General features: G+C 42.7%; 2 protein-coding genes across 7 annotated transcripts; one reads left to right on the top strand and one right to left on the bottom strand.

Moving 5' to 3' along the window:
• The first annotated feature begins 14,885 nt into the window (after positions 1–14,885).
• On the top strand, positions 14,886–113,872 carry TFDP1 (transcription factor Dp-1). Of its 6 annotated transcripts, none has more exons than XM_077813887.1 (12): positions 14,886–14,941; positions 16,152–16,240; positions 41,834–41,900; positions 66,155–66,261; positions 72,307–72,428; positions 74,008–74,173; positions 74,348–74,494; positions 82,975–83,043; positions 91,172–91,323; positions 94,392–94,558; positions 107,458–107,539; positions 112,544–113,872. In XM_077813887.1, exons 2-12 carry the CDS (start codon positions 16,229–16,231, stop codon positions 112,689–112,691), a joined length of 1,239 nt encoding a protein of 412 aa, XP_077670013.1. In that variant the 5' UTR covers positions 14,886–14,941; positions 16,152–16,228; the 3' UTR covers positions 112,692–113,872. The 6 variants fall into 6 exon arrangements, with proteins under 6 accessions (XP_077670013.1, XP_077670043.1, XP_077670021.1 ...); XM_077813917.1 differs by lacking the exon at positions 14,886–14,941 and adding an exon at positions 14,954–15,077 and having other exon boundaries at positions 74,351–74,494; XM_077813895.1 differs by lacking the exon at positions 14,886–14,941 and adding an exon at positions 14,954–15,077 and having other exon boundaries at positions 16,153–16,240.
• Positions 113,873–126,649: 12,777 nt separating this feature from the next.
• ATP4B (ATPase H+/K+ transporting subunit beta) lies at positions 126,650–135,910 on the bottom strand. The gene is given in 7 exon segments (XM_077807079.1): positions 126,650–126,811; positions 126,991–127,109; positions 129,668–129,728; positions 130,717–130,916; positions 131,757–131,870; positions 133,062–133,190; positions 135,799–135,910. Coding segments are annotated over 7 exon segments (897 nt in total).
• Positions 135,911–144,179: the final 8,269 nt, after the last annotated feature.

Raw genomic sequence — 144,179 nt, forward strand, 5'->3', positions numbered from 1 at the left:
TTAGCTGAGTGAATGGCAGGTTTGAGCCACTAGCAAAAGTGGCCAAACTGAGGGCTACCGTGAATCTCTGAGGTGAGCAAATCCACCAATAAGTACAGGACCCCCCAAGGAAGAGGAGGAACTTTGTCACAACTGGTGTTAGGGGTGGGATTTGGAGTACACAGCGCGGCGGAAGAAGGAGGGTGCTATTATATATTAAAAAAAGGGTAGGGGGAAGAGGGTTTATTTTTTTCCACCACAATGGATGACGTAGTTTGGGCACTGATACAAGCCACGGCTGCCCAGCAGGAGGCTTCCCCTGTCCAGGCAGCTGCCCAACAGGAGGCCGTGCGTCTGCAGCAAGAGACCAATCACCTGTTGATGAACCAGACTGCTCAAAACCATGCTATGCTGTGGGAACTGGTAAACCAGATAAAGGCCCTTACAGAACTGAACCGCTGACATGATGGGACGCATATAATACAGGCCAGCAATTGGCTGCAGAAAATGATGCGGGAGGATGATGTAGAGACATACCTCCTGGCCTTTGAGAGGACAGCCCTGCGGGAGGCTTGGCCCCAAGAACAGTGGTCTGGCATCCTCGCCCCATTCCTGTGTGGGGAGGCCCAGAAGGCCTACAATGACCCGTCTGAAGAGGCTGCGGCAGACTACCCCAAGCTGATATCAGAGATCCTGGCCAGATCTGGGGTAACGACTGCAGTGCGGGCCCAACAATATCATGAGTGGAGGTACCTTGAAAACAAAACCCCGCGGTCCCAATTATATGACCTCATCCATCTCACATGAAAATGGTTACGAACTGAGTCCCAGAGTCCAGAAGAGATACTAGAGGTTCTGGTCATCGACTGATACATGAGGGGACTACTGCCAGACCTTCGTGCCTGGGTAAGCCAGAACGAACCCTCCACCTACGACGAGGTTGTCGCACTGGTAGAGAAGCGAAGGACTGCAAGGGAACTGACGCAACCAGTGAAGGAAGAGGCACCCGAGATTAAACTAGCAGCACCAAGCCCCAGAGCTCAGGCGAATGGGCCCCTTGGAGGGCCTAGGTGGAAAAAGAGAGAGGCTGAAGGCCCACTGGAGGCCACAAAGAGTCGGAGCACTGAGGGGGAAGAGTATAGTGTCATCAGACTGCCCAAACTGAGAGACTGGGGAATGCCTAGGGCCCCATACAGATGTTACACCTACCGGGAGTGGGGACACATAGCTGCACAGTGTCCCAAAGCTGAGGAGCCTATGCAGAGTAACCTGGGGAACTGGGCAGACCCATGCTCCCTAATTCACCTGGTGGGGGTCACACTAATTCCGCATATGTACACCAGACCAGTAAAACTAAATGGAGCAGAAACCACGGCACTGGTTGATTGGGGGAGTGCTATCACACTTATTTCAGGGAAGTTTGTGAAGCGTAGTCAGCTGCTGCAGGCAAAGTACACAGGGGTGACATGTGTCCATGGGACAGTTAGTTATTACTCCACCATCCCAATAAAATTTGAAATCCAGGGGAACATTACTGAAGTAGCAGCAGGTGTAGTCCCTAAACTCCCATACCCAGTGCTTATAGGGAGGGACTTTCCAGGCTTTGGAGACTTACTCCCGGTAGGGAGATTGGAGAAAGGAGGAAACCCTGGAGTTAGTGAGACATCCACAATACTGTCAACCCCCAATCTTCTCTGAAATATCCCCAGATTTGTTCTCCGCTCCCAGGCAGGGTAGAAAGACGAAAAGGGAAAGAAGGGCAGCTAAGGCCTTGGGAACCCAAATTCTGACCCAAAGCCAGATGGTTGCTCTCATAGGTAGGCAGACCTGAGCAGCTGAAAAGGAGGCCGCCCAGGAGGGAGCAGCTCCTGAGTCTGACCCGCACCCTAATGTCTCTGAAACAGTAGCGGTGACCGAGACTTGTCCCCTAGATCTCGGGCAGATTAGCCCCGGGAGAGAAAATTTTGGATGGGACCAGGCTGAAGACCCAAGGTATGACAACATTAGGAAGGAGGTGACCAAAATAGTTGGGGTCGCCCTGGAAGGGAAAACCCAGGGACCAGGACCCTACTTCATAATCAAGAAGGATCTCTTCTACCGGGTTGCACCAGTACAGGGGCAGAAGGTACAGCAGATCCTAGTACCTCAAAAACACCAGAATGCTGTATTAAGTCTGGCCCATAGTCATCTTTTTGGGGGGCATTTTGGGGTAGGGAAGACCCTGGCATGGGTCCTACGACGGTTCTTCTGGCCTGAAGTACATGAAGAAGTGCGGAAGTACTGTGCGTCCTGCCCAGAGTGTCAGCTGCACAGTCCCTGTCCCCACCTGAGGGCACCTTTAGTACCTCTTCCCATCATAGAGGTCCCCTTCGAGCGAATAGCCATGGAGCTAGTGGGATCTCTGGAGAAGATGGCTCAGGGCGACTAATATATACTTGTTGTTTTGGACTTTTAGGACACCCTACAACCTTACCTTATGTTTGCCATCCGGGAGGTACCTCAGGCCTCAACTGGGTTTTCCCCCTTTGAGTTATTATATGGGCGCCACCCTTGTGGCGTACTAGATATTGCCAAAGAGATCTGGGAAGAGGAACCCAATGAGGGGAGAAATATAACTGAACATATGTTGTAGATGTGAGACCGGATAGCCCGGGTCACCCCTATTGTATGGGAACATTTGGAAAAGGCGCAGGAGGCCCAGCAAACCCATTACAATCACCAGGAAAAAGTCCGACAATTCCAACCAGGGGATCGGGTAATGATGTTGGTACCTATGGCAGAAAGCAAGCTTTTGGCTCACTGGCAGGGGCCCTATGAGGTGGTTGAAACTGTGCCAGAAGTAACCTACAAGGTGCAGCAGCCCGGACGCCGGAAACAAGAACAGCTTTATCACATTAACCTCTTAAAACCTTGGCATCCATGACTGGCGTGTGTAGTGGCCCAAGAGGCCCCAAACCAGGGAAATAACCTGCACGAGCAGATCAGGATATCCCCTGATCTGACACCGAACCAGAAAAAGGCGGTTTCGGAGATGATCAGCCAGTACCAAGACGTGTTTTCAACTAAACCAGACCAGACCACAAAAACATATCACCACATTATCACAGACCTTGGGGTGAAGGTAACTTTAAGGCCCTTCTGGGTCCCAGTGGCAAAAAGGGAGGAGATCAAGGCAGAGGTAAAAAAGATGTTGGCTCTGGGAGTCATTGAAGAGTCCCATAGTCAATGGTCAAGCCCGATTGTGTTGGTGCCCAAACCCAATGGCACCACTAAGTTTTGTAATGACTTTCGCTGGCTGAACGAGCTATCCAAATTTGATGCAAACCCCATACCCTGTATTGATAAGTCAGTTGATTGCCTGGGCAATGCCTGATTTTTGACCACCCTTGATTTAACAAAAGGATATTGGCAGATTCCCCTTGTCAAAGAGGCGAAAGAAAAGATGGCATACTCTACACTCGAGGGTCTGTTTCAATATACTGTTCTTCCTTTTGGACTGCATGGGGCACCTGCCATCTTCCAGCATCTTATGGACAAGCTCCTGCAGCCCCATAGTAGTTATGCAGCTGCAAACCTGGATGATGTGATTATTCACACCCCTGACTGGGAGACCCACTTGGAAAAGGTGGAAGCGGTACTGGACACGCTAAGACGGGCCGACCTCACAGCCAACCCAGCCAAGTGTGCTATAGGGCTAGCCGAGGCTACATACCTTGGCTACATTGTAGGAAGGGGCGTGGTCAAGCCCCAACTAAACAAACTGGAGGCTATCCAAAATTGGCCCCAGACTAACTGGAAAAAGCAAGTCCGGGCATTCCTGGGTGTGGTGGGGTACTACTGGCGATTTATTCCCCATTTCGCCACCAGAGCAAGTCCCCTGACAGACCCGATAAAAGCCCAGAGTGCAGAGTCGACAGATGCCGGAGAGAAAGCATTCATAGATCTACAGACAGCCTTCTGCAGTAACCCTGTGCTTGTAGCCCCAGACCTCAACAAAGAGTTCATTTTACAGACAGATGCTTCTGAAGTAGGATTGGGAGCTGTCCTATCACAGATGGTTGGAGACGAAGAACACCCGATCCTCTACCTCAGCAGAAAACTCCTCCCGAGAGAGCAGAAGTATGCAGTGGTTGAGAGAGAGTGACTTGCTGTGAAATGGGCCATGGAAACACTACGTTATTACCTGCTGGGACAATGGTTTACCCTTGTGACCGACCATGCACCCCTCCAGTGGATGCAGCGAAATAAAGAGAAGAACCCAAGGGTGACCAGATGGTTCCTGTCCCTACAACCTTTTCAATTCACCATGCAACACTGGGCTGGAAGCCACCATGGCAATGCAGATGGCTCATCACAGGTACACTGCCTGACATCCCAAGTTGCCGAACCCCATAGTGTTGAGGGGGGAGGAATATGTGACAGGGTTAGCCCAGATGGCTACAGGAGAGTGATAGAAGGCAGATATATTAGCCCCAAGTTAATCAGGTCCCTTTTCCCTGGGTAAGGGAATAGGGGCAGTTCCAGAACAATGAGGAACTTGCTGGAACCAATTAAGGCAGACAGGCTAATTAGGACACCTGGAGCCAATTAAGAAGCTGTTAGAATCAATTAAGACAGGCAGGCTAATCAGGGCACCTTCTTTTTAAAAGGGCCTCACTTCAGTCAGTGAGGGGTGAGCAAGGAGCTGAGAGTGAGAGGGCATGCTGCCGGAGGACTGAGGAGTACAAATGCTATCTGGCATCAGGAGGAAGGTCCTGTGGTGAGGATACAGAAGGTGTTGGGAGGAGGCCATGGGGAAGTAGCCCAGGGAGTTGTAGCTATCACACAGGCATTACATGAAACACTGTGGACAGCTGTGATCCACAGGGGACCCTGGGCTGGAACCTGGAGTAGAGGGCGGGCCTGGGTTCCCCCCATCCTCCCAACTCCCTATTAGATACAGGAGGAGTTGACCTGGACTGTGGATCCCACCAGAGGGGAAGGTCCCTGGCCTGATCCCTGACCCACTAGGTGGACCAGCAGAGACTCCTTCCTTTTCCCCAGGCTGGCCAGTGATTAGGTTAGCTGAGTGAACGGCAGGTAAGCAAATCAACCAATAAGCGCAGGACACACCAAGGCAGAGGAGGAACTTTGTCACAATATTTTATAATGACCATCAAGTTCAGAACATTACAATCTTTCATTAAAGCCTTTACTCAACATATTTTATACACAGTAACATTGCATACAACTAGTTGATTCAATTGCTTACTCTTTGGGGATCAGGCCTTCTGTTCTCTGCTTGGGGTGCTGGATTCTGATTGTCACCATAGCATTACCCATTAATGAGCCTTATTATACTGGAATCTATAAAGTTTCTCCAGCAAACTCCCTCGTTATGCCTCGTATGGCTAAGAGAACAGAGTGCAGATACCAGGTCTCATCAGAGGGTCATGAACATTTTTACTCTCCCAACTCCCAAGATCCTTGATGCTCACTGCAGTGAATGAAAAGACTTAAGAGGGCCATTCAAAGTCTACCCCAAGGATAAAGACTTGAAAAAGCTGGACATATTTGGTAGAAAGATTTATTTTAACTTCAGGGCTACAGATTTGTAGAGCCAACCATCAAGCACTGTTGGCTAGGTATGATTTCTTCAACTGGCATGCACTATCCAACTTCCTGGATAGAATACCAGAGGAATCCAAGGAGGAGTTCCAGGAAATGTCCATATAGGTCATCTGGTGGAGAGAACATCCTTCCAAGTAGCCTTTGATGTGGCAGATTCAGCAGCCAGAGTGATGGCAATTGCAGTCACTAAGTGCCACTCCTCTTGGTTGCAATTTTCCTGTATGTCTATGGAAGTCCAACAAACAATAAAAATAAAATAAATAAAAAATAAATAAAAAACTCTACTTTTTGAGAAAACTAACCCCTTTTCTGGGAAGACAGACAAAGTCCTGCGTTCCCTCAAGGATTCTAGGGCTATCTTTGGGCATCTACATTCCATCTTCAAAGAGAAAACAATGCCATTCTCAATTCCAACAGAAGCAGACATTCTATCCCACAAGACAGCCTGAATAAGCTAAAAGGTGGGATGAGTCTCAAAGGAGTCCACCACCACCTCCTCCTCCTGCATTGGCTGTGTCTAAACAACTGTCCACCCTGAAGCAGTCCATTTGATTCTTTGGTCAAGATCAGCATATCAATCTATCCAGATCTACCTTGTCCTCCTCCTCCCTTTTGGAACGGTTGTTCCTCAGTGCTTGGAGCCTTGTTACAATACACCAATGGATTCTAAACACTACTGGAGTATACTCTGCACTTTCTCTGAATTCCTTCCTTCCACCCACCCCTTCTTTGTCCCTTTTTCAAGGGCCAATCTCACAAGGCTGTTCTCAAGCAACAAATACAGCGTCTTCTCAAGTTGAGAGCCATAGATGAGGTGCCTCTGCAACATTGGGGAAAAGGGTTTTACTCTCATCATTTCTTCATGCCAAAGTCCAAAGGAGATCTGAGGCCTATCCTACCTAGATCTACAAAACAAACAAATACATTAAAAAATAAAAAGTTTTGCATAGTTTTCCTAGCTCCTGTTATTACTTCCCTGGATCACAATGATGGGTGTGTTTCCCTTAAGTTGAAAGATGCTTATTTTCATGTGACTATCTACCTAGGCCACAAAAGATTCCCTAGTTTCACGGATGCAAATGCTCATTATCAATGTATAGTCCTCCCCTTTGGCCCATCATCAGCCGCCAGGGTCTTCACAAAATGCATGACAATAGTGGTTGCTGACCTCAGAAGGATTGATTTGAGGCTGCTCCAAGCAACAGACAGAGGACATCATCAGACAAATCCAGTGCCTTAGGCCTGATAATCAACAAGGGCAAGTCAATCCTGTAACCTGTTCAGCTGATCGAGTTTACTGGAATTGTCCTCAGTTCAAATACAGTAGCAACTTATTTGCCCCAGTCTAGGTTGGAAGAGATTCTGGACTTATGCAATGCCCTGCAGGCCCATCTCTCTGATGAAAGTAAGAAACTGCCTAAGACTCCTAGAACATATGGCGGTTTGCAGGCATGTACTCAGCATGCCATCCTCGACCTCTTGTGCATGTATGGGTGGTTGAAGTCTGTGTACCATTCATCAAGACACTTGCTGGACATGCTAATTCATGTACCTGCAAGATTTCTTTCTTCCTTGAAGTGGTGGAGTTGCTTGCTTGCCTCCCTCAGGAAGCAGATTGCTCTATGGTAGTTCAAAATATTTTACTGAACATGTTAGGGGAAATCAACCTAGTTAGCATATGTGACTCCATTTTGGGTTTCCTCTCGGCCATTAACTAGAAGCAAGCACATCACGTACCAAGGAAGGATCCTTCAAGGTGGACAGCAGGACAGTTTCAAGATAAGGGAAACAAAGGAGACAGGAACCAGCTGACAAGCCTGAAATAGTTGCCACTTCAGCTTTTTTGCATGGGGAAGGTGGCTGCAGGGGATTGGTAAGGAGAAGGCCTGTTTATTGGTTTAGGACCCCTGAGGCACACAGGCAGGATATTTTGCCAACAGTATATAATCTTTGTGTAACCTGTAATCGGGGTCCCGTTCTGCTTAACAGAGCGGTACTACACTCAAGCGTAATAAACCCACAAACTTTGAGATACTCTGCAGTTTGTCTTTATGTGGTTGCCTCAGCCTAGAAACGAACTATACGTGTCCTAACTGGAATAATTCGTAACAAACAGCAGAAAACCTTCTACAGGATACATTACTTTATTAAATGAACGTGTTTCTCCATCTAGTCTTAGCAATGAGGCATCCTTTCCTTGAAGACTTAACTCCATGATATCCTGGAATATTTGTTGTCCCTGAACAAACAAGGTCTCTCAGTTAGTTCCCTGAGGGTTCACCTGGCTGCAGTTTCAGTTTTCCACCCTCTGATAGGGGGTAGATTGGTGTTTTCTAATCCCATGACTATTAGATTTTTAAAGGGTATAGATAGACTCTATCCACCTTTCACCTCAGCCAAAAAATGTACTTACAATCTCTCTTCCTCAAGACACGTAATCATGAGGATGAAGAGAGACTCCATATTTTAGATGAGTAGAGCCCTGGCCTTCATCTTAGGTAGCAGTAAGCCATTCTGTGCATTTCTTCAGCTGTTTGTCTCCTTTGAGAACAGAATGAATGAGCATGTGTTGCACATGTCCATTCCACAATCCACTTTCCTTATCTGCTTCTATGTTTAATTCATTCTGTATTCCAGTGCAAAAGAACTGAAGGGGGGTCAGAGTGGCTCCACCTTCTGCAGACACCAGGTGCATGCATTGCCCTGACAGCTACTGCTATGGGGAAAATCTCCAGCTTTGAAACACTGGATGTGAACACACCTAACATGGAATAGACGTGTGCAACACATCTTGAAGAACCACAGAAAAGGTAAATAACCATTTTTCCACACATCCTCCCCGAATAGTGATACCACTGTCCCTGGACATGATTTCACAGGACAATGGGAAGTCTGTGCATCCAGATCCAGCATCCCCGCAACTCAATACCTAGATGCGGTCTTGTTGACTGATTTGGAAGAGATATGTTCCAGAGGGCTGCAGTACATCTGAATACAAAGTAGAAATGATTTGGCAAGATCTACTTATGCTACCAAATGGAAAAGCTTTTCAGTCTGGTTGTCTTAACATAACCTGTTTCCAACTCATACTGCAATTTTTTTATATCCTCAACTACATATTATCACTTAAGAATTTGGGTCTCTCTATTAGTGTACTCCAGGTTCACCTAGCAGCCATATCAGCACATCACACACCTATTCAAAACTACAATATTTTTTCTCATCCAACAATAGTCAAACTTCTCACCAGTATAAGAGCCTTATCCCCCCTAGGATACAAATGCTGTCCTCCAGGGATTAATGGGTCCTCTGTTTGAACCCTTAACTACTAATTCTTTACTGCAACTCTCTTTGAAGACAGTATTCTTAGTAGTAATCACCTCAATCCACAGAATAAAGGAGTTGCAAGCCCTCATGATTAGACCACTGTATAAAACTTTTCATACAGACGAGGTCACTCTTAGATCACATCCTAAATTTCTCCCAAAAGTAGTTTAGGATTTTCACCTAAATCAAATGATATACTTACCATTCTTTCCCCCCAAGCCACATTCTTCCTGAAGGGGAACCAAGATGTCCTTACAGTGCTATACTTTTATTTAGATAGAACAAAGACATTTGCTAAAAGATCAAAGCATCAGGCTTTCCAAAGATTGTCCAAATGTGTTTCAGAGCTGCACCACCTTTCACCAACTGGTCCAAAAGGTGTTACTTTACTCAGCGTTGCAATGCCTAACTCATTTAGGAGCCTAAATCTTATTTTCAAAAGGGATTTAGGCATATAGGAGCCAAAATCCTATTAACTGTCACTGAGTTTTAGGCTCCAAAATGTCAAAAGCACTTTTGAAAATTATATTTAGGCTCCTAAATCAGTTAGACATTGTAACTCTAAGGTCAGCAATGTCTAATTTCCTTTAAAAATCTTAGCCTTATTTCCTAACTTGGATCAGTTAATGGAAGGTTTGCCAACTCCTTCACATAGCTGCTCTAATTTCCAAAGCAGTTGTGAAAAGTATATCCTTTCCTGAGACATCTCCCCAAAGAATAAGCTACATTTTCCATTTTCCTCGCAAACATTTCTTGGGGCTAGAGGGTAATTGAGAGATATTTGGATCGGGAACACACACCCTATAATAGCCCAGATCTCTCTCTCAACTATTTACCTTGTAGATTCCTGGACTGTTCTTGACTCAATCAGCTATCTTAGCTAACTTCTCTAAGAACTAGGGAAAATAGCATGGGCGGCGGGTATAATAGATATTCATGGTAAATAGGCCCAATGGCCTGTGATGGGTTTTAGATGGGGTAAGATCCAAGTTACCTGGGAAAGAATTTTCTGTAGTATCTGGCTGATGAATCTTGCCCATATGCTCAGGGTTTAGCTGATCGCCATATTTGGGGTCGGGAAGGAATTTTCCTCCAGGGCAGATTGGAAGAGGCCCTGGAGGTTTTTCGCCTTCCTCTGTAGCATGGGGCACGGGTCACTTGCTGGAGGATTCTCTGCTCCTTGAGGTCTTTAAACTACAATTTGAGGACTTCAATAGCACAGATATAGGTGTGAGGTTTTTTTTTGTAGGAGTGGTGGGTGAAATTCTGTGGCCTGCGTTGTGCAGGAGGTCAGACTAGATGATCATAATGGTCCCTTCTGACCTAAATATCTATGAATCTATGAATCTATGAATAGACCAGGGAAGGCCTTGCTTTCTCTGGAGCTGCTGCTGGATACCTGGGCCGTGGTGGCCCCAGCCCTTCCCTGAGACCCTCACTGCCGCCTCCTATTCCACACCACCTCCCATCCCCGCTGATCGCTGCGTCCCTCCTCCTCCGGATGGGGGAGTGAGGAGGAATGCGGAGGGCCAGTGGACTGAGCAGGCTTGGCCAGGTGCTGGGGCCAGTGGCTCAGCGGGCGGGGTCGTCAGGGGCGGGAGGAGCTGGTGGTAGGTGGCACTGCCTGGCTCTGGCAAGCGGGCCGGTGGCTCAGCCCAGCAGGCACTCGGGGGCTGGCAGCTTGGCTAAGCTCAGCCCAGTGCTGAGGCCGGTGGTTCGGCCCAGTGCTGAGGCTGGCAGCTTGGCCCAGAGCTGGTGGAGGTCGGCAGCTTGGGCCAGCCTGGTGCTGGGGGAGGCCAGTGGCTCGGTGCGGCTCGGGGGAGGGAAGAGACGTCAGGGCGGAGGGACCAGTAGCTTGCCCTGGCGCTCGGGGGGGCGTTGGGTTCCTGGGTGCCAGCGGCTCTGCCCAGTGTGGCTGGGGTGGGCGGGCGGGCCAGGGCTCCTCCTGTTGCAAGGGCCCCTCAGAGTCAGGGCTTTTCCTTTTACAGAGTGAGAGGAGAGTTTTGGGGCTCCAGCATGTGGGGCGGAGCGCAGGGCCGGCAGGCTTGCTTCCACAAAGCGGGGTTGTCAAGGTTCCTTCCCCACTCTGAACTCTAGGGTACAGATGTGGGGACCTGCATGAAAACCTCCTAAGCTTACTTTTACCAGCTTAGGTTAATACTTCCCCAAGGTACAAACTATTTTACCCTTGGACTTCCACTGCCACCACCAAACTTTATCTGGGTTCCTGAAAAAACGTAGTTTGGAAACGTCTTTCCCCCCAAAATCCTCCCAACCCTTGCACCCCACTTCCTGGGGAAGGTTTGGTAAAAATCCTCACCAATTTGCATAGGTGACCACAGACCCAAACCCTTGGATCTTAGAACAATGAAAAAGCATTCAGTTTTCTTACAAGAAGACTTTTAATAGAAGTAAAAAAGAATCATCTCTGTAAAATCAGGATGGTAAATACCTTACAGGGTAATTAGATTCAAAACATAGAGAATCCCTCTAGGCAAAACCTTAAGTTACAAAAAAGACACACAGACAGGAATATTCATTCTATTCAGCACAGCTATTTTCTCAGCCATTTAAAGAAATTATAATCTAACACATACCTAGCTAGATTACTTACTAAAAGTTCTAAGACTCTATTCCTGTCCTCTCTCCAGCAAAAGCATCACACAGACAGACACAGACCCTTTGTTTTTCTGCCTCCTCCCAGCTTTTGAAAGTATCTTGTCTCCTCATTGGTCATTTTGGTCAGGTGCCAGCGAGGTTACCTTTAGCTTCTTAACCCTTTACAGGTGAGAGGATTTTTCCTCTGGCCAGGAGGGATTTTAAAGGGGTTTACCCTTCCCTTTATATTTATGACAGGGGGTCACCCTGCCGCCCATGGAAAATAGGATTATCCTCTGTGGGGCCACTGTTTTGGTGCTTCTCCTCTGTGGAGATCTATTTGGCATCAGATGAATCCACCAGTAAAAAAAAATAAAAATAAAAATAAATGCTCCCAGCTGCACTGAGGTCCTTTTTACTTCAGCCTCTTGTTTGGAAGGTTTACTTCATCAAATTAGCTGTAGATCCACATGTCATGGAATGTGGGGGAGTCAGGGCCCTGCACTCTCCCTTTCCTGCGATTCACTGTGACTCTCAGTCAGCCAGTAAAACAGAAAGTTTATTAGACAACAAGAACACAGTTGAAAGCAGAGCTTCTAGGTACAGACAACAGGACCCCCTCAGTCAGGTCCATCTTGGGGGACAGGGAGCCTAGACCCCGGTCCTGGGTCTCCCTCCATTTCTCCAGCCAGCTCCAAAACTGAAATCCCCTCCAGCAGTCTTAGCCAGACACACAACCCAGCTCCTCCTCCAGTCACGGTCCACTTTCCTGGGCAGAAGGTGTCACCTGGCCCCATGCCCCTCCTGGGCTCAGAGTCATCAACTTCGCTGATGTTGGCACAGGGTACTTCAGTGATGAAGCTACCCCACTGGGTTTATTGGGGGTCTTGATCTGCTCTTATATGGGTGATAACTGAATTCAAGAACTCAATATCCTTTGCTGACACAGAATTTAGTTTCAAGTCTTTACCCTTTGAAGCAATCTGTGCCTGCATCACTTGGACTTTCAGAGTCTAATCGGAATGCCACAAGTTGGGATATTTCTTCAGTGCATGAGGCGACATCATTCTGCAGGCAAATCAGGCATTTCTGCATATTGTGGTCAACTCTTGAGATAGATGATGCAAAGAAAAGAGGCTATTTTGTACATAGTTTTGCCACACTGACATAGTTTGAAGTTGAGTGGCCTATTCTCCTCCTTTGAAAATATACTTGAAAGAAAATTGAGTGGCAGAGCATAGAAAAAGCCAACACTAAAAGATTTCTGGCACCATGAACAACCAGGTGCTGATGCTCCAAAATATCTGAGAAATGCAAAGCACAGGAGCATTCTGAGTCAGGCATTAGTGTGCTGAGAAACAGTCAAGACTCGTGCTCTGAAGCAAGCACTGGAGCTCTGGGGCAGATACCATAGTGGTAAAGAAAAGCCCACTCAGGTGTGGACATGCCAGTATGGGAGCTGGAGAATTCAGGGGGGGAAAGCATTGCCTAAACACTGCAGCAGGCATAAAGCACAACATAAAACAAGTGCCAAACCTCCTCAGAGCACATTAGAATAGTTAATCCAATTACCTCACAAGTAGTTTATGCAACTGCACTGGACTGCCTGGAAGATATGACTAATATGGTAAGGTTATATAACAACTGTCAATAGAACAGCGATTCTCAAAGTCTGGGTCGGGACCCCAAAGTGGATCGGGACCCCATTTCACTGCGGTCACCAGGGCTAGCTTAGAGTTGCTGGGGCCTGGAGCCCAAGCCCACGCCTGAGCCCAGCCTCAGGTTTCAACACTGGGTGTCAGGGCTAGGTTACAGTACGCCTGCCTGGGGCTGAAGCCTTTGGGCTTTGCCCCCCTCCTCTCCTTGCCTCGGGTGGCGGGGCTCAGGCTTCAGTCCCCCCTTCTGGGGTTGTGTAGTAATTTTTGCTGTCAGAAGGGGGTAGCGGTGCAATGAAGTTTGAGAACCCCTGCAATAGAAGAATTTGAGCAAACAAAAAATATTTTCTCTTGATGGTACTGCTTTGCTGACTGTGATCAAGAAAGAACTGACTCAAACATTTGGAGAGAAGCAGGGTGGCATGCCATAGCTGGTAGTAGACCTGTTTCATGCTACATCCTACTACTGCTGCCCTCAATGATCTAAAAGCCTCTAGAGCTAGGTCTCTTTTCCCAGTCTGCACAGATGTTATCTCTAAATATTTTTTCCTTACCTATTCTTTCTTTGTAAGGGGATAAATCAGTCACCAGTTATTCTCAGTCCAAAAATAATCTCTAGCGTATATTTTTCCTCTTTGCTTTTAAGCTGTCACTTGCTGCTTAAATAATTGCTGCCTTCCTCTTGCACAAAAATCTAAAACATTTTTCAAAGTCTTTGAACCTTACACCATGATTTTTACATTTTTGAAAGCAGTTTTATTTGTGTACCAGCTCCTTTTTCTACAGTCACTGCTTCATTCTTCTAGATTTGAAGATTCGAAGGATGCTCCATTTTGCAAAAAGGTCATAGTTTATTCTGATGAAATCACAGTTCTCTAAATTTTAAAAACCTAGCATGGTGGAGAAGAAAAAGGAGTCTTAAAAGACGACAAACCATGCTATAGAACTTACTATGCAGTACAATTCTGTCATAGCTGTCATGAGTACAGTATCTCACTGTGTCTGCTTCAACCAGCAGAGCTTGCAGAGGAGCAAATATGCCCTCTAATTTAAACTACTTTAAAATTACATGTTTAAAATGGGGCATTCTAAGTGCTCCTGCCCTGATAATCATGAGGCAGTGGGTGAGGAGGAAGTAACATAAGCATTATTCAGAGGTTGGTTAGGGCTGGTTACTAAAATGCTGTTGCAATGGATGCAGAGCCCGTACATGAGACAACACCCTCATGCTTTGTTTTGACAGTGAGCTCTAGTGTGCCCAGCAATATCATTACAGCAACAGAAATGTTCTGCTAGTGAACCTGGGGCTAGGTCTGCTAAGACACCTGAAGACCCAGCACCTGGGCAACAAGCCCTCGCCTGCAGCCAGGGAAGAAGGGGATATGGGCTGAGTGCCCCAACCCAGCCATAATCAGCACAGGTGGGTCACTGTACAGTCTTGATCTCTTCTTCCTTTGCTTGACGCCCACAGGTGGGAGGCAGACAGCTCAGCGCTTACACAGCCCGGGCCCAGCCACCCCCTCGAGTAACGCCACGTGCCACAGCGCAACGGCTGCTTTTCACTGACTAACCGCCAGCTCTCGCGCCCGTGCTTCCCGCGCACTTGTTCCCAGAGGAGGGCGGGGAACCCATGGGCGCGAAAAAGCCGCGCATGCGCTTTTCACGGACGGCGGGTGGAGGGACCACTGGTCTCTCCGCGTGTGCCCTGTGCGAGGCACGTTACACCTTGTGACGTCATCGCGCAGCATCACGCGGGTGGGACGTACAAAAGTGTAAGTTTCAATTTTTTTTTTGTGCCAACGGAAAAATTTTTCTAGGGCCGCATCCGCGTGTCGGAGCCGGGGAGGGGCGGCTGCGCCCCCGCCCCCACACAGGGAGCCCTCCGAGGGGAGGGGGGAGCCTGCGCAGGTGTGCGGGGAGCGGGCGGCTGGCGGGGCAGGGGGGGTGGGTTAGAAGGGAGGGACGCGGGGACAAGGAAGAGTGAGACTGACACGTGTGGGGGGGGGGGCGGCCGGGAGCGAGACCCCACGATTGGGCCTGGGGCCAATGACAGCCCCGGAGCCCCCTCCCCCCCGACATTGGAGGCCCGTGAGCTGCACATGTGCAGTCGGCGCCCCCCGCCGTGTCTCCGCAGAGCGGCGCTGTGGGGGCGGGCGGGCGGGCGGGGGACGGACGGAGGGAGGCTGCTGTCCGCCGCCGGCCGCTCAGGTGCAGGCACCGTTCGGCAGGTGGGAGGTGCTGCTGCGCCGGAGGATGGGTTTGGGCGGGACGTGGGGAGGGGGCGCGGGATCTGCCGGGGTGGGTGGGGGAGATGGTGCCTCCGGCCCCTGAGTCAGGCGAGCCCAGTGCCTCGCGCGGCCCCGCGCCAGCTTGGGCGGGCTGGCGGGCCCCCGGCGGGGGGGGGGTGGGGTCTGAGGCGCTGTTGGGGCTGCCCGTCTGTGAGGCGCCTCAGGGGCGCCGCGTCCTCCTTCGCCTCCCATCGCAGCTGCGGCCCGTCTGCCTGCGCCCGCCGCCGGGTACGGGGGGCTGGCAGGGGGCTGGCAGCAGAGGCCTAGTGTCTGTGGCGAAACTGACAGGTCCGGCATAGAGGCGCCCCCACTCCTATGCAGAGGCCTGGCCTGGGGGGTGGGAGTAATGCTGCAGAGGGCACAGCTGGACCGTGACCGGCCCGGTGTGGGCTTAGACTGCCAGCGCAGGCCGCCTGCCGCCCTGCTGGGCTCCTCCGTGTATATATGGGGTGGGGAAGCCCCTGGAGCTAGGGGGCGAATTCTGACAGCTTCCCCGAGCTGCAGGGAGGTCGTTCCCCTGTGGGGGTTGTGCGACTGTTCACCGAGAGTAAGTTGATGATGCCAGAAAACTTTTTAAATATTGCGAGACACGTTCTAAAGTAAAGGAATATATGCTTGTAGTTAATAAATTACATTTTTTACAGATTTCTGCAATTCACTATTATAGCTGGTGTTGTCTTGACTTTCTTTTTAGAAAAATAACATCACTGTTCCTGTTTCCTTCTGTGGGCATCAAGCATTTAAGCGCCTTGATTTCTAGGCATAGGTAACATGGCAAAAGATGTAAGTATATTTGTTTCATATTATATGTGGAAGTATGAGTAATAGAATATTTCCTTGTTCTTGCTAATAAAAATAAAGCAGGCCATACATCCCACAGATGGCATTAGGGGATATGAAGACCTCTTTTTGTATCTTATTTAAAATAGGGTTTGCAGTGCATCTGTCACTGTTTTCACATAGAAAGTTTAGAATAGAATTATTAGCTCTTGTACTATAAAAAGGCTTTAGATTTAAGAGAATCTGCAGACATTTGTTCTGTGCAACAAAACAAAAAGCCACCATCTTGCTGAAAAGCATTTTGTGATGCAGGCATTTTGTATACTTGTAGTAGAGGTTATGAAAACTGCTTTTCACTGCTGTGCTTAATACAAAAACAAAATAATGAAATTGTTGTTCAGTCTGAGTGTTGTCAGTGAAGTACCTTTCATTAAGTTACCTGTTTGTTGATAAAACAGGTACACCGGGAGCACCACTGTCAGTGTTTCCCTGCAATTCAACCCTGTTCAGGGGTGAGAGGGTCCTTCAGTCTCCATTCCCTTTTCTTTTCCACCCCTTCTCTTCTGAGACAGACAAAATGAACCTACTTAATGCCAACAGGAATTGCCCTCAGGCAACTATTTTTTTTCCACATAGTCCATCAAATTCATGCCACTAACCTAGAGGTGAGTGATAATAAAAGAGGGTTTATCTCTTGAGCCATCTATTCTTACAATTCCCTTTTTAATACCTCTGTAACTATCAGAAAAATTACATTTAAATATAAAATGGTATTTTTAAATGTAAACAAACTTCTGTTCACTAACAGTCCTCATCTAATATCATTAGGCTTTCATAATTGCATGTTACATTGCTAGTAAAGTATTCTGATATTTTGATTTGCATATGGATATGTTTTTTGCATATTTTCTAAAAAATACTAAGCAAAACAGCATTTTTAAAAAGGTTTTAGATTATGGCATAAGGTTTGATGTGAGACAGTATTGCAACCTTCCAAACAGTGTGACACAGATAGAACTTAAGTAATCCTTGGTTTAAAGAATTAATATTGTAGAGCACTGATGTGGTTTAAAAACCACTTTAAAAAAACCCCTAATGAGTGGTGTGGCAACCAAATAGAAAAAACAGTCAGTCAAGGCTTGCCAGGAAAAGACAAAGGAAGTGAATTACGTTAAAGATAGCAAAAGGCCTTATGGGTGGGAGGGAAGAAAGTAGGCCCATTGAGAGGATAACAAAGAAGATGGTGTGTATATAAAGTCTGCTGCAGTTTCCACGGTATGCATCCGATGAAGTGAGCTGTAGCTCACGAAAGCTCATGCTCAAATAAATTGGTTAGTCTCTAAGGTGCCACAAGTACTCCTTTTCTTTTTGCGAATACAGACTAACACGGCTGTTACTCTGAAACCTGTCATAAAAGATGGTTGAAAATGACGGAGATACTGAAGTCCTTCTGTTTAAATCCCTCCTAAGCTATGTCTACACTACAGATACAGCTGTACTGCTGTAAGGTCTCCCATGTAGCTGCACCACACTGGCGGGAGAGCATCTCGTGCCAGCATAGCGCTGTCCACACTGGTGCTTTTATCGGCAAAACTTACATTGGTCAGGGGTGTGGGTTTTTTCACACCCTTGACTGACAAGTTTTGCTGACCCCCCCAAAAAAAGAGTGTGTGGGAGAATTTAGAAAACTAGGAAATGAGGAGGAACTTAATGAATATTGATGAAGAGCATGTAAGGAGCGTACTTGGGGAACAAAAGTGTATACTACTCATCCAGTTCAGCTGATATGGACCATAAGATATTAGGATAACTTGCAAACTTATATGTAGTTATGTATAGTTTAGTGATAGACAACTGTTGGGGTACTAATTGCTTTTTTCCAATTTTCAAAAACGGAAAGAAGAGTGAACCTGATGATTACTGTTCAAAGCCTAACTTCTGTCCTTAGTGAAATAATGGAACAATTTACAAGAGGAAAAAAATCCCTAATTTTTTAGGTCTTGATCCTGCAAAGATTTGCACATGTTTAACTTTAAGTGGGTGCATAATCCTGTAGACTTCAGTAGAACTGTTCATGTATGTAAAAATCAAGTATGTGCATAATTCTGCAGGATTGGGACCTTACTGGATAATTTGCACTGTGAACAGTAAGCAGTATAAATGTATAAAGAATATTTCTTTCCAAACAAAATCTATTCCTTTTTTAAAAAAATTACAAAATTAATAGCAAAGCAGGGGGATTAAAGAAAGAATATATGGATTTTACTAAAACATTTGGTGAATCTTCCAAAATCTTTATCTGAAAATGTTAGTGACATAGATATAGTGTCATGTAGACTGAAAACTGGCCAGAGGATTGTGAACAACTGATAATGATAAATGGCAAAGTATTGAGTTTGGGGAAAGTACTAATGGATTTTTTTCTAATGGATAAGGCCCAGAAGCTATTGCAAAGTCTGCTGTAGCTTCAGTCATAAATAACATCTTCATTGAAGAAGAGGGAGTAAAGAGCACATCACAGTTAATATTAAATATAGAGGAGTTGAGAAAACACCAGTGAGCATAGAGAAATAATGCAAAGGGGTGTAGAGAGAGTTAAAAACACAAGTGGGTGAATCCAAATGAATTAAAAAATAAAATAAAATGCAGGCTAATATTTGAGGAAAATAATTCAGAACACAAGTGTTTGATAGGGAGAAACCTTGAAATCTGTAATGCTAAAAGAGATGTAGGAGAAGAGCAGCTCATTTATGAAATTCCAGAATGATCTGGCAGCAAAAATGACCAGTGTCATGTTGACTAAAGATGCAGAGATACCACATCAAAGAGTGGAGAGGTAGTCAGCAGAACTATACAGAGAGTAACTGGACTTATTTACTGAAAGACCAAAGGACAACTCATTACTAAAAGACTTTAAATTGATTGATTAAATTCAAAGAAGAGATGATAAAGTTATTTAAGGGGAGGAAGGAATAACTTGCTAGGGAGAGTTAAGATATTGAAAATGTGTAGCCTGGCTCATTGACAATAGAGAGGGAGCAAAGACCATGGTGTGTGAAGAGTGTTTGCAGCTTGGGGATAGGATAATATGATTTCCCTTTACTTTGGCAGTGATCAGTTTCTGATGAGAGGAATTGAGGTCCCAGAGTTGGGTGTGGTGTAACTTTTTTTTTTTTTTTTTTAACACTGTGTACATATTCTCATCTACGCTACTCCCATGAGTCCTGTTGATCTTAAACCAAATTAGACCCAGCCATGCTTGGGGAATCCCAGAAACCTCAGCTCAGTCACCACTCCTGTTTCTGTCACTTTAGAACATAAGAACAGCCATACTGGGTCAGACCAAAAGTCCATGAGCCCAGTATCCTGTCTTCTGACAGTGGCCTATGCCAGGTGCTCCAGAGGGAAGAACAGAACAGGTGATCATCAAGTGATCCATCCCCTGTCGTCCATTCCCAGCTTCTGGCAAAACAGAGGCTAGGGACACAGTCCCTGCCCATCTAGGCAAATAGCCATTGATGGTCCTATACTCCATGAACTTACCTAGTTACTTTTTGAACCCTGTTATAGTCTTGGCCTTCACAACATCCTCTGGTAAGGAATTCCACAAGTTGACTCTGCGTTGTGTGGAAAAAATACATCCTTCTGCTTATTTTAAACCTGCTGCCTAGTTAGTGTGTTGTTTACTCCTTCTCATAACAGTTTCTTATTTACTTTCTCCACACTTGTCATGATTTTATAGACCTGTATCATATCCCCCCTTAGTCATCTCTCTTCCAAGCTGAAAAGTCCCAATTTTATTAATCTCTCCTCATATGGAAGCTGTTCCATACCCCTAATCATTTTTGTTCTTTTCTGAACCTTTTCCAAGTCAATATATCTTTTTTTGAGATTGGGGGGACTGCATCTGCACGCAGTATTTAAGGTGTGGGCGTTCCATGGATTTATATAGAGGGAATATGATATTTTCTGTCTTACTATCTATCCCTTTCTTAATAATTCCCAACGTTCTGTTGGCTTTTTTACTGCCGCTGCACATTGAGTGGATGTTTTCAGAGCATTATCCACAATGAATTCAAAATCTCTTTCTTGAGCGGTAACAAGCTAATTTAGATATACATCATTTTATATGTATACCTCTAACCTGATATAACACAAATTCAGATATAACACGGTAAAGCAGCGCTCTGGGGGGCTGCGGCTGCGCGCTCCAGTGGATCAAAGCAAGTTCGATATAACACGGTTTCACCTATAATGCGGTAAGGTTTTTTTTTTGGCTCCCCGGGGCAGCGTTATATCGGGGTAGAGGTGTATATATGTTTTCCAATGTGCATTACTTTGCATTTATCAGCATTGAATTTCATCTGCCATTTTGTTGCCCAGTGACCCAGTTTTGTGAGATCCTTTTGTAGCTCTATGCAGTCTGCTTGAATATCTGTCTTGAGTAGTTTTGTATCATCTGCAAATTTTGCCACCTTTATCCCTTTCTCCAGATTATTTATGAATACGTTGAATAGGACTGGTCCCAATACAGATCCCTGGGGAGACACCACTGTTTACCTCTTTCCATTCTGAAAACTGACCATTCATTCCTACCCTTTGTTTCCTATCTTTTAACCAGTTACTAATCCATGAGCGGACCTTCCCTCCTGTCCTATGACTGCTTAATTTGCTTAAGAGCCTTCGGTGAAAGACCTTGTCAAAGGCTTTTTGAAAATCTAAGTACACTGTATTCACTGGATTCACCCTTGTCCACATGCTTGCTGACTCTCTCAAAGAATTCTAGTAGATTGGTGAGGCATGATTTCCTTTTACAAAACACATATTGGCTCTTCCCCAACAAATTATGTTCATCTATGCGTCTGACAATTTTGTTCTTTACTATAGTTTCAATCACCTTACCTGGTACCGAAGTCAGGCTTACCGGCCTGTGATTGCCAGGATTGCCTCTGAAGCCCTTTTTAAAAATTGGTGTCACATTAACTATCTTCCAGTCATTTGGTACAGAAACTGATTTAAATGATGTTACAAACTACAGTTAGTAGTTCAGCAATTTCACATTTGATTTCTTTCAGAACTCTTTGGTAAATACCATCTGGTCCTGGTTACTTATTACTTTTCAGTTTATCAATTTGTTCCTAAACCTCCTCTCGTGACACCTCAATCTGTGTCCGTTCCGCAGATTTGTCACCTAAAACGAATGGCTCAGGTGTGGGAATTTCCTCACATCCTCAGCCATAAAGACTGCTGCAAATAATTCATTTAGTTTCTCCGTAACTGCCTTATTGTCCGCAAGTGCTCTTTTAGCATCTTGATCGTCCAGTGGTCCCACTGGATGTTTAGCAGACTTCCTGCTTCTGATGTACTTAAAAATGTTATTACTTTGAGTCTTTGGCTAACTGTTCTTCAAATTCTTTTTTGGCCTTCCTAATTATATTTTTAGACTTCATTTGTCAGAGATTATGCTCCTTTCTATTTTCCTCAGTAGGATTTAACTTCCACATTTTAAAGGATGCCTTTTGGTCTCTCACTGCTTCTTTTACTTTGTTGTTTAGCCATGGTGGTACTTCTTTGGTTCTCTTACTAGGTTTTTTAATTTGGAGTAGACATTTAAGTTGAGCCTCTATTACGGTGTCTTTAAAAAGTTTCCATGCAGCTTGCAGGGATTTCACTTTTGGCTTTTAATTTCTGTTTAACTTCCTCATTTTTGTGCAGTCCCCCTTTCTGAAATTAAATGCTACAGTGTTGGGCTGTTGTGGTGGTTTCCCTACTATGGGGATGTTTAATTATATTATGGTCACGATTACCAACTGGTCCAGCTATAATCAGTACTTGGACCAGACCCTGTGCTGCATTTAGGACTAAATCAAGAATTGACTTTCCTTTTGTGGGTTCTAAGTCATTTAAGGTGTCAAGAAACTTTATCTCTGCATCACGTCCCAATGTGACATGTACCCAGGAAATGTGGGGATTGTTGAAATCCCCCATTATTACTGAGTTTTTTATTTTTATAGCTTCTCTAATCTCCCTGCGCATTTCAGTCACTATCACCATCCTGTGCAGGTGGCTGGTAATATATCCCTACTGCTATATTCTTATTAGAGTATGGAATTACTATCCATAAAGATTTTTTGGTACAGTTTGGTTCATTTTTTTTTTTTACAAGCTTTTTACTTCATTTGATTCTTTGATTTTTTTATTTATTTTTTACATATAGTGCCAGTCCTCCACCAGCACAACTTGTTCTGTCCTTCTGATATATTTTGTACCCTGGTACTACTGTGTCCCATTGATTATCCTCATTCCACCAAGTTTCTGTGATGCCTATTGTATCAATATCCTCATTTAATATGAGGCACTGTAGTTAACCCATCTTATTATTTAGACTTCTAGCATTTGAATATAAGCATTTTAAAAACTTGTCACTTTTTAGCTGTCTGCCATTTCATGATGTAATTGAATGGGCCTCTTTTTCATTTGACTGGTTTCAGAGTAGCAGCCGTGTTAGTCTGTATCCACAAAAAGAACAGGAGTACTTGTGGCACCTTAGAGACTAATAAATTTATTTGAGCATAAGCTTTCGTGGGCCACAGCCCACTTCATCAGTTGCTGTAGCCCACAAAAACTTATGCTCAAATAAATTTGTTAGCCTCTAGGGTGCCACAAGTACTCCCGTTCTTTTTTTCATTTGACTGTTTCTCATCAGATCCTACCTGTATTTTATCAGCTTCCATCCTCTCCTCCTTACTAGGACATAGAGAATCTCCATTAATAGATCCTCCCCTAAGAGAGATCTGTCTAAACCACGTGTTCCTCCACACCTGTCGGCTTTCCCGCAGCCCTTTTTTTAAAAACTGCTCTCTGACCTTTTAAATTTTAAGTGTCAGCAATCTGGTTCCATTTTGGTTTAGGTGGAGCCCATCCTTCCTGTATAGACTCCCCCTTTCCCAAAAGTTTCCCCAGTTCCTAGTAAATCTAAACCCCTTCTCCCTACACCATTGTTTCATCCATACATTGAGACCCTGCAGTTCGAACTGGCCCTGCGCGTGCAACTGGAAGCATTAGAGGTCCTGGACTTCAATCTCTTACCTAGTAGCCTAAATTTGGCCTCCAGAAACTCTCTCCTATCCTTTCCTATGTCATTGGCACCTGCGTGTACCACAACCATCCGTTTCTCCCCAGCACTACACATACATCTATCTAGATGTTTCGAGACATCCGCAACCTTCACATCAGGCAGGCAAGTCACCATGCGGTTCTCCCGGTCATCGCAAACCCAGCTATCTGTGTTTCTAATGATCAAATTTCCCCATAACTATTACCTATCTCTTCCCAGTAACTGGAGTTCCCTCCCCTGGAGAGGTCTCCTCAGTGTGAGAGGATACCACAACATCATCTGGAAGGAGAGTCCCAACTATGGGATTGTTTCCCTCTGCTTCAGTTGGATGTTCTAGTTCCCTGAGACTTTCTCCTCCTCAGCAACACAGAGGATGTAAGGCTGCGGGTGGGACCGTTCTGCTGTGTCCCGGAAAGTCTCATCTGTGTACCTCTGTCTCTTTTAGCTCCTCCATTTCAGCCACTCTGGTCTCCAAAGGCTGTATGTGGTCTGTGAGGGCCAGGAGCTCCTTACACTGAATGCACACGTACGCCACCTGTCCATACGGCAGGTAATCATATATGCTGCATTGGTGCAATAAAATGGATAGCCCCCACTCTGTTGCTGGACTTCTGCCTGCATTCTGTTTTTTTACTCCTGCAGCTCATTCCTTTGTTGATGTTTGGTTTTTATCAATGGCTGTTTCTGGCTTAAGTTTAAAGAAGGTTAAGTGTATTTAGCACCCCCTCTCGCATTCTCCCTCTGAACTCCCTTACGAAACTCCCCTGTTAGCCGCTCCTGTTCGCTAGCTCCTCTTGTCGCTTAGGAGTGGGTTTTTTAAAGCTTTCCAGCTGTCCTCCCAACTGCCATGGGATCTTCCCCTCCAGTTTGGCCTATCACCCTTCATTCAGGAGACATAAGAGCTTTAGCAGATATAACACTCTATCCCCTGTTGACCTGTTAACACTCAGATTCATCACAACACAGTGAAGTCTAGCAAGATTAATAGGGTGCAGTTAAGAAAGGGGAATACTTGGGAATTTTTGTCCTTGAATAAACTTACTGTGAGCATTATCAAGCTATCCAATATTCTCTTAAGGGAAGTGGATGAGATTTCCATCTTTTGGGACACTTAAAACTAGACTGGACACAACACTAATAAGGGGAGTCAGGAATAATTGTGCATTGGTGGGAAGATAATTAGTAACCTAATGGCCATCTACCATCTCTAACCCGATATCAGGAAAAGGTGTTGGTCACTTGTATATTGGAACTGATGTCTGAAAATAGAGAAGGAAACGCTATTCCTCCTAAATGGTTCAAAAATGTAATCGTGTAGCAGTTCTTAAACAGATTGGTGGAAAACCAACTGGCAGAATGGTGCTAGTGCTTCTCGTTTTCAGTTACTTCAGTTGCAAAGAAAATCCTGGAGGCCTGCAAAAGCAGCAGGAAAACAGGTGGTTTGTGTCTGGCTCTCTGTTAGGAGTCACTGCTACCTAGGAGGAAGAGAAGAAACAGGAGCTGCTCTCAAGAATTAGAACCATCATTTAGCAAGGAATGCTCAAAGGAGAGGAGTAATACAGCCTTGCAATGTGCCCATGGGAGAAGGGGACCAGGTAGGAGGAAGTCATGTATGGGGAGAAAACACTTACTGCATTAAACAGTCAAATATGCATAATTGCTTTTTTCATATCAATTTCTGTGTAGGCAATTGCTATAGTTGTCACAGGGATACTTTGTGACTCTCACATGGACCATCTCTTTCCAGATATGGTCTTTAGTAAAACTCTGTCCGTGCTACGAGAGAATTTGCAAAATCTTGGACTGATTGATTTCTCAAAGTTTTATTTTACATTGTGTGTTCTACCAACATTTTTATTTTTTTACTTGAAAATATTTTGGCAAAATTATTCTCTTTATCTCTAGATAGGTAGATACCTCTGAAGTATTTTAATTAACAGTATTTTAGTGTTTTATGTATTTTAGTTACCGAATGAGACTGACCCTATACCTGACTCTGAGCAGGTGGACCCTTGTGCCCGTATGGAGCCCTATTGATTCCCTGTACAGGATTCTGCCACACGGAGCTTGTTGCAGGCTCAATGCCTGATATTACTTCCCCAGATATCTAAAGATGGAGGGGTGAGAGAAGTGTATTCTCTCCCTTTTAAAGGAGGTGTTCAAAAGAAACTTGAATAAATTATTTCATTCCACTTCACTTATTTTTTACGATATCGTCTGTAAATATGTTGGCCAAAGAAAATATTTTAAAATATACACTTGAAAATGAAAAGGTTTAGAAAAGGGCAACAAAAATTATTAGGGGTATGGAACAGCTTCCGTATGAGGAGAGATTAATAAGACTGGGACTTTTCAGTTTGGAAAAGAGACGACTAAGGGGGGTACGATAGAAGTCTGTAAAGTCATGACTGATGTGGAGAAAGTAAATAAGGAGGTGTGTTTTACTCCTCCTCTTAACACAAGAACTAGGGGTCACCAAATGAAATTAATAGGCAGCAGGTTTAAAACAAAAAAAAGGAATTATTTCTTCACACAGCACACAGTCAATCTGTGAAACTTTTTGCCTGAGGATGTTGTGAAGGCCAAGACTATAACGGCTTTTTTTTAAAAAAAAAAAAAAAAAAAAAATAGGTCCATCAATGGCTATTAGCCAGGATGGGCAGGAATGGTGTCCCTAGCCTCTGTTTTCCAGAAGCTAGGAATGGGCGACAGGAGATGGATCATTTGATGATTATCTGTTCTGTTCATTCCCTTGGGCACTTGCCATTGGCCATTGTTGGAAAACAGGATATTGGGCTAGATGGACCTTTGGTCTGACCCAGAATGGCCGTTCTTATGAAATTCTGAGGAGTGGTTTCCTGCATTGCCATTGAAGGCCCTAATCCTGTGATAAGATCAGTGTGAGTGGACCCTGGCACTTTCACAGGGCACCACTGAAATCAGTAGGGTTCTACAAGAGCAAAAGAGCTCACTTGCACAAATCTGACTAGGGTAAAGGCCCATGGCTATTTTTTGAGTGAAGATACATTGTTTGTAAAAAAAAGATAGCAAGATCCATAGGTCAGAATTCAGATTCATGTGTTTTCTTTGCAGAAAAGCTTGGCCAGTTGTGGTAACTGATGTAATCATGCAGCCTTACGAATAAAGTAAATAAGTTCTAATGTTTGAGGGCTATTTACCATTCATTGTAGCATCATGGTACTGAAAATACCTGACACAAGACTGCTGAGGTTGTTTAGAAGAACGTGTATTTTGTATACCATTCTCAGACCTATTTGATGAAGCCTACTGGCAAAGACATACGTTTGGTGTATAACAATAACAACCTCACTATTTTATGCAGACTGCCATCTCCTATGAGATCTGTGAAACCAATGCATGTGCAACAGTTTTTGTTTTTGAACAAAATCTTCATTATGAATACCTTGACTATTTATATCTATACGAACTAGATTTACTCCATTATCTTCAAGTTTAATTGTTTTCTCATGTGTTTTGCAGTTCTGTAATTAAAATAATGTGAAGCCTATGCTTTGATAATTTAAAAGTACCATATGGAAAACTAACTGAACTTAAATCTGCTGTCTGAGTCCAAAGGTTACAACTGGGCTAAAATTTAAAAAGTCAAAATGACACTAACAGTAATGGAAATGAGGGCTTTATGTGCTCTTTATGATGCACGAAGAGGGCCTAAAAAGAATTTTATATGCATTTTTTCCTGGCTTTCTTTCTTTACATATCAGGAACATCTAGTCTGATGTTTTTGCTTTTTGGTTTTTTGTTTTGTTGTTGGAGATTTCCAGTACATATTGGAAGTTTTAATTGAAGAGGTTGAAAATTCAGTCTCTCACAAACAGATCTTGTTCGAGTTGTTTATGGACACTGTTTTGTTAATGCTTACTTGCCTGAAAGATTTTTTTTAAAAAAAAAATCTGAATTAAAATCATTCACCCTGAATCATTTTTTCACTTGCTTGGTGTTTGATATCCTAATACTACTTGTTCTCCCGTCGTTCGTTATGTCTTTCAAGAAAGAGTATACAAGACCGGACATTTCTAATGTTAAAAAATTTTTTAAAAAGGTAAAACATTGCACATACACCCTTTTTGGATGGAGGCAGGAGGGAGATAACTACAGCATTAAATGAGGAGTTACTGTAAAAGGTTATGTTCCTGAAAAATGCGACTTTATGCAAAATGATGTTAAGCGAATCCAGTTTCTCATAAGAATTAATGTAAATAGGAGGGGTTAGGTTCCAGGGAAATTTTTTTCACCAGACAAGACTATATTATTATTTTTATATATAATATATATAAAGAGAGAGAGTGTGTGTGTGTATGTATGTATATATATAAAAATAAAATGTATGTATAAAAAATATAGTGATACAGCATGGCCAAAGGGAAGAAAGTTTGCTGTAGATTAATTAAATCACCTGAAGCCAATTAGAGCACCTGAAGCTAGTTGCCGAATAAAACCCACCTGCTTCAATCAGACAAGGGAAGGAGTTGAAGCAGAGTGGATTGGTCTTGGAGCAGAGGGAAGCAGAGGGGAGTTTATAGAAGGGCTGCGGTGGGCTAAGAAGACCAAGACCGTAGGTAAAGGGACACCTGGTTTGTGCAGAGGGAGGGCAGGAAGCCCCACAAGCTGAAGGACAGGAGAGGGAAGTAGTCCAGGGGAAGGAACCGCTAGTTCAAGCGGTTTACCACTATCCCTAGGGCCCCTAGGCTGGGACCCAGAGTAGAGGGCAGGCCTGGGTCCCTCCTGCTCCACTCCCCTCCTCTAGGACACTACTGGGGCAGTTATTACCCCAGTTCAGGGGAGAGAAATGGTGCCCTGAACCCTCGCCAAGAAGAGAGAGTGCGAGACCCCATCAAAGTAGTGCCAGACATTTGCCACTATATACACATACAGACACAGTATACGTTTCACACAAACAATTTAATACTGTATGCTGCAATGATGATTGTGAAGCTTTGTTGAGATGGTGAAGTCGGAGGGTGGGATATTCCTAGGGAATGCCTTACAGCTAAATGATGAACTAGCACTCGGCTGAGCCTTCAAGGGTTAACATGTTAATGTAGCCTCATACTCCAGAAGGCAGCACAAATGGAGGGAGAGGAGACAGCATGGCAGACAGAGACACACATCGGACGTGGGAGAGAGAGATGCGCATTGCCCCTTTAAGTAAGCTGATTCCACTCTAAGTACATTGCCTTTTTAAGTAGATCAGCAAGTTGAGACAGCAGCTGCTGCCAGCAAGCTCCCTCTGCCCTGAGCCCTGTCCCATCCCCATCCCCCCCCGTGGGGTAAGCAGGGGGACACCCTGACATTAGCAGAGACACACACCCACCCCACACAGCAAGCAGGATGCTCCCGGTAACCTCCTAAGGCAGAGGGCAGGAGCAGCACATGGCAGTGGGGGAGGACAACTGAACTGCCGGCAATTGATAGCCTGCTGGATGGCTGCCCCACAGGAATCTTAAGGGAGCGGGGAGCTGATAGTAGGGCTGCTGGTCCACCCTGGTTTCAAGCCCCCACCACCTAGCTCCAACAGGCTTCCCTTCCTGCAAGCAGTGGACAAAGCAGACAGCTGCCAAACAACGTTATAAGGGGGCAATGTACAACTTTAAATGAGCATGTTCTCTAATTGATCAGCAATGTAACATTAAAATGACATTAAGCAGGACAACTTTAAGTGAGGAGTTAGTGTATTATCATAAATGAGGAAACAAGCAAAATCCCAATTATTTTTGCTTTTTGAAGTCACCTCTAAAGGACCAAGGAAAAATGCCTTCTAAAAAAGTCACTTGCCAATTCTGGAACTTATCTGCGTGGTTGTAGTCTTTTTGCCACAGTCTCAGTTCTTTAAAATGCTTATCTTCTTCATTAATAATTTAATAGCATAGTTCAGTACATAGCAACGGACTTCTGGTGTATGTATTCAGTTTTACCTGTGTTAGGAACACAGCGGTACTTACTAGATAACTGCTTTTAATGGCTAGTTATAATAGTCATGTTAATGCATCACAAATTTTAGTTATGTATTTGCTTGATTGTGAATGATTGATTTATTAGGGTGACCCATATGTCCCGTTTTGGCTCAATCAATCAACTTCGCAAGATTCTGAAACTGCTCGTTCTGGTGAGCAAATGTCACCATATCCAGGAAACTTAAAACCAATTGGCTTTTGAGTCTTTCGGCTACTACAAACTTGAAGTCACTGTACTGACTGACTATAACAATCTCTTCAGCAAGAAAGTCTTTGTATTTTGAACATAGGGATTTGACCTGATGAATTCCAAAATTGAAGTCACACTTAACTATTGCTTCACGATCAAAAGCGGACCACTCCTGGACTTCATCCTCTGGAAACCTGTCTGCCAAATGTGCACACAAGATGTTTATGAAAGTTATTATAGAAATTGGTATAGAATTGGTATTGATTTTCATTATTTTCTTGAGAGCTCATATCTAAGAGAGCCTTAACTTTGTCACTCCATAAGACTGAATATCCAAGGTACTGTCTTCTGATATTGTTCAGTTTACCTCGGGCAAGGTGAAATGCTTCAAGAGGTGTAAGGCCCCGTTTCTGGGGCAGTGTGGATAGTGAAGCCAGCTCTGACAAAGCATCATTCAAAACTTCCAATGTTATTCGGTATTCCATAGTATTCAGCTTTTTGTGGCAGTATTTAGAAACTGGATCAGTATCTTTATCTTGTGCAAAATATTCCGGAAGGAGATTATAGTTGCGAATAATTGCTTGAAGTGCAACGTGCCTAGATAACCAGCGCACTTCATTGAGTGGCCTGAAAGCCACTGACTCGCATTCAGAAGCATCCACTATTTTCTGAAATTTGTATTTTCTCTTGGATGACCGACAGAACGCCATGTAGACAGTTCTCATTAAGGTTTTGATTGTCTCTTATCAGATTGACCTCTTTCCATGCATTGGAAATCCCCAAGTCTTCCTGGTGTGCAACGTAATGTTGCTGGACTAAGTGTGGAATATCCTGTTTCAGCTGAACCGCCACATCACAGAGGCACCATCAGATGTGAACATCACCATTTTCATTAGATCAAGTTGGTGTTTTTTATAAAACTCTTTGATTGCAGATACTATTGAAACAGCATCACATTCTTGCAATCTTAATAGTCCACCAAACAAAGTTTTTTATAATCTGCAGAATTTATGGATCTATATTTAAAGTAGAGTATCAAATATCTGTGAATGGATATATCAGTGCTTTCATCAACAGCTAGAGTATGAAACATTGCCAATCCTGTTTCACGCATGAGGTCATTTTGGACAATGCAGTTGATGATTTCAAGAAATTCAAAAGCATAATTTTTACTTCTCCAGCTCGCTGGTCTGTGCACATTCTTTTCCATATTGTCATTAATATCCTGAACAGAAAGCACTGAGCTGTTCATTTTAATAGCCAACAACACATTGTCAATAAGTACCTTGATTTCTTCTGGGTTTGAGAGCTTGCGTTCAAGATTAATTTGCCTCCTCTGCTTTTCAGCTGGACTTTCAAGAATCATGAAAACCATTCCATTCCGTGAGGAAGGGTTTTTGTTTCTAAGTCTTGTTACACCATCTATATGAGACTTATTTGACAGATGATGCTTTAAGAAATCCAACATCCATACATCGTTCCACATTCTTGCTGTTGAAAATTCTCCCGGAGCTCTGGCATCTCAACAATATAAACAAACCACTCCATTGTCGTCCTCATGTGAATATTTCATGAAGTTTAATAGGCATTACACTATGTGACTTCGGTGTAACTGTCTCTGTAGTCTCATCCAGCCATCCAGATTTAAATGAAGTCGCTGTTCTTTTACGCTTTAGATCTCTAGACAGTGACATTTTGGGATTGATTTTTTACCAGATTGGTTCATATAAAATTAATACTTTTTATTATATGGCTACTATTTCAATGCACTTAACAGCGTGACTCGACAAAAGGGCAAACGGGAGATCAGGATACCGGACGTTTGTGCATAGCTCCGATCACGTCCATCTCTCTGTGGCAAAAAAACGACGGGAAAATGGTAAAACATCACAAGTAAATGTATGAAATCCAATGCCTTTGAAAAATTTCAATCACGAAAAAAACGTTTACCTTTGTTCATTTCTGGGAACTCTTTGCAGTTCCTTAGCAACTACCACCAGGCATTTTGACTTATTCGCATGTGCTTGAGTTTGTACATAGCCAAATGAACAGACTACATGGAGATGTGTGGGTCTCCTCCTCCCAACCATTCCGACGTGATCAACGTTCCACGTTCAAAATACTGGCGGGGAGGGGTACGTTTCATTGCCCTCCTTTCCCTTTTCCTCCCCGCTTGCCAGCTAGTAGAATCTGGCTGTGTTGATAGATGGTGGGCGAACAGTGTCAAAAGTCGCCCATAAATAAGGTGACCAGATCGCAAGAGTGAAATATCAGGACACAATGGGTGAGCGGGGCGGAGGGGAAAGAGACACACACAGCTCCCCTGGCCTGCACCCCCTGAACCCACTATGCCCAGAGCCTCCCCCAAAACCCCCCACATTTGACACAAATGCACAGTGCTGTGCAAACCACCACCCCTGCCCAGTGCCCCCCTGCCCACAGCCCCACCACAGCTGCCGAGCACCTCACACAGAACCCCCCCACTCGCTAGTTTTCCCAATACAGATTTCTCCTCCCTCCCTTCCAGTGCCCTTCCCCCACAGCCCCGCCACCACAATTAAACAATGATCCACAACAGACTCCCTCTTCCCAGTGCCCTGACACACACACACACACACCTCCCCCACTGTCTAGCAGCCCAAAACACACAAACCGCCCTCACTGCCCAGTGCCCTCCAGACACTCACTCCACCATACCCTGCTCCCTTCCCTGGCTGCACTCACCTGCCCTGCTGGGAGGTCTCTGGCTCCTAGGGTCAGGGCGCGGTGGGGGGGTTCTCAACTCTCCATGTGCTTTGCCCGCCACAAGCACAAGCTCTGTGGCTCCCATTGCCTGGGAAAAGCGGGCATCCCGACCGATGTGCGATCAGGATGTGAGACAAATGTGTGCGCGGGGTTTAGAATCTGTGTGTGTGTGCACACAGCTTAAAGGGAACAGTGGTCTGAGCCGTCTTTGACAGAAAAGGCATTACTGAGAGCCTTCATCCAGCAGTTCTCAATGGACTTTTGTTTTACTCCGTCTCAAGCTTTTTTAACTAAATAAATTTCCTTCCTGTTTAACTGTTTCAGAAATTCGGAAGTGCCTGAAGACGTGCATGACACGATCGCCGAAATCAGCTCCTGTCGATAATTGTTTTAAAAATTCTAAATAATGCCCTGATCTAAAGGTTGAATTTTTGAGGTTGTGTTGAATGGTAGGTATAGCACTCACATTTTTCCATCGCTCGATACCAGTGATTTGGCTGGAAGATGGGCTGAACAATTGTCTGGTAGCAAAAGTGCTTTGGCTTTGAGTTTCTTCGACCACAGATGCTTACGAACAGCTGGAACAAAGCTGTTGTGGAACCAGTTGTTGAAAATGTCTTGTCATCCAAGCATTTTTGCTCTTCATGTATATTATTGGTAGTTTGGCTCTGTTGAGGTGATTAAAGCAGCGAGGGTTATGAAAGTGGCCAACGAGAAGAGGGGAGGGGCAAGCTTTTGGCTGCCTGTCTTATTACTACAAAAAAGAAGTCACATGATCTTTTATCTTTTTAAATCCAGCTGTTTTATGTGTGTCGTAATTAAAGGCTAAAGTCTTATCAGATAGCAGTTTTGCAAATAAAGCTGTTTCATCACAATTATAAAGTTGTTCTTCATGGTAGTCTTCATTTTGTAAAATAGATTTTAACTCGGCGGGAAACACGTTTGTGGCCAATTAATTGGCTGATCGGCTTTCTCCAGAAATAGATACCTGCGCTATGGCATGATGCTTTTAAAAATAATTTATAAGCCCTTGCTGGCTTGGAATGATTCATCCCCCGTTAAATTTCCAAATTTTGTCGCTTGGGCTTGAAGAATTGGGCCACTTAATGGCATTCCTTTCAGCCTTTCCTGAGCAAACCGTGTGCGCATGGCTTTGTCTGTCATGGGTTTTGCTGAATAGCGCACATGTTTTCGCTTAAGCCCCGTGACAGAATTGATATTTTGTACAAAGCCATTCAGTTTAGATTAGTTTTTTAGCCATCCTCGGAGAGTAGATTCGACAATTCCAGTATCTTTTGGAACTTTGGCCTGGGTTTCTCTGCTGTTTACTCGATCTATTGCAGCTAGCTTTTCTTCTACAGTGTAGGAACGCTGACGCTTGCCTTCTGCCATTATATTAGGTCTACAGTTAAAATTTTCTAAAGTAGTATATAAATTACTATATAACTACTATATATATTATATCTCTCTAGCGTGACAATGACTAAGTGTGCATGATACGTCTTTACCAATATCGATAAAGACATACAACACGTTTCTGCTCTGCACTTCCTGTCGATTTCTATGTCAGTGAGTTAGTGAGCAAATCTGTAGTGCTACATAGCAAGTTCCTGTACTGCATGTTAACGAGTCTCGCGTGTTAAATAGGTAGCACTGGGAGGCGTGGCGCTACCGCGCTTTAAGCGGATTCACGCGTAAACGGTCTGTACTGTATTTTGTTCAGGTCTAGGGCAGCAAGTACCAAGAGCTTTTTATGGACATGGTTGTTGCTACTGCTGCCCTGATAAGTTGTCCATTGGCATTGCAGACTGTAATATATACTGTAATATCCTGAGTTCTCGTGTAGGAGAAAACACTTGATGATTTTCTCTGTACGTTAGTATGCCTGGTAGAGTTGACTAGACAGTGTTCTGTGCATGTGAAGTATCTGGGATGAGCATGACTTGAGTGCATAATTAATGAGCTATGCATATTTTTAATTTTTAGAGCAGAAAAAGCGTCTGCTGACATGTTGCTGCAGTACTGCCTTTTGCCCACCAGAGGGCACTGTGGCAATAGAACACAGCAGCAGCTCCCAGCTGGCTAGGGAAGAGAAAGAACCTGCCTTCTTCACAGCTCCTGTCAGGCCAGGTCAGGAGATGGGCTATGGGAAGACAGCATGGTGCTGCTAGGGGGCCGGACAGGGGCTCATAAAGGCTAGTGGGGGAGGACAGACCTGGGGCAGGGGCTGAATGGGAGTGGAGGTACAGGGCCACGGGGGAGGGAGAATCAGGGCCACATGGTGGTAGGGAAAAGGGGTGCAGAGCCACATAGGCACAGGGGGTGGATGAGTGGGGGGACAGAGACATATGGGGGCAGGGGCAGGGGGTACAGGGACACATAGGGACAGGGTAGTGGCTGGGTGGGGGCATAGAGCCACATGGGGATGGGGAGAGGGATGCAGGGTCACATGGGAATGGGGGGAGTAGATGTCTGAGTGGAGGTGGAGGAACACGTGGATGGGGTGCAGGGACACATGGGGACAGGGGCAGATGTGCCTGACTGAATTGGAGAGGTTAGGGGTCAGCCAGGGTCTGCATGGGGGAAGCTCCCTAACAATTCCTCCCCGCCTCCCCCAAAAACTTGTTCCATACTTTTCCCACACATACCTAACAACCCTCCCAAGTTCACACCCAGGCTCCTTCCCAGCAATTTACTTCTCTCTCCCTGAGCTTCTCCGTTACCCCTGACTCCCCCAAGCCTTTGCACTGCTTCTGAGGGGTGTAGGAAAAGCAGTTCTGTATTGTAGTTTAAATTAATTATTAATACAGAACTCTGAGTAATATGTTGTGACAGGGTCGGGCCAGATGGCTACAGGAGAGTAAAAGAAGGCAGATATATTAGCCCCAGGTTAAGTAGGTCCCTTAACAGGGAAGGTACCAGAACAATCAGGAACCTTCTGGAGACAATTAAGACAGACAGGCTGATTCGAACACCTTCAGCCAATCAAGAAGCTGCTAGAATCAATTAAGGCAGGCTAATCAGGGCACCTGGGTTTAAAAAGGAGCTCACTTCAGTTTGTGGTGCGCATGTAAGGAGCTGGGAGCAAGATGCGCTAGGAGCTGAGAGTGAGAACATGGACTGTTGGGGGACTGAGGAGTACAAGCATGATCAGACACTGGGAGGAAGGTCCTATGGTGAAGATAAAGAAGGCGTTGGGAGGGGGCCATGGGGAAGTAGCCCAGGGAGGAGTTGCTGTTGCACAGCTGTTCAAGGAGGCACTCTAAACAGCTGCATTCCACAGGGCCCTGGGCTGGAACCCGGAGTAGAGGGCGGGCCCGGGTTCCCCAAACCTCCCAACTCCTGGTCAGACACAGGAGGAGTCGACCTGGACTGTGGGTTCAGAAAAAACAGCTAAGCTGAGGGCTGCCGTGAAGCTCCAAGGCGAGCAAATCCGCCAATAAGCGCAAGACCCACCAAGGTAGAGGAGGAACTTTGTCACAATGTCTAGTAAGGAATCTATTTGTCAAAAAACATTACCTGAATACTTGCTGACAGGTATTTTGAAATAAATGACTACAAATAGTTAAAACTGGTGTTGTTATTTTGACACCTAAAATATGCAGAATTTTGCAGAATTTGAAAATATTGTGACATAATTTTTAATTTTGTTGGCACCTGATCCCCCAGGAATAACAGTGTAGTAGTGACAGGTTTCAGAGTAGCAGCCGTGTTAGTCTGTATTCGCAAAAAGAACAGGAGTACTTGTGGCACCTTTAGAGACTAACAAATTTATTTGAGCATAAGCTTTCGTGAGCTACAGTGTAATAGTGGTAAAGGAGTGAAATATGGGAGAAGCAGCCCAGTATAATGAGTTAATGAAACTCTTGTCACTCCTGCTCTTTAGACTAGCAGACCAAGTGCTTAAGTCACTTGCAGGAGATTGAGTTCTATATGTAGTCTTGGGTGAATGCAGGAGATTCTATGCTCATTTGGCTGCTCCCTACAAGAGAAGAAAACCATTGGTATTGGCAACTTGTCCACCAGAGAGATCAGTTATTGGCCACTGGCCCATGTGCATCTTGTGAAGATATTTTTAGGCTCCTGAGAAATTGTTGAACTCTGATAAATATGATTTGCACTGCATTTTAGCTATGGACTCTTAAAAGTTTTTCTTTGGTGAAAGAAAGAGACAAGGCAGTGATTTAACTTGTCCATAGCCCACATAGTATAATCTTCGCTGTTGCTGAGCAGAGTGATTTAAGTGGAAACAAAACTAAGTTTCAGAGCAGTTAGATAATACAGGTGTGCAGAGGCACTGACTTTCTGGTTTCCTCAGGGGTGCTCGCCCTGTGCTTCACCCTAGGCCCTCGCCCCAATTCTTTTTGCCCTTGCCCAGCCTCTTTCTGAGCAATTAGATAAGACAAGTATGCAGAGGCACCGAGTTTCTGATTTCCTCAGGGGTGCTCGATTCCCTGCTATGCCCAAGGCCCTTGCCGCACCTCTTTCTGCCCCCGAGTACACCCTGCCCTTGCTCTGCCTCTTCCTGCCCCCACTCCTCTCCTTCCCCTCCAGCACCTCCTGCATGCCGCTGAACAGCTGATCATTGGCAGGGCAGGAGGTGCTGGGGCAAAGGGAGAGGAGCTGATCGCCGGGGCTGCTGGTGAGTGCTGAGCACCCACTATTTTTTCCCCAGGGGTGCTCTAACTCTGGAGCACCCACAGAGTCAGCGCCTATGCAAATGTGGCTCAAAAGGAGGGGATAAGGAGCAAGATGTAATTAAAGCAATAAGCTTACCTTTTTGCAGATCTGAACTATAAGTACAGCTAAGTATTGCTTCAAGAATAGTCTAAAAGACCAAAGTTCTAGGAGGTATCATAGTCCTAGGTCAGAAGTGGGCAAACTACGGCCTGCGGGCCACATGCGGCTTGTGGGACCATCCTGCCCAGCCCTTAAGCTCCCGGCCAGGGAGGCTAGCCCCCGGCCCATCTCCTGCTGTCGCCCATCCCCTGCAGCCTCCGCTCATGATGCTGCCAGCACTCTGGGTGGCGGGGCTGTGAGCTCCTGCTGGGTGGTATGCCCCAGTGCTCTAGACCGGGGTGGTCAAACTTTTGAGGCAGAGGGTGGGGAAACTGTATGCAGGGCTGGGGCGGGGGGTTGGAGTGCGGGGTGTGGGAGTGAGTGCAATGTGAAGAAAGAGGCTCAGGCCAAGGGATTGGGGCAGAGGAAGGGTGCAGAGTGCAAGAGGGGGCTCAGGGCAGGGGTGCGGACTGCGGGAGGGAGCTCTGGGCAGGGGGTTGGGGTGCAGGATGGGTGTGGCAGGGGGGCTCAGGGCAGGGAGTTGGGGTGTGGCAGGGGGGTTGGGGGTGCAGAGGGGTGCGGTGGGGGCTCAGGCAGGGAGTTGGGGTGCAGGAGGGGTGCGAGGTGCAAGCAGGAAGTTGGGGGGGGAGGGGTTCAGGCTCCAGAGTGGCAGCAGCGCACACCTGGGCCAGGGAATGTGTGCCCTGGTCCCGCACTGCTCTGGGAAGCAGCCGGCACCATGTCCCTGCATGGCCGTGCACGCTGCCCTTGCTATGTCTCCAGGTACCTCCTCCGAAGCTCCCATTTGCCACAGTTCCCCATTCTCAGCCAATGGGAGCTGCAGGGGACGGTGCCTGGAGGCAAGGGCAACACACTCTGCATGCCCCCCCACCCCCCGGGGCTCCAGGGTGCTGGCCGCTTCTGAGAGTGGCAAGGGGCCTGCAGCGCCACGGGGGGCAATCCTGCAGGCCGGATCTGGCCCACGGGCTGTAGTTTGTCCAGCCCTGCTCTAGACTGTGTGGTGGCATGGCTGGCTCTGGCCGGGTGGCACAGCCGCCAGTCCTGGCGCTCTCAGTGGCATGGTAAGGGGGTGGGGAGTGGGGGGGTTTGGATAAGGGGAAGGGGGTCTTGGGGGACAATCAGGGGGCAGTTGGATAGGTGTGGGAGTCCTGGGGAGCCTGTCAGGGTGGGGGTGTGGATAGGGGTCAGAGCAGTCAGGAGACAAGGGGGGGGGGACTTCGATAGGGGATGAGGTCCGGGGGGGGGGGGGGCGGTTAGGGGTGGGGGTCCCGGGAGGGGGCTGTCAGCGGACAAGGAACGGGGAGGTTTGGCTGGGGCAGTCAGGGGGCAGGAAGTTGGATGGGGATGAGGGCCAGGTTGTTTGGGGAGGCTCAGCCTTCCCTACCCAGCCCTCCATACAGTTTCGGAACCCTGATGTGGCCTCCAGACCAAAAAGTTTGCCCATCTCTGTCCTAGGTTTTTACTTACAGAAAAATTAACTCATTTTTGTGATCTTCTAGAAGTCAAGCTTCACTCAGCACAGCTATAAAAAGCTATCTGAAAAGTTGCTTGATTTGAGTTATCTTGAATAAAATAAATGAAACTAATCAGGAAACTGCACATGTGCAAAGGAGATCTGATTGACAGCAATCTGTTGAGCTTGACTAACTCCTTATGGTATATGGGAGTTTTAATTGCAGCCTTCCTACACCAGCTGGAGCATCTATGTTTGGAAAAAAGAACTTATGCTGGAAAATGTGCTGTTAGTTTGTACTGTTTCAGTCCCTCGGGATTCCGCCGGGGGTGGGGGTGGGTGAGGGTAGTTTTAATTTACATTTGAGGCTCCATTGGAGTGTTGCTGGCCAGGGTGGATTTGATTTAAATCATGATTTAAATCATGTCAGGAAGACTCAATTTAATCAAGGATTTCTACATAGAAGTGTGTTCTTGTTGGTTGTTATAACCTTAATACATATTCTTCACAACTCAGAGATAGATGTTGGTTTCATTTTTAGAAGGTACACACGAGACATTTTTAAGTGATTTATTTAGAAAACTTTTCAGATTAGTTTTACAGCTATATCAGATAATGAATGATTGTTTGGTTATTTCATTTACCAAAGGTAAATGAAGCAGATATTTATGAAGTCATTTGGAGGTGAACTATCTCCGATTCAACAGGTTTATCATTAATATTTGGAGGATTTGCTTGCCATGCTGTATTAAGAGGAGAACATCACCAGACAGACATTTAAATTGTATTATTTAAACAACAACGTTAAGTATTCTGGATTTTTTCTTCAACAGCAAACATATAATATTTTAACAAAACAAGCATGTGAATTTTTGAATTTAGTTAAACATTCAAGGTTTTTAAAATCAGGTTTGTTTTTGTTAAAATTGTTTTTAACTAAAATAGTTAAATGAAATATTTAAAAAAAAAAAACCCCAACAAATCGACTGTCAGCCAGGTCAACATGACAAACTTAAAATATTGGCTTCTGCAGCTAACTCAGTCATCTTCACCTTCATTTTCCTGTTAGTTCATAATCTGGAAAAGAAAAACAAGCTTTCCTACTTTTTCAGGTCCCACACGATTTCTCAGTTTGGAATGAATTAGTCCAAAGGAAGAAAATATTCTTTCAACACCCGCGGAAAAAACTACTGCTGTTAGAAGGGAGATTATCACTTCGACAGTCTCTGAATTGAAGTGCTTAAATGACTTCCACCAGTTCACTGGTGTGACTTTCTTTAAAATATCATCAGCAAACATATTTCTTGAATGGTGCACCCTTAACTCTGAAGTTTATTATAGTTGGCATTATGGAGGGATGACTGCTAGATGTCCATGTCATAGCCAGCTCCTCTTTTTCAGCAGTTAAGGTTTACTCTGGTACCGAGTATTGAGAATATTTGCAAGAAAATGAGCTGGAGATAGTTCTTGTCCCATATGGTTTTTTAATGCTTGTAATTTAAACTCTGCAATGGCATATTTCTCTTTTTAAGATTTCACTCAGTTCCTTCCATTTTCAACAGCGTCAGCAATAAAACCGCTATTTCCCTGCATTTTGTTCAAGGCTACAGAAATAGGCTTCAGGGGACTCGGCATGCGTTCAACATTTCTCTTAGCCCAACGTTGAGAACTTTGGGTGTGACAGTGCCATCTATTTTTTCACAATTTTGTTCACAGACTGTCATCAGATTAGGCCAGTTCTTGAGATAGTGCTCAAAACCTTCCACTACTGAGATCCATCACACGTCTTGTGGGAGAGTTAGCTTGGTTCCTCCCACTTTTTTTCAGAGCAGCTGTTGGAAAGTGGTTGTTACATGTGCCAAATTCACAACTACAAAAATAGGGAATAACTATTTAGGGTTAGTAGTGATGAAAAGGTTCTTTAAGTTGTAGAGGACCACAAACTGAGTTGTCAGTGTGAAGCACCTGCAAAAAAGGTTTAGTAGTATTCTCGGGTATATTAACAGGCGCATTGTATGTTAGACACAGGAGGTAATTGTCCTTCTCTACTCAGCACTAGTAGATCCCAGCTGGTTCTGTATCCAATTTTGGGCACCACAGTTTAGGAAAGATGTGGACAAATCAGAAAGAGTCAAGAGGAGAACAACAAAAATGATTAAAGGTTTAGAAAATTTGACTTATGAGGAAAGGTTTAAAAAACCTGTAGTCTTGAGAAAAGAAGACCAGGGAGGGACGGGACGGGACTTGATAAGTCTTCCCTCTACATAGAGGGTAAATGGACACACATCAGACATCAGGAATGGTAACATACAAAAGCCAGTAGGAGAACAATTAAATCTCCCTGGACACCCAATAAACAGATTTAAAAGTAGCCATCCTTCAACAAAAAAACTTCAAAAACAGACTTCAGAGAGAAACTGCTGCGCTACAATTTGCGAACTTCATTTGCAAACTTAACACCATCAATTTGGGCTTGAATAGGAACTGGGAGTGGCTGGCTCACTACAAAAGCAATTTTCCATCTCTTGGTATTGACACCTGCTCATCAATTATTGGGAGTGGACCACATCCTCTGTGACTGAATTGGCCTTCTGCATTGGTTCTCCACTTGTAAGGCAACTCCCTTCTCTTCATATGCCAATATATATTTGTACCTGTATCTGTAATTTTCACTCCATGCATCTGAAGAAGTGGGGGGGGGGGGGGAGGGTTAACTCATGAAAGCTTATGCCCAAATAAATCTGTTAGTCTTTAAGGTACCACCAGACTCCTAGTTGTTTTTGTCCTTTTCTACAAACTGTTGCCATATGGGGCCTGGCTACTAACCTGTTTAGCAGTTAAGTTCAGGAAGTTGAGGCTTATTGATCATTAAGAGGAAGCACATATATGTATACTTATGACATTTATTCTTTACTCAAGACTTACTATAATTTTACTGGCTGTCAATTTTATAAGTATATTCTGGATAATGAAGCAGAAATCTGTTTTTCTGTCTCCCTGCTTTTTCTTGTGGGATGGTCTTAGTGATTTTTTTTTCCTGTGGAATATGTCACCGGTATAGTTGTTAGTATGGTATTTAAGTATTTTAAAGAACAGACGTTTTCCACAAAGCTTTATTTAGTACATACTTTACCTTACTGGCCATTATGGGGTGGAGATACTATTGTTATTGAGTTGCAGTTTTAATTTGGAAACCTGGGTTGGGGAAGTCTTAACAAATTACATTAGATCTTTCAAAATTAATAGTAAAGAAAGTAGTTTTCTATAGATATTGTAAATCTTTTATTTTCTTTACTAGGCTGGACTAATTGAAGCCAATGGAGAACTTAAGGTTTTTATAGACCAAAACCTTAGTCCTGGAAAAGGTAAGAAAATACTTTATCAGAAAGATACTTCCACGTTTTGGCCTTGTATATACTTAAGTGTATTATGGGCAATAGAAGCCCTTGACAACTGCTTCCTTAGCACAGTTTTTTATAAAGCTTTTCTTATAGCTCATTTTTATACTCTAGTGAATCAATTCTGCAGATTTACTATGGCTACAATTGTGTGAAGTTCATTGGTGGTTCAGCTGGCATTCCATAGGTGGCCAGTCATTAGTGTAGCTGCACAGGTGCAGCCACCTAGCTTAGACAGGCAAAGGTGCTGTAAGCCATGATTTGCACCAGTGTATTTTATCAGTTGGAGAAAATGCATTAGTGCAAATTGCCGTTTAAATTGTCTTTGCCTGTCTCGGCTAAGTGCTTGCTAATCAGCATGGCTACAGTAGTGGTTGGCTGTCAATATCTACCCAGGGAATTTGTCCAAGTTACAGCCAAGGCCTGGGATAGTGTTCTTAATATAAATCTTCTTAACTAGATAATTCAGTTAGATAATAGCTGCATTTGTCTAAGTCTTCACTACTTCAGTGATCTAAACATTTTTTGTACTCTCATAGGCTATAGAATTCTATTTCTATGTGTCACATGATCTCTGATACTAAACTCCAAAACTGTTGCAATATTATGTGCTGAATGCTTCAACTAGCAAAGGCAAGAGAAGCACACAGCTTATAATTTACCAGGAAATTTGATTCCCTTATTTCCCCCTGATTCTATCTGTAACCCTTCAGTTTGTACTCTACTTGTCAGCAGAAGTATAAAGCCAGACTGGTGAGTGTAGGTGTTGAGCATTAATTGTAATATATGGGTTCATAGTTTTTTCCTCTTGAAAACAAAACAAGGGCTTGTCTTTGATTTTTGATTATTTATTTTTTTTAATTTATCTTTTAAAATATCCCTATATACTCCTATCATGCCGAGCTGGTCCTAGTGGCTTTTCATGGTAGATGTGATATTTCCAGCATAGTGTACTCAGAGCTGTTGACATGAAGCAAAAAGAGTTAGCAGTCTGTATCTAGGTAGGTGAGACTTCCTTCTGCCATGACCCTCCACCCCCATAATTGAAGTGAATGCTTCATTCCCTTTTCAGTTCACTTAGCACATAACGCCCACACTTTGTATATTTTCTTGATATTTGTGAATCACTTTTAAAGAGTAGAATAAGGAGAAGTTTATTTTGAGTTTCAAGGGTAACCGAAAAGTGATTGGAAAATAAGTAGGGCTTCATTTCAGTGCCTTAAGTGTAATTCCGTATAAGATTTTCTCTAAGTGGTTTTAAATAAAGTTTGTGCTAGCCCTGCAGACTCTGCCTGCTGTCTAAAAATCAAGCTTTGTTCTTTTTGGCTTGTGCGTCACCACCAACAAGATTCGGCAGTCCAAATTGTGGCCTCAGTTATCCTGTGCAGTATTTTCAATGGGGTTACAGGTGTAATTGAAGGCAAAACTTTCCCTGTTACTGGAACTTGTTTAATAGCTCTTTTTATAGAGGAGCTAGAATGGAATCCAGCAAACTTGATCATAGTTATATACACTCTACAGTGTTAACAGGAGTTTAAAGTAGTAAATATTTTTGTCACTAAAATATCCAGGTACCTCTTAAGATCTGTTGACAAAGGCGGTGTCAGTTTTACATGGCTGCTTTTTTGACAATATCTGTACCTTATGGTTTGGTAGGTATTTTTTTAAAACGGGCATTTCAAATCAAACTGTATATGATGTAGCAAAGAAGAGTTTGTTTTCATTGACTGACGAATCTATAAATTGCGTATCGTTTTTTAAGAGCCCCATCCAGCTCCCACTAAAATTGATGGAAAGACTCGCATTGATTTCAGTGAGCAGGAATCAGCCCTCAGTGTTGGATTGAAACAGTGAGAGATGCCTATTGGGCTGTAATATTTCTATACTTGTCTGTTTATTATGAGTTGCTACTTTTGAGTGTGTGATCAGATTTTTCTCCATTCTGGTTCCATGAGGAATGTGGTGGCAAAAAGGTATACCCAGAGTCTGCTGTTGAAGGCTTTACCTCCTGATCCCTCAAATTTGTATTTCAGTTCTGATAAATTTTAGCATGGAAAATTGATTATAGCTACCATGAAGTTCTTGAAGGATGTCTTTGAGAAAACGTGAACCTATAACAGGGAGACTTTGGGCATGGGCTCTGTGTTGTATAAGCTGTGGACACTACCCAGGCTGGGAAAAGTCCTGTTGTTCAGAAGTCCAGGACAAGTAGGAGTGCTACCTCCTCATGGAAGTGTCCATTTTCCTCAGTTCTAAGGTGCAGTAACATAAATCTGCCTGTCAGATAGGGAGAGTAGCTGGAAGGGTTCAGGGGGTTGAGAGGACTTAATGGTAAGGAAGAGAGAAGATAGAGCAGAGCAATAGAACCTTCTAAACTGTAGACCACAGTTAGATCAAAGGCAGTTGTTGTCTTTGCCAGAACACAAGTGATAGTTTCAGTTGCCAACCAAAGCTGAGTGGGTAAAATTGGCTACAATTTGATTGTCTGCTGTGAAACAGTTTGATTTGATTTGGGGCTTTCTCTAATATTTTGCTACAGCTGACTTTTAAAAAAAAAATTGAAAAATGACTGGAATACATCAAACTATCATTAGAATTTTAATGGCTGATCCAGTGACAATTCTGTAGCTGAACAAGAATTGGTACACGTCAAATTCTGCTACAGCTGATCATATTGCACAGAAAACTGCTTTGGGAATTGCAGGTAACAAGATTCAATAACTCAAGTCAGAACTAGTTGCTCTGAATTCAGATTGTGTAGCAGTGAACATGAACTGTTTAAGTGTCATGAAGGCCAACTTTAAACAAGAAACTATTCATGCTGTGAACTGCATCAATCATAAATTTGAACCTTGATATTCGGGATCGCAAGAGATTATCTAAACAGCTGAAATGTATTTTGAAAGATCTTTTCAGATCTTATTTAAGTCCCAAAAGACCCCTTCAGTTAGTGTTGCCTTTGATGCAGCAGTGAGCTATTTTGGAATATCTTCAGTATAAACTGAGTTAGTAGTCAGGCCAAAGCATAGCAAAAATGACTAAAAATTATATTTTGCCTGTCACCAGTTTGAATCATATTGCAAAAAACTGTATGAGGGAGTGATGTAGCTCAAGTTATAAACATTCTTAAGGATAATTTATGAATGTCTATCTTGGAAATACAATTGTAATCACCATGGCAATTGAAGACTCTGAGCCTCTCCTTGAGACATAAAAAAAATCTCTAGTTTGGTGCTTTGCAAAGCCTAGAAAATGCTTGATGGAGCTTGCAGCAGTGGAAGGCAATATTGCTGTTTGTCTAAAAAGTTCTCCTTAGGGCTGACAGATTTGAAGATTTGGATCTTCAGAGACACAGTTGTCAAAAAATAAGATCTATATGTTTGGTATCTGTGTTCAGTAGCAGATTCAGATTCATCATGTTACAACAAGCAATATTCATGTGGTTTCAGTACTTTGGCTCCATAAAGTGGCTTATTCTTTGAACGCCTCTGTGCATTCTCACTCATGAGATATGGTGCCTCTGGTGTTATACTGTGCAGCTGTGTAGAAAAGCAGTGTCTGCTGAGTGCAAGGTGCAGGAGCACTCTTGTGCTAGGATGATGTCATCAGCTCCATCTGTATATGGGAGTGCACCCACGCACACACCTCAGTTCCTTCTTCGCAGCCACAGAGAGCTCATGGAAATACCTTTCCTGTTCATGAGGCTAGTTAGGAACTATTCAGAGAAAACAAGCTGTTAGTTTGTTGTTAGTGTTAGGTTACTTGGGACAACTGGCCTCGAGTTATCGCCAAAATCATGGCAGGTCTTGAACCCCATAGAGGGTTCAAAAGAGATGCAACCCACTCAGCTATCTTCTCTGAGACAAAGACATGTTTGGTGTCTTCTGTCCCTGGGAGAATTGCACATAGTATCTCAGTGCACAATTTTGCCATGCTTTTATTCCTTGACTGAGGAATGAGGGGCATCTCAGGGTGCATGTTCATTTGACTTTGGTACGCTTCCAGTTGGACTATCCTGGTACTCCTGTGGGAGGTTTTGAGTTCTGGGTCTTTGCCAAGGTCTTCTGTAAAGACACCTGAGGCACATCAAGCTGCTCCTGATTTGTTGTCTTCCCTCATTGTCGAGCCTGAGGTCCAGCTCCCCAAGACCAATGCCTACAGTGGCCAGGCTTCCTATCCAGTACTTTCTGGAGCTGCAGACTTCACCTGGGCAGTCTGCACTGGCACCAAGGCCTATATCTGCACTGAAGACTCATTTGTGCCATTAGTTAACTCCGTGACCAAAAGAGCAGTTTTCCAGATCTGTGCGATCCTGATCTGAGGAAAATGAAAAAGTATTCAAACTCACAGAGAGTTTGAGGAGGAGGCAGCATTGTTTTCCTTTTCTGCCGCTGGCATGTTTCCTTTAGGGACTCTTCCCAGAAGAGGGCTGGACAGTGCAGAACACATGTTTTGGGAAAATTTGGAACTGGGAGTGTGTTGGTCATGCTGCTAATAGTAACCAAAGCTGGTGGAAGCCAGGGTGTGACTGAAGTCTTGCTGACAGGCTGCTGGGGTCAGAGCTACTGGACCAGGACTACAGCTATACACAGACACTCAGGGTGTGACTTGCATGCTGGTGGACCATTTGAGTAGCCCAGGTGGGGAGCTACAACAGCGAAGCATAGTGAGGTACCCAAGTTTGCGGGGCAAGCAGTGACACAGCCCCTCACTGGTCTATATTGCACACTGGAATGTGATAACCCACTTTTCCCTTAGAAGCTGTTGTCTGTGTCTCAGTTGCTTGACTCTGTATATTGGTGTTTGCCACCAACTTCAGTCAGGAACATCCTGGAGGAACACTGAATCCCTTCAGTACCAGTGTTACTCTGGGTTTTCTGAACCCAGAGCACTGGTAACTTAATTGTTTCTCTCCAGACACTGTCAGGAATAAATCAATGGGGACACAGCTCTTTTGTCTTAGATACAAACCAGAGTTCTTTTACCTAAAGCTAATTTATTAGGTCTCAAGCGCACACACATAAATGCTATAGCAATAGGTTCAGAGTATCCTGAACATTATAGGTGATGGTTTCAAGTGATCACCAGCTAGGCTTCCAGGGGCCCTCCTTTCGTACAGTTGATAGGGGGTTTAGGTGTTGGCTCCTTGCCCTAAGAAAAACTCCTTCAGACTGCTCTAAAGTCTTTTGCTTAACTTTTTATTGTTAACTTAAACAAAGCACATAACTCCTAGTAGGACACCAATTCTCCTAGTTCCAGCAAATAACTTCTTATCAAAGCATTTCTAGTATTTCTAGTAATAACAATAAAACTTGTATGTTGGGGCACTTAAAACCAAGTTCAGCTGTCCAAACAGTCCTTCCACTCTCATGGTTCATTAACTTTGTTCCATCCTCCCAGTCTGATTAGCAAAACTGCAATCATGCAGCTATTTGGCCTTGCCTCCCAGAGCCCTAATGATGATTCCTGGCTATGTGGCGGTTGGTTTTATGCTAGTAGTGGCTGGAGACACAAAATGGCTGCCTGCTGTAATGTCAAGTTTAATTCTCCCATAACACCAGCTGTGCATGTTCTGCCAGCCTGCTGCAGAGAGCTCAGTTGCATTCCTTTGCCAAAGAATCCCATTGGCATGGAAAGACGTGCAGAGCCCTCTTCAGTTACTTGTGTGGTCCTACATAGAGAAGTCCACGACAAATCTCTTAGATGCCACCAAACTCAGCATGACGCTGGTGTTAACGTTAGCATTGATACCCCTCTTGGCACCAGAGATGCCAGCGTGGAGAATTTGCCTGGTGCCAACCCTACCCCAGGTGCCATTTTCTTTGAGTATGCACGTGTGCTCTGTATACCCAGCACTGTCAGTGGAGTCATTAGACCATGGCTGACAAGAGTTTATGTAACCTGTGCTTAAAAAAACCCTCCAGTGATGGATACTTCATAGCTTCCCTATTCCAGATCTTACCTACCTTTATAATTAGAATGTTTTCCCTAATCTCTAACCTAAAGCTTCCTTGCTGCAGATTAAGCCCATTACTTCTTGCCCTACCTTCAGTGAACATGAACAATCGACCAGTCTTCTTTATAACAGCCCTTAACATGTTTGAAGACTATCAGGTCTCCACTCAGTCTTCTTTTCTCAAGAAACATGTCCAGTTTTTAACCTTTCTGTGTATGTTCAGTTTTCTAAACCTTTTCATTTTTGTTGCTCTCCTCTGGACTCTCTCCAGTTTGTCCATATCTTAAAGTATGGCACCCAGAATTGGACATACTACTCCAGGTGAGGCCCCACCAGTGCTTAGTGGATTGGGACAGTCACCCGCCTTATTTTACATATGACAGTCCTGTTAATATGTCTCAGAATATTAGCCTTTTTTGCAACTGCATCATATTGTTAGTTTGTATTCAATTTGTAATCCACCGTAACTCCCTGTCACGGGGCGACGACTCACCGGTGCGGCGCCTCCTGTCAGTCATCCTGGGAATTAGCTCTACCAGCCAGGACTGCCCTCTGCAGGCCGGTGTCTCACCTGCCGCTGGCCCGTGTCCCTCCTGGACCCCAGTGCCCTTCTAGATTAGGGTTCTGCCCCCTGGCAGTACCCCCTCAGTCTGGGTCTCCCCTCCCAGGAGAATCCCCAACCCCCTATCCCTCCCTTGCCTCAGTGGCTACTGCTAGTCATCGTCTAGCCCCCACTCCCTGGGGCAGACTGCAGTCTATGAACCGCTCATCATCGGCAAGGGGGGGTTGGATCAGCTGCCTCTGCCTATCTCTGGGCTGCCCCTTTGCAGCCCAAGTACCTTTTCATAGGCCTTTAACTAGGCCTGCAGCCTGGGGTTTTGCGAGGCTGGAGCTCCCCAGCTCCCTCTGCCCTTCCCCAGCACTGCTCCATCCTAGGTACCCTTCTCAGCTCCCTGGCAGCCAGGTCCTTCTCTCTCAAGAATCTAGAGAGAGACTCTTGAGTCCTTCTGGCCCACTGCCCTCTTATAAGGGTCAGCTGGGCCCTGATTGCACTGGCTACAGCTGTGGCTGCTTTCCCAATTAGCCCAGCTTTCCTTGCTGCAGCCCTCTCTGGGGCTGCTTTATCCCCTTCCGGCAGGAGCGGGGTTACCACCCCGCTACACTTCCATATAATTTTCTGTGGTACTATCACCTAGCCAGCTATTCCCAATTTTGTAGTTGTGCATTTTAATTTTTCTTTCCTACGTAAAGTATTTTACACTTGTCTTTATTTAATTTCATGTTGGTGATTTCAGATCAATACTCTAATTTGTCATGGCTGTTTTGAATTCTAATCTTATCCTCCAAAGTGCCAGCAACCCCTCCCAGCTTGGTGTCCTTTGCCAATTTTATAAACATACTCTCCACTCCATTATCCAAGCCACTAATGAAAATATTGAATGATACTGGACCTAGGACTGACCCCTTAGATACGCCTTCCCAGTTTGACGGTGAACAATTAATAGCTACTTTGAGTATGGTCTTTCAACCAGTTCTGCAGTCACCGTTATAGTAATTTCATTTAGGCCATTTCCTTCTTTACTTTTCATTTAATAATGTCAAAGTCGCATTCCCCATGGTTTCAGGATTTTTTAACTAAATGAATGGCATTTGTCTATTCCCTACCTTCTCCCCAACTCTTAGCCCTCTTGGACATAGCTACTGCTGCTTGTTGGCGGTGGTTTAATTGGAGGTGGTCTCCCATTTTCATAGAGCGCCTGGGGCTCTGCTGTCACCCGGCATCCTGGGGCGCCTGGGTTCCCTGGCGGCCAGCCCCATGTCCACCGGGGTCCCCGGCTGCCGGGTGGCGTTTAATCATTAACAGAAACCAATAAGCATCAAGCTTACCGGTTAAACTCTTACATCCCTACCCCCCGTCTTCACCTCTGCCTTGGAGTTTTCTATTTCCAGACATTATATAGGCTAGGGAAAAGAAACTGAGATGGGGGAGCACGCTTTCTTACAGAATGATCTGATGGTGATATCTTAGTGCAAGAATGTTGAGCTCCCTTTCCCCTGCATTGGACACTACTCTTCTACATGATTCCACAGCTCATAAGCAGAGGCACCATATCCTTTTAATGTGGCTGCATAGACACAGCTCTTGAAGAACAACAGTTACTAGTAAGTAAGTCCTTTTTTAATTAATTATTGTTTTATCCAATTATTGTGGTTTTGCAGCCTAGAGGTGGTCTTTGGTCAACAAGTTGGGCCATTTTGACATTAGAAGTAACGCAGCCGTTCACCATTTAGAGCTAACTTGAATGCAACAGTTTTGTTAATTTGTAGGAAGGAGATTGGAAATGTGTCAAAAGTTCTCACTGATAGATTACTTAGCCCAGCTGTAGCTGCTCTCTAAGGAGCATGCAGTCACAGAATATCTTAAGCATTGGTGGCAGAAAGATTTCCCATGACACTTAGGCCTTGGTTTCACTGTGCATTGAGACAGTGCTACCAGGGTAACTTGGGCAAGAGTGCAGGGGAGCCCTTGCAGCATAGAGCGATTGGGACTCAGGGAATAGGCTTTCCGTGTTCCCCCATCACCTACCACAGGGCTCACTAATACAGCTGCCTAAACAAATAATCAATTGCAAATAAAAGGGTAGCTTCATCAGTAGGTTTTCACCTGCTTTGTGTTGTGCTGGCAATGCAAAGCCTCTGTAAACTCGGATTAATTGGCTGGTATGCTCTTACAGCTTTGTATTGCATGGTGAATCTGCCCTTAAAAAAAATAAAGTTGATACAATCGGTCAGGAATATTGCATGGTTTAATTAATTGGGTTTCTTGTTTAGTGTTCATGTATGAAATAGTAATTAAAAAAAAAAAATCCCAGATATTCAAACAGTTAAAATGGAATTAAGGTTGAGAATATGTGTCAATAATTTAAGAATAAAAGGAATACTGTAAAACCAAACATTATGAGATTTAAGTTTACATTTAAAAGAAAGTCAAACATGTTAAGGTAATAAATGTGCCGTAACTCTGCTCTGTAGTAATGTGATGAGGGGGGGCAAACTAAATTTATTTTTATAAAAGACAGATTTTATCTTGGACCACAAACACTAAATTACCTTACTCATAATTGTTCGACTACATTGTGTATCACTCCAGGGCAGAGCTAAACATGTTTGGGTGGCTTAGTTGTGTTTTTAACTTGTTTGGACTTCTTCTAAGTGTAAACTTAACTCTGAATTTCCTGGATTTATAATGCTTGGCTTGGGAATAACTACAGCATGCCTTCTTTTGTGTATGTGTGTTGTGACAGGGTCGGGCCAGATGGCTACAGGAGAGTAATAGAAGGCAGATATATTAGCCCCAGGTTAAGTAGGTCCCTTTTCCCTGGGTAAGGTAACAGGGAAGGTTCCAGAACAATCAGGAACCTTCTGGAGACAATTAAGACAGACGGGCTGATTTGAACACCTGCAGCCAATCAAGAAACTGCTAGAATCAATTAAGGCAGGCTAATCAGGGCACCTGGGTTTAAAAAGGAGCTCACTTCAGTTTGTGGTGCGCGTGTAAGGAGCTGGGAGCAAGATGCGCTAGGAGCTGAGAGTGAGAACGTGGACTGTTGGAGGACTGAGGAGTACAAGCATGATCAGACACCGGGAGGAAGGTCTTTTGGTGCGGATAAAGAAGGCGTTGGGAGGAGGCCATGGGGAAGTAGCCCAGGGAGGAGTTGCTGTTGCACAGCTGTTCAAGGAGGCACTCTAAACAGCTGCATTCCACAGGGCCCTGGGCTGGAACCCGGAGTAGGGGGTGAGCCCGGGTTCCCCCAAACCTCCCAACTCCTGGTCAGACACAGGAGGAGTCGACCTGGACTGTGGGTTCAGAAAAACAGCCAAGCTGAGGGCTGCCGTGAAGCTCCAAGGCGAGCAAATCCGCCAATAAGTGCAAGACCCACCAAGGTAAAGGAGGAACTTTGTCACAGTGTGTAACCTTGAAGTTTCTTATCTCTCTACTTCTCAATCTTAACATGGTGGGGGGGTTTAAAATAATAGAGTCCAGTTTTCAGCTTTGGCAATGCTTCACTATGCCAGGGGAAAGGGAGAGAGTCTACTAGAAAGTGATAGTGAAAATACTGAACTTTCTCAAGCATATCCAACCTGTTGGACTGGTGTAAGAGGAGCCATCCCGGCAGAAGAGAATTAGCAAATAGTTTCACACAGCTTTACTGTTTTGGAGGTGTTAACTTTGAAGAAAGCTGCTTCATTTTTGTCTTCATTAGTACATTCAGAAAAAAATTGTTAAATTCCGGAGGCATATTTAAATACTTGGTGAGATGCTGTTTAATTATAATCCTCTCTCCCCCCAACCCCTCTTTTTAGGATTTGGGATGATCATAGAATCAGTTGTTTCAGATGGGTGAAAAGGAAGAGAACTAATCATTCTATTTCATTGTGGTAAAACAAAATTGCTTGAATTAATCTATAGGCTGTCTAGTGAATGTGGCTCTTAAGATTTGAGATAGGCACTTGCAGCTGCCATACCAGTAGGTGGCAGTATTGGTATACAACTAGAAAATATTTTATGAACAAAAAGGTCCTTAAAATGTATTTTAAATGGAACAAAAACTATATTTCTATTAACACTATAACCAGGGTCTTCCTTGTATGTAAATCCTATTTGTGAGCCACAAAATATGGTTTTGCTTAATTTTATTAAATTTTAGTGAGTGGACTATGAATAGAAAAGGACAATTACTAAATGAAGTTGCAATTTTTAATGTATGGAATTATTTAACTGTAAACTCCATTCAGCTCCCACCCTAGTGAATATACACATTCTCTGGAAGAAGAGGGGAAAAAGTACTTCAATTTTTTCCCCTAAATACTTCTTCTGTTACAACAATTTCATGGAGAGGAGAGGAAAAACATGATGCAGTAACAGAAGGTTGAAACCTTCATTTAATCAAAACAAGATATTCTGCTCATATCCAGAAGCTTTTAAGTACTTTTTTTGGTCTTTTATTTCTTTAGCATTCATGAATGATATGTGTTTGACAACTATTGAGACTAAGGGCATGGCTAATCTTGCAGATGTAGAGCACTTCGAGTTAAACCAGCCTTCCAAGAGCGCAGTAGGGAAAGCGCTGCAGTCTGTCCACACTGACAGCTGCAAGCGCACTGGCATGGCCACATTTGCGGCACTTGCAGCGGCATTGGGAGCAGTGCATTATGGGCAACTATCCCAGCATGCAAGTGGCTTTAATGTATTTTTCAAATGTGGTGGGGTGGTGTGGAGTGTGACAGGGAGTGTGTTGTGTGTATGTGGGAGGAGAGAGAGTGAGTTTTGAGGGGGCTGAGAGCATGTCAGCATGCTGTCTTGTAAGTTCCTCTCTCTCTCACACACAGCATTCCACGCTAATTGTTGCTTTGTCTCGGAGAAGATAAGCAGCCGGCTGTCAGAAACGGAGCTTTCAAAGGGCATTTCCGCAGTCCTACAGCCGATTCCAAACAATGACAAGAGTGGCCACTTGACTTAAGGGGATTATGGAATTTTTCCGGAGGCTGATCAGAGCGCAGTAAAGCAACACCTCGTTCACACTGGCACTGCAGTCCTCCAGTGATGGCGCAGCAAACGTTATTCCACTTGCCGAGGTGGAGTACCAGCAGCTCTGTAGCCGCGGAGTCAGAGCACTCTATATGCCTTGCCAGTGTGGACGGGTAGTGAGCTAGTGCACCCGGGGCTTGTTTATTGTGCTGTAACTCGCAAGTGTAGCCAAGCCCTAAAGTCCCTCGCTATAACAGAATTGATAAATCACATAGTAGAAGTTTAAGCGTCTTACTAATGTGGCGAAAATGTACCTCAGCCCTTATGAGGCAGTAATGCCTGTAAAGAGGAGAATGTTATGTGACGTTATTGAGTTGAACTGGGACCGTATAGAACACTGTTGCAACCAAGGTTCTGTGGTGGCACCAAATCTTGTATAAAGGGGGTCAAATAAGGTGTCTAAGACAAGGTTATGGTTTGCTGGTTATGATTATGCTATCTGTTTGCATGTATCATTTTTGTATTTAAACATCTAAGTGTTGGCTCTATACTGTCTGTATTTCAAACTTATGCTATGCTTCTGGGTGACACCTCAGACAAGTTGGTGTCAGCTCTACCTAGCCTGCTTGATGCCCCATTAAGGACCATCAGCTATACAAGTGACCCATTGAGAGAAGGCAGACATGCCTTGTGACTCAGCAAGGTATGCAGGGTCCTGCCTATGGACAGAACTCTGAGGTTTTCCCATGCCATGTGATGGACAGCTTGTCTTTGGAACAAAGAAAGAAAGAAAGACCACATGGCAAAAGAATATAAAAAGCTGCTGCAGCTCCTCCATCTGGTCTTCAATCCTGCTTCTTACCTCTGGAGGGACTTTGCTACACTGAAGCATTGAACAAAGGACTGATGACCCATTTCAGCTGTGGATGTACTCCAGAGACTTGATTTGAACCTGCAGTTTATTCTGTCACTGCTGCAAGCCTGAACCAAGAACTTTGCCGTTGCAGTATGTAATTGATTCCATTTAATCAATTCTAGCTCTCATCTATATTTCTTTCCTTTTATGAATAAACCTTTAGATTTTAGATTCTAAAGGATTGGCAACAGCATGATTTGTGGGTAAGATCTGGTTTGTATATTGACCTGAGTATGGGGCTTGGTCCTTTTGGGATCGAGAGAACCTTTTTTCTTTTACTGGGGTATTGGTTTTCATACCCATTTGTCCCCATAACAAGTGGCACTGGTGGTGATACTAGGAAACTGGAGTGTCAAAGGGAATTGCTTGTGTGACTGTGGTTAGCCAGTGGGGTAAAACCAAAGTCTTCTGTGTTTGGTTGGTTTAGTTTGCCTTGGTGTGCATAGAAACCCCAGCCTTGGGCTGTAACTGCCCTGCTTTAAGCAATTTGTCCTGAATTGGCACTCTCAGTTGGTTCCCACCAGACTCAGCATCGTTACAGCCATCTTTATCATTTGGGAGAGGATCAGACACTTGCAAGAATGGATAAATGAGGCTTATCTGCCATCTATGTTTTTTATGGAGATAAGTGTGTCTTCCCCCATCCTACAACATAAGAAAGATTCTTTGCTCTTGACTTGTCCAGAAAACATCCTGAGCGGGGATCCCATTTGTTCCCTTGGGTCATGATAGGAAAGGATGCTTCAGATTTAGGATGGGGAGCCCCCTTTGAAGCACTGACTAGTTAGTATAAAAGTAAAGATATTTTCTAAGGGAAGGTGCTCCCACGTTGTTCAAATGGAGAAAAAATTCTTTTCCTCAGGAAGACAAATGTCTATATAAATATTTTTGAACTGAGGGCCATAAAACTGGCCCTCAAAATATTTCCCCCTCAAGTCGGTGAGAAATTGGGTCAAATTTTTACAGACTAAATGGTTACCATGTACTAAGTGAACAGGTAGGTGGAAACCCAGTCTCCCTTAGTAATCCATTGGTAGAAGTGGAACCTCTAGAACCAGTTCCTTTGGTCATTCACCTAATGGAGGGTAAATTTTAAAAAACAAACTAAAACCAAATCTCAGTGGAAAGGTGCTGACCAGTATGCATGGTCATTAAAAACTTAAGTGGCACATTTGAGTTTTGCCCTGTTGGGGTCAACTACAAGTCACAATGCTGTATCTGTTGTTCTGCTTGAGAGCATCAAGCGGGGGGACAAAGTCTGACAGACTTCTCTTGAATTGGGATGAAGCCTTCTCACTGATTTTCCCCCAATGTCCTTGGGAAGGTTATCAAGACTACCAGCATGATTGATCACATTAGCTTGGATGCAATATACCTAGTGTTCAGATCTGCGGTTTCTTTTATCTTTCGTCAGGACCTGTTGCTGCAGTGTGGCAAAGTGGCCTACGGAGTGTTAAGATTTCTTTACCACAGAGAATGGCTCATGGATTTCTATGGTAGTGACGGACACTTCCTGGAAGAGATCAAGACACTCCTGTTGGAATCCAATAAGCCCTCGGCAAGAAAACACTGTTGCCAAGTAGAATGAATTCAAAAGATTTGTTCAAATGGGCTGGATCCCTTCTCTCATCTGGTTCCAACTCTTCTGGAATTTCTGCTCTTTAATGTTGAAGCTCTCTTTAGCAATTGTGATGGCATCTAGTGGCCATTCTGCTTACCTTGTTTCTTTTAGAGGAAACTGTTTTGCCCCACCCTCTGGTGAAGCAGTTAACACCTTTTAGAGCTTGTACCCTCTGATCAAAGAGCCTGCTGACCCTTGATACTGAGGCCCTGTCTACACTGGCAAGTTTCTCCGCAGTAAAGCAACTTTCTGTGCTGTAACTCCTGAGGTCTACACACTACCAAGCCATTGATGGTGCCAAATGCGGACAGAAGCACAGGGATTGCTGGGATGTGAAGTAATGCATCACAGGGCATTGGGACAGGACTTAGGATACCTTCGGACCCCCTCCACCTTCCCACAACTCTTAGCGGTAGAAGAGAAGGAGGTGGTCTGTGGGATACCTGTCCAGAGTGCACTGCTCCGAATACTGCTGCAAGTACCGCAAGTGTGACTACACTATTGCGCAGGCAGCTGACAGTGTGAACACACAACAGCGGTTTCCCTTCAACACTCTCTGAGCATCACTGTAACTCACAGCGCTGTAACTCTGCCAGTGTAGACATACCCTTACTTAGAGATATTGTGCACTCTTCCGTCTCTCACTGAAAGTTTCTTTCTTGATAGCCCTCACCTCTGCCAGGAGGGTGTCCAAAGTACAGACCCTGATGGTTAGTACACCTTGCGTTATCTTCCACGAAGACAAGGAGGTAACGTTGTCTTAGCACATTCCTCACAAAAACTCTCTCAATTTCATTTGAGTTGATGTTCGCTAGGGCAAGCAGACTACATGTTTTTGGATATAAAGCCATCCTTAGATATTTAGATAGGATCAAAGCCTTCAGGAAATCTAAAAAACTGTTTTAGGGGAAAGAAACAATAGCCAGGCATCTCACCTCATTAGTACAAGCGAATTAGGCTGTGCAAGTGTTTGTCTTGCAAAGCCCTTTTGCCAGAACACTGTAGAGCTCCTTACTTTACTGTTGAGGGGGAATGGCAATATCCATGGCATCTCTCTGTAATGTGCCTTTATAGGAAATCTCTAGGGCTGCTATGTGAAGCTTGGTCAAGTTTTTCAAAATCTTGCTTTTTATGTTGGATTAGAGAGTAGATTCTAGCTTTGCGGGAGTGGTAATTAAATTGTTGATTAGCATGGCTCCTGAACCACGTCCTCTGGGAGCTCACTGTTAGCTGATCTTCTACAATGGGATTCTATGTTGGCAACATCATGAAGGAGAAATTCCTGTACTCTGAAGGTGCTGCCTCTACAGAACCTCAGTGATATCTTTCAGAACCCAGCTATATTCTGGATATCTTGCGGTAGAGAGGAATTGGAGACTGCTCATGGACATTGTGCTCTTGAGTCCATGTTCCCAACTGGACCAAGGGTTTTAAGGAGCATACATGCACCCCCAACTGATATTCAAAAAAGCCTGATGACTGCTGCTACCTGTACAGGGTTCTCCTACAGAACAGTTCTGTGGAGACAATGTATTTGGAGAAGAGGAATTATGGAATGTACATTATTAATTTCTATTAGTGTGGCACTTAGAAAATTTATCCCCACATTTCATAAAATGAGTTAAATCTTCATTGATTCTGCCTGCCTTGTTTTGGATTATGTACATTATGATCTCTGGCTGCTCCCGTGTACTTCCCCTCACTGGTGTAACAAGGGTACCTACTGTCAGGCTTCCAGCTCCACAGTCCTGAGTGGAGACCTGCATCTCAGTCCCTTCTCCCTGGGGTATTTCTAGGCTTCAGTTTCTGGCCTTTACTGTGGTGGTCCCAACAGACAGGCTGTCCAAGCATACCTGCTTGCTTTCTCTTCAGAGGTAGTTTATAGTAAAAGCACTGCAGAGAAAACATTAAAAATAATGAAAGAACTTACTTGCATGCTAATAAGATTACCAGGGATTACCGTAACCCTAATGTAGGCTGTAACTGGAATAGTCCTTCCAAACCCCAACCATGGGTTTCTTTTGAGGTCAGAGGTTTATCACGGCTTCAGCTCACAACAAGCACAGTCATGACATGTTTAGTCAGCCCTTTATACAATTCAGGAGTCTTTTGATCTCAGAAACAACAAGGAGTCCATTGGCCCCTTAAAGACTAACAGATTTATTAGGACATAAGCTTTCGTGGGCTAGAACCCACTTTTCCAGAAGCAGGTACTGGGTAAACAATGTGTTTTGCTTCCAAAGGGGTGGATGCAGAGTGGGTCACTTGCATTCCTTAGTAAACCCACTTTACACAAATTGTTCTGTAAAAAGCCTTTTGAAATTCATACTTTTCTGAGATGACATAAATCAGTCCCCTAGCAAAGTTGTATACAGTTCCACAATAACACACACTTCAAGGAGTGTTCCTATGAGTACTCCACTGTAGGTGTGTGTGCATCTCTGTGCTGCTGATTGGAGAACTTTGGCAGAGTTTGTTCAGCCCCCACATGCATTGCTCCTTGCATGCTACAAGGCTGGACAGCTGCATGGGTGAACTCTCCTCAGTTCCTTCTCAACCACCCCTGGCTAGAGACTAAGCTATAGCTGTTTCTTTACGGTTAGTTAACTCTTTTAGAATTGATCGTTTTTAGCTTCCCTTGAAGGTTTTCTTTCTTTACTTCATTTACATTTTATTGTGGCCATTGCCTTTTAAAAAAAATAAAAGGACTTCATCTTTTGCCAGCCCCCTGTGAGGGGAGCGCCCCCTTCTTGATAAGGGTATGCCCGGGAACCGGGCTTCAAAAAGTGCCTCAATTACAAGGAATCTATCCCAGTGACTGACGGACACTTGCAGTGTGTTCTCTGCCTGGGAGAGAAACACATTTCACAGAAGTCTGGCTTGTGTCAGCAACTGAAACCCTGATGCAAGAAAAACCTAGAATTGAGCCTCAAACTCCTACTCATGGAGTCTGCCCTTCAGCCTCTGGAGTCCCCCAGGAGCCCTCCCCACAGCCCTCTACTTCAAAAGGAGGTGAGCCCAGGGAGATGCCCGTGAGCCACTCACATAAGGCCTCTAAGAAAAGGTCCAGGGGTCCCATAGTGAGCCTTGATCCAACTGAAAATGATCTCCGGCTCAATCAATATAGTCTGTACCAATGGCACCGAAGCTGTCTAAATCTGGTACCCAGGGCATGCACGGTACTGACCAACAGAGCTAGTTGAGTTGCATAAGAACCCACTGGGCACAGGCAAGGAAGCACCAGTACCATTGCGGCGTGAGAAGCACAAAGATCCACCCCAGGGAAAATTCTGTTGTTATAGACGTCAACACCAGTACCACCTGTGGTACACCAAGCAATAACGGACCTTGCTATCAGGTCCACATCTCCAGCCTCATCAGCACAGGCCTCTCGGCACCAACAACCCCTGCTGGTACCGACACCTTCTGCACTTCCAGACTTCCAGTGCGTGACAGATCTTTCAGTGTCTAATGCACGGGACTTGTGTCTACTGAGTACCGGGCCCCTGGTACTGAGTTCACCCAGAGCCATTGACAGATGAGTTCCTGCCATGCACCGCCCTTCTCGTTGTTGGAGAAAGTGAGCAACAGGATGTGGTTTCCACTGTTCTTCTCCGCCCCCCGCCCCCCCCCCCGCCCCATAGGGCCCAATTTCACTTTGAACATCAGGCATATCGTCGGCCTGATCCACAGCATCCCTGGTTTGATCAGCTGTGGTACCAACTAGCAGGTCCCTTTCCATCGCAATGGCAATACTGGGATCCCTGGCAGGATCAAAGACATCAGTTCTCCCTTAACTCAAAAGTGACCCTCCCTCAGCTGCTGCCTTGAGGGCTTCTGAACCCCCTGAGCCAGGCAAGAGAGGAACTGGAGGCTGAAGTTGAGAAGGCCTGCTTCTTTGTCTCATGTGGCAAGGGTGACTGTGATGCCCCCTTTGCCATCTATGACAAATGATTTTAAACTGTTCCAGGACCTGGCATAGAGGGTGGCAGAGGCTCTACACCTGCAGGTGGTGACAGTGTCACACCACAGGCTGGTGGACATTTTACATTCTTCCACCTCATCCAGAGTGGCACTCCCTATTAATGAGTAGGACCCTACCAAAGTCACGGTCCATTTTGCTAAATGTCACGGTCATAGGACTTTAAAAAATCTTAAATTTCACAGTTTCAGATATTTAAATCTGAAATTCCTCAGTGTAGTAACTGAGGGGGTCTGGACCCAAAAGTGGGTTGTTGTGGTGGGGGGTTAAAAGGCTATTATAGGGAGGGTTTTGTGGTATTGCCACCCTTACTTCTGTGCTGCTGCTGATGGCAGCATTGCCTTCAGAGCTGGGCATCCAGAGAGTGGCAGCTGCTGGTTGGGAGCCCAGCTATGAAGGCAGCACTGCTGACAGCAGCAGCACAGAAGTAAGGGTGGCATGATGTGATATCGCCACTCATTTCTGTGTTGTTGCTGGTGGCAGTGCTGCCATCGGAGCTGGGCTCCCAGCCAGCAGCCACAGAGCATCCTGCTGCTGTGGGAGGTTCCCGGAGGTGGATGCGACCCATGCAGGGGAAGAGGAAGTCCCGTCCCTCCCCAGCCCAGCCAGGACTATCAGCTGGAGCCCAGTGTACAGGAAAAGCCTCGTGGCTGGGGCACCCTCTGCTCTGCCCCTCCCCGGCTCCAGGCCCCATGCTCAGAAGTTAAAGGGCCCTTAGCTGTGCATGGGAGGGGGGAGGACGATCATGATGCCTTGGGCAGTTGCCCACATTGCCCCCCGCAGTGACAGCCCCCCATACTGTGCCACACCCACTTCTGTGCTTTTGCTTGCTGTGGTACTGCCTTAGGAGGTGGGTTCCTGGCCAACAGCTGCCACTCTCTTGCCGCCCAGCTCTGACAGCAGCACAGAAGTAAGGATAGAAATACTGTGACCCCCCTACAATAGCCAGATTTCACAGGGGAGACCAGATTTCGCAGTCTGTGATGCTTTTTTCACAGCTGTGAATTTGTTAGGGCCCTATTAATGAGGCACTCCTGGCAAACCCTTGTGTCGGTCCCGCAAACATTCAAGAAATATTACATGCCAGCTAAAGACACGGAATTCCTCTTCTCCCATTTTCTTCTCAATTCAATTATTGTGGATGCAGTCATTTCAAAGGGCCCCCACACCAGTTTAAATCCGTCCCTTTATGAGTGGGACAAGAAGCACTTGGACCTTTTTGGCATGAAGGCCTCTTTCTATGCCACCGTCTAGTTCTGCATTGCAAACTATCAAGCTTTAATGGCAAAATACAACTATCAGAACTATGTGAAACTCAGTTTTTATTGAGCAGCTTCCTGATTCCGATAAGGAGCAATTCAAGGCTACAATCAACGAAGATCAGCTGTTGGCTTCAGAGGGTTTTTTTTCCATTTTCAATCCAAAATGAATTATATTTAGCAAGGAAGTCCTAAAGGTGCCAAAAAGTTTCAGATTGTATAACAATTGATATTAACATCTACTTTACCGCTTTACATAATATGTCAGTTATTCTCACTTGGGCCGAAATCAAGAGTCAGTGTACAGATACAAAATTACAAAGTTTTTTGGAGATACGTTGTATTAAAGAATCTGATAATTATCAGACATTTGGCAACACGGTAGACTGCTCCCACCCTTGCACCAAGGTTAGGCAAGTACGTACTAGCGTAGATTAGTTAGATTAGTATGTGTTGATATTTCTTTTGTAAGGGTTGATCAATGAGACGCGCTGAGTGCTGCGATTACGGAAAAGTGTGACGCGGGACGCAACATTTAAGATATCACAAACAGGTGTATTGCAAAAAAAAGTAATGTTTTTGTTTATTGATATATTAAGATATCGCAAGAGATATTAACCACTTAAGCTCATTTCTCACACGGGCTCCCGTTACTGGTACATTTGTTCATTTGTACATGCTCCCATATCACTCTGGCGGACTTATTTTATATGTCATCTGTTCAATGGTCTTTTGGTAGCGTTGTTTGTAATTTTAAATTTACTGAAAAAGTTGCGTGCAGCAGGCATATAAATATACAGTAAACATTTTTGCATAAATTAAGTGATTTTTGTGATATATCCAGAGCAATTGGAAAATGTCCAACATAACTTTCAGGGTGAATCCTTAGGTCATTTTAAGAAAAAACGTTTCTGTGAACACGTGTCCTAAAATTCTTCCTAAGAGAGCTCTGTCAAGGATGTGATGAAAAGTTAATGTCTGATTAATATCTCAAAAACGCTTTAATATAAGAAATGTAAAATGGATGTGGTAACAGAAATTTCCTTGTAATCAATGCTCAGTGCTACGAAGAAGGAAAAGATTAAAACTTTAATATAATGAAATTATGTCTGTCTCTTAGCGTTAGTATGTGCTACCATACTACGTCATCCAAAATTTTTGGAAAATTTGCTCTCTTTACTAAAAGGACTGTGCTTACAATTTGAATCTGCTTTCCTGTTAGTTTATTTTCAACCTTGTAACATGTAGCCTCGTTACTTCCCAACAATTAATGTTGTAGAACAGCGATAGCATGTACTAGCGCTATGGCACATACCAAATTTCATTGATATATCTATATTAAAGCATTTTTGAGATATTAATTAAAAACTTTGAAAATATTTCCAATATTTTTACTGCAAAATTTCATAAGAAAAAATAACTTGCAATTTATAAATAAAATTTATATTAATTATGTATATTAAAATACTACTTCATTAAAACTGCAAGAAACATGTTAAAATATTAAAATATACTTCAATAATAATTTTGTGTTTAAAAAAAAAAAGCGATCATTTTTGTCCAGAAAATCCAAAATAAATTTGAAGTACCTTAAGTGGTTAAGAGATCACAAGCAGGTACATTATAAAAAAATGTAATGCTTTTGTTAATTGCTTTTCGAAAATCGTAACAAGAAACATTTGGATGCGGTAGCAGCACAAGAAGATTTGGCCATGGCTTTAACAAAAAAATCAAATCTGCCCCCACGATTGATAACTGATTTATGGAAAAGGATCTCGGTGATGTCTTCACTTTTGAATTTAAAAAGTCCAAATTTGGGAAAAGCAAAGAAGAAATCGGCAACGTGCAAGATGGAAAAGGAAGTGAATGGTGAGCTCAAAGACAAGTGAAGCAAGTGCCGTGAAGAGTTGCAACCTTTGGTTACATTTTACATACCGCCATCCTGAAAACTATGCAGCTCTGGTTACAAAAAAGGGACCAGGAAGATGAGGCAAAACAGAAATCTGATGCAGCTAAACGACGTTCATCTAGCTTTTTGAAAACTCCTGGAGAAAAGATTTTTTTGCGGAGCTTCATCTGAAAAGAAACTCAAAATTGAGCAAAAAAACTTGACTCATATTTGAAGTCCTCAAAGGTTACAGTCATCAGGGATGCCAATACTTTCCGTGAAGGGCTGATGGAAATGGTTTGCTTGAGTTCAACACCGCTCACTACCTTCAGGCTAAAGAACAAAGGATTCCAAAAAATTGCAGATGAAATTGGTCGGCAGCTTGGCGTTTTGACGGGGCACAATGCAGTTCATCATTTAGTTGTCGGCACAGCTGAGCCTTCGTGAAGAGGTCAAGAAAGCTTTGGAACAAAAATTGTTCTACCTGAAAATGGATGTGGCAACAGAAATTTCCTTGTAATCAATGCTCAGTGCTACGAAGAAGGAAAAGATTAAAACTGTGGTAAAAACCTTGGACATAATCGACACTGGAGGGCATCATAAGTCTTCGTATGTGAAAAGTCAAGTAAAAGCTATTTTAGAAAAATTTGGGATCAGTGAAATGCAAGTGCTGAGCATCTGCATTGACAATGCAGCAAACATGACGTGTGCTGTCAAAAATTTCAGTGAGGGCAATGAAACCATTTCTACCTCTGAGAACGGGGATGTGGACAGAACTGTCAAAATTCTTGCAAGAAAATGGTGGACAAATTGCAGAAGGAATTCTATCCTCCATGCAGAAATGCGAAGAGAAGCTTTTTGACAATATTCATTTCCTTGCTGGAGTTTGTTGACCCACGGTATCGGATTCTTCTTACCTCAAGGGAAATATGAAAGGCAAAGGAAGGGCTTCTTGATATTGCTCGATGACTCGAAAAACAAAATCTCTTGCTACATTTGAACTCAGCAGAAGAGGTTGAAGAAAACGAAACACAACAAAGAGTCATCAGCAATTGAATTTATGGTTTCAGAAAGTTCTCATCCTTCAGAAATAGCAGGCTGTTCTCAAACTTCCGTCTCCATTCTGAACTTGTTTGAGTGTCCATCCCTGAGACGTCTTCAACCATCACAGGGAAATGGAGGTAATTCAAGCATCAATTCTTCAGAAGATGACTCCTTCGAAAAGGAATTGGATAAACAAGAAAGACGCCGGCAAGTTTCTGTGATTCATAATTGTATTGAAGCATTATTCGAGAGAAACTTTTGGGAAGATTGGTTTCAGAGTAGCAGCTGTATTAGTCTGTATTCGCAAAAAGAAAAGGAGTACTTGTGGCACCTTAGAGACTAACAAATTTATTTGAGCATAAGCTTTCGTGAGCTACAGCTCACTTCATCGGATGGGAAGATTGTGAGGCGATGGAGCCTATTGGTAGGCTAAAAGTCGTCTGTTTTTGAGGCCATTCACAGCTACCCACACCACATTCAGGCTGCCTGTAGAATTGCTTCGAGCATGCCAACAACTCAAGCTAGTGTAGAGCGACTGTTTTCGTCTTTAAAGTTAATTTTAAATGATTTGCGGCAGGCTGTGAAAGATGACTTGATTGCTGCAATAATTTTTTACAGACTGAATTATGAAGGTTTCTAGTTTGTATCATTGTTGATATTTAAATTGTTTTAAAAGTCTGAATAAAAATGTTTTTTCAAAATTACAGTATGCACTTTTTTATATAGTTAAAAATTAATTTGAGTAGGAGCACGGAGCGGAGTCAGAGCGGAGCTGAAGCAGTCATTATTGGTGCCAGAGCGGAGCAATTCAAGAATTTGATTGCTCCAAATCCCTGGTTCATACAGTGACAGAAAAACCCCTTCTTTCACTGTAGGCTGCATTTATGTAACAGGTTATTCCAGCATAGCTACAGCACTGTAGCTTTGCCACTATATGTATATAGTCCCCGTAACATATACATGGCCTGAAAGGGTTGGGATGAGGAGAGTGTCCTGCCCAATAGATTTTTCTTGTCTTTCTGACTTAAACTCTGGAAGACAAGGACACCATATTTCACCTCAGTCAGCTGGGGGGGCGGGGGGGAGAGCCAAGGACCTCTGGCTTGTTGCTTCCAAAATGCCAGGTATCAACTAAATTACAGCCTTAAGCGCTTGAAGGATTGCCTACCATGTTGTTGCTGTTGCAGCAACAATTGACTCCAATGTTTTACCTTGGCCTCAAGCACAGAATAGTTAGGAATATATGGCTTGGAGATTATGCAAAGCCAGTTTCTGCTGCTGAATTTCTGCCCTAAATAGCTAATGGCTTGGCTACTACCTTGCTGTTGAGTGGGGGGAGGCCCTACAAAATTGCACAGCTGAGCAGGAAGGAGCCCCTTTAATTTTAGCTGGGCCTGCTACACTGCTCAGCTTTCTCTCTTCAAATACCAATTTCCTGCAGGTCCTGGGGTGCTGCAGTAGGCAGTGGACTGGATGTTGTGGTAGTCGGTGGGTTCGGGCTCCTGTTCTCAAAAATTCCCTCACTGCTGGGGAGGGGGAGAAAGGGACCTATCAAGGACAGAGAAAAATGGGAGAGACACTGCCTGGAGAGAGTCTTAGTAGAACGTTTTGCTTCTCTGAGCAGAGGTGAGACAGTTCTATGAACAACTCCACCTGTTGGTACTACATTGTGAGGCTAGGAGAGAGTGGGTTTTGGGATATTTGTTTTTTAAAAGCTTGGAAGATTTAATGGATCACAGAGCATCAATTGTCCACAGCAGAGAAAGATTGGGAGGGCATACTGGGAATCTTAATTTTGTGTTTGTTTGAAGGAAGGAAAAATATATTACACTAATATACTAGTATATATTTCCATTCGTAGGGTGCTTTTATGCACATCTTCAGAAATTTTGTTTTTGATGCTTGTGTAGATGCCTATTGAAAACTAGTTTTCACTGAATTTTATGTGCTTTGATATTAATAGGAATTTAGATTTACTGAAAGAAACAAAGCTGACCTGAAAATTTGTATTTATATTTGTTTTAGGGGTTGTTTCATTAGTGGCTGTTCATCCTTCTACAGTAAATACACTTGGAAAACAGCTCCTGCCAAAAACGTTTGGACAGTCTAATGTCAACATTGCACAGCAAGTGGTAAGGAGAGTTTAAATTTTTTTTGCCTTTGGTTGTACATATGAATCTAACTGTGTGGTTCAGTGTAAATGCATCATATAAAGCATCAGTTGTTACTAGTTCTATGTAGAACGTACCGTCTCACTTTTCTGTATAGTAAAGGCTTCTTAGTATGACTTTAAATTGTACTCGGAACATTAGTTGTTTTTGTGGGGAGAGGGAGCACGTGTTGGGCTAATCATGAAAGTTATTGACAAAAAAGTACATCAACCCTCAATACTTCAGACTACTGAATATTCAGATTCCTCTATTGTCTGTCAATCTTTCTGTGATAAATCCATGACACTTTCAAAACACACCAACCTGAAACTTTATCCAAAAGCCCATTTGCAAATACGTTATTGAGATCAAAATTGGAAAATCAGTGGGATTTTATAGATTTTTTTTGTCCATATTTTAAAAAATGGTTATTTCAGACATTTCTGCTGAAAAGCGTATTGTAATTTTAAAAAAAGCAAAATGTGTATAGACTGGATTACTTAAGGAGCTGGTGATCAGATAAAATGATTGTCTCGACAATGCACGTTCCAAGTGCAATCCATATTACTGCAATAGCAAACAAAACCATTTGGTGAGCCATGTGACATGAACTGATATATTTATTCTGTTACGTAGGGAGAGGTGTTATAGTTAGCGTCTCTGCGGAGTAACTTTTTTGCCAAGGATTTTAATTTGCATAGAAACTGAATTATATTCTCATCTGTAAAAGTGGTTCAGGTTGTTACATTTGCAAGACACTGGGGGCACAACTGCTGCCTTTACTGTACTGTTCTCTGGGGAAAAACAGGACTTCAGCATAGCACCTTTCATAAGCATTTCATTTTATAAAAGAAAAAATAGGTGCCATTGTATAAACACATTTGAATTCGTATGTGCATGTGCGCGTGGTTTAATGTGGATTGATTTTCAGTATACAAACACAGCACTAAGAGAATTGGTGGGGAGGGGAACTGAGCAAGAAGTGGTGTTATTGCTGAGAGAATTCAAGAAGCTACAGAGTTTTGCACGCACACACTGCACTTTATACTTCTGTAGCTAAGACGGTTCAACAATCGCCTCACTCCCCAGTTTAGACTGTACAGTTATACCAGTATGCCAATAAGCTAAACTGATTTGACTGCATCCACAGTAGGGATGTGGTAATTCACAGAAGTTGCATTTGTATAACTATTTCAGTCACGGGTATGATTTTTTTTTTTTTAAACTGAAATAGTTATATAGGTACCAAGTCTTTGTATACACCGATCCTAAGACAGTTCAGCTGCAGACAGTTCTCAAGAGTCTCCACTGAGACTGTGGACTACGACCTAATGAAATGTTTGTATGACTGCAGACTATTTTATTGCATTGCAGTTCCTGTTATGAATTAAATCAGCTATTGATTTGATGTCACAGTGTAAGTCGTATGTGGTAATGACTGAGTAAAATTGGTCCTTTGTATGGGGCATTTTATCCTTTAGGTTTTCAGACAAGGAAATTAAAAATTCTGCAGCACTTACATTAGCTTTATTAAGCTTAATTCAGTAACCCAGTGATGAAACTACTTTTAGAAGTATTGGTATCAAAGCAGGGGATAGCCAGGTTAGTCTGTATCCACAAAAACAACAGGGAGTCCAGTGGCACCTTAAAGACTAACAGATTTATTTGGGCATAAGCTTTCGTGGGTAAAAAACATCTGGAAAAGTGGATTTTTACCCACGAAAGCTTATGCTCAAATAAATCTGTTAGTCTTTAAGGGGCCACTGGACTCCATTTTGTTTTTGTTATCAAAGCATACTCATAACGTCACAGCGTGGATTTGATTTAAATCACTAGTTAGGAAGACTCTATTTAATCATGGATTTCTACATAAAAGTGCATTCTTGTTGGTTGTTATAACCTTAATACAGATTCTTCACAACTCGGAGATAGATGTAGGTTTCATTTTTAGAAAGTACACACTAGACATTTTTTTAAGTGATTTATTTAGAAAACTTTTCAGATTAGTTTTACAGCTATATCAGAAATGAATGATTGATTGTTTTGGTTATTTCATTTACCAAAGGTAATTGAAGCAGATATTTATGAAGTCACTGGGAGGTGAACTATCTCCAATTCAACAGGTTAATCATTAATAATTGGAGGATTTGCTTGCCATGCTGTATTAGGGGGAGGAGAACACGAGACAGACATTTAAATTGTTTTATTTATCTAAAACAACAATATTATGTATTCTGGATTTTTTTCAACAGCAAACATACAATATTGCAACAAAACAAGCATATGAATTTTTGAATTTAGTTAAACATTCAAGTTTTTTAAAATTGGGTTTGTTTTTTGTTAAAATTTGTTTTTACCTGAAATAGTTTAAATAAAATATTAAAAAAAAAAAAAAAAACCCAACAAATTGACTATGTCAGCCAGGTCAATATGAAAAACTTAAAATATTGGCTTCTTCAGTTAACTCAGTTGTCTTCACCTTCGCATTCCTGTTTGTACATAATCTGGAAAAGAAAAACTAGCTTTCCTGCTTTTTCAGGTCCCACACGATTTCTCAATTTGGAATGAATTAGTCCAAAGGAGGAAAATATTTTTTCTACACTGGCAGAAGAAACTGCTGCTGTTAAAGGGAGATTATCACTTCAACAGTCTCTGAATCCACTTAAGTGACTTCCACCAGTTCACTGGTGTGACTTTCTTTAAAACATCATCAGCAAACATATTTCTTGAATTGTTCACCCTTAACTTTGAAGTTTATTATAGTTGGCATTATGGAGGGATGATTGCTGGATGTCCATGTCATAGCCAACTCCTTTCATCATCTTCAGCACAGCTTCTCAGGATGTTGTTTCATTTGGTCAACCAGGCCCTGCCTCTATTTTTTGCTCAAACGTGACAATTCAAGAATAATTCAGAAGGAAGACCGGCAGTCCTTAAGAAAAAAGTACGAAATAAAAAAGTTTATCAAGCTGAAGATCCTGCATGTTCAGACATGTTCCTTTCACCATCTTCAACGCAGCTTCCTCCTGAGAAGGACCACTTCTCATGATGTTGTTTCATTGGGCAACCAGGCCTTGCATTTGTTTGTTGCACTGTTTACATTTTGCATGCATGCCTGTCTTACCCACAGGTAGAGGAACTTCATTAAAATATTCCCAAACTGGGTCTCTTTTATGGCCTGCTGCCGTTATAGGTTTTCCCTTCTAGTGAGAGAATGGTATGGTAGATCTCAAATCAATGAAGGCTACACTGAGAAAGGCCTCAAGACTTCTGGAATATGCTGCTCAAACAGTTTCACTTTTGTTTCTACTGCCTGTCCCTCCCTTCTCACATTTATCGCCAGACTTCTTCTCCTTGTCCAGATCTATTCCTCCCCCAACAATCTTCTATTCATTGAACTTTTTGAAACTTTGCACTTTTGGAGAGAGGTAAGGGATTGACTCTGTACACAAATTTGCAGAGGAACAATAGGGTTGAGGTCTGTTATTTCTCACCTCTATATATTTATTTATTCATTTATTTTAAAACATTTTTGCTGTTAACAACAAGGTTATCTCTGGAGACACAAATCTGCAGTTTGAGAACTGCAAAACTAAGCATCTTTGATGGTATCTTCTAGACTGAGCATTGAGTCCCTTTGGGTAGATAGAAATGTTAACCTAAATAATCTATACAGAAGCCCCTGGAACCCCATAAATTGGATCCCTAGTTCATGAACTATTGGAACTCATTTACAAAACTTTCCTCATATATTACATGAATATATTGGCTCATACTATAGAATTAGAATATATAATCCCTATTCCATGATGAGATATTTTGAGCTAATGTATCGTAATTACAACTATCTTTAGATAGGTTTTTCCTCAAAAAGCATTTTATCAAAAAAATCTGATTTTTTTTATTTTAAGTCGTTGATTTTTATCTACCCTGAAAATAACTCTAAATACCTCTGAATCTGAAAAATATATATATATTTTTGGTTTTGACCCCCATTTTCTTCTCTGTAACACATGAAATATTTTCTCTGAAATAAATACAAGTGGCCAAACAGGCATCAAAGATGGCTGTATTTAAAAAAATGTATTTACACTTAGATTATAGTCATTCAGGTGGAGTGATCTAACAGACGTAATATGGAGTCTTAACAGGATGATTTTGCTCAGTGAAAGAGTACTGTGGCACATAAGAGGAGTGCTACAGACCTTGTGAATATTTAATAGTACTTAAAATGAATCTCTGATCTAGAACAAGTCAGAAAATACTTATATGTAACAATCATAAAATTAAAGGGCTTGTGCCTTGCTTCGATCTTCAAAGAAGGCCTACACCTTCTTTGAAAGGCTGTCTTTTACACTAGCATATCAGGTACCAGCTAGGGAGGAAGAATCTATGGTGCCTGGAGAACTGATGAAACGGGAATGTTGCAAGACCCAAGAGTGTGAAAACTGGGCAGTTTAGTGCGGAGGGGATTAAACACAACTCACTTTCCCAGTGCAGATAAAGATTTTGAACTTTCAGACTCCTCCATTATCCCTGCTGCTGCTGCCGACATTGCCTGAGGAAGCTACGAAGTGCAGCAGAAGTGCTGGGGCTCTTTGAGGAGGAAAATTTTATTAGCTGACATGCAACCCTTTTATGCCTCTTCTTCTGTCAGCAACAGCTAGCAGCATAGTGGGTAGGGGTTCCGGGGGCGTGACGAAAAGGTGACCTTCCACATTAGTTAGAAACTTCTGGATTATGTGGGGAAGGTAATGGGGGGGTGGGAGAAGAGAATTCAGTGCTTTCCAGCAGTTGAAAGGGAGCACAACTGATATGAGAGAGGGAGTCCCTGCATAAGGTATAGAGACAATACCCTGGTAGGAATCCCAAGAGTTTCCCCCTTCTAAGCCTGTAGGGGCTGCAGAGAAAATGGGCTTGGTTTCTCACCAGGGCTTTTGCTAGTGGGCTCCCTGATAATTGTTCATATGGACATCTGGTTAGCAGGTTTAGTCCTGTCCAGTGGGTGATGTGGAAAATCTTTCAAGCTCTGTGATCTTAGTTATTAACACTTGTACTGCCAAAACATCACATCAGGGTAACTCTATTGAAATTGGACTGGGGAAGATGCTTGAGGCAGCTGGGTAGAAGGATACGGAGGCATTTGACACTCAGGAAAATATGGGGGGTGTTTTGAGGTTTTAGCTTTCAGGTTCAATTTAATGCCTTTGTTGGGGAGGTAGATGCAATTTAGATGAATAGGCAGATTTTTCTGCAAAATCAGGAAGGCTATGCTGTATCAGTTCGTTTTAGAGGCTTTTCTTCATAACTATATGCTTTCGAAAGTTATATTGTTATGCAGGATTAGATGTGAAGTACCATCCTACAGCAGAGATGAGGGTTACTGCATCATCCAGTTCTACAAATGTAGAGAAAACAGTGTTCCATATGTACTGCGAAAACTGGCTCTGTTCATGGTAAACCTGATTAATCTGAAGCGGACTGGAAGAGTGACTTTTACCCAAGTCCAAAGCTGTCTGTGTTGGTTTTGTGTTTGATGCAGTAGCAGGAAGGAGAGAGAATCAGAAGAGAGGATGGGGTTGTTCTTTGCAGTAGGCACTACATTTTATGCCTACTTACCAGAGGAGTTACTGGCTTTAGAGTTCCTTTTTGTTTGCTTTCTATTATAAGCTTAGTTTATCCTTTTCTCTTTAATTTTTTTCTGACTTACTAGTGTTAAGTTGTTGAGGCTTGCTTTGACTTTTGTCAGATTTGTGCCAAATTTTGATCACAAATCAAGAAAGCAGATGAGGTTGATCAAAGGAAGGAAAAATAAAAACTTGTCACCTGAACATACAGTAGTCTAAGCCAATATGTACAAAACCCATGTACAACTGCAAGGGTTTTCTTTGGTAGGATGATGGTACTTTATTTATCTCATGGAGATAGGTGGAAATAAAGAAATGGCTCCAGAAAGGTGGGGGAAATGCATCTGAATAATGTGGGAGTCTTCTGACTGTATTCCAAATTATTTTGTTTTAACTGTAGGTTATTGGTACACCTCAGAGACCTTCAGCGCCAAATACTATCCTGGTAGGAAGTCCACATACACCCAATTCACACTTTGTATCACAGAACCAGACTGCAGACTCTTCGCCTTGGTCTGCTGGGTGAGCAAAATTCTGTTAAGTTACAAGGGATTCATAGAATTGTTTGGAAATTTTGTCCTAAAGTTCTCTTTTTTGGATTAATGTGCTCTGTAGGTACACTGATATGAAGGAGGGATTTAATTTAAGAGATCTCTAAGTTTTTGTTTAATACCTAGAGTAGAGAGAGAAATAAGAACACCTTTTCACTTCAGTGTAGCAAAAGTCAGATTTCTGAGGAAACAAACTGACACATAGTGTTCTGATGTCATGTTTACACTAAGATAGTGGCTCTTAAAAGAACAAGTGAAATCAACTGAGATTTTTCATCCTCTTGTACTGTCAGATAAAATATAAATGCAATATATTGTTTCAAACCAAACAAGCATAATTCTGTTGACCATTTTAAATGAGAAGCATAAGATCGTAGCTCAACTTGAAGAAAGCTTCACTTCTGGATTTCACATAAACGTGCTTTGGGGGTTTATTACGCACACGATTGTTTTGAAGGACCCACTGATGAATGTAGTTGCTTTAAAGTTAACATTTATTGGGGTGTGTCTTTTTGGGGGGGCCCTAAGAAATATTTATATTAGGGAATTATGGAGTTGTGTTGTTCCTAAAGTATTTAAGCACCCATATATGCAGAAATTGAAAGCTGTTCCATTTGCTGACTTTCATATTTACATTTTATTGTAACAAAATATTTTTTAGTTACCCAGACAATTTTTCATTTGAAATTTATGCTGAGAACTTAACTATCATATTCTTCTAAATGCTTATGCAATAATGCTGAAAGTGCTGTAGGACGCATCTACCCTAGGTTTGAAATATTCATAGTAAAGTTGTAGTCCATGACCATTCAAATCCATATTTTGGTTATTCTGTAATGTTGAATACAATATCAGATTTTCAGTATAACATACTTGACTATTTTAACTGTCCTGAATGTCAGATTATATATGCTCTAGAAAAATAAATTTTAGCTCCTCTAGTTCAGAGGGTTTCTAGTTTTAGCCCTTTCTTTTTTCCCCTCAACTTGCAGATGTTAATATGCAAACACATTCCAATTACACTACTCTCCTCCTTTTCAGAAGAAACTTCTTTACCACTAATTTGACATCTTCTAAAAGTAATCATCCAAATTCATCTCTGATATTGAAACTAGCAGAGTTACAGCAGGGATGAATTTAGCTTGACGTGTTTCATATTCAAGATAAAACCAAGAATTAGTTGTAAATTTAATCAGATCCATGATTCGTAGAATCATAGAATATCAGGGTTGGAAGGGACCTCTGGAGGTCATCTAGTCCAACCCCCTGCTCAAAGCAGGACCAATCCCCGATTTTTGCCCCGATCCCTAAATGGCTCCCTCAAGGATTGAACTCACAACCCTGGGTTTAGCAGGCCAATGCTCAAACCACGGAGCTATCCCTCCCCCCGCCTACTCAGGCGAGTAACTTTTATTGTCCTGGTCTAGGAGTACAATGCCCTCTTTGCTGATTAAAATTTTTAAGGGTTATATTTCAGAACAATACGTGTTTAACTGGCAAACCAGAAAACTTTGGAATATTGATCGGTTACTTTAAAACATATTTTCTAGGAAGCGCAACAAAAAAGGAGAGAAGAATGGCAAGGGTTTGCGACACTTCTCTATGAAGGTTTGTGAGAAGGTACAGAGAAAAGGAACCACCTCATATAATGAGGTGGCAGATGAGTTGGTTGCAGAGTTCAGTACCACTGATAATCACATTTCACCAAATGAATCGGTAAGTATGTTGCTTGGTTACATGCCACCTGAGTGGGGGAAAATGTGACTTTTTTGTTTTTCCTAATGCTAAATGAAACAGTTGAGACACTACCTGAGTTTACCCATCTACTGTAATACATTTTCAAACGTTTTTGTCACTAGTATGTTTTTGATTAATTCATTGTGTCTACAGCAGGCTTATGACCAGAAGAATATTAGACGACGTGTCTATGATGCCTTAAATGTCCTTATGGCTATGAACATTATCTCTAAGGAGAAGAAGGAGATCAAATGGATTGGTTTACCTACTAACTCGGCTCAGGAATGTCAGAATTTAGAGGTATACATGTGGGAAATTCAGTAGTTGATATTTTTGTTTAGCTAAATCTTAAAGATTTTTAATGTGATCTAATCCTACCTGAATATGGTCTTCTGAGCTATTGGGTATTTGAGTCCCTTTGGGGACTGCCTTTCCAATTCCAGCAGGCGTGAGAGCAAATCACTGTGGACAAGTGTGGCTTGGAGATCGCAATATCAGAATGTTTTATCCACTTTACCTTCCTCCCTCTACCCTATCCCCTCTTCCCATCTCTCTTCTGAGACTGTCCTCACAAGCACCTGCTAAGACAGGATTGTGACTCCCTTCTGACCCTAGGAGCTATAGAACCAGTGCCTGTTCAGCACAAAGGGAAGGGGTTCTATTAAGGTACAGTAACTCCTCACTTGACGTCATCCCGTTTAACGTTGTTTTGTTGTCACGTTGCTGATCAATTAGAGAACATGCTCATTTAAAGTTGCGCAATTCTCCCTTATAACATTGTTTGGCGGCCGCCTGTTTTGTTTGCTGCTTGCAGAAAGAGCAGCCCATTGGCGCTAGCTGGTGGGGGCTTGTAACCAGGATGGTCCGGCAGCCCCCCATCAGCTCCCAGCTCCTCTAAATTCCCTTTGCGGCAGCCACCCAGCAGGCTATCAATCAGGGTGGATTTGATTTAAATCACTAGTCAGGAAGACTCTATTTAATCATGGATTTCTACATAAAAATGTATTCTTGTTGGTTGCTATAACCTTAATACATATTCTTCACAACTCCGCAATAGATGTAGGTTTCATTTTTAGAAGGTACACAACAGACCTTTTTAAAGTGATCTAGTTAGAAAACTTTTCAGCTTAGTTTTACAGCTATATCAGAAAATGAATGATTGTTTTGGTTATTTCATTTACCAAAGGTAATTGAAGGGAGATATTTATGAAGTCATTGGGAGGTGAATTATCTCCAATTCAACAGGTTAATCATTAATATTTGGAGGATTTTCTTGCCGTGCTGTATTAGGAGGAGGAGAACACCAGACAGACATTTAAGTTGTTTTATAAGTCAGTCTTCACCTTTGTTTTCCTGTTCATAATCTGGAAAAGAAAAACAAGCTTTCCTGCTTTTTCAGGTCCCACACGATTTCTCAATTTGGAATGAATTAGTCCAAAGGAAGAAAATATTCTTTCGACACTGGCAGAGGAAGCTACTGCTGTTAAAAGGGAGATTATCACTTCAACAGTGTCTGAATCCAAGTGCTTAAGTGACTTCCACCAGTTCACTGGTGTGACTTTCTTTAAAATATCAGCAAACATATTTCTTGAATTGTTCACCCTTAACTCTGACATTTATTATAGTTGGCATTATGGAGGGATGATTGCTGGATGCCTGTCATAGCCAACTCTTCCTTTTCAGCAGTTAAGGTTTGACCCTGGTACCAACTCTTGAGAATATTTACAAAGAAATGAGCTGGACATAGTGCTTGTCCCATTTGTTTTTTTAATGCTTGTAATTTAACTCTGTCATTGCATATTTCTCTTTTTAAGATCTTCCTCAGTTCCTTCCAAATTTCAACAGCGTCAGCAATAAAACCACTATTTCCCTGCATTGTGTTCAAGGCCACAGAAATAGGCTTCAGGGGACTTGGCGTTTGTTCAGCCCAATATTGAGAACTTTGGCTGTGATAGTGCCATCTATTTTTTCATGATTTTGTTCACAAACTGTCATTGGATTAGGCTAGTTCTTGATATAGTGCTCAAAACAGTCCACTACTGAGTTCCATTGCATGTCTTGTGGGAGAATTAGCTTGGTTCCTCCCACTTTTTTCAGAGCAGCTGCTGAAAAGTGGTGGTTATGGCAGTATTTTTCGGTTTCAACAACTGTATGTTGTTAGCTTGGGACTCTCTTCTAAATAATTTCTTCTCATTTTGGATACATTTGCTGCATTGTCTGTGATCAAGCTGCGTACTAGACATTTGGATTTTTTCGCCACAGTTTGTTATAGCTTTTACTGCTGCTACTTGTAAATACTCTGCCTTTTGTGCATTTCATGATGTATCAATTGTTTCTGTAAGGAAGACATTCCCTTCTTCTGTTGTCACAGAGGCACATACAATGGGATCATTGTGGACACCCATCAAGATTCAGGTTAACAATTTTATCCTCTAGACCTTTTGCACACTGCTCAATTTCTCTTTCATACGCTTTATCCAGCAATTTGCCTGCAACATCTGTGCTGTTGGGTAGACTGTATCCTGGTCTTAATGATTGAACCATGTTAATGAAATGTGGGTTCCCAGTCATACGGAAAGGAGAGTTTGTTGCATAAACAAACCCGGGCAATTTTTTCATCAATTACCTCTTTTTTGTAATCTGCTGGTTATCACAAACTTATCTATGGTTGTTTCTGGATGATGGAGATTTTTTTTTTCTTTTTGCTATACTGTGGCTATGTGACCTACATGATGTGATGAAACATTGTCATTGGCAGATAAGTCTGAAACTAGAGAAAATGATGGTGATCTTGAAGGTGGATAGTCTTCAGAATCCTGTATGTCAAGGATGGATTCTCCTAAACAAAATAAGTCAATGCAGTTATTTAATTATTATTCCCATGCTGCTCCTTTAGTATTAGTCATTGCATTCACTGACACGCAGTACTACTTTAAAGGTGAAATTGTAAAAGGAAGATCTGCCTATTTCAGCTATTTATTTTTTTATCACAATTGCATCTAAAACTCTCTTTTTTGCTCAAACGTGACAATTCAAGAATAATTCAGAAGGAAGACAGGCAGTCCTTAAGAAAAAAGTACGAAATAAAAAAGTTTACCAAGCTGAAGATCCTGCATGTTCCGACATGTTCCTTTCACCATCTTCAACACAGCTTCCTCCTGAGAAGGAACACTTCTTATGATGTTGTTTCATTTGGGCAACCAGGCCTTGCATTTCTTTGTTGCACTGTTTACATTTTGCACGCATGCTTGTCTTACCCACAGGTAGAGGAACTTCATTAAAATATTCCCAAACTGGGTCTCTTTTACGGCCTGCTGCCATTATAGGTTTTCCCCTCTAGTGAGAGAATGGTATGGTAGATCTCAAATCAATGAAGGCTACACTGAGAAAGGCCTCAAGACTTTTGGAATATGCTGCTCAAACAGTTTCACTTTTGTTTCTACTGCCTGTCCCTCCCTTCTCACATTTATCGCCAGACTTCTCCTTGTCCAGATCTATTCCTCCCCCAACAATCTTCTATTCATTGAACTTTTTAAAACTTTGCACATGTCCCACTCCTGCCCCCCACTCCTTTATCCCATCTCCACAGAGCGGTGAAGGGGAGGGACATGACAGGGCTCACGACGTGGGGAGCTTGCTGGAAGTAACTGCTGTTTCAACTTGCTGATCTACTTAAAAAGGCAGTGTACTTGGAGTAGGATCAGTGTGCTTAAAGGGGCAATGTGCAACACACACACACACACACACACACACACACACACACACACACACACACACACACACACACACACACACACACACACGTCTCCCTGCTATGCTGTCTCCCCTCCCTCCGTTCCTGCTGCCTTTTAGAGTGTGAGGCTACATTAACAACAATGTATTAACCCTTGAGGGCTCAGCTGAGTGCTAGTTCATCATTTAGCAGTAAGGTGTTCCTTGGGAAATATCCCACCCTCCGACTCTACCACCTCTACCAAGCTTCACAATCATCATTGCTGTGTGCAGTATTAAACTGTTTGTTAAAATTTATACTCTTTTGACTGACGAAAAAAATTTCCCTGGAACCTAACTCCCACCCCCCCCCATTTACATTAATTCTTATGGGAAATTGGATTAGCTTAACATCATTTAGCTTAAAGTAGCATTTTTCAGGAATATAACCACAACTTTAAGCGAGGAGTCACTGTACTTCCTGGTCCCAAAAAACAATGGAGGGTTTTGACCCATCCTAGAGCTAAGTATCCTGAACAAATTTTGAAGGTTAAAAATTTCAAAGGATTTTCAGCCCTTGACATACAAGAAACTTATTTCCATACAGTGATCTATCCTTCCCATAGGAGATTTCTTCATTTTGCATTAGGCCAAGATCATTTACAATACTGGGTACTCCCATTCAGTCTCTCCTCTGCTCCCAGAGTGTTCTCAAAAGTTCTGGCAGTAGTCTTGCCTATCTCTGCAGAGAAGCAATCGTAATATAACCGTATCTTGATGATTGTCTGCTGAAGGGTCGATCTTATGATGAGACCTTGTTCGCCACTCAAAAGGCCATAGCACTGTTCATCGAGCTAGGACTTCAGTTAAATATCCAGTAGTCTGCTTTAATGTGTGCAATTACTAGAATTCATAGGTGCATCTGCAGATACAGTAACTGCCAAAGCCTACCTTCCACCACCCAGGTTTATGACACTATCGAATCTTACCACCACAATCTAGGTCAGCCAGGAACTGCCTTCAACATTTGGGGCATATCTCAGCATGTACCTTCATAGTAAACCATGCAAGATTGCATTTTCACTGCCTCCAGCAATGACTTCAACCATCTACTTTCCAAACAAACACAGTGTGGATGGACAGGTCTCAGTTCCCCAATTCATAAAGGCCTCTCTTGATTTGTGGAAAGACACCCCCATCCCCCCACAATGTCTGTGCAGGATTTTTCTTTACCCAGCCACCTCCAACTGCTGTAATAACAGATGCATCTCTTTTGGGATGGGGAGTACACCTAGATACTTGAATTGCTATATATTCATCCTCACAAGATCACCCTACACGTTAGCTTGCTGGAACTCAGCAGTCAGAAATGCCTGTCTCCATTTTATGCCATTGATCAGAGTCAGGTGCATCAAGAGCATGACAGAAAATGTGGCCTGCATGTTTTATGTTGACCAGCAAAGGGGAGTGAGATCGCATTCCCTTTACTCTAAGCCATAACACTATGGAATTGGTGCATACTCAGTCATATCTACATATTTGCAGTGTACCTTTCTGGCATTCAGAACATCATAGTAGACTCGCTAAGCAGAAATTTTGCACAGGATTATGAATGGGAGCTAGACCGTTGGATTCTCAGTTGCTTATTTTAGATTTAGGTCTTCTGTAGGGGGACCTCTTCATCATTACCATGAACAAGAAGTGCACTCAGTTCTGTTCAAGAGAGGGACTGGGTTGCCACTCCTGGGGGATGCCTTTCTCCTTCTTTGGACACTGTGGCTATTGTTTGCTTTTCTCCCAGTGTCTCTAATATTGAAAGTAGAGAACAAGACAGAAGAAGGCCAACTTTATACTGATAGTCCCAATGTGGCCAAGACAGACATGGCTTCCTTACCTCATGCAGCTGGCAGATCATCAGGCAATTAGTCTCCCAGTCATTCCCCATCTCCTCTCTCTGGATACTGGTTGGTCCTTCATCCAAACCTCTGCGTTCTTTGCCTCAAAGCATAGCTCATCGATGGTTCATAGGGATAGAAACTACCTGCTCTGCAGGTGAAAAGGGTATTTTAAATAGCAGGAAGGACTCTACGCACAATACCAACGTGCAAAAGTGTAATATATTTAGCCATTGGCGCATTCTGCGACATCTTTCACCTTTCATCATCTTTGCTATTGGTCTACATTCTGTAACTGAAGAACTCATGGTTATCTCAGAGTTCTGTTAGAATTCACTTGGCAGCTAGCATGACTTATTCCATTCTCTGGCAGAAGGTTTCTCAGTGTTTGCTCACACGATTAAGGTGAGAATTGTCAAAAGTCTGGGGAAACTCTTCCCTCAAATTAAACATTCTACTCTGGTTTGGGACCTCAGTGCTCAGGTGCCTATGATACCTACCTTTGATTCAATGGTTCCCTGTTCACTACTGAATTTATCTATGAAGATGGCCTTGTTGGTAGCCATTAGGTCTGCTCAAAGAGTTGGAGAGAGAGGGGGTCCCTACAGGCAACCCTTGTCTTTGCTGTATTTGTCAAAGATAAATTTTTACTACAGCTTCACCCAAAGTTCTTAACTAAGCTATCAGCAGAATTCTGTATTAACCAGGTTATTCATTTCTCAGTTTTCTTCCTCAAACCATATCTGGCTAGGGGGATGCTGCATTGCGTAAGAGCGCATTAGTCTTTTACATGGACAGAACTAAATTATTTAGAAAATGTCCCAAATTGTTTGTATCAATTTGCTGACAGATGTAAGGAATCTACAGTTTCCAGACAAAGACTCTCTAGGTGGGTATCTGGATGCATCATTTCTTGTGATCAGTATAATGATATTCAGCCTCTTCTTAGGGTATTAGCCCATTCAGCAAGGTGTGTCTCTACCTTAGTAGTTTTTCTCAAGAATGTTTCCATCACTGAGATCTGTAGAGCTGCAACTTGAACCTCTATACACACTTCTTTTCAAAGCACTTTGTAGTAATCTATAATTCAGCTTTGTATGCTGTGTCTGGCTCTGCACTATTATTTCAGTATTGGACTTGACTCCAAAGCCCCCTCTTTTTCGTGAGGATACTGCTTGGTGGTCACCTGAAATGGAAAACCCATAGGAACACGGCTTGAAGGAAAGGTTACTCATCCTGTGCAGTAACTGTAGTTCTTCAGGATAGTGTGTGTCCCTATGAATGCTCTAGCTCTGCTTTGGGGTTTCCTTTAAGAGACCTTGCAGTCTAGATGGAACTGAGTGCAGTTCACCTGCACAGCTCTATATGACCTTGGCGCAGGGCATGTACAAGCTGAATGGGCACTGCTACTGAAAATCTCCAATCCAAGCTGCATCCTTCTGAAGAGGAGCACCGATACATAGGGCCCTACCAAATTCACGGCCATGAAAAATGTGTCACAGATGGTGAAATCTGGTCTCCCCCTGTGAAATCTGGTCTTGCGTGTGCACTTACCCTATACTGTACAGATTTCACAGGGGAGACCAGTGTTTCTCAAATTGGGGGCCCTGACACAAAAGGAAGTTGCAGAGGGGTCGCAAGGTTATTTTAGGGAGGTTGCAGTATTGCCACCCTTACTTCTGTGCTGCCTTCAGATCTGGTGGGCTGGAGTCGGGCGGCTGTTAGCTGGGCACCCACCTCTGAAGGCAGTGCACCACCAGCAGCAGTGCAGAAGTAAGGATGGCAATAGTATACCATGCCACCCTTACTTCTGTGCTGCTGCCTTCACATCTGGGCAGCTGGAGAGTGGCAGCTGCTGACTGAGGGCCCAGCTCTGTAGGCAGCAGCACAGAAGTAAGGCTGGCAATACCATACCATGCCATCCTTACTTCTGTGCTACTGTTGACTCCGGCTCTGCCTTCAGGGGTGGGCACCTGGCCATACTCCTCATAACTGGTACTGCAGTTAGTATTGTAGCAGCCAGAATTAGCAAATTATTGCTGTTCTTCTTTCTGTGCAAATTAAGACCCAATCTGAATTTCAAACTTTCAAATTCTCAGGCATTTGATTCTTACATAAGAAAAAATTATTTCAGTTTCTTTTTATTTGGAGGAAGTGTGTAACGTGGAAATGGGTAAAAAAAATTTTTTAACTTCCAAACAAAACGCAGCATTGCCTCTAGACTGAGCCTAACCAGCCCAAGAGAGTAGCTTTTCCAGGAAGTTTTGAGTATTTGGAAATAGAGATTATAATGTGAGTTCTGTTGTAATTTTAGTTATAACTGAGTTTACCCAGGTACCTTTTATAATAAATGTGGGGTTTTTATAAACTTGTAAAATTGCACTGCTTAATGCACAAACAATACTGTCCTGTATCAACGGAAAATGTGTAGCTTCACCCTTTAAATAAATGTTTCCAAAACAGGCCAAGTATTCAGGGATATAGGTTTTTCTGAAAATTTTACCCCAAACCCCGTTTTCTAAAGCATCGTACTCATTTAGGCCTTCATCCCTGTCAATGGGATTGTGTCTTGTAAGTGCCTACATTCCTTTTGAAGATGAGATTTAGGTGTATAAATCAGTAAGGCAGTGGAATGTTGAGTGTAGCAACTCCTGAATACCTTTAAAAATCTGGGCCTTAAGATAAATCCTCTTGACTGCTAGGTACTTCTGAAATTATCTATAGTGTATATGTTCGCTGGAGTTTGTTGTTTTGACACCTATGATTTCATAACACACAATTTGCTGTAATGAGTAAGGTCTTTGGCTTGAAATAATCTTGCAAATAGTTTTAGTTTAATTGTGTTAATATGTAAATATCTGAATTAAACTGTCAAAGCACACCACATATGAGATTTCTCTTTCACTAGCTTAGATAGTATATGCCATAAATTTAAGTTTTGAACCTGGGACTATCTTTTTATATGTGATTTTAATATAATGTCCACTCTCTAGTTTCCAATTGATGTAAAAACTTTTGTTTTTTGAGACCGTACACTAAAAAGCAGTATAAAATTATAATTTATTAAAATTCAGTGGATGGCATTTTTAGACATTTTTAATGTCAAATGTTTTCATCATAAAATATATTTGAGTATGAAATACTGTTAAAATAAAACCCCTTTTCTTTCTGAAGGTGGAGAGACAGAGAAGACTTGAAAGAATAAAGCAAAAACAGTCTCAGCTACAAGAACTTATTCTACAGGTACAGTCAAGGTACTCTTGTCTGTAGGGCAAGGTAACTTGTATTTGTATACCAGTTTTCTTACACATATTAAAAACAAAAGATCTAGCAGGAGATGGAAGAATACACACCCAATGTGAATTTAGCACTGTAGCCAAGATTGTTGTCAGCTTCTCCTACAGCACAAGAACCCAATGTTCTGTGTTAAATTCTGTGGCAGCTTCAAGTGCATTTTAACTGACAATGACAATATAACCTTTTTATTCCTTGAATTTTGACATTCAGTTCAGATCTCAGATTTGAAATGTATGTTTATTTTACAGCTGTTCTCATATTTGAAAATTTTATTTATAATGAGTACTGGCATTTTATTTTCTGTGATTTGTGACCTAAGAATACAGCCCTGTCACCAAATTTGTCTGCCAAATATATTACAGTAGAAAATTAAGTTTTGAGTCCTCATGTTTGGAAAAATAACTTTCGGTATGTGAACCAGTTCCATGTTGAAACACTAATTCTAAAAGATGTGAGATACACCACTTTTCATTTCAATGGAGTAACTCTGAAATGTAGTTTATTGTTAATTTAAAAGCCAAATTTAAACTCTTTCTTTGCTTATCACTTTAGCAGAAAGATCTAGATAATGTTCTTCTTCCAGTAGTGTTCCTATGGTTCCAGTAGTGTTCCTACTGTAGGTGTGCTTGTGTCCCTAAGCTGCTGATCTGAGAAGTTCAGCAGTAGTGTCCATTAGGCCAGCACATCTGCTATGTCTCCTCATTCTATGCCATGAGGCTAGTCAGCTCATGCCAGCTAAACCCTCTGTTTCTTCTCAACTGCCCCTGGCTAGAGACAGAGCTATTCACAGTCAGAAAGTAACTATCCTAACCATTTGCATTTTTATAGTTAGCTAGTCTCAAAGGGCAGGTCTACACTGCAGCAGGGATAGATGCTCTGAGATCGATCCACTGGCAGTTGATTTAGCAGGTCTATTAAAGACCTGCCAAATCAACTGCAGATTGCTCTCCAGTTGATCCCTGTACTCTACCCCCTGATGAGAAGAGTAAGGTAAGTCGACAGGAGGTTTTCTCCCATCGACCCCCTGCGATGTAGACCCCACGGTAACTCTACCTAAGGTACATCGACTCCAGCTACGTGAATAACGTAGCCGGAGTTGCATAACGTAGGGCGACTTACCGCGGTAGTGTAGACATAGCCTTAGTTAGTAAAGTTGTGCGGTTTTTTCCTTACGTCATTTTTTTCTGTTTTAAAAAAAAAAAAAAACTTTTTTTTTTTTTAAATACCCCGCATTTACTTCCTCACTGTGGGGACCCTTTCCCCTACGAGATATGCTTGGTTCACGGGCTTCAAGAAGAGCCTCGCTTGCAAGGAGGCAATCCCGGTTGCAGACAAGCATTCCCAATGTATTTGCTGCCTCGAGGAAAGCCACATCCAGCAGATGTGAGGTCTCTGCCAGCAACTCATGCCATGCTCATGTAATGACACAGAGCTCCGACAGAAGATTATCTTCATGGAGCCAGCTCTCAGACCCTCTCAGGACATGCTCCATGAGTCACCTGGCAGATGTGAGTCTTTCTCACAACGCTTTACATTCTAAAGGCTGTGGGTTGAAGAGAAGCAAGCTTCTGACCCTTTTCACAAGTCATTGGAGAAGAAGGTGGGAAGCCCCCATAGTGAGCCCCGAAATAGGCATAAGTGATCCCAATCACGCTCAATATCTTTGGCACCAACACCTTCCCAGCATGGTACCCACACCTCACAGAAAATGACAGCAGCAGGTACCATTGACATACCGATGGACCGAATGGGTACAGGCACTGAGTCATCGGCACCGATGGACAGGAGTAAGCTCTCCACTAAAATGGTGCTCCTGGTTCGTGAGTGTCTATCAGTACTGTCATCAACACCTCATCTGGCACCTGAGTGAGTGGTACGGGCAAGATCCTTGTCCCCCCGGCACCATGCTGGTCAGTACCAGCAGAATTCCGTCATTCCAGAGACCTCTTCATATCAGATGTACAGAAGTCCCCGCTTCTCGACATCGGGACCTCCACACTGAGCCTCTGCCTAGCACGGTAATCATCCCTGTTGCCATGCCACTCTTCTCTGCTGTCTAGCAAGGGTTCAGACAGCGAGCCAGAGGAAGTGGTAGTACTCCTTCCAGGCTCCGTGTGGTGCCCAGTATGAAAAGGATCCTAGAGTATACCCTGAGATGGCGCCACCAACACCATCCTGATATGACCATTCACGGGCACCATTGCTGGGCTCTGTACCCACCACCCCAGTGGCCATATTGAGACCAGCATATTGCCAGCATGCCTCTTGAGCTTTGAGCCTCACCCAAGAACCCTTGATGCACACTCCCTTCGCTGCAGCATCCAGAGCTCTGGAGCCTGTGGAAGACGTTATGGAGGAACATGAGGGCAGTGCTGAGGAAGAAGTGACCCCAGTGACCATAGTTTTATCCGGGGAGGAGGAGGGTATTATACCTTCCCCATCATCTTTGGCTGATGACTTTTGCAGATGCTCTCCAAATACCACTGGAAGAAGTCAGACACCCTCCATTCTTCCTCTTATTAAAAGATCACCCTTCCTATTAACAAGGCCATCTTGGACCCGGCAAGAACAATCTGGCAAACCCCAGCATCAGTAGCACCTACCTGCAAGCAGGCAGACAAAAAATACTATGTCCCAGCTAAGGAAGCTGAATTCCTCTTCTCCCACCATCCATCCAACTCCATCATAGTGGACGCAGTCAACTCCAATGGCCATAAACACCAGATGGGGTCCACTCCCTATGACAGTGACTGGAAGCACCTGGACCTTTTCGGAAGAAAAGCATACTCCTTGGCCACACATCGATTCCATATCACCAGCTACCAAGCCCTCGTGACAAAATAAGATTATATAAATTATTCAGAACTGACTGATTTTATTGAATAGCTGCCGGAGTCACAGCATTACCAATTTAAGGCTATTATCCAGGAAAGCCAGTTAGTGGCAAAGACAACACTGCAGTCTGTCCTCGATGCAGCCGACACAGTGGCGAGGTCCATCTTCATGGTGGTGGTGATGCGACGAGCGTCATGGCTTCATTTGTTGGGCTTTCCCGAAGGAGGTACAGTCAACTGTTGAAGGCCTTCCTTTTGAGGGCATGAAGCTCTTCACAAAAAAGACTGATGCCTCCCTTCACACCCTGAAGGACTCTAGGGCCACTGTCCTTTCACTGGTCATCTACATGCCAGGAGACAAAAAGGAGGTTCAGTCCCTAATCCCAGCATAGACCATGCACACCCCAATATCTGGCTCAATGCCACTACAAGCCAAACAGAAAGAAAAGGAAATTTTCTAGGTGTAAACCACCTGGCCTGCAATCTTTCTCATCCCAGCCGTCTTTGTCCAAACACTAATTTTGGCAGGTTGATCAAGGCATGGATAGACCACTCCTCCAACCACTACAGCTGACCAATGCTATATACCTATTTAGCCACCCATTGGCAGTGTTCCGCAGTGCCTGGGAAAACATAACATCGGACCAATCGGTCATAGAGATCATTCACACTGGGTATTCCATCCATTTTACCTCCCTACGCCCTCTACAACACCTTTCCCCATCCCTCTTCAGGGACCCTTCTCACAAGAGTTTACTACGACAAGAGATAGATCGCTACCTCCAGTTAGAAGCCATAGAACCAGTACCTCAACATCTACAAGGCAAAGGGTTCTACTCTCTGTATTTTCTAATAGCCAAGAGGAAGAGAGCCTGGAGCTCCTATACTAGATCTCGGACCGCTCAACAAGTTTGTCAAAGCTCAAAAATTCAAGGTGGTCACTTTAGCAATGATCGTTCCAGTGTTAGAACAGGGAGACTGGTTTTTGGCCCTCAATTTTTAGGATACCTAATTTCATATCTCAGTCCTACCGTCTCACAGCCAATTTCTCAGATTCACTCTAGAACAAGACCACTACCAATACGCAGTGCTCTCCTTTGGACTATCATCAGGCTGAAGAGTATTTTCCAAAGTTGTCTCAGTAGTAGCCATGCACTTACACTCCCAAGGGATCATAATTTAGCCTTATCTGGATGATTGCTTCCTCAAAGCCCCATCTCTCCTAGAGGCTCACCGAGTCACCAAAACTACAATATGCCTGTTTATAGAATTGGGCCTACAGATCAACGCCCGGAAGTCAACCCGCATTCTAGTACAGCACCTGGAATTTATAGGCGCAGACTTTGACTCGCTATGGGCCACAGTTATTCATCATCATCATCATAGATTTCTCTCCCTGGTTGCACTCATAAAGACCATACAAAGCAGCCCGCTAATATCAGCCAGACACTGCCTCCAACTTTTGGGGCATGTGGCAGTGAGCACAGCGGTAATACCACATGCCAAGCTTCACATGTGATACCTTCAGCTGTGGTTCAGCTCAGTTTGCAGACCAAACCGGGCCAGGTTAGAGAAACCCCTATCACCACTCTCCAGGATCAAAAACTTCTTAGTCCACTGGAAAGACCCAACCAACGTTTGCAGAGGGATTTCCTTCTTGCAGCATCATCTGCTATTGCTTATCACCACCGACACATGGCTCATAGGGTGGGGTACACATCTAAATGACCTTACCACGCAAGGCAAGTGGTCACCCACGGAGATGTCCCTTCACATCAGTGTCCTCAATCTCAGGGTGGTCCAGAATGCCTGCATGCACTTCCTGTCATTGATCAAAGGATCACACATGAGAATTCTAACAGACAACATAGCCTGCCTGTATTACATAAATCAACAAGGGGGAGTCAGGTCACCCTCTCTTTATACAGAAGTGTTAAGACTGGAACTGGTGTATTTCCCACAACATCACACTGTCTGCAGCCTATTTCCTGGGCACACACAACTCAGTCAGTCTCAGCCCTTGTCTACACTGGGGTGGGGGGATCGATCTAAGTTACGCAACTTCAGCTATGTGAATAACATAACTGAAGTCAACATACTTAGATCGACTTACCGTGGTGTATTCTCTGTGGTGAGTCGACTGCTGCCGCTCCCCCATCGGCTCTGCCTGTGCCTCTCGTGGCGCTGGAGTACAGGAGTTGATGGGAGAGTGCTCGGGACTTGGTTTATCACGTCTAGACTAGACACGATAAATCGATCCCTGCTAGATTGATCGCTGCCCACCAATCCGGCGGGTAGTGAAGACATACCCTCAGTTGCAAATTCCCACACAACCACGAATGGGCGCTAGACCTAGTAATACTTCACGATGTATTCAGGCAGGGGGGAATGCCAACCACAGACTTGTTCACCACTTACCTGAATAAGAAAATGTCCATGCTACAGCTCCAGAGTGGGGATAGGACAACACTTCTCGGGCAATGCTCTTGTCCTCCCCTGAAACAGGGGCTTCTTTGTGCCTCTCCTCCTTTTCACCTGCTATCGAAGGTCCTGCTGAAAATAAAGAGAATGAGCATATGTCATTCTGATCACTCCTACTCGGCCAAGACAAACCTGGTACCTTTACATGTCACAGCTCATGACATGCCTACCGATCTCTCTCCCAGTCATTCCGTACCTCCTTTCCCAGGACAGAGGACGTACCCTACATCCCAACTCGGGAGTCCTTCACCTCAAGGTATGGCTCCTTGGTTCAAACACCTAGAAAGCTTCTGTTCGAAGGAGATGTAAGAGTAGTATTACACAGAAAGTCCTCAACACAACGTTCCTACCTGCAAAAACGGTCCAGTTTTGGATTTGGTGTACTTCCCAACAAATCTCCCTGACATCCTCAACTCTTCCACATATCTTAGACTGTGCGCTGGCCCTAAAAAATCAGGGTGATCTCTAAGCTGTCTGAGGCCACCTAGCACCCCCCTTCCATCAGCAATAGAGGGATACTCTGTGCTATCACACCCAACTACTGAAAGGTACCTCACGGGTATAATAAACCTCTTCCCACAACTTTGACTTCCTACTCCTACATGGGACCGAAACCTGGTACCAAAAGTACTGACTAGGCCTCTCTTTGAACCCATGACCACCTGTTTGCTTATGTACCTCTCAATGAAAATGGCCTTCCTGATAGCTATTACCTTAACTAGGAGAAATAGCAGCTCTGATGGCGCATGGTATTCTTTTGGGATAAGGTTATGCTCAGGCCACATCCGAAATTCATTCCTAAAGAAACCTCCCTGTTTCACGTGAATCAATTGATTAATATTCCAACCTTCTATTTCAAGCCTCACAGAGACAACATGGAGGCTATATTACACACTCTAGATGTTAGGAGAGCCCTAGCCTTTTACCTGCACAGGACAAAGATGGTCAGGAAGTCCCACAGGTTTTTCCTTTCCATTGCAGAAAGATCCAAGGGCTCAGCAATATCAGCCCAAAGACTCTCCAAGCGAGTCTCCAACTGCATCAGACACTGTTAGCAAGTTTGCATTATGACCTCTCCAGCTAATATTTATACACACTCAACAAGGTCCTCATCCGTCACCTTATTCAAGAATCTCCCTAGCTCAGAGATCTGTAGAGTGGCGACATGGGAATCAGTCAACATTTTCACAGAACATTGTGTGATCACTGGGACTACACCTCCAATGCCATCTTTGGCTCCACAGTGCTGTCTTCTGTAACTTACCCCACTTTGAAGTCCCAGCCCTCCAGAAGGGATACTGTTCAGGAATCACCTACAGTGGAGCACCCATGGGGACACTACTTGAAGTAGTTATTCACCTTGTGCAGTAACAGTGGGCTCTTTGAGATGTGTGTTCCTATGGGTGCTCTGCAACCCACCCTCCTCCCCTCTACTTTGCAGAGTTCTTGTCAATGACTCTGCAGTAGAGAAGGAACTGAGGGGGCTTAGCCCATATGCACTGACTAACCTCATGGCACAGCACAAGGAGAGACAGCGCATGTGCAGGCCTAATGGACACTGCTACTGAAGTTCTCCAATCAGCAGTGCGGGGCACAAGCACACCTACAGTGGAGCAGCCATAGGGACATGCATCTCAAAGAACCATCGTTACTTCACAAGGTGAACAACTACTACTTCTGTTTACTATTGTAGGTGGCAGGAAAGAGGAGTTAGAATGGAGTCTGGTATGTCAGGAATTGGGAGTTCAAACTAATTTTTCTTAAAGAAGCTTTACCACCACAGCTACAACTGCCCCTCAAAAGTGGTTAAAACTTCCAGTTTTCCCCAAACTTTTATGCATTTTTCAGTGCATAATTCTTTGACACCTTTACAAATTGAAATCTGAGGGCATTCTGAACACTGTCTTGTGTGTACTTATAGTTGCAAATATTGTTAGGCGCGATCAGCAATGGTTCTGGTTTGTAGTGTAGACATAACTTTAGGCTAAAGGTTCAAAAAGAAAACTGACTGTATTGCTACAAATGCTGGTGTGACTGGGTGCTGGTATGGGCTGTTTGGAAAATGGCTTATTTTCCATGGAAAATAGAAGCTTTCTGTGGAAAATTTAGTTTAGTCGAAAATCCAATTTTCTAATGGAAGCTTTTCAGCCAACCCTAGTGTTGGGTTATGGTAGGGTTTCTCAAATTCATTGTACTGCGACCTCCTTCTGACAACAAAAATGACTGCATGACCCCAGAAGGGGAGACTGAAGCCTGAGCCCACCAAAGCCCCATCACCCTAGGCAGGGGGACCGAAGCCAAAACCTGCGCTCTGTCAGGGGGGCTGAAGCCCTTGGGGTTGGAGCTTTGGCCCTGGGCCCCAACAAATCTAATGCCAGCCCTGGCGACCCCATTAGAATGGGGCCACAACTCACTTTGGGGTCCTGACCCACAGTTTGAGATCTGCTGGGTTATGGTATCCTTGACTTGTGTTTAGTAACATTAAAGAAGTGGTGGAGCATTTAAATGATAAATGTCTGCTTCTTTAGTTTCAAAATATTTTCATTAAACTAAACTGGTTAATTCCAAATGTCATATTTTAGTTATTTACAAGTTTGGAAAAAGTTGACAGTGTCAAGCATATTTCTTTTAAATACTGAGATTCCTAGTTCTGCTTTAGTTTCTTCAGAGACACCACAAATAATTACATTTTAATAAGAGAACAAAGAAGGAATAACTGTTAAATGTGTAGTTTTGTAAGCCACTATTACTTTTTGCAGCAAATTGCCTTCAAGAATCTAGTTCAACGAAATCGTCAAACAGAACAACAGGCAAACCGACCACCGCCGTCCAATTCTGTCATACATCTGCCATTTATCATTGTGAACACCAGCAAGAAGACCGTGATCGATTGTAGTATTTCAAATGACAAGTAGGTTGTTCATAAATTTTTTAAGTATCTCATCAGAAGCAGGAAGCCTGCTAAACAATCAGTTGGGGCCACTGGACTATCAAGGTGCTAAAGGAACACTCATGGAAGATAAGGTCGTTGCGGAGAAGCTAAGTGAATTCTTTGCATCAGTCTTCACTGCAGAGGATGTGATGGAGATTCCCACACCTGAGCCATTCTTTTTAGGTGACAAATCTGAGGAACTGTCCCAGGTTGAGGTGTCAGTAGAGGAGGTTTTGGAACAAATTGATACATTAAAGAGTAATAAGTCACCAGGATCAGATGGTATTCACCCAAGAGTTCTGAAGGAACTCAAATATGAAATTGCAGAACTACTACCTGTGGTATGTAACTTATCATTAAAATCAGTTTCTGTACCAGATAACTGCAGGATAGCTAATGTGATACCAATTTTTAAAAAAGGCTCCAGAGGTGATCTTGGCATTTGTGGGCCAGTAAGCCTAACTTCAGTACCAGGCAAATTGGTTGAAACGATGGTAAAGAACATAATGATCAGACACACAGAGGAACACAATTTGCAGGGGGAGAGTCAACACTGCTTTTATAAAGGGAAATCATGCCTCACCAAAAAATGTTAGATTCTTGGAAGAGGTTAACAAACATGTGAACAAGAGTGATCCAGTGGGAATAGTGTACTTACACTTTCAGAAAGCCTGTGACAAGGTCCCTCACCAAAGGCTCTTAAGGAAACTTAGCAGTCATAGGATAAGAGGGATGGTCATCTTGTGGATCAGTAACTGGTTAAAAGACAGGAGACAAAGGGTAGGAATAAATAGTCAGTTTTCACAGAAAAGAGCTGTAAATAGGAGAGTCCTCCAAGGAGCTATACTGGGACTAGTGCTGTTCAACATATTCATAAATGATCTGGGAAAAAGGGTAAACGCTGCAGTGGCAGAGTTTGCAGATGATAAAAAATTACTCAAGATCACTAAGTCCAAACCAGGCTGCAAGGAGTTACAAAGGGATCTCACAAAACAGTGACTGATCAACAAAGTAGCACATGGAATTCAGTGTTGGTAAATACAAAGTAATTCATAGTGGAAAGCACAATCCCAACTGTACCTACAAAATGATGGGGTCTAAATTTCTTGTTACCAAACAAGAAAGAGATCTTGGAGTCATTATGGGTGGTTCTCTGAAAACATCAGCTCAGTCTGCAGTGGCAGTCAAAAAAGCGAACAATTTTAGGAACCATTAGGAAAGAGAGAAAATAAGAGACAGTAAATATCATAACTCCCCTCTTAAAATCTGTGCTATGCCCACATCTAGAATACTGTGTTCAGATCTGGTTCCCCTCATCTCAAATAAGATATACTAGAAACTGAAAATGTACAGAGAAGGGCAACAAAAATTATTAGGGTTATGGAACAGCTTCCATATGAAGAGAGATTAAAAAGACTGGGACTACTTGGCTTGGAAAAGAGACTAATGAAGGGAGATGATAGAGGTCCATAAAATCATGAATGGTATGGAGAAAGTGAATAGGGAACTCTTATTTGCCTCTTCACATAACGCAAACACCAGAGTCCCCGATAAATAGGCAGGAGGTGTAAAACAAACAAATGGAAGTACTTCTTCAAATAACACAGTCAACCTGTGGAACTTGTTGCCAGGAGATGTTCTGAAAGCCAAAACTATAACTGGATTCAAAAAAGAATTGATAAGTTCATGGAAGATAGGTAAGGCTACGTTTTCGGCATGGGTATTTTTAATAAAAGTCATGGGCAGGTTGTGGGCAATAAACAAAAGTTCATGGTCTGGGAGAGTAGTGCAGGTGCTCTGGGGGGGCACTGCAGGTGCTGGGGGTGAAGGGGGGAGAGACAAGCCCAGGAATGCCAGGCTCCCTACTTGGCTCCACACCTCTCCAGAATTGGCGACATCCCTCAGCTCCTAGGCGGAGGCGTGACCATGCAGCTCTGTGCACAGCCTCCACCCCAAGCACCGCCTTCGCAGCTTCTGTTGGTCGGGAACCACGGCCAGTGGGAGCTGCGGGGGCAGTGCTTGCAGGTAGGGGCAGCACTCTGAGCCCCCTGACCGCTCCTCCACCTAGGAGCTGGGATGTCGCCAATTCTGGGGAGCACCCCAAGGTAAGCGCCACCCAGAGCCCTTACCCTCTCCCACCCAAACTCCTGCTGCTGTGGGCAGGGGATTTAATTGGGGATCGGTCCTGCTTTGAGCAGGGGGTTGGACTTGATGACCTCCTGAGGTCCCTTCCAACCCTGATATTCCGTGATTCTATGATGCGGTAGCCTGAGACTGCCCAGCAATGGCCAGTGCAAAAGTTCCGGAGGTCCCAGAAAGTTATGTCCATAACAAACTCACAGCCTTAATCATAGGTCCCTCAATGGATATTAGCCAAGATGATCAGGGGTGCAACCCCATGCTCTGGGTGTCCATAAACCTCTCATTTTCAGATGCTGGGAGTGGATGAGAGGGGATGGATCACTCGATGATTGCCCTCTTCTGTTTATTACCTTTGACGCACCTTGCATTGGCCACTGTTGGAAGATGGGTTCCTGAGCTAAATGGACCATTGGTCTGACCCAGTATGGTCATTCTTGTGTTCTTATGGGTCTGCAGCTAAATCTCCTGTTAATGGTTTGGGTGACATGCAACGTTTTCATGATTTGTCTTATATAGTTAAGGTATGAATTTTGAGACATTGGAATTGCTCACTAGAACAAAATATTAAGGCTACATATGTTGTAATGCCATGCTTTCATTTTCTTGAAGTGCCACTCTGTTGGAAATAAGAAAAGGAGTACTAGCGGCACCTTAGAGACTAACCAATTTATTTGAGCATAAGCTTTCATGAGCTACAGCTCACTTCATCAGAATGCATCCGATGAAGTGAGCTGTAGCTCACGAAAGCTTATGCTCAGATAAATTGGTTAGTCTCTAAGGTGCCGCTAGTACTCCTTTTCTTTTTGCGAATACAGACTAACACGGCTGCTACTCTGAAATCTGTTGGAAATGTTTTGGAAAAATTAGTGCAAGTAATTCAAGCTGATTGAATTTCTCGCCTCCAGGTTTGAATATCTGTTTAATTTTGACAATACTTTTGAAATTCATGATGATATAGAAGTACTAAAGCGAATGGGAATGGCTTGTGGGCTTGAATCTGGAAGCTGTTCAGCAGAGGACCTAAAAATTGCAAGGAGTTTGGTTCCTAAAGCTCTGGAACCATATGTGACAGGTTAGTTACTCAAAGTAAGATCTTTCTGCTGTTTTTCTCTTTGAAATAGGACTTGAGGAAAAACTGGTTGAACTACAACTCTGACTTGACCCATCTATAAAATGTTTAGTTTGCTAACTTCTGATTAGCCAACAGTGTAGATATTTAACTTACTCTTAAATTTGTATGTTGTTGTAGGATGTAAGTGGTAAGAACAAGACTGAATTTTTTCCCTTTTTCAAGTGATTGTCCCTATGTGTACTGCACTTCAGGATGCACATGCACCCAGGTCTGAAGATTTTTCTCTAGCAGTGTCTGGTCATCATGTGTGCCCTCACTCTCCTGCTCCTCACTCAAGAAGATCAAGGAGCTGCCGGACTGCCACTGTCTTATTTCTTTCTTCCATTGGTGATTGTGGATGGAGCTTCACGGTTTGTGCCAACTTTTTCAGCTTCTCCTCGTAAATAGTTTAAAAAAAATAAAATTCAATAGTGTTATAGCAGAGTGACAGTTCTGCTATATAGTTAATGTTAAGATCAGCTTTCTGTTTAAAGTCTGTTTATTCTAGGGGTTCTAAAAGCCATAGTTAATGAGATTGCCTTGAAATTTGTTGTGCTTCGTAGAGGTGCGGGGTACAGTCAGTGACTGAAATTTGGGGTCACCTGACCAATGGGTTCCAGAGAGATAGTACCACGGGGAAAAACAGCTTGTTTTAAAAATTGGCACATTCTAAAAATTGAAAATGTTTTTTACTCACAAATAAGGATTGAACCAGGGCTCAGATCATTGCACCAGGTACTCAAATGCTCAAAGGTTACCCAAACTGAATGCATGGCACCTACCACCCTTATGGGGGAAATCAAATTAAAATGTTACTTGAAAAAGTTTGCTTCTCCAGTTAGGCTTGCCAAGGCTCACATGCCTAATGGTTTATGCTGAACATGTACAGAGAGAGAGGATATCTGGAAAACTACCTCTAGATAGAATCACAGAAATGTATGACTGGAAGGAATTTCAATAGGTCATCTAGTCCAGTCCCTTGCACTGAGGCAGGACTAAGAATTATCTAGACCAGAGGTCCCCAATGCAGCACCCCACGGCCGAAATGTGGCTGCTGAAGAACCGCCCACCGAAATGCCGCCGAGAAGCGTTGCCATTTCTCGGAGTCATTTCGGTGGTGACGCTTCTCGCTGCTGCTGCATGCCACAGTCATCTGGGAATAGGAATATGCTATTCCCACAGAAAGGTTGGGGACCACTGATCTAGACCAGTGATGGGCAACCTGTGGCCTATCAGGGTAATCCGCTGGTGGGCTGCCAGACCATTTGTTTACATTTGCATGGCCGCTTGCAGCTCCCAGTGGCCATGGGTCACCGTTCCTGACCAATGAGAGCTGCAGGAAGCGGCGTGGGTCGTAAGTTGCCCTGATCTAACCATCCCTGCCAATGTTTGTCTAACCTGTTCTTAAAAACTTCCAATTAGGAAGATTGTGGAACCTCCATAAGGAATTTTGTTCCAGTGTTTAACTACCCTTACTGTTAAGAAGTTTTTTGTAATGTCTAACCTAAATCTCTCTTGCTGCAATTTGAGCCCAATACCTCTCCTCCTGTGCTCAGCGTATAAGGAGAACTATTTATTACTGTCATCTTTATAGCAACCTATGACCTACTTGAAGACTGTTATGTTGCTACTCAGTCTTCTCTTCTCCAGACTAAACAAACCTTTTTTTCCCCCTCAATTTTTCCTCATAGGTCTCATTTTCTAAACCTTTAATAATTTTTGTTGCTCTCGGCTTTCTCCAGTTTGTCCACATCTTTCCCGAAGTGTGGTGCCCAGAACTGGATGCAATACTTCAGCTGAGGCCTTAACAGTGCTGAATAGAGTAAAATAATTGCTTCTTGTATCTTGCTTCCAAGATTCCTCCTAATACAACCCAGAATGTTTACTTTTGTAGGAACAGTATTCCATTGCTGACTCATTTAGTTCGTGATCCACAATAAACCCCAGGTCCTTTTCTGCAGCACTCCTTCACAGGTAGTCATTTCCCATTTTGTATTCGTGCAGTTAATTATTCCTTCCTAAGTGTAGTACCTGGCATTTGTCCTTACTGAATTTGATCCTATTTATTTCAGACCATTTCTCCAGTTTGTTGAGATCATTTTGAATTCTAATCCTGTCGTCCAACCCCTCCCAAGTTGGTATCATTGGCAGACTTATAAGTGTACTCTTTATGGTGGTATTCAAATAATTTATTATAATCCCTGTGGGATAACATTCAATATGCCTTCCAGATTGATTGAGAACTACTGATAACTACTCTGAGTACACTTTTCCATCCAGCTGTGCACCCACCTTATGGTAGTTTTGTTTAGGCTGTATTTCCCTAGTTTGCTTATGAGAAGATCATGTGAGACTGAATCAGAAGCCTTACTAAAGAAGAGATATATCCCATATACTGCTTCCCCCCCACATCCACAAGGCTTGTTACCCTGTCAAAGAAGGATATTAGGTTGGTTTGACATGATTTGTTCTTGACAAATCCATGTTTACTATTTCTTCTCATCTTATTATCTTGTAGGTGCTTACAAATTGATTGCTTGATTGTTTTCTTCATTATCTTTCTGGGTACCGAAGTTAAACTGATTGGTCTGTAGTTACATGGGTTGTCCTTATTTCCCTTTTATAGTTAGGTACTATATTTGCCCTTTTTCAGTAGTCTGGAATTTCTCTTGTCCTCCACTAGTTCTCAAAGATAATCACTAGGAGCTTAGAGAGCTCTCTCTCCAGCCAGTTCCTTAAGTATTCTAGGATGTATTTCGTCAGGCCCTGCCAACTTGAAGACCTCTAACTTGTTGAAGTAATTCTTTACTTGTTCTTTCTCTATTTTAAGCTCAGATCCTACCCAGTTTTCATTGATGTTCATTATTGTAGTTGTCCAATCGCTGCCAACTTTTTTGTTGAAAACTGAAACAAAAAAGGCTTTTTTTTTTTTTTTTTTTTTTTTTGGCCATTGCTGTGTTTTCTGTTACTGCCTTTCCCTCCTCATAGAGTAATGGGCCTACTGTGTCCTTGGCCTTCCTCTTGCTTCTAATGTATTTGTAAAATATTTTCTTGTTATCCTTTTTCCCTAGCTAACTTAATCTCATTCTGGCCTTTCTAATTTTGTGCCTACATGCTTAGTTGTTTTTTTATATTCATCCTTAATAATTCGACCTAATTTCCAGTTTTTGTGTGACTCTTTTGAGTTTCAGGTCATTGAAGATCTCCTGGTTTAAGCCAAGGTTGTCTCTTACTATACTTTATCTTTCCTACATGCTGAAATAGTTTGCTTTTGTGCCCTTAATAATGTCTCTATTTTAGAAAAAAAAACCCTGCTCATTCTTCTGAACTGTGTTTTTTCCCATTAGACTTGCTAAAGTCTGCTTTCTTGAAGTCTGTTGTCTTTAGTCTGCTGTTTTCCCTCGTACCATTTCTTAGAATTATGAACTCATCATTTCTTGATCACTTTCACCAAAGCTGCCTTCCATCCTCAAATCAGTTACTCCCTGTTTGTCAGGATCAGATCTATGATAGCCTCTCCCTCGGACACTTTCTCCACCTACTGTAATAAAAAGTTATCTCCAATGCATTCCAAAAACATGTTGGATAATCTGTGCCCTGCTGTGTAATTTTCTGAGTAGGTGTCTGAGTAGTTGAAGTCGCTCATCATCATCAAGTCCTCTGCTTTGGATGATTTTGTTAGTTGTTTAAAAAAGGCCTTTTCCACCTCTTCTTCCTGGTTAGGTGGTCTACAGTGGACTCCTACCAGGACATCACCCTTGTTTTTTACCCCTTTTAGCCTTACCCAGAGACTTTCAACAGGTTTGCCTCGCGCTTCTGTCTTGACCTCAGTGCAAGTGTATACATTTTTGATATACAAAGCAACATCACCTCCTTTTTTTTTCTTCTGCTTCTCTTTACTGAAGAAGCTGTACCCTTCTATACCAGTGTTCCAGTTATGTGAATTATCCCACCAAATATCTGATGCCAATTATGTTGTAACTGATTATTCACTTAATATTTCTAGTTCTTCCTGTTTATTTCCCCTCACATCATAGGATTTAGGTGGCTCCAAGGGTATGATGATGTCACTGAATCTGAGCATCGTGTCAAAGAGAGAGTTCAAATCTAACTCAGGGCAGAAATTTGAAATTGAAAAAGCCCCAGACATATTGCTCCAATCTTTCTTTGTCAAAGGATGGATTTTGTTTTGGGGAAATGTAATCTGAGTACAGCAAAATATTAAAAAACACTGAAGCTATTTTTTTAAAGGAAAATCAACTACAACGAGCAAATGCTTGCTGAGGGAGGGGAGGGTGACTAACAATGGAAGAGTATGTGGGAATAGGACGAGAAGAGGGATTGGGGGATCAGGTGATGAGGAGAGGGAGGGGAGTGGTAGAACATTGAGATGGGGGGTGAGTGAGGTGCCTGTTAACCCTTCAGTCCCGTTTCAGGTGTGTACCACAATCTGGGAGCCCCCAGGCCCTCTACAGGTGTAGTGTGACTCCCCCTCCCCCTTTCCTGCCCATTTATGTGAGCCAGGTTCTAGAAGGGGCTCACCTATCGGGCCGGGGGTCTGAGCCCCTCTTCCTCCCCCTATCTGAGCTGAGATCTGAGGTTCATGGTCCCTGGGAATGTCTCAGCCCTGTTCCCTGCCCCACTGTGTGTGCCAGGTTCTGGGTGGGCCCTGCCTCCCCCCCCCCCCCCCATGTGAGCCAGGTTCCAAGGGGGTATGCCTTTCTAGTAGCTTCCAAGCCCATTCCCCACATATGAGCCAGAATCTGGGGACGCCCTTCCCCTCTGGGAGGTGAGCTTACAATAGGCATGTTTGGAGCAGGCACCAAAAACACACTGCTGAGATTGGGATGAAGTGCTGAGAACCGGTATGCTTGACATATATCAGAAACTCTCCAGCTCTGGGGAGCAGGGAAACACAACTCCCATGCCACATGAATGTGCCAGTTCACAGGTGTCAGAGTTGTATCAGGCTGTGTTCTCTTTCATCTGAGAATAACTCATTAAGCTGAATAGGCAGCTTAACACCTCTCTGAACCCTTTATGCTGATGATGAATGTGTAGAGCTCCTCCCTTCCATTCTCCCTCTAATTTTATAATGGAGGGCAGCTCTGCTCTACCTAAGGCCTTGTCTACACTGCCACTTTACAGCGCTGCAACTTTCTCACTCAGGTATGAAAAAACACACCCCTGAGTGCTGCAAGTTTCAGTGCTCTAAAGTGGCAGTGTAAACAGTGCACCAGTGCTGGGAGCTACTCCGCTTGTGGATACATGTTGGGGATACATGTTGTGGGGAACAGTGGGGTAAGGAATGGAGAAGGGGGGAGAGAGAGAGAGACCACTTTTCTCTCACACACTTAAGGTTACTGTAGCAGCCATATACTACAATGATCGGTGGGGGATGTAGACCATGGATAAGATTTCTCTCACCAGCCCTGTTAGCAGCTACACATATACAAACACTTCAGAGTATGACCATTATCCCTACTCTACTGGAGGGGTAGAGAAGCACTGAAGAATCACACAGGAGCTGAGTGGACTAGTAGAAAGACCAGTGAACTGAAACTGTTCCCAGCTCTGCCACTGGCTTGCTGAGTGACTTTAGGTAAGTCACTTCACCTCTCTATGCCTCAGTTTCCCATCTATAACATGGGAATAGTGATGTAAAGTTCTTTATCTGTTGATTAAAAGCACTATATAAAAGCTAGATCTCTTATTACCTATCCCCAGTAGCATATCAACTACAAACCTAGATGAGAACTACAACTGTCTAAGTGACCACTAACTCTACCAACAAACATTTCTCTTCATTCAAAAAAACTAGGAAATTACTTTGTTAATGCAGAGTTCAGGTTGCCCAGTGATTAGCTTGATCTCTTCCAGAACATCAAATTCAGCAAAATTCAAACTTTTTAAAAGCAGCAAATAAATACTTAAGGTAAATGCCTATGCAACCTTAGCTCGGCCCTCCTTGGGCGATTCCCCAAGACACCCGTAACACACATACTAATGTAGTAGAACGAGAGAAGAGCCTGGAGCACTGGGCCTGGTGCAAGATATTGAAACCTGAATCAAAGACTCTGAACCAAAATTAGGCCATGTATTAAAGTAGATGAAGTTCACTGTTTAGTATGAGGACTTGGCGGATTTGTTAATGTACTAGGTACTAGATATTTACTTAAATATATTTTAGCTAATACAGATACATCCCAATCTAGTACAAGATCAGATGGCCTGACAAAACAATGAATAGGAATGTTTTGTCCAAGATATCAGGAATAAAGGGCAGTAACAAACAGATGTCATGAAATACATAAGGTGGTGTGTTGTTTATGTATGTATGTATGTATGTCTTAATCTATAAACGTAGGACTACTTCACCTTAATTCTTTGTGTGGCTTAGAGAATACCAAAGATTCTCGCTGCTGACTGAGCTGTTTCTTGCAACAGGGCACTCATGTGTTGGATCTGTGATTACAGGTATGCTAAGGGGGCTAGGACTGCTCCGTGTCGACAGTAAACCTGGCCTTTGCCACTAAATCGTGCCTATGTTCTTTCTTTATAAGTAACATGGAAGTTTGCAGAACAAGCAGGCTACGTTATCTGCTGCTAATAATAATCAAGGACATACGATTTGGACAGACTGAACAGTGTTACTAAGGCAATGATGTTCTGGCCTTCAGCGTTTAACAACACTAGGTGACACTATTGAAGCTGCTGAACCAGTTATCTGTGAAGAGCTGGACAGTGCACTAAAAGAACACACATACCCAAGCCAACTAACAACAACTCCCATTCTGCCTTTTCACTGTAATGGACAGTTGTTTCTTGCCCTGTTCTTTGCTCAAACACGGAGCTCACTACCACAACAAAATACCATACTTGTAACGTTTAATAACCACTTACAAGCCCTTCACGCTTGCACATAGAATATTACCTAAACCTATAATTTCCGCTAGCCACTATTAAATCCACAGATTGCTGTCTCATCCCACCTCAATGCTGGCATCCATGGCAAGAAGACCCTGCTGCCCTGCTACTGACACAATCTACACAATTCTCTGTTGAAATGATGTAGATTGGAAGCTCAAGGTACACTTGCAACTCTTCTGTTTGATAACATACATGGGAGACCGACCCAGATCTCCTTATATCTCAATCACAGCTCTTCCAAGCTGCTCCAACGTACTCCTTTGCCGTTTGATGCAGCTATAACACAGTGAATGCTGCTGGAGTGCATGTACAGATGATTCCGAGTGACTATTGCCAGCTAAATGCCTTTTGCCATTTATTTAGTTAGGAGATAGTTTTAGGGGTACAATTCCAATTGGAACTTGCGCCTTTCCTCACAGGCAAGAAATGATCTCTGTAGAAACTGCCCCTCCCCCCCCAAAAAAGAAAAAACCCTTTGTTCTTGCTACAGGTGTGGGAGAATAGCCAAGGATCCCCAGCTTTAAAAGCTACATCAAGTGCCACAAATCCTCCCTGCTCAGATTACCACACTTGTATTCTGCCTGGAGGAAACCCACATCCCTTCCAGGTGCAGTGTGCAGGACGTTCCTGAGTAGGGCCAAACAGTCAAAGGGAGTTTCAACTCAGACGTTCCTCATGGAGGAGTCCACAAAAGCAGGAACAACACCTGTACATCATCCTGAAGAAGATAAAGTGGCACCTCTTTTTGGTTCCAGGTGGTTCTGTTATCTTCAGATCCGAGAGACTTGGGAGAGTAAAGCCAGGACAGATGGAGGAAGGGAGACACAAGTGTTTCCACAAGGACAAGAGCGAAGGTTCTAGCTTCAAGCCCTCTAAGAAGAGGCAGAAATCTCCATACTGTACTGAATCATTGGGAGCTTCATACTCTGGAGTGGAACTGTCCAATACTTGGAAGAACTGGACCATGATGTCTTTGAAGGGCAAGAGAGCTGTATTTCCAGTGCTGGAATTGGTACTCGACACCAAAATCTGTCATGTCAACACTGCCAGATCTGGCGCCCCTTTTGGTGACTCGGGTTACAGAAACAACTCCGATTTACTCCAGCTTGTTTCTTGACTCCAAATGACATCTTTGTGCTCCAAGAACTGGATTCATCATTACTTTCCAACCACAGTGCCCAGTATTGAGACTTTAGCCAGTACTGAACTCCCTGCGGTATCTCTGTGTCCCTGTCCTCGAGTAGGGACCAGATTGTTGCCGGTACCATGGAGTGGAGGCAGATTATCACCATCTCCTTCAGCACTGAGGGTTCACCCACTGCCATTCAGTCCCCCACTTCCAACGAAGATTTTGATCATGGGTGCATCCCACTTAGTTTGGGGAGCACTTCTGTAAGAGCATGTTGCTTAAGGGAAGTATCTGCTCAGGATTCTATGTTTCACATCATGTTGAAACTGAGAAGAGTCAGACTGGCCTACAATCCCTCACATCCGTGGCAAGTCAGTCCAGGTGGTGTTGGACAACATAATGGCAGTTAATTATGTCAACAAGCAGAGAGGAGCATGCTCCTCACAGCTTTGTGCAGAGACTGTTGCCCTTTGGAACTTTTGCAGTCTCATGCAAATTACCCTGACTGCCGTTCACTTGCCTGGCATCCAGAACACACTGGACTACTCTTAAAGCAAATGAGATTGGGAGCTGCATGACCTGTCCCTCCAGGAGATATTTCAGCCATGGAGTCTTCCACAGATCTTCGTGCCACATGTGAACAAGTGCAATGAGTTTTGTTCCAGAAGGGGTTGCAGTCAAGGCTTTCCATATGAAGCTTTCCACATACAATGGGTGTGAGCCGTGAGGTACACTTACCCCCAGTTCTCTTGTTACCATGGGCATTGAGGAAAATTAGACAGGATAAAGCACAAGTGACTTTCACAGCACTGGGTTGGGCCCATAAGTTCTGGTACCCTGTACTTTTTCAACTGTCAATCTGATCCCATCTCCATCATGTCCTGATACGATCCCTCTTAACTCAAGACAAGGGAAGAATTTACCACTCCAACCCAGCCATGAGGGCGTGGTATTTGGGTAGATGTTGTTGGAGGAGTTCAAGACCTCCTGAGCAGTAATAGAAAGGACACTACCAGGAAATGTTACGAAGCAGTGTGAAAAAGTTTGACGTTTTGGTGTGACCAAGCAAGGCATCTCTTCTTTATGAGCACAGATTTCTGGACATATTGGACTGTCTCCTATCCCTAAAATCCATGGGGCTGTCTGTTAATTCCCACAGAATACATCTGGCAGCCATCAGCAATTTTCATCTGGTGGACATCTGTTCTATCTCAGCCAGTTATATCTTCCTTTTAAAATATATGATTAGAGCCTTCCTTCTGGTGGCTAAACCTATACCAGCTGTGGTTTGAACCTTTTTTTATCAACCGTGACTAAATCACTTTTTGAGCAGTTACATCTGACTCCTGGGGGAATTCTGCACGTGCGCGGAATTCATGTTCTCCGCAGGTTTCTTTGCTTCCCTGCAGAAAAATGACTTTCTGACAGGGAAGCAAAGGGAAGCTGCAAGAGCAGTCATGCGCCACTCCCTAGCTGTACAGGTACATCATTTCAGGTACCCAGAGCAGCCAGCGGAGAGGTAAATCGCCACAGGGCTGGGGACACACCAGCCAGTGGCTCCTACCCTGAGCCGGGATCAGTTGCTAGTCCTGGCTGGGCTGGAGGCAGGAGAGGATGGGACTTCCTCTTCCCCTGCAAGGGGTGGCTGGGGATGTGAGACGCACCCTCAGAAACCTCCCCCAGCTGCAGGACCTCAGCATCCTCCCCTGCTTCCTGCCCCCATTGCTCTGCAGCTGCAGGGGAGGGGTCACTGTATGGGGAGCTGCTCCCCCATCTGCCCAACCCCTGTGGATCTGGACCTCCTATACCAGACACCCCTGCCAAGCCTCACCCAGAACTCCCTAGCCCTCCATACCCGAACCCCACCCCATTGAACCTCAATCCCTGCAACTGGAGCCCCCTGCACCCAGACCACATGCCTCCAGACTCCGACCCCTGTACCCAGATGACCCCCATTGAGCTCTCTGCACTTAAACCCCCACCCACTGCACAACCCTGAGCCCCAACTTCCAGACCCCCACGCCACTGACCCCCAGTTCGCTGCACCCTGACCCCCACCCCATCAAGCCCCACTCCCCCAGCACCCAGACCCTTTTGTTGAGACCCCCACACTCAGACCCCTCTGCTGAGTCCCAAGCACTTTCACCTGGAAGCCCCTGCAGAGTCCCATTGCTCCTGTACCTGAAACTCCCCCCCCCCCCCCCACACACACACACGAGCCTCTGCATCCAGATCCCCCCACACCTAGACCCCCGCCCCCACTGAGCTGCCTACAGAATCCTCTTACCTCACACCTGGATCCCCCCACAATAAGCCCCACCACACTTGGATCCTGCTTGGTTGAGCCTGCCTGCCCCACACCTGGTACGCCTGGTGCAGAGGAGCAGGGCCCTAAGGTTTTTCTGAGGCAGGCCCAGGCCTTATGGTGGATCAGGGTAGGGTGCAGCCTCACCACTGAGTCCTTGTCCGAGGGGTGGGGAGACTGTAGGGTGATCTCTCACCTTCATGCAGCCAGTGGCCTGTGTTCCCCACTGCCATGCTGGAGCCTCTGCATTTATTTATTGACAAATAAAGCTTGCAGAATTGTAAAATATTGTGCACAGAATTTTTCATTTTTTTGGCGTGGAATGCCCTCAGGAGTAATCTCTCTGTGAAGGTAGCATTTTTGGTCGCTATCATGTCAGCCAGAAAAATTTGGGCGTTAAGGGTGCTCATGGCAGACCTCCCTTATACAATTTCCCACAAAGATAAGGTAACCATGAAACTTCATCAGAAGGTTGTCCCGAAGGTGTATTCTGTGGAAATTAATAGACATTGACCAAAGTATTGACTTACTGGTGTACTACCCTAAACATCAGTCTAGCAGGGAACTGGTGTGTCACTCACTGGACGAGCATAGGACTCTTGCCTTTTGTCTGTAAAGGACCAAATCATTCTGAAAGTCTCTTAGGCTCTTTATATCATTTACAGAATGAATGAAAGGAGAGGCCATTTCCTCCCAGAGGCTGTCAAAATGGATTTTGGGATGCATCCTACTCTGCTACCTGATGAACCCTTGAAGGAAGTGTACGAGCATATTTGACTGGTGCTCAGAAAGCATTGGTAGCTTCCTTTAGAGACATCCTATTACTGATGTCTGCAGAACAGCAATTTGGAATTCCATACGCACTTTTGCTAGACGCTGTGCACTGGTGCATGTAGCTGCCTGTGGTGCTTCTTTGGGCAGCCAGTTCTGCAATCTGTTGTGTCATACGGCTCCATGCACTCTCCTCCTTGAAAAGAGACTGCTTGCGAATCATGTGGAGTATCCTATGCATAGGGACAATCACTCAAAGAATATGGGTTTCCCATCTTGTAGTAACTTGAGTTCTTCAAGATGTGTAGTCCCTATGTGTAGTGTGCTACCGAACCTCCTCCTTCACTGCCTGGTTTCCCCCAGTGTGAATAGCAGTAGAGAAGGAACTAAGAGGGTAGTGGTCCAGCAACCCCCTTTATCCCCTCAGTGTGGAGAGCGAGGGTGCACGCACACACCAGATGGACACTGCTTGGGCAAAATCTCCAGTCCTGGACTCATGGAGCGCACGCGCAGCCTGAAGTGCACTACAAATAGGGACAACATATCTCGAGGAATTAAAGTTACCACAATGTGAGTAACACATCCTTTTAGTTTTATTAACGATAACTTTTGTTGTAGAGGAAAACTTAAGGCAATATTCAGTTGATTCAGTTACAAATGTGAAACATCCGGTAACTGCAAATGTCATTACTGGTTGGTTATTTTTTGTTGCCGTGATTGTTACTTCCACCATCTGAGAAGGAAAAAAGTCTCAACGTGTAGCATTCAAATAGGAAGTATGTTATTGCATTTTGGAGTCTGATGGTTCTCTGCAGCTCTCTGATTTCCTTCCTGCTTATCCCCACTAATGGTGCCACTTTGGGTGTGGTGCCTGGGGGAAATGTCTGAGAGTGAATGTATTTTTCAGAGTTGAAAGACCTCTTCTCTCTTCTCCCCCCCACCCACCCCCCCCCAGCTGCAATCAGAGGGAATATTTTGATTGCTTATGCAATTATATTAATTTTAGACATCTGCTCGGGCATAATTTTAAAGCCTGTCTGAATTTGACTAGACCACAGCCAAGCCGAACCCTAGCCCAAGCGTGTTGAGTTGTTTTCATACCTGATCCAAATACTAATAGTCGGGTCTGTTGGGTTTGTGTTAGATTGCAAAGGTCTGTTCACCAACCCAGACTCCATTTTCTTTACCTTGTTTCCTTCAGTGGAACTAGGGGGACAAATTACCCACCCTGCTCCAGCCAGGGAGTCAGTTCCCCTCTCCTCTGGGTCACTCCCATGGAAACTGTGCCAGTGCCACTGCCTCATCCTTAGGCTTGGCCTGGCTACTCCCCATACCCCGTGTCTGTCTCCAGCCGCCTCCTGCCCGTGGTGCTGGTGTGGTGATGGCTGAATGCCCCGTTCCAGCCAGCCACCATCACCTCGCTGCTAGGTCTCTGCTGCGGAGTGCGTGTGCTGACAAGTCTCAGCATTTCTCATTCTGCGAGTGTGCAAACGCAGCAAGGTGCCAGTGTCGGGCAGGAGTGGGACACACAACTATCACTGCACCAAAGCCACAAGCAGGAGGAGGTGATCAGAGACTACCAGATCTGAGCCCAAAAGTGTCAGGCTGTCTTCAGTTCAACCCGAATCCGACACTTGTAGTCAGCATCCATTGAGTTTGAGTCAGGTTGTTTGTATGTGGTATTGTTGAGTGTATTTTAGAAGTATACACTTCTTTATTTTACAGAAATGGCTCAGGGATCAATCAGCAGTGTATATGTAACATCTTCATCAGGTTCCACTTCAGATGTCACTAGATTTTCTGCCAGGTAAGTTAATGCATAAATTAGCGTTAGCCTGTATTCCATACGCTGTGCTGTCTCTAGTTCTGCCTCAGCTACCTGGTGTATCAGATGATTTTTTGGGGGTAATTCTGAGACAGGTATTATTTTTGCTATAATTATTCGTATTTCTTACCAGTGCCCATCTACCTCTTGGGGGAGCAAATGGACTGACCATCACTCGAAGTAGTATGGCAGCTACCTCCTTTTGACATCTTCATATGAGTGAATTGTGGTTAATGTATGATGAGCTAACCAGTAACTTGTCACAAAACATGGGGAAATAAATTAGCTAGACTAGGATTAGTATAGAATAGTTTAGGTTTTAAATTTAGAGAAGGACTTTTTTCGTATCACAAAGATACCACCTGGGTAGGGTTCTCGTTTGGTCATGGCTCCCTAACGCAAGGTAGGAACAACTTAGTTTCTTTGCTCGTTGACAGCAACAGTAGTGGGCAGTTACTTTCTTTGTGCACCACTGTAGCCATATTCCCGTTCTGAGCTTGCCCATTTCCCTCTCTCTCTTGCTCATTTTATAGGTATTAGCTTAGTTTTTGCTGCCTCTTGCAGTAAACATGCTATATTTAAGACCAAAAGAAAAGGAGTACTAGTGGTACCTTAGAGACTAACCAATTTATTTGAGCATAAGCTTTCGTGAGCTACAGCTCACTTCATCAGATGCATTCAGTGGAAAATACAGTGAGGAGATTTATATACACACAGAACATGAAAAAATGGGTGTAAGGAGAGTGATCACTTAAGATGAGCAGATAAAAGGCATTCTATACATTTTAAACCATTTTAAACAAGCAGTTTAATACAGGTACAAGTTTTAAACAATTTTAAAGAAACAATTTAATACTACAGTTATCATTGCTGAGTATGAAGCTTGGTTGAGGTGGAGGAGTCCGAGTGGAAGAGGGTGGATTGTCCGGCTGCTCCTCTTGCTGTTCTTACAAGCACAGGCACAGACTTTGCCGGGGGCGGGTGGCCCTCCTCACGCCCCCCACCCCCCCAGCTCACCTCCGCTCTGCCTCCTTGGGCCTGAGCGGGAAGCCGCCACCTGCTTCTCAGCCCGCCCCAGCTTCCCGTGTGAACAGCTGAGAGGGAGCAGAGAAGCAGAGCGGGATGGCGCGTTCAGGGCAGGAGGCAGAGCGGAGGTGAGCTGGAGCGGGGGAGGCGTGGAAAAGCTGGGGGGGCGGTGCGTTCAAGGAAGGAGGCAGAGTGGAGGTGAGCTGGGGAAGGGGGAGCTGCCGGTGGGTGCTCTGCACCCACCAAATTTTCCCCTTGGGTGGTCCCTCGTGGAACAACCGGTTCTAAAAGGGCTTCTAAATTTAACAACCGGTTCCAGCAAACCGGCTCTAGCTCACCACTGACTATGGCCCCTGATGTACCAAAAACCTGAGGGTGTGTGAAGATCATGCCACATCTGCACCCTCAGGTCTGCCAGAGGTCCCTGCTGGAGTGCTAGAGTCCTGACTCTCTTTCCTCCTCTGCACCAAAGGTAGGAAAGATGAGATGAGGGACAAGCTGTGCTACACAGAGGCATAACCTTTCACTATGCCATATGGTTGCCCAGAACCAACCCCAAACAACCAACTGGATTTTAGGGTTCAGCTGAGCACTTTCTAACTCACCAACCACACTGGAATGTACCACAGAGGACAGCAGTCAGTGGATGCCCTGCCAATTAGCTACAAAAGAAGCTACCCACTCTTTCAAGTCCTTCAACAAAATATCTGACTCACTGTCAAATGTAGTCCATTCTCTCAGCACTGGGGAGATGTATTTAATTCCCACATGGGAAATTGCTTTATCATTATTGTGTACTTACCAGTTTCTAAGTTCATTTCTTTCACAAGAAAATTGAACTTTTAGTACTACTACATTTAAAAAAAAACCTCACACACACACACACACAAAACAGCAATCACATGTTCTGTCTTGGTGTATTGCAGTGAAGCTGTTTCTGGCACAGACTGCCCTTTCTACACTAATGCTGACACATCTGTTTTGTTTTGTTTTTTTTAAACTCCTGGCCCAAATCCCTTTGTTGCAGGAGGGTGAACAGGTTGTATGTTTTTTAATTATAGTTCTGTTTTTTATCCTATGGATCCTGAAGCAACTGCTTTGGTTCTTTTTTGTTGGTTGTTTGCTTGTTTTTAACTTCTACAGTTGGGTTCCTTCTTTTGGGGGTACCTGTGTTCCAACTGCAAACACATACCATTTTGGCTTCCTCCCTTTTCCAGGCCTTTTCTGAAAAAGACTGCAGAGCATGCAACAAAAAACTTTAGATTTTTTTTAAATCAAAATCACTTTTCTTGTGAGATTCCAGAGCCTCCTATTTTGACCAAGTCAAAAAATACTACAAATAAGATATTTCAGACATATTCCTGACATGTAAAAATGCATGTGAATGGCCTGAAAATTAAAGTACACAGTATTATATCAAACAATTCAACCTGAGATTATGTTCAAAGGATGATCTAGAGTTGCAGTCAGTTCTTTCTTTATGGCTTTTCTCATCCCTACTTATGATTTGGCTAATTGAAAATGACCCAGTTCACTTACAAACATGTTTTCCTTCAAACGTTGTTAGAAAATGTTGCTTCATATGTCAATTTGTAATTTCTCAGTTGATATTTTGTTTCCATCAAGTTTGGAAATTATACTACTAAATTATTTCTTTGTTTTACAATGAGTCCTCTTAAAATGCCACTGCATCAGATAAGTATTGCCTATATTATTGAAAAACTGAAAGTTAATTGCCCTCAACTATTCATTGAGTTAGTGGCAGAGCTGGGATTAGAATGGCTGCTAGTCCCATGTTCATTGAACTCTAAAGCCACTGGTATTTTAATTCTCATATGTTTTTGTGTTACTAATACAATATTAGTGAGTGATATAACTTTAGTATTTCACAATTTATATATTTAAAATTTAACTGCTACTTAAAGTATAGGAAGGCCACATTTCTTCTGTGAAATGGTTCTGTACCATTAATATTTGTCTTAGATATTGTAATAAAGCTGAACCGCGCAGCGTTCCACATTTCCAGTCTTTCTTATACCATTTAGATTTGCATCACTCTTATATTTCACCCTTTTATATTCTTAAACATTGAAATACTTATTCTCTCTTAACAATGAAATATTAATACACACTTGTAAGGATAATATATATTTTATTCATATTTCATGAGGGATAATTGGTAAGTCGTTCATCAGTACTAATCAAGGAGGATGTTAAACAATATTAGTGAGGGTTAAATACTTTTAAATTAGCAGGTCTTGATAATTTTCACCCAAGAGTCCTAGAAGAATTGACTGAGATTTGTCTTGTTGATGTTAGATTTTAATATGTGTTGGAATGCAGAAAGGCTGGAATCACAGAAGGCTGGAAATGTGCAAATGTATCAATATTCATGAAGGGCCAGCATCATGACCCTAGGTAATTACAAGCCAGTTAGTCTGACATAATTCCCAGACAAAATAAAGGAAAAGCTGATATGGTACTCAATAAATAGAGAATTAAAGGATAAGAGTATAATTAATGCTAGTCAACATGGTTTTAGTGAAAATAGGTCTTGTCTAGTAAACTTGATTTCATTTGTTGATGAGCTATAAAAAGTTTAGTTGATAAAGGTAACTGTAGATTTAATATTCTTAGGTTTTTGTAAGGTAGTGCTGCAGAACATTGATTTTTTTTTTTTAAAAGTAGCACTGTACAGTATCAGGCACATCTTAAATGAATTAGCTGGTAAATTAATAAGTCTGAGGGTGGCTGTCAATGGGAAATCGTCAAATGGGAGCCTGACACTAGACGGAGTGGTAAGTAATGAGGACAAGGGACGTCATACAAAGCAGTCGGGGTATATTCTACACTGTGCCACCGTGCAAACCAGAGGGGTGTGAATTGTAGAGTGCCCTAACTGCCCTGTGTAGGCCTTGCTGGCACAAACGAAAAAGTAATGTTAATGTGCACTGAGTACCTTTTTTGTTTGTGCCATCAGGATCTCTGCAGGGCAGTGAGAGTTCAACATATTAGTGCACTCCACAGTTCATACTGTTGTTTGCGCTAGTTCGATTGTTTGGTAAACTGCGCTCGTTCAAACAGTGGGGTTTTTTTTAATGTAGCTGAATAAAGGGTTATATATCTAGAAGTAAATAATGCAGGCTGTACCTACACATGGGAGAAAATGCCTTACAGGGAGAGACTTGGAGCTCTGTTAAATTCTTCAAAAAGAAGATCAAGAGGTGATTTGATTGTGGATAAGTACCTTCACAGGGAGAAAATACTAGGTACTAAAAAGCTCTTTAATCTAGGAAAGAAAGGCATAATAAGAACCAATGGCTGAAAGTTAAAGCCAGACAAATTCAAGTGAGAAATAAGGCACAGATTTGTAACAAAATGATTAACCATTGTAACACACTATCAAGGGAAATGATGAATTCTCCACATCTTGAAGTCTTTGAATCAAGACTGGATGCCTTCTGGAAAATATGCCTTAGTTTTGATGAAATTCTATGGCCTTAATTATACAGGGTATGAGATTAGATGATTTGATGGCCCCTTCTGGCCTTAAAACACTAAACTTATTTGGAGTGAAATCTGGTAAGCAGACTTTTGAATGACTAAAATGTTCTTTGAACTATTTTTCAGTATGTTACATTAAACTACAGGAAAAGGTGCAATTGTCTACCCTCTCTGATTTGTTTAGCTCTTTTTAACGGTTGCAATTTGCCTTTGTATATGGATTTGCCATCTGGAGAAGGATGCAATTTAAAAAATGTGATTAATAATGAAGTATCGCACCAGTTACAACAGTAGGGCATTGGGGTGGTGGAGAGGAGTAGATGAAACCTTGATGACTTTTTTTCTTGGAAATGTTCAAAGTTTCATTAAGTGTTACACCTCAGTTACACTTCAGTTACAAGTAACAGTTTAATTAACATTTCTCACTTCTTTTAAAACTTAATTTTCTTACTTCAGTGACTTCACCAATGGTGGAGATGGGATGTTAGCGACAAGTTCCAATGGATCGCAGTACAGTGGCTCCAGAGTTGAAACACCAGTCTCTTATGTTGGAGATGATGATGACGAGGATGATGACTTTAATGAAAATGACGATGATGACTGATCCTTTTTGATTGTAGACTTTTCAGGAATAAAATTGTTCTAGGGAGAAAACGCACTCATGCGCGTGCGCTCTCTCTTGCGCTCTCTCTCTCTCTCTCTTTCGCAAAATATATATATATTTTGCCCCGTCCCACAAGGAAAATATTGGTAAGCAGTTCTGAGTTTAGAAATTGCACCTCAGATAAGCAAATAAGGATTGTTTTATGTAGGATATTTTTAAATGTGGTGTGGATGTGTGTTTTGATACCAGTGTGTTAATGCAGAGCCTTTATTATTTGCTCCTTTTTTTTACTTGAAGGAAAATGCATTTTGCCCCAAATGTTATTGCTAAGTTTGCTAAAGAAAATGTAGCCACATCAATGAAGAAATAAAATGCTAACGTTCGGTGGGAAATGGATACACTGAATGGCCATAAGTTTGGAGTGTATTTTGATGACAGCCTTTGTTGAGGGATGGCAAGCTCATGTAGTAGTTGTGGGGTTTTTTTGTTAATCATGCAGTGTCCAAAGAACCAAACGAGATCCATCTTACTTTTTTACATGTTAAATTCCATAAATGTTGTGAATTTATTTTCCCTTAAATAATATCTAACATGATTCCATCAAAGTTATATGCTGTTTTCACTGTATGTTGGGACATATGAATTACAAAGTTTTTGGCAAATGTTTACTGCCAGCTGATGCAGCTATATAAAATGTCTTGAAGGTTTGGAATGAGTTATTGCTTATGGTAAAAATTGCCTGATTTCTTACAGGCAGACTTTGGAAACTTTTTATTATATAGTTGTTTACATACTTATAAGTCTATCGTATAAAGACATGTATTGAAACAAATGTTTGTATTTGTTTCATAAGCATCTTCCTGTAATCTATTATAAAGTTGAAATTAAATATAGAGAATGTTTTAAGTTTTTTAACTCAAAATTGTCAATCATTTTTAATAGTTCATTTTTTATAAAAGGAATTTCAGGGCAGGTGGTAGTCTTTTAAAATTTATTCACAAAACATTTAACTGCACAAATACTGTCAGCTGCCTATCTAAGACAATAGTCTTTTTATTGAAACACAAATAAACTTTTCTGTAATATTTTATGGAATATAAAGAGAGTTTAATTGTTTGACTTGTTTAACCTTGGCACTGTTAGTTTTTATTAATAAAACGCGCATGGGCATTTTTAACAAACTCTGTGTTTTTCTAATTTAGGATTATTCTACCTAGAACTTTTAATCTTATTCAGGGGCTTAGCAGATGTCCCCATGGTCATGTGGAGGTGCAAGAGTCTAGAAGAACCCATTGTTTTTAAATGGGTAACCAAACAGATGTCGTGCTTCATCATACCCCAGGATGCATGTGTTCCTTTGCACTACTGATGTGAGCAATAGTCCTTCCTTAGCAGCTGAGGCAACCCCATCCACTTTTTTTGGGAAGAGTAGAAGTCACATCTGTATCTGAAAAGCCTATCACAATATTTGAGTGGCAGCACAAAGACTGGTGTGTCTCCTGAGTTCTAAAACTCATCAGTTAGGATTGGACAAGAAGAAAACATGTTAAGGAAGGCTGAAAGTTTGGGACAAAAAAGATAAAAAAAGAAGGGGTATAAAGCAATTCCCAACCGTTTTCTCCAACTGCATTTAGCTGAGGCTGTGGTAGTGGAAAAAAAATAAATGAAGCACCTGAGTCTCAAAAGCTACCCCCTTTTCCTCATTTCCTGTCTCTGATTACTTCCACAAAACTGAAGGGGGAGAGGGTCTGAAATAGAAGCAGGATTGGAGCTGGGGATAAGGAAACTAATCTATTTACGCTGCCCCCACTTCAGAAATCCTTCCTAGCAAAGGCAGAAACCCGGAAGTCAAGAATATCCATTGGCTTCTTTTAAATTACTTGTCAAACTTCACTTAATGTGCTCTTCAAGTAATCACCTGCTCAGAATGGATCCCTTTGGTATATGGGGGAAGGAAAGAAAAAGCGAGAGCAAAAACATGGAAGAGAATGGGTTTGGGGAAGAGAAGAAGAGGAAAGGAACTGGCAGTGTAGAAGTGGGGAGGTAGAGAACTAGAAGAGGAAAAAGATACCTGAAAGCTGGGGACTTCACAGTGAGACAGAAGGGAGAATTAATGAGAGAGAGTGGGGAGAAAAAAATAAAAATGGAAAGCAAAGCCAACAGACACCCCCCCCCCCCCACCAAGCCCCACTCCCCCAGCACCCAGGCTCCCCTGCTGAGACCCAGATCCTTCCACTGAACCCCAACCACCTTCACCTGGAAGCCCCTGAAGAGTTCCAGTGCCCCTGCACCTGGAACCCCCCCCAACAAGCCTCTGCATCCAGATCCCCCACATCTAGACCCCCCACTTAGCTGCCTGCACCCATAGAATCATAGAATATCAGGGTTGGAAGGGACCTCAGGAAGTCATCTAGTCCAACCCCCTGCTCAAAGCAGGACCAACACCAACTAAATCATCCCAGCCAGGGCTTTGTCAAGCCTGACCTTAAAAACCTCAAAGGAAGGAGATTCCACCACCTCCCGAGGTAACGCATTCCAGTGTTTCACCACCCTCCTAGTGAAAAAGGTTTACCTAATATCCAACCTAAACCTCTCCACTGCAACTTGAGACCATTGCTCCTTGTTCTGTCATCTGCTACCACTGAGAACAGTCTAGATCCATCCTCTTTGGAACCCCCTTTCAGGTAGTTGAAAGCAGCTATCAAATCCCCCCTCATTTTTCTCCTCTGCAGGCTAAACAATCCCAGTTCCCTCAGCCTCTCCTCATAAGTCATGTGTTCCAGTCCCCCAATCATTTTTGTTGCCCTCCACTGGATGCTTTCCAATTTTTCCACATCCTCCTTCTAGTATGGGGCCCAAAACTGGACACAGTACTCCAGATGAGACCTCACCAATGTCGAATAGAGAGGAACGATCACGCCCCTCGATCTGCTGGCAATGCCCCTACTTATACAGCCCAAAATGCCGTTAGTCTTGGCAAAAAGGGCACACGGTTGACTCATATCCACCTTCTCGTCCACTGTAACCCCTCGGTCCTTTTCTGCAAAACTGTTGCCTAGCCATTTGGTCCGTAGTCTGTAGAAGTGCTTGGGATTCTTCCATCCTAAGTGCAGGACTCTGCACTTGTCTTTGTTGAACTAGATTGTCCCACACAGAATCCTCTCGCCCCCACCTGGATCCCCGCACACTTGGATCTTGCCCGGTTGAGCCTTCCTGCCCCACACCTTGTGAGCCTGGCACAGACGGGCAGGGCCCTAGCCTGTTTCTGGGGCAGGCCTTGTGCTGTGTCAGAATTGGGTGCAGCATCACCACTGAGTCACTGTTTCCGGGTTGGGGGGTAGAGAGGCTGCAGGGTGATCTCCCATCTTCATTCAGCCAAGAGGCCTGTGCTGCCTACTGCCATGTTGGAGCCTATACATTCATTTATTGCTAAATAAAAACTTGCAGAATTTTGCAAAATTTTAATATATTGTGCACAGGATTTTTAATTTTTTGGCACAGAACGCCCTTGGGAATAAATAATAGATTTGAAAATAGATTATCTGGCATTGAGAGAAGACAATGATGGGGAAGTAACATATGGTCTCTCCCTTCATTTGCCAGCTCTTTTCTGTAACGTGTCCTGTTGATTACTATGGAAGGGGACAATAATATTTTGTAAAGATCGCAGTGTGTGTGTCTGGAAAGGATCTACTTCTAAATTGTGTTTCGGGCTGAATACACAAATTGTTATTGGCATTGTTGGTTTTCTAAAATGGCTCATTTTCTGAAGAAGGTACCACCTTTCTCTTTACGGCAATAGAAGTTCAGAAGGGCTTTGCAAATAAAGTGTTTACCAATTCTGGAATCAGAAATTGTTTGCTTTCCCGTATAGAATTTTGCCACTCTTTTCAAAAGAAAAGTGATTTTATCTTTTTTTTTTATTATTATTATTAAAAGAACACTTCTGGTCCTCTGCAGCCCAGGATAATTTCTTCAGAGGAAGGTAAATAAGTAAAGATATGTGGTGCATTGGACCTTGAAGGTGATCATTTGGCAAATAGTTTAGATGAGGAGATAAGTGTAAGAAAGAAAAATCTTGGAATTTCTGCTATAGATGAATACAAGTAATTTGCATCTGAGTTATGAAACCTTCACCCCAATAGAAAACCTTACTGTGAATTTCGGTTTTTTGGGTTTTTTTTAAATGGACCTCTCTGCCACCACGTTAATGCAGCCTTCTTGTTCCAAAAGGGACCTTCACACAATTAGAATCAACTTCTTGATGGAGGGAGGTACTGTATATTGCCTTTCTCCCTTGATGGCCCACAATGTTCAGTGGGTTTTCCTTGCTCCCCTAGATTATTGGAAGCAGAGTAGATCTTTTGTCCTGGCTGTTTCGTAGTACCACTTGCTCTGAGCCTTTCCCAGATTTCTCTGACTCCAAGAAAGTACAGATAGTAGGCTATACACATCTGTGACAGCTTTTCTCAGATACATCTTGTTTCTTTCTTGTTTGGAATGTATAAAGGGAACATCAACTTTTTTAAAGTTTGACAAGTACTAATATTGGACCAGTATTTAAAATGGGCAAATGTGATGGGGTAACTTTTGGCTGGCTAGTTTTACATCAGTTCTGGGCAGAATAATAGAAAAGCTGATACGGAATTCAGTTGGTAAAGATTTAAAGCAGGGAGTAGTCAATAGGCTGACCAAGGGCCAAATTCAAACCACCAGACACTTTTGAATGGACCCTGGGATCTTTTTATTTACTTATTTTTATCATTGTTTATTATTTTCTCTGAAGTCTGGACCTTGACTATACCTTGACCAAGAAATTTGGACCTTGACAAAAATAATTGATTACCCCTGATTTAAAGGATAGGAGTATAATTCATTCTTGAAAACACAGTTTTATGCAAAATAAATCCACATCCCTTAGCAACATAGTTACACCAACTTAACCCCCTGTGTAGGCAGCACTATGTCGGTGAGAGAGCTGCTCCTGCCAACTGAGCTACCGCCTCTCAGGGAGATGGATTAACTACACCAACAGGAGAAGCTCTCCCCTGTTGGCATAGGAGCGTCTTCACTAAGTGCTATAGTGATAACAATTGTACCAGTGCAGCTGTGCTGCTGTAGGTGAAAACAAGCCCTTAGGCTTCTGTAAGGTGTTTGATTTAGTACCTTATGACATTCTGATTCAAAATTAGCGCTATAAAATATTAAAAAAGCACATGATATATGGATTAAAAACTAGCTAACTGACAGATCTCAATAAGTAGTTATCAATGGGGAATTATCAACTTGGTATTTCTAGTGGGGTTCCACAGGGATCATTTCTAGGCCTAATGCTATTCATAATCTTCTATTAATTGCTGAGTAAATACAAAATCATTCCTGATGAAATTTGTTGAAGACAAAGATTGGCGATACAGTAAATATAGATGAGGACAGGGCAGTCATCAGAATGATCGGGATTGCTTGGAGCTGGGTCCATTTAAACAAAATGCATTTTAATACAGCCAAATGCAAAGTTATACATCTAGGAACAAATAATTCAAGCTATAATTACAGAATGCAGGACTATATCCTGGAAAGCAGCGACTGAAAAGGACAAGCAATTCAATGTGAGTTCCTAGTGTAACGTGGTGGCAAAAAGGGCTGATTGTATATGCTTTAGATGTGTAAGTGGGAGTAATGAGGAGTAATAGTAGGGAAATGATTTTACTTTTGTACCCAGCATTGGTAAGACCAATACTGTGTCCAGTTCTAGTGTTCACATCTTAAAAAGGATGTCGAGAAATTGAAGAGGGCACAGGAAAAAAAAAAACACATTATTCAGAGGCTGGAAAAAATGTCTTGGCGTGAGAGACTTAAAGAACTTAATCTGTTTTGCTTGTCAAAAAGAAGATTCCATGGGCTCTTTAATCCAGAGGAGAAAAGTTTAACAAAAATTTAGGAGTGGAAGCTGAAACCAGACAAATTTAAAATTAGAAATTAGGCACAAAACTTTTAACTGTTTAGGGTGGTTAGCCACACCCATGGGAAAAGCTACCAAGAGAAGTGGTGGATTCTTTCTTCTGGTCTTCAAGGAGTTACTGCATGTCTTTCTGAGATATAGGCTTGGGAGGATTTGATTTTTATTGGTAAATGTGATTTAAATGTTGATTTCACTGGATGCACACAAACCAACAAAAAATATTTCCATTGATCATAGTTGAAGTTTACAGTTAGGCAAAGCAGGAAAAATGCTGCATAGGAACTCATTTGGCTTCAAAGATATGTAGAATATTTTGATGTGATGTTGATAGCTTGTGTTAACGGTTATAAAGCTTTAACTTTTTGAGTATCTACATCGACTGTCATTAAATAATTCTGACCCACCCATAATTTCTCTCAACTGTGGAAAATTTAAATTGATAATCTCAGAAACTGGCTTAAAAACAAACAGTATCAATTGAAATTATAAAAAAATAAAAATCGAAGTATGCCAAGCGTGAAGACATTGTTTAGTTAAACCCAAGTTATGCTTTAGTCAAGCACAAGTTATTAGGCTTAATACAGGCATAACTGAGTGAAATGTAATGAATGGCCTGTGACATACAGGAAGTCAGACTAGATGACCTACTGGTGCCTTTTGGCCTTAAAATGAATCCATGGTTCCTCCTACCAGACCGATATTAGAAGTTGTACAAAAGAAGGTTTAATTGTATTGAGTTGTACAACAACCAGTTGTATTGAGAAGTACTGGTTCTCCTGAATCCTTCTAAATAGCTGTTTCTAAACACCTGCAGCTATATTATGAATTTGTCTGCTGACTGCATCACTGGAGAGGAGAATTGCTTTGTTTTGACTGCAAGCAGTAGATCCCGGCATCTGAGGGAGCACACAAAAGTGTTTTCCCAACTGTTTGGGTCTTGTCAGATTGCCTTATTTACAGTGACACCAAATATGGTGCTCAGATGGCTGTCATGTTCATAGTATTGCTGTTTGATAAAATAATCTTCAAATGTTGTAAACCCATAAGGTTCTGCTTGAAAAAATTAAATGGATTTCTTTTTTAAAGATGGATATTTGGTTTCCAAATAGCTCAGTGCTCCTTCTTTTGTATCTCCGTATGCATACCCCAGAATCCTTTGTCCCTAGGGATTTCCTGTCATCAGTAGACTGTGCTCATACCTCCGTGCCACGCTGGGTGTGTCATTGCAAATACCTGTCTGGGTACCACAGGAGTCTTTCAGTCCTAGACCCTTCCTTTCAATATATCCACCTCGTTGAAGGGTCGCATCGCCAGTGCCAACACTGCTCCTGTCTCCTCCACCTGCGCCTGAATCTAGACAGACAGCCTAACCAGGGATGCCTCTATTCCAGATACTGGTGTGGATTTGCAGAGACTGTGGCCTGCATTTCCCACTCACAGAAAGCCAGGGTGGGAGGACCATCCAGTGTGAAAGTTGCCTGCTGGTGGAATCTCTCAGGAAGTAGGTGGGAGAGCTACAGGAGGAGGTGGCTAGGCTGAGGAGCATCTGTGCCCGTGAGGAATTCCTTGAGAATATTCATAAGGAGACATCTAGGGCTGAGGAAGCTATCCAGCTACAGAGGACTGCTGTCACACCACCAAGGGAGGAGGATATGGCTCTGTCACAGGGAGGACACTAGCTGCTGGTTACTTCTGGCAGCAGGCAGTACTCCACCCCTTCTCCCAACCCACTCACCATGTTGATGGAAAACTGTTACGCTGCCCTGGCAATGAGCAATGAGGAATCACTCCCAAAGGTAGAGGAGGAGAAGCCATCTACCCCCAAGGCTGGGAGATCGCAGCCACCACTCCCAGGAGAAAACGAAGGGTTGTGATGGTTGGTGCCCCTTTTCTGAGGGGAACGGAAGCATCCATCTGTTGCCCTGACATGGAATCCCAGGAGGTATCGTATCCGAGCTATTATGAGGGGATTGTCGAGCATCATCCGGCCCTCTGACTACTACCCTCTGCTACTAATCCATGTGGGTACTAATGATATTGCAAGGTATGACCCTCAGCAAATCAGAAGTGACGATAGGGCTCTGCGAGTAAGGGTGAAGGAGTTGGGAGAGCAGGTGGTGGTCTCTTTGATCCTTCTGATCCAGGGTAGGGGCCCAGGCAGAGACAGATACATCCTGGAGGTGAATGTCTAGCTGCGAGAATGGTGTCGTCAGGAGGGCTTCGACTTCCTTGACCATGGGATGCTGTTCCAGGAAGGACTTCTAAGCAGAGATGGGGTCCACCTATCGAGGAAGGGGAAGAGCATACAGACTGGCTAACCTAACGAGGATGGCTTTAAACTAGGTTCGAAGGGGGCAGGTGACCAAAGCCCATCAGTAAGTCAAAAAAATGGAGACCTGAGAGAAGGGTCGGAATTTGCGGGCAGCATGGGCTGTTAAAGCAGGGATAAGGGAGAGACAAGACAGAACTGGGGGTGGGGAAGACTCCAATCAGTATGTTAGAAGTCTGTATTCTAATGCAAGAAGTATGGGGAATAAGCAGGAAGAACTTGAAATGCTAGTAAATCATAGAATCATAGAAGATTAGGGTTGGAAGAGACCTCAGGAGATCATCTAGTCCAACCTGCTCAAAGCAGGACCAACCCCAACTAAATCATCCCAGCCAGGGCTTTGTCAAGCCGGGCCTTAAAAACCTCTAAGGATGGAGATTCCACCACCTCCCTAGGTAACCCATTCCAGTGCTTCACCACCCTCCTAGTGAGATAGTGTTTCCTAATATTGAATCTAGATCTCCCCCACTGCAACTTGAGACCATTGCTCCTTGTTCTGTCATCTGCCACCACTGAGAACAGCCAAGCTCCACCCTCTTTGGAACCTCCCTTTGGGTAGTTGAAGGCCGCTATCAAATCCCCCCTCACTCTTCTCTTCTGCAGACTAAATAACCCCAGTTCCCTCAGCCTCTCCTCATAAATCATGTGCCCCAGCCCCCTAATCATTTTCGTTGCCCTCCGCTGGACTCTCTCCAATTTGTCCACATCCTTTCCATAGTGGGGAGCCCAAAACTGGACACAGTACTCCAGGTGTGCCTCACCAGTGCCGAATAATCACTTCCCTCAATCTGCTGGCAGTGCTCCTACTAATGCAGCCCAGTATGCTGTTAGCTTTCTTGGCAATAAGGACACACTGCTGACTCATATCCAGCTTCTCCTTCACTGTAATCCTCAAATCCTTTTCTGCAGAACTGCCACTTAGCCAGTTGGTTCCCAGCCTTTAGCAGTGCATGGGATTCTTCCGTCCTAAGTGAATGACTCTGCACTTGTCCTTGTTGAACCTCATCAGATTTCTTTTGGCCCAATTCTCCAATTTGTCTAAGTCACTCTGGACCCTATCCCTATCCTCCAGCATATCTACCTCTCCCCCCACAGCATAAACACAACTATGATGTGGCATCACAGATTGGTGGAATAGTACACATGACTGGAATATTGGTACAGAAGAGTACAGCTTGTTCAGGAAGGACAGGCAGGGGGAAAAAGGGAGGAGGTGTTGCCTTATATATTAAAAATGTATACATTTGGACTGAGGTTGAGATGGAAATAGGAGACAGACTTGTTGAAAGTCTCTGGGTAAGGATAAAAGGAGTAAAAAAACAAGGGTGATGTCATGGTAGGGGTCTATTACAGACCACCTACCCAGGAAGAAGAGGTGGATGAGGCTTTTCTTAAACAATTAACAAAATTATCCAAAGCACAGGACTTGGGGATGGGGGACTTCAACTACTCAGACAACTATTGGGAAAATAACACAACAGGGCACAGATTATCCAACAAGTTCTTGTAATGTATTGGAGACAATTTTTTATTTCAGAGGTGGAGCAAGCTACTAGGGGAGAGGCTGTTCTGGATTTGATTGAGACAGATAAGGAGGAACTGGTTGAGAATTTGAAAGTGGAAGGCAGCTTGAGTGAAAGTGATCATGAAATGATAGAATTCATGATTCTAAGGAATGGTAGGAGAGAGAGCAGAAAAATAAAGACAGCGGATTTCAAAAAGGCAGACTTCCACAAACTCAGGGAGTTGGTAGATAAGATCCCATGCAAAGCAAGTCTAAGGGGAAAAACAATTGAAGAAAGTTGGCAGTTTTTCAGAGACATTATTAAGGGCACAAGAGCAAACTATCCCACTGCGTAGGAAAGATACGAAGTATGGGAAGAGACCACCCTTGGCTTAACCAGGAGATCGTCAATTATCTAAAAAATAAAAAAGAGTCCTAAAAAAGGTGGAAATAAGGGCAAATTACAAAGGATGAATATAAACAAATAACACAAGTGTGTAGGGACAAAATTAGAAAGGTCAAAGCATAAAACAAGATCGAACTAGCTAGAAACATAAAGGGTAACAAGAAAACAGTGTACAAATATATTAGAAACAAGAGGAAGACCAAGGACAAGGTAGTCCCATTACTCAATGCAGGGGGAAAATAATAGCAGAAAATGTGGAAATGGCAGAGGTGCTTAATGACTTCTTTGTTTCGGTTTTCACCAAGAAGGTTGGTGGCGATTGGACATCTAACATAGTGAATACCAGTGAAAATGAGGTAGGATCAGAGACTAAAATAGGGAAAGAACAAGTTAAAATTACTTAGACAAGTTAGATGTCTTCAAGTCACTGGGGCCTGATGAAATGCATCCTAGAATACTCGAGGAGCTGACTGAGAAGATATCTGAGCCATTAGCGATTATCTTTGAAAAGTCATGGAAGACGGGAGAGATTCCAGAAGACTGGCACTATATTTGCCTTTTTCCAATCTATAAAAAGGGAAATAAGGACTACCCGGGGTATTACAGACAAGTCAGCTTAATTTCTGTAGATGGAAAGATAATGGAGCAACTAATTAAGCAATCAGTTTGCAAACATCTAGAAGATAATAAGGTGATAAGTGACAGTCCGCATGGATTTGTCAAGAACAAATTGTGTCAAACCAACCTGACAGCTTTCTTTGACAGGGTAACAAGCCTTGTGGATAGGGGGGAAGTGGTAGACATGGTATATCTTGACTTTAGTGAAGCTTTTGGTACTGTCTCGCCTGCCCTTCTCATAAACAAACTAAGGAAATGCAACCTAGATGGAGCTACTATAAGGTGGGTGCATAACTAGTTGGAAAACCATTCCCAGAGAGTAGTTATCAGTGGTTCACAGTCATGCTGGAAGGGCATAACGAGTGGGGTCACGCAGGGATAGGTTCTGGGTCCGGTTCTGTTCGATATCTTCATCAATGATTTAGATAATGATATAGAGTACACTTATAAAGTTTGTGGACAATACCAAGCTGGGAGGGATTGCAAGTGCTTTGGAGGATAGGATTATAATTCCAAAATGATCTGGACAAACCGGAGAAATGATCTGAAGTAAATAGGATGAAATTCAATAAGGACAAATGCAAAGTACTCCACTTAAGAAGGAACAATCAGTTGCACACATACAAAATGGGAAACGACTGCCTAGGAAGGAGTCCTGCAGTGGATCACAGGCTAAATATGAGTCAACAGTGTAACACTTGAAAAAAAAGCAAACATTCAGGGGTGTATTAGCAGGAGTGTCGTAAGCAAGACACAAGAAGTAATTTGTCCGCTCTACTTTGTGCTGATTAGGCCTCAGTGGAGTATTATGTCCAGTTCTGGGTGCCACATTTCAGGAAAGATGTGGACAAATTGGAGAAAGTCAGAGAAGAGCAACAAAAGTGACTAAAGGTCTAGAAAACATGACCTATGAGGGAAGATTGAAAAAATTGGATTTGTTTAGTCTGGAAAAGAGAAGACTGATGGGGGACATAATAGTTTTCAAGTACGTTAAAGGTTACAAGGAGGAGGGAGAAAAACATTTCCTCTTAATCTCTGAGGATAGGACAAGAAGCCATGGGCTTAAATTGCAGCAAGGGAAGTTTAGGTTGGACGTTAGAAAAAACATCCTAACTGTCAGGGTGGTTAAGCAGTGGAATAAATTGCCTAGGGATGTTGTGGAATCTCCATCACTGGAGATTTTAAAGAGCAGGTTAGACAAATGCCTATCAGGGATGGTCTAGATAATACTTGGTCCTGCCATGAGTGCAGGGAACTGGACTTGATGACCTCTCGAGGTCCCTTCCAGTCCAATGATTCTGTGATCCTAGTGGTCCTGACTACAAATCTGGGAATGTGAATCTGCATCTACCCAGTTCTTGGGAAACTTGCTCATTGTATTATTCTTTGGGGCAAAACAAGCATCCAAGCTATAGCAACGGTAAACTGTAGTTTTCCCACGAGAGTATGGATTTGTGATGAAGCATTGCCTGGTTCAAATATAAAGATTGCAGCAGCTTAGGCTGTACTAGATATAGCCATGCACAGAGTCCTCCTCTTGCAAGACAGAGGACGTTTTGTATGCTTGTTGCTAATGGCTGAATGCTCTGTTTACTGATAGTTTACTTAGAGCATGAGTAAGTATTTTGGCTAACAAGAAGGTTCAGTATTTTGTAGCTTTGGATGTTATTTTGGGAAAGCTGCAGAGGGGACAGTCCAATGCACAGCCAGACCAAAAGGTTGGTCTACATCCAATCACCCAGAAGAGAGGCAAAAAGGCTCACTGTTAATATTGAAACACTAAAGGTCCAGGAGAGGAAAATCATAGGTAAGAACAAATTTTATTTCTTGTCCCTGAAATGCAGAGATTTCCAAATATTCCTTAATTTGAGGTTAATGAGGAGCACGGAAAGTCTCTTGATGGCTACGTAAGGAAAGGAGTCTTCACCTCCAGGGTTCTTCAGTAGGTTGGTGGTTCCAAGTGACAGGCTATTTGTCTGGCTTTTACTGTGTCCATTTAAGTTTTTCCTTCTGTGTGTTTTCATGGTTCTGGAATGTCCAATTAAGTTGGGGGTTCAAAAATATCTTTTTGGAACCATTTACTCCCCAAAGTGCCTCTCATCTGTTTAAAATAGCCTGGATTTTACCCAAATAGTTTTAAAGCATATTGTACTGTGTCTTTTAGAAATCTTATTCTTTTTCATAGCAGTTGTTAGTGTGATTTTTAATATTTGCAAATAATTCTGTATATGAATTACTTTTAACATCTTCAAACATGCTTAATTTTTCAGAATCATTCTAGCTATCCAAAACTCTGTGGTAACTTGCAATTAGTTTACAGAAGTAATATACTCTTTGTTCACTTGTGCTTTTACCCCAACTCTGATGGATGTAGTTAGATGCGACATTTTCATTGATTAGTTTTTTATTAAATGGTACACATACAGCAATTATAAAATGTGTAATACTAAATACTGCTATAAGCTACACAGGCTAATTTTCAAGTCACTTCTTCTGCAGTCATTGATTTGTTGTATCCTAAAACAAACAATATGACTGACTAAACTACAGAATATAATGTGTTAATGCATGATACAGTTAGATTTAAATACACTTTTTGATTTATACATTTTATACTAAGTGGATAAAACTAATGTGTAATGAAATTACATTGCAAGCTAGTATTTCAAAACATCAGGGTATTAATATGTTTTTTGCAGCAATTGAATTGCTTCTACAATGGCTTGGTAAAGAAAGAATAATTATTAGTTGTAGCCAGAAAAGTGACTAAAATCGACATCTTGGTACTCTGTTCATGCTTCTCATGAATCATATATGCTCAATTTAGAGGAAAGCCATTTCATACTAGTATTTGTGTTAAAGCATCAACACACAGTAGCCATGGAAGAACAAATTCCGTGTACACATCAAGAAACATTACTACCTTGCTTCATGTATTGTAAATTATATCTTGATTTTTAGATGGTTGGATGATATTTCAATACTGATATTTACAAAATGTCTTTTGTGAAACTGATATCTGAGCAAATTTTATATGGAAATCATGGGAAAAAATAAATATAAAATAATGTGGTGACATTCAAGTCACTTTTCATACCACATAAACTTTTCTGAAATGGCTTCATTTGTACCGGTATGCCTAATCTTGTATTCTCATTTTGAACTCCACTTTTCCTTCATACGGATCATGAGGGTTATCTGAGGTAATTCCAGTTCCAATGACTCTGCACACAACGGTAACTTCTGCATTCCTTGTAATGTTGAGAAATTTCACTGCTACCAAAGGATTACTGTAGGTGGGCTGGGATGAAAGAAAGATCTTTTAACCTTCTTTTGAAAACTTGAACTATCAGTTTAGAAATACAACCTATGAATTAAATTTTGGTCAAATTCACATAATTTCACAGAGATGTTTCAAACTGCTGATCTGATAAAAACATAGGGGAACAAAACCACAAATTTGAGTTCAGAAACACATACCTGTGCTTTCTTTCCATAATAAGGGAAATAGTGAAGGTTAAAGGTGCCGTTGACTGGGTAATATTGTAGTTCAAGTGGGCTGAAATCATCATGCTATTTTTGAAGGTAAGAAATCAGATCTGTTAGCACTCAAACTATAAACCAGCACTCAGTTTTCAACAAGATGAAATTCATTAAAGACAAGTGCAAAGCACTACACTTTAAGAAAGAAAAATCAAATGCACAAATACAAATGGGAAATAACTGACTAAACAATAGTATGGCTGAAAAGGATCTGGGAGCTATAGTGTACCATAAACTGAATATGAGCCAACAATGTGGCGAAGTTGCAAAATAGGCTAGTATCATTCTGGAATGTATTAAAAGAATTGTCTATTCAGCACTAGTGAGGCATCAGCTGGAGTACTGTGTCCAGTTCTGGGCCCCACACATGGGCAAATTGGAAAGAGTACAGAGAAGAGCAACAAACATGATAAAAGATTTAGCAAACCTGACCTGAGGTTAGAAAAACTAGGCACGTTTAGTTGTGAGCAAGGAAGGCTGTGGGGGGGACCAGATAACAGTCTTCAATATGTCAAGGGCTGTTATAAAGAAAACAGTGAGCAATTGTTCTCCATATCCACTGAAGGTAGGACAAGAAGTAATGGGCTTAATCTGCAGCAAGGAAGAGTTAGGTTAGATATCAGAAAAAACTTTCTAACTGTAAGGATAGTTAAGTACTGGGATAGGCTTCAAGGGAGGTTGTAGAATCCCCACCATTGGAGGTTTTTAAGAACATTAGATAAACATCTGTCAGGGATGGTCTAGATAACTTGGTCCTGCCTCAGCCCTGGGGGCTAGACTAGATGACCTCTCAAGGTCCCGTTTAGCCCTATGTTTCGGTGACTGTAGGATTCTAAGCATTTTATAGCTATTAAAACCTAAATAATATGCACAGACCACAGTTGAGCAAGCCATACTTTATCAGCGCAGCACTTGACAACATGCCTAACCTTCAAAGCGTAACAAGAGTTAACCAATTCAAGGGTATCTGCCTGAGTTTTCAGAGAGCCTGAAACAATTGCTCCAAGTTGTGAACTCCCCTGTTCATTTCAGATACCACTGATGATACTTTAAAGCAGTGGTTCTCAAAGCCGGTCCGCCACTTTTTCAGGGAAAGTACGTGGTGGGCCAGGCCGGTTTGTTTACCTGCTGCATCTGCAGGTTCCGCCGATTGTGGCTCCCGCTGGTCGCGGTTTGCCGCTACAGCCCAATGGGGGCTGTGGGAAGGGTGGCCAGCACGTCCGTTGGGCTGTGCCACTTTTCGCAGCCCCCATTGGCCTGGAGCGGCAAACCGCAGCCAGTGGAAGCCGCAATCTGCCGAATCTGCAGATGCGGCAGGTAAATAAACCGGTCAGCCTGCCAGGGGCTTTCCCTGAAAAAGCGGTGGACCAGCTTTGAGAACCACTGCTTTAAAGGTCAACTATTTCAGATACTCATGATACTTAGTTTAATTAGTTTGCTGGTTTTCAAAGTATGGAAGAAAGCGGGGAAATATCATATTATAAACATCTTTGATATCCAATATCGAAAATAAGTAATTTCTTAATCTAAAGAATAAAAAGAATTACAAGCAAATTTTAAAACCCAATTTAATTTCATTTATTTAAAATTCTAAAATATGGGAAGACCTTAAACAACACATAATAGAGTTAAGTGGGATATGTGATTCGTTTCATTTTCCTGAAGGGAGCCTCGGCTTTCAAAAGTCTGGGAAATGCTGCTATGTGGTATCTGAGAGAGACATGCCCTATAGATTGGAAAGATTCTTTCAGCATGTTGCATATTCTGTATTACAAAATACATAGTTCCCTCCCTTTATGTGAAGCAATTAACTGCTCTGATAGCTGAATGCCAATTTTGTAAATAACTTTTTTTCTATTCTGGACACATTTTATTTTTATACATTCTTCCTTAAAGCCTGATCCAAGCTCATTGTCATCAATGGGTTGTGTATCAAGTCCTGTATCACTGAAGGTTAGAAAATTTGCAGTAATGTTACTATTTTTATATAGTTACACTGGTGCAAACCTAGAATAGAGGCACACTGCATAAGTGTTAACCAGAGCTGGAGCTGGTGTGACTTGCCCAAGTAATTTACTATGTGATTTGCACCAGTTAAAAAAACAAACAAACAAGCAAACAAATGAAGCCGGTATAGCTATGACATGAGAAAAGGGTTCCCCCTGCCCCTCTAAATTATAACTAAACAAACCTTTTTCTTAGCTTGAAGTCCAGTATACTAACTTTTTGCCAATAGTAATTTTATAGATGAATAATAAATCCTGGAGGTAAGGTGGTACTAGTGGAGAACTGATAACATTCAAACTTAGTGTGACAAGTGTGTTTGATTAGTATAATGTCTGATTTGGTTAGCAATATCTGAACAATGTTTTGAAATGAGTTAGAATAAAGAAATTAACTTTCTATTTTCTTACAGTTTCCTGGATCTGAAAGGTATGTGCAGGTAAGAATAAGTCTACTAAAGGAACAATTGGATATTACAGTGAATTTGTAAATTGAAAAGTGTTTCGTTAGGGAAATGATGATTTTCAAAGGTGCAAGAGTATCCATAAATTCTGTTGAAATCCATGATAGCTGTAGTGCTTGGAACCTTTGAAATGTGAGCACTCCGTACTTACTTGAGCTGTACAGCTCACTCTTGGTGCAGTACCATTGCCAGGGAGAAAATTGATAATCTGAAACATAATACATGTTCACATTAGTCACCTCAGAATTATTTATAATGTAAAAACATTGGCAAAAATGATGTATTTATATTTGCATATTGCTTTGGCTGCCTTTGTCTGGATCTTGGTAAGAATTGTGAAGCTTCGATCATTTTTCTTGTGTGCAATAATAAAAAACACCTTATCATGAAGTATCCTATTTGCAATGTGGAACACCATCGTTTCTTGGCTTTTTTGTCCTTAGTGAGGCTAACTAATATAATTGCGTGCACTCATTTGGAGACTAGTGTTCAACAAGAAGAAATTTCTTAATGCATTAGTAAAATTAAAAAGAAAAGGAGTACTTATAGCACCTTAGAAACTAACCAAGGTGCCTCAAGTATTCCTTTTCTTTTTGCGAATACAGACTAACACGGCTGCTACTCTGAAACCATAAAATTAAAGTTTTTAAAAGTTTTGCTGCCCTCCATGACCTGATACATCAGCATTGGCTTGGGTTGAGTAAACAGGCACATCCTTCTCAGGTGCAAACTGGCAGGATCCCCATCACTAGTAGCAAAGACAGAAGGAAGTAAGCACCACTGGGGAGTGAGAGGCAGGACCTCCCCTTCCTCTCTGCTGAAGCTTGAGCTGGTAAACCCTCTAAACAAGGCCTTACTGGAGAAAGTGGCAGCTTTCTCTGTTCTTCACCTGCAAAAACCAAGTACACAAGCTTTCTCCCACAGCTAGATCTTGCAGACATTAGTTTCCCCACTGTTGCTCAGATTTAATTTATTTGGTACTTGTGATGTCATAATTTTACTAATTCTCCAGTAATCCATAGGATCATCCAGGAAAAAGACAATACCTGAATTTCTAATGCAAAACTGAGTTAGATTCATCAGCAATGGGTGATATAGAAACCACTAGGATGGAAAATTTATTCTGATTATTCTTCTATCAAACATTAGTTAACACATCAGTCTTTCTTTTTCAGTACTCTAGGATTGGTACTTACTCTGTTCATTTTTATAATTAAACATGGTTTTCCTTCAGGAAATCCAAAAGTGGAATTTTCCAGGCCAGAGCAGTTTTCAAGCATATCTGATGTGAACTTGCAGGAGTATTTTGTTTTGTTTGGTCCAAGGAATGATTTTTGAAAGAAGTATTTCTCACTTGTGCAGTTGATGTTGGCATGTTGTGCAGTTGTATTATATGCTATATCAGTGTAAAACAAACAAATAATTAATTACCCCATATGCTGGTTTGTGGCACTGAACTATTTCCCTCACAGATTGTAATTTTTAATACCATGATCCAGGGGTTTTTTGTGGGAGAACTAGTTGTATTTCTAGAGAATGGAATCAAATAGTATTAAAAAGGGAAAATAGTTTGTCTGTGAATTATAGAAAGTACAATGTTAAAATGGAGTGAAGGTTGACAGTACATATCAATAATCTAGGATAAATTCCATAATGAGGATGTTAAAATTTATCCTCAAAACAATCATTAGAAATTTAGGAAGTTCAAAGTTAGGGTTTAACTTAAAATAAATTCCAACATATATTAAGGTATTAGGGCACCGAAACAACTTTAAATATGCCCTGTAGTGAAACCAGGCAATAACCACATGACTACAATTAAGGCATATGTGTGAGTGGTCACATATGAGATTAAACTTTTTTCTTTCTTTTTTTCCCACCTCGTAGTGTCACAATATGAAGATCATTCGGGGAGGTGGAGTGAGGGAGGGGCAGCGAATAGGTCTATCATGGTGCTGCATTTCTTGAATCACCTATTTTACATTAATTTGACTCTTAATTTCATTAACAGGTTTACTTGTAAATTTTCAGAAAATTTATTCTATACTGAAAAAATGTAGTATTTTATACTCACAGTGCTGTAGTTATGGGAAGATATGCTGTGTTTTCCTTACAAAGCTAGAGACTGAATCTCTATTTTAAGTGCAAAACTCAACTCTTCCTTTACTAGGGAGCAGTGATCTGTGCTTCTATAATGTTATGTTTATATTTAAATAAATCTTATTTCTTTTCATACCCGAAAGAAATTTGTGAAGAGATGTTACATATTTCTCCCAGGAGTTTTTGTCAGAGATGTTGTAATAAATTTCTAATCCTCCTTCACCATAGACATCCGGTCGTAACGTCACCCCTGTATTTAAAAAAGAAAAAATGAAGAAAAGAGAAGTGTTTCAGGTATTGATCAGGTATTGATTTAGACTAACTACAGATGTGACACTGAAATGAAAGCTGTCAGTAGAACTCCACTGAGCCCACAGTCACTGTTGGAAGTGATTTTAATCATCCTGCACAGGAGTGATAGCAATCTTCGGAGGATGTATTCAAAAATCTATGCTACTTGTGAAATGCTTTCTTTTCAAGTATGTCTCCCTTATTTTCAGAATGCCCTAAAATGCAAGTGCCACTGATGTCATATTTCATTTATTCTGTATTTCCCCCCAGCACTTGTTAAAAATAGTGGGTATAACTATCATATCAAATCTAAAAGCCAAAGTATGTTTCTCTGTGAAATGACTTTCCAACATGCCAATTTAATGTTTGACAGTAATTATTTTGCCAGTAAACTTATTAAATGTTGAGAGAGGGTATTTGACCACAGACAAGTAGTAGTATTTGTAGGGTTATACATCTAAGTGTTGTTTTCCCATCCCCCGTTTAAAAATCCTAATTAGGAGCAGCTGTGTAGCTACATAAATTCTCTAGTGATTGGCTTAACAGATTTTTTTTTTTTTGCTGCTCCCTCTCCCATCTATTCACATTTTCAAGTCCTAATCTTTATTGCTAACTCCATGTTTCTTTGTCCACCTTATTTTTACTTTTACTTTATGCCTTACTTTTTTTTGTCATTTTTCTTTTCATCTTTTGTTCTCTCCCTTTCTATATCACTTCACTTCCATGGTTCTGTTTCTATAAATCTCACATTACTTCTGTTTTTTTCTGAGTGTGCAGTGTCTGAAGAGACTTGAAGGTGCCGCTGTCAAGGACTGGAGAGCTTAGTCCTGTCTTATTTAGGAAATAAGGGCCCATTTACAACGTTTCTGTGGGAAAACCCATAGAAAGGGAGGAAATTTCCCTGAAGTTCCTCTTGCAATTTCCCCTGATTTATTCACTGAGAGGGCAGGTTTAAATAGGTGACAGGGCCTGCTCACAAACCCATTAGAACCTCTGAGAGCCAGAGGATGTCAGGACCCTGATCCTGTGCCCCTGCTTTTTGTCCTCAGCACCCTGACCATTCCTCTACACAGGAACTGGTGTTGTGAGAAATGAGTGATTTAGATACATCAACCATACGGTATGAAATGGACAGAATTTATGACTATACCTGGTGATTTTAATCGATCTTGATAGTCCGGTGTATATGGATTGATTGTCCTCATTAAGGAATATATGGCGAGTGAAAACAGCCCAGTCATCACTATGTAGAAAGCAACGTAGTACAGACTGATCCACACTGTAGGGAAAATGTATGAATAACAATATCAGGTTAAAGTGAATATTGTGAGTAAGTCCCTCCCTGCTGTGTTTTTGTTTTTAGTAGATGCTGTCATGACTAAAAAGCTTGAAAGGAGTAGGAAAATGGAGAGGCAAAGTAATCCAATGGACGGAATCTTTGTTTGAACTTGACTTCAGTGGGAGTTGAAGGTACTCTGCATCTTCTAGAATTGTGCCTTAAATTTGGTGTTTTGAGTCTTATCTATTAATTTAAAAAAACTTCTTTTCTGGAGAATGTTGTAAATTTGTTCCATTTTATAAGGAACATAGTGAAGGTGTGGAGTAACATACCACTGGATATTATTTATTGACTGATAGTTTCTTTCTGCTCATACATAAATTTGGATAGCTTGAAAGAAGGGGCTAAAGGCTACCCATTACACAAAAGTTCATTACTTTTTTTTACGTAACTGGTGATCAGCACAGATTATAAATTGAAAAATCAGTGCAGCTTCTTGGCATGACTATTTTTGCATGTTCACTCTTCTTATCTGCTCGTTCCATATGAAGGATATAAAACAGTCCTGATGAATTTCACTGACAACACCAGTCTGCTAAAAATATGATTTGGTCACAAATCCCATTTACACTTATTTCACACTTTATCATTGGAACTTCTCTGGTAAATCCCTTCTCACTGCCACCTGATTTACAATGGTGTGAGATTAGAACCAGGCTCTGTTTCTTCATACATGTCTGTAAAATACCTAGCACACTGTTAGTTCTATATAAGTAATTAATAAAACAATCCACATGGACTAAGTGGGGGAAAAAAAACTCACTAATTTTTATCATATAACCCCTGCACCCACCAACATTAGGAAAGGTTAATTTTAAGTAGATTTTCCTTTACTTTTTAAAAATTGCTGTTAAGATCCATTATATCAAATTTCAGCTCAGAAAAACATCTTACAGGCAAATCTGTTATCTCAGGAAAGGAGTGGGGAAGGGAGAGAGTAACCTGCAACTGCCATTAGTATCTGTAGGACAAGAAACCTTTTTAAAATCAATCAGAGGACAGCTTCTTTGAATGTAGACCATGAAACATATTGTTGTTGCAAAGGCAGGGTTGGTTATGGATGGATTGATGGGTTGAGCTGAAACGTGCATCAGTGTGCTGGGATAAAACAGCAGATTTACTAAACAGAAATTCAATCAGAAAAATCATTTTGGAAAGGCAAATTATATTTCCAGTTATTTGGATCTCAATTTTATCCCCACTTGCTTCCCAGATGGGCCTGAAGAGAAAAAAACAGATCCTGTTTCATAGAATCATAGAATATCAGGGTTAGAAGGGACCTCAGGAGGTCATCTAGTCCAACCCCCTGCTCAAAGCAGGACCAATCCCCAAGTAAATCATCCCAGCCAGGGCTTTGGCAGGCCTGACCTTAAAGACGTCTAAGGAAGGAGATTCCACCACCTCCCTAGGTAACGCATTCCAGTGTTTCACCACCCTCCTAGTGAAAAAGTTTTTCCTAATATCCAACCTAAACCTCCCCCACTGCAACTTGAGACCATTACTCTTTGTTCTGTCATCTGCTACCACTGAGAACAGTCTAGATCCTGTGTTATCCTGATATTTTTATAGGTATTAGTTCCAGTTCCTGTAGTCCTGAGCATCCAAAACAACCAATTAAAGTCAAAAGGAGTTTTGGGTACACAAAAACTGCAAGGTCAGGCCCCCTCTAGTTAATCCTGATATCAGAATCATGTCATAACTATAACACGTAGATATTAATAATTAATAATTATCTTAATTTGCATCCTGGACAATAATTTGAACCAGAATGGTTTAAAACGATTCTCATACTTGAGGAAAATACTTGGATCAGTTTTTCTTTATTAAAATGGCCTATCTGGTTATATAGCCAATTGTTAATATTTATCCTAAGTGTGATTGCCTTGGGTATGGTGTCTCTAAACTGGTCAGAAATGTTAGAAGTCCTGGCTAAAGACAGCTCAGCTGTATGCAGTCTGGCTTTGGTAGAAATTCTGAAAAACACTGACTTGCCATAGTTTATTTTAATAATTATTTATCAGTTTCACAAATCATGGAATCATGTGCATTAGATATGGAAGTCAAAGGGGATTTTGCCATTGACTTCAGTGGATGCAGCATTAAAAACCTTAGTTCTTTTAATCTTTCCATATAAATCAACCCTGCCAGCACCTTAATCATTTTGGTTGCTCTTCTCTGAGCTTACTCCATTTTTCCAAGTGATTTGTTCATTGTGTTGTTTTAAATCATTCTTAAAGCTACACATTTCATCCTAATTGTTTTTCAGGAATTTTAGTTATGGCAAAAAAATCCTTGAATATGTGAAACAAGAGATTCCAAATCTCCTCATTCAATAACTTCACAATCAGAAACATTTCAGGAAATGAACTCATGCTTTAACAAAATCTGTCATCAACCCCTGGGATGACTCACAAGCATGCCACGAAAACAACATTCATCATCTCATCCTATCAAATTGATGAGGAAAAAACAAAAAATCATGCAGCTTTCTAACTGTACTAGAAAGAAGAAAATATTCTTGTTTTTGTAGACTTATGTGACCACATACCCCAATTAATCAAGGTCCTTCCCATTAACTGCCCTGTATCTGGATTCCAGACGAAACGGTTAAAATTTTCCATCCGTTGGCTGCAGGTCTTCTTTTCATTTAAAGCTGCCATTTTCTCCAAAAAAAAAATAAAATAAAATAAAATAAAATCCCAAACACACAGACAACCCCCCAAAACCCAAAGAACACGAGAAACCAAGAAATTCAACTGATGCCCAAACAGCTGGTCAAGAAGAATACTCTGCTTTTTATACTTTTCTTCCCTGAAGGTCAAACAGATTACACCCGATATCATTGAAACTACCTAATGGCAAAATGTTGTCCTGTATAAACATTGCTGATAAAGTACAATGTTCAGGTTGGCAAAGAAAAATTAGTTGCTATCACATGTCCTTCTATTTTCTCTTTAATACCTCAGTAGATCTCCAGTGTTACACATTTTGTACAGCACCTTTAGAGCTTGTGATACATTCAGCTTGATAACTTTATCTGCTTTGATAACAGCTAAGGAGAACTGCTTCCCTGCATTTTTTCTTTTTTAGATAATCTACAAAGATTGGATCAAATTCTACCCTTACAGCACATGAAAGCCCAATCAGATCCTTGGGGTTGCATGGGGAATAAGTTGTAGCAGAGTTTGGTCAATTATCCATCCAGTTTGCCACCTTTCACAAGTAGACGGGGAATTTCTCCCTGCTTTCTACTGGAAGAGTTGTTATAATGCACTCTCTGATTATATTAACTTTGGCCACACTTAGGACACTAGTCTCGTTCACTTCATATCCCTGTTTCATTCACTGTACACCACCATACCAAATGAAGCAATGGTCTTACGGGAAAAAATGCTGTGTAATAAAGGACAGTATTGTAATACATGTGTATAATGAAGCAGAGGTAAGATTGTGTGGGCAACCTTAACTTTATCTTTCCTGTCTTTTGATTGTTTTACTTCACAACCTGAGGCTCTGATCCCTCGAAGATATTTGCTTCTCTTTATACACTGTGAGTAGTCCAGCTGAAATCAATAGTTGTGTAAGTCTCTGTAGGATCAGGACCATAATGTACTTTTGCGTAGGTTTTTTTCAGAAAAAAAGAAAGGATGTACACTTAGGACTCAATCCATTTTAAAAAGAGTGGGTTATAAGTTCCACTAGCACACAAAGAAATAATGGTTCAGAATTTAGATTAAGATCCTAGAGCTCTTGACTCACTATGCTTTTAACCACACTGCCATGCTTCAGCTTTATTAATCCATGTTAACCTACTGTCAGAAATATCTAGGGTTAAATTCGGGTCTCATGGAAGTTAACAGCAAAACTTTCTAAGAATTCAGTGACACCAAGTTGTCACTCCTAATGCATAGCTGTACCTGGTATGTCTTGATTTGCATTCATTTCAAAGGATATTGTATAGCAAAAAACTTTAAAAAGAACTGATATTTTCTTTTGATTATTCAAATAATTGAGACAGTTGCTACTGACTTTAACATTTGGAGTAACAAAACAGTTAAGGTTTTCAACTAAATAATGCTGGGTTCCTGGATACAGCTTGTGAGATTTTGTGCATTTCTATTGGATTTGATCTGCCAGAAGAGTACTTTAATAACCTAATATTTTATTACTTGTTTTACAGTGATAAAGTATGAGTAGGGCCAAATAGAACAACAAGAAAATCACAGACATTTGAGGAGTTTCTATTTATTTTCCATAGAAAGAGGGGGGAAGACAAGCAAGAAGCTCATTCCAGTAATCACATAATTTAACAACAAATCTTCAGCTGAATAAATGGTGAGTTATGAGTTTTTGAAACATTACAGAAAATAAGACAAGGAGATCTGGCAATGGATTTATTGTGAGGAAAATCAAATAACTACTGAGAGTCTAAAAGGAATGCCAAGGTTCTTGCAAAATTCCAATTTCAGAGATAAGGTGAAAAGAACTTAAGGGAGAAAGCGCTTACTAAGGGAAGGAAAGTAGCAGGTCCTAAAAACATTTCAGTTTTGTCCATATCTAATATCAGACATTCAGGTGCATCTAGAAGACAGTAAGCAGATATTTAGTTCTGCTTCAGTGCAGGGGACTGGGCTAGAAGACCTACTGAGGTCCCTTCCCGTCCTATATTTCGATGACTCTTTTATATTAACTTTATAATTCATGTTTATATACTTGCGGTTTGAGCTTATAGAAGGTGTTAGGGTGGGGGAATGTGCTGAATAGGTTGAGGGGGTTTTCAAAGCAAGAAGGATGGGGCAACAAGGGGAAAGAGATTGGGGAAGTACGGAGGTGGAGGGACGGCATGGGGGAAGAGGAAGGCAGGGGATGTGGGGAAAGGGAAAAGCGGGACAAGATGAGAGAGAGGAAGTCGTAGGTGATAGGAAGGGCCAAAATCGCTGTTCATGTATCTCAGCAGCCTGGATTGGTCTGGGCTCCATTGCTCCATAGGGGGTACAACTATGTACTCAGCTCTGATGCAGCTTTCCATGAAGTGTTGCAGGGAGGAGAGCCACCTCTCGCATTTCCAGCACATGGGCCATCAAGCTGCAGGGCTTTGAGGACCCCCACCAGTAAGAGGTGGCAACACAACAGGGTCTCCCACTAGCACAAATTTTAAAAAGTGGTATTGAAGCCCTCAAATTTCTACAGAGCAACAGGGAGCTGCACAGCCCCCTGATGATCACTTTGGAGTACATCAGTGCCAAGCTAACTCACAGGTCTTGTATAATCACAAACAAATGGTTCATGTTGATCTATCCATTTAGGAATGTTGTCAAATGTTTCATTAATTCCCCAGCACAAATAGAGAGCCAAAGGCACTTAATCTTGCTAATACACAATTTAATAAATCCTTTCCACAGTCAGTTCACTACCATGAAATCCGTTTGGAATCTCTACTGCACACGACCTATAAACTTCTTGAACATAAATCCTCAAAAGAATAGACCCTTTTACTGAGCCAATTATCCCTGTCAAACAGGCAGGCTTCCGGCCAAAACATAGTTGTTGTGACCAAGTTCTGGCACTCACAACTCACACTGAAGCTGGCTGTCAGAAAAAAATAAAGGCTGGTGCAGTATTGGTTGACCTGCCATATGCATATGACACTGTCTAGATTAAGGGCCTGATGCTGAAACTTGCTAAAAGTATACCTTCCTACCAAACACTTTGCTTGCTGTGGACCATGCTGAGTGACAGATGCCTATGGACAGGTTTCAGAGTAGCAGCTGTGTTAGTCTGTACCCGCAAAAAGAAAAGGAGTACTTATGGCACCTTAGAGACTAACACATTTATTTGAGCATAAGCTTTCATGAGCTACAGCTCACTTCATCAGATGCATGCAGTGGAAAATACAATGGGGAGATTTTATATACACAGAACGTGAAACAATGGGTGTTACCATACACACTGTAACGAGAGTGATCAGGTAAGATGAGCCATTACCAGCAGGAGAGAAAAAAAACCCTTTTGTAGTGATAATCAAGGTGGGCCATTTCCAGCAGTTGACAAGAATGTGTGAGGAACAGAGGGGGGGGGGGTAGAAATAAACACGGGGTAATAGTTTTACTTTGTGTAATGACACATCCACTCCCAGTCTTTATTCAAGCCTAATATAATGGTGTCCAGTTTGCAAATTAATTCTAATTCAGCACTCTCTTGTTGGAGTCTGGTTTTGAAGTTTTTTTGTTGTAATATTGCCACTTTTAGGTCTGTAATCGAGTGACCAGAGAGATTGAAGTGTTCTCTGACTGGTTTTTGAATGTTACAATTCTTGACATCTGATTTGTGTCCATTTCCAGTTTGGCCAAAGTACATGGCAGAGGGGCATTGCTGGCACATGATGGCATATATCACATTGGTAGATGTGCAGGTGAACGAGCCTCTGATAGTGTGGCTGATGTGATTAGGCCCTATGATGGTGTCCCCTGAATAGATATGTGGACACAGTTGGCAACGGGCTTTGTTGCAAGGATAGGTTCCTGGGTTAGCATTTTTGTTTTGTGGTGTGTGGTTGCTGGTGAATATTTGCTTCAGGTTGAGGGGCTGTCTGTGAGCAAGGACTGGCCTGTCTCCCAAGATCTGAGAGAGTGATGGGTCATCCTTCAGGATAGGCTGTAGATCCTTGATGATGCGCTGGAGAGGTTGCACCATCATAGGGCCTAATCACATCAGCCACACTATCAGAGGCTCGTTCACCTGCACATCTACCAATGTGATATATGTCATCATGTGCCAGCAATGCCCCTCTGCCAAGTACATTGGTCAAACTGGACAGTCTCTACGTAAAAGAATAAATGGACACAAATCAGACGTCAAGAATTATAACATTCAAAAACCAGTCGGAGAACACTTCAATCTCTCTGGTCACTCGATTACAGATCTAAAAGTGGCAATTCTTCAACAAAAAAATCTTCAGAACCAGAGTCCAACGAGAGACTGCTGAATTGGAATTAATTTGCAAACTGGACACCATTAAATTAAGCTTGAATAAAGACTGGGAGTGGATGTGTCATTACACAAAGTAAAACTATTTACCCATGTTTATTTTTTCCCCCCTACTGTTCCTCACACATTCTTGTCAACTGCTGGAAATGGCCCATCTTGATTATCACTACACAAGGTTTTTTTTTCTCTCCTGCTGGTAATAGCTCACCTTACTTGATCACTCTCGTTACAGTGTGTATGATAACACCCATTGTTTCATGTTCTTTGTGTATATAAAATCCCCCTACTGTTTTTTCCACTGCATGCATCTGATGAAGTGAGCTGTAGCTCATGAAAGCTTATGCTCAAATAAATGTGTTAGTCTCTAAGGTGCCACAAGTACTCCTTTTCTTTTTGCAAATGGGTGTATCTGGGTAATAAGACCAGCTTTCTCCATACCATAAGCAACAGGCAACCACAAGGCTCTGTACTCACGCGAGCCCTTTTTAATATTTACATAAGTGACATGCCTCCAACTAAATAATGAAAATTTGGATATGCAGATGACCTTGCCATGACAATACAAGCACCAAACCTTTATGACACTGAGAAAGCATCAACTGAGGTCTTCCAATCTATGGAACAATACTTCAAAAAATGGAGGCTCAAACCAAACCCTGGAAAAACCATCATAAGCGGATTTCATCTTGGTAATAGGAATGCCAAAAACACACTGAAAGTAGCTTTCTGTGGTTAAAATGTGAGACATGATTACATTCCAACATATCTCAGAGTGCAACTCGACCGCACCCTCACCTTCCATGAGAAAGTAGCTGCAAAGATAAAAATGAGAGCCAACATAATCCAGAAATTAGCAGGTACAACCTGGGGTGCATTGGCATCAGTGTTTACGAACATCTGCAATAGCACTTGTATATTTGGTAACTGAATATTGTGCACTGGTATGGAACAGATGAAGCCATGCGCTTGTGGATACACAGCTGAATACAGTGATGAGGTGCATCCCTGGAACCCTTAAATCGACTCCAACACCATGGCTACCTGTTCTAACATTCTCCCCTCCCCGCCGCCGATACATCGAACTGCTGCAACATTCTGCAAAGCTCAGAGAATCAGGAAAACAGATTTCTTCCTATCCACCAGCACCTTGACAGTGCTCCCCACCCCAGTGTCTTCAATCCCGCAAGTCTTTCTGGGAACATTCATTTAGGCTCATGCAATCAGGCTATGATCAGAAGGAGGCTTGGAAAGCAGCTTGGGCTAAAGAAGACTGAGAAAATAAGCACCCAGTGCTGGATCCCATGCACAAGCTTTCTTCTTGGTCACCTCTGAACCAAATCTGAACCAACCATGGTAGATGCGGACATCTAATGCACAAATGGAAAATCAAGGACTCCCTGGCGTGCGAGTGTGGCTTCCCATGACAGACCATTGAACATATCACCACCTTCTGCCCAATTTATAGACATGAAGGAGGCATTACAGCAATAAATTCTGCGGCTCCTGATGTAGCCATTTGGCTTGATCAACTTCAGATGAAATTGCAGTTGCTGCTCAACACCAGCCACACGAAAGAAGAAGAAGAATTTGGAATGAGATGTCCATTTACCTCCCATACTGGGTGCTTTTGCGTTCAGCCATTTGATGAGAATTGATATTCATTTCCCAAAAGTTAATAAAATATAAGCTTGATGCAGAAGACATAACTCAAATAAGTAAGTTAGTCACAGTCGCTGGATAAGTTCATAAGTGCAGGTAGGACAGACATAATGGGGAAGTAAACTCGATGTAAATCAGAACAGCTACTCAATTCACTGCAGGCTATTTTTAAAATGTTGTGCTTCTTGGGGTTTTGCAAACAGAGGCATTTCCTAACCCACCTTGGCATGGAATTGTGCTGGAAACATCATAAAATATTTGAGCCTTTGCTGCTTGGCAAGTTCCCTGGCTCTTTTAAAGGCTGATCTCTGTTCAGCCACATCTTTTGCAAAACCTTGAAAACTTGTGGCATTGCCCAAGCCGTTCTTATTTCCCCCGCCAGCTAGATGCATTAGTTTTTCTTTTACAATAAATCTGAGATGTTTGACAACCTGTCCTTGAGGTTTGGCATTTGAATCTGGTTTAGGAGCTAGAGACCTGTGGGCTCTCCAGAAGTAAGGGGAAATGTAGAATTGTTCCTCTGTTGTCTTTATAAACAAACTAATAGATTGTACTGAAACAAGCATGACACGGAGACACCAGAATATTGCTGTGATCCACCCGCACGTTGTCACTCCATTTTTAACTAATTCCAAGACCACGGTGAGAATTCCTAGAGGCAAGTACATTTTGCACGTTCTTCAGTGTTATCCAGATGACCTAGCTTCTAGTGGGCACATTCTTGGCTGATAAAGAAATAGAGTGAGAGACCTTGAAATGTTTCAGAGTAGCAGCCGTGTTAGTCTGTATTCGCAAAAAGAAAAGGAGTACTAGTGGCACCTTAGAGACTAAACAATTTATTTGAGCATAAGCTTTCGTGAGCTACAGCTCACTTCATCAGATGCATTCAGTGGAAAATACAGTGAGGAGATTTATATACACACAGAACATGGAAAAAATGGGTGTTACCATACACACTGTAAGGAGAGTGATCACTTAAGATGAGCTATTACCAGCAGGAGAGCGGGGAGGGGGGAGAAAACCTTTGTAGTGATAATCAAGGTGGGCCAACTTCTGTCTTTCCAAGACCTCTGAATTGCACTATTTAAAGTTTGTAGCTGTCTTCAAGCCACTGGCATCTGTTCTATAACACATTCATTGAACTTCAGCACACCAAATAAATAGTTTTATTTAAAACCTTGTTATGCATGTGAGGTGCCATTCTTTTTTCATTCCAATATATGCTGACTGGCAGATTACTTAGATAATAACAGGGGGTATTTCCTATTGATAACATAATAATAACATACTGTCCATACGAAAACGTTGTTTTTTTTGTTGTTGTTGTTAATTTTTTTTGGTTGGGAAAATTGAAAAGAAACCTGTGGTTTTGGGTTGGGTTGACCCAAATCAAAGTGTTTCCATTTATCAAACAAAACCACAGGGTTTCATTTCAGGTCAGTTTGACATTAATCCGCATTTGTCTGAGTAGCTATTCAGGTGCCTGATGCCCCCATTCCATTATATGAGCAGGGCTACCTGCCAGGCTACATCTCCTACGATGAACCGTGGTGGCTCAGCCAAAGGGATGACCTGACAGGGAGCCAGGAGCCAAAAAGCTGTTGGAGGCTGGGCAGTGGGGCTCCCAGCTCTGGAACCTGCGAGATCACCAGCCTGAACCAAGGTTATCATGGTTTCCAGGCTCCTTGCCGTCAAGCCAGAAGTCAAGCCCCAGTTAGAGGCCAGGCTCCCAGAGCTTCCAGCCTCTCAGCTCCATGGCAGCACTGTCCTGGAACTGCAGACCCTGGAACCCCAAGTCCCCAGCAGCTAACTGGGTGAGCTGGCAGGAAACCAGGCAGGGTTCCTGAGGATTCTCCCTGTTTGTTTCTGGAAGTCTGTTGCAACCAATATGTTTCTGCAAAACAATTTGGTTTTGTCAAATTGGCATTTTCCGACATAAACCTGTATTGTTAGGAAATTTGTGATCAGCTCTAGATATGAGGCACCTGAGTGACAGCTCCCACAATACATTGCGGCAGTTCATGCAGATACGGTGCACTGTTGAGCTGACTTGAAATGAAACGTTTTGAGTTTTGTAGAATCAAAATGTTTCAGAATTTTTCCTCCTTTGAAACATTTCAATATTTTGACTTTTCTTCCTGGTTTTTCCCCTCAGCTTCGATGTAACCAACATCCAGTTATTGTGGACGCTCTAGAGTGAAGTGTGCTCTGCCTTTTCCTGCCAGGCTTCTCTTGGCTTTTCAGGAATTATCAATTCCTCAAGCCTCACCAGTAAGAATAATT

Source organism: Eretmochelys imbricata, chromosome 1 (genome assembly GCF_965152235.1).
Source record: "Eretmochelys imbricata isolate rEreImb1 chromosome 1, rEreImb1.hap1, whole genome shotgun sequence".
Lineage (NCBI taxonomy): Eukaryota > Metazoa > Chordata > Testudines > Cheloniidae > Eretmochelys > Eretmochelys imbricata.

What these genes read in the sequence shown, in the direction of transcription:
- TFDP1 (XM_077813887.1), top strand. An exon ending in TCAACATTGCACAGCAAGTG is followed by an intron (nt 66,262 to 72,306) that starts GTAAGGAGAGTT and finishes TTTTAACTGTAG; the next exon opens with GTTATTGGTACACCTCAGAG. An exon ending in TGTAGTATTTCAAATGACAA is followed by an intron (nt 91,324 to 94,391) that starts GTAGGTTGTTCA and finishes TCTCGCCTCCAG; the next exon opens with GTTTGAATATCTGTTTAATT.